Raw genomic sequence first — 139,261 nt, 5'->3', positions numbered from 1 at the left:
CTTGCCATCCTTGTGGCCCTGTACCTCAGGAAAGTGAGAGGAAGAGCGGAGAAAGGTGAGCCTGCGTCATACATTTCACCAACAAGGAAACTGAGGCCTGAGAGCTGAAGTGCCCAAGTGGTTACTCTCCAGAAATCTGCACGTCCCAAGGGTAGACCAGTTCTCCCTAGGCTCCAAATCAACTCACCCAAAGGTAATCAACTCCATAGCCATTTGCCTAAGATAAGATGAGTTAGGAGCCAGTTTGGGTCATAAATTTCATGAGTGGGACTATAAAAAAATGTTTAATTAATTTGAGAGAGGGAGGGAGAGAGAGAGAGAGAGAGAGAGAGAGAGAATGGGCATGCCAGGGTCTCTAGCCTCTGCAAATGAACTCCAGATGCATGAGCCATCTTGTGCTTCTGGCTTATGTGGATACCAGGGAATTGAACCTGGGTCCTTAGCCTTTGCAGGCAAGTGCTTTAACTGCTAAGCTGTCTCTCCAGCCCAGGACTTTTTAAAAACATGTCTATGTGATGGAGCTTCCTGGTGAATTGCATTGACTTGCATGTTGCTATCATTAAAAATTTTTTTTTCCTTGGCATAGAGGAGGAGAAGGAGAGGTATAGTTAAAGAATGCAATGTGGGGCTGGAGAGATGGCTTAGCGGTTAAGCGCTTGCCTGTGAAGCCTAAGGACCCCGGTTCCAGGCTCGGTTCCCCAGGACCCACGTTAGCCAGGTGCCCAAGGGGGCGCACACGTCTGGAATTCATCTGCAGTGGCTGGAAGCCCTGGCGCGCCCATTCTCTCTCTCTCCCTCTGCCTCTTTCTCTCTCTGTCTGTTGCTCTCAAATAAATAAATAAAAATAGACAACAACAACAGCAATAAAAAAAAAAAAGAACGCAATGTAGCGGATATACAGGATGATAAGGTCAAAGGATCGAATGTACTGTACATGTAAGAGATTGACAGACCTCACTTTACAAGCCAATTGAGAGTCCTTTATTAAGCCGGCAACCGAGAGAGGCTAATGCCCGTAGAATTCTCAAGGAAGAAGCTCAGGGGTATAGCGTTTTTAAAAGCAAAATCCGTAGTGATGTCGAAGCCCGATGAAGGTTCGGGTACCCTTGCACACAGCAGTGATTTTGAGCATACATCTGGGCCACAGTCAGGGTCGTGGGAAGTCCCGAACGAGCTGCCAATGGGATGTGAGAGCTGGGGGGCGGGAGGGGGGAAGCAGGGTTAGTGAGTGAAAAGCACTATTCAGTCACAGAATGCAGTCAGGACTAGGTCAGGACAAGATGGCGTTACCTTCGCTATTTCGGTACTATGTGAGGTCTGTGGGGAATAATGATAATCCCACTTAACTTGACTTCTTTTCCCTTTCTTTTATCGGTTTATCAGCTTTGCCACCACATACCCCGAGGTGGTTTTCCTAGACAACAAGATTCGGATGGATGAGTGGGTCAGAGTTCTGCTAGGCTCCATGAATATTCATTTTTCAAGCTCTAAAACTCCTAAGAGGACTGGGGAGGTAGCTCAGTCAGTGAAGTGCTTGCCTCCCAAGCATGAGGACCTGAGTTCCATCCCCAGAGCCCATGTTAAAGAAAAAAAATAATAATCTGGGCATGGTGGTGTGTGCTTGAAACCCCACCCTGGGGAAGCAGAGAGAGGTGGGTCCCTGGGACTCCCTAGCCAGACAGTCTAGCCTTATTGTGAGCTCCAGGCCAATGAGAGCCACTGCCTTGGAAAAGGATGGGGCTGGAGAGATGGCTCAGCAGTTAAGGCACCTGCCCTCAAAGCCTAAGGACCCAGGTTTGATTCCCCAGTACCCACATAAAGCCAGATGAACAAGGTAGTTGGTACCTGTGTCTGGAGGTTGTTTGCAGAGGCCATTCTTTACCTGCTTCTTTCTTGCTCTCACAAATAAATAAACAAACAGCCCCAAAAGATGATGGTGTGCCTAGAATGACTCCCGAGGTTGTCCTCTGGCCTACACAAAAATGCATATATACATGCTAGACCGTGTAGGGTCATGTTAAGAGTCCCCCCACACACACCCCCTCTAGCCGGGCGTGGTGGCACACACCTTTAATCCCAGCACCTGGGAGGCAGAGGTAGGAGGATCTCTGTGACTTCAAGGCCACCCTGAGGCTACAGAGTGAATTCCAGGTCATCCTGGGCTAGAGGAGACCCTACCTCAAAAACAAAAACAAAAACAAAAAAACAACAAAAAACAGTCCCTCTGCTGTCTGAGACCAAGGCCAGGCAGAAAAACTCAGATCACTGAGTTATAGTTTTACTCTCTCTTAATTTTGAGGTGGGGGGGGATGGGCATCCCAGGGCCTTCAGCTGCTGAAAATGAATTCCAGGAGTGTGTGTGTGTGTGTGCACGCGCGCGTCACTGTGTGTCTGGCTAACGTTGGCTCTGGAGGTTCGAACATGAGTTCTTAGGCTTTGCAGGTAAGCGCCTTAACCATTGAGCAATCTCTCCAGCCCAGCTTTACTCTCTTTTTAAAAAATATTTTATTTATTTGGGTGTGTGAGAGAGACAGAGAGAGAGAATGAGAATGGCCACGACAGGGCCCCTAGCCACTGCAAACAAACTCCAAATCAAACCTGGGTCTTTCGGCTTCACAGGCAAGCACCGAGCTTTCCTTTCTTGTCTAGTATGTTTCTGCAGCAGGAGAACATAGGGGGCAGAAGACACCCCCCACCTTGGAGACCTTAAAGGACCAGACGCCTTCTTCATCTCCACTGTCTGCATGGCTCCTAGCACAAGGAGCAGAACGTTCCCATTGCCCCAGAGACTTAGGGAAAAGGGCCAGTTCGCTGTATTTTTCTGATTTCTGGAGGCTCCCACCCCACTATGTCACATTGGCACAGTGTTTCCAACATTTTAAATAATAAAAATCCAATTCCTTTTTGGTTTTTGAGGTTAGGGTCTCACTGTAACCCAGTCTGACCTGAAACTCACTCTGTAGTGCCAGTCTGGCCTCAAACTCACAACGATCCCTCCACCTCTTGCCTCCCAAGAACTGGGGTTACAGGTGTGCGCCACCATGCCCTGCCAAAGCTCCAGTTCTAAAAGGGCAGTTTGTCTCAGCTCCTCAGTAGTGGAGCAGGCTCCTCTCCCTTCCGCCCTGATTCCAAATCAATGCACAAGTGCCTGCACGTACACATGTCCTCACACGCACAAACCCTAAGGGAGGAAAAGATTTAAACAAAACGATTTACGTGTCTTTCAAACTGAAAAAAATCAGTTTGGTGTGTCACAAGGGCATTTTTATAAAATATCACACAACATCAAAATGCCCAAATTTTATGCAGGTTTGCTCGTTACACACTTACGCAAGTGTGTGTGTGTGTGTGTGTGTGTGTGTGTGTGTGTGTGTTGTGAGCATGAGCGGGCATGTTCATAGGGCAAACTGTGTTCCACACTGGGAATTCCTGGCTCCAAAACCTAGAAAGAAAAAGAAAAAAAAAAGGCCCATAAATATAGCAGAGGGGGCTGGAGAGATTGCTTAGTGGTTAAGGCGATGGCTTGCAAAGCCAAAGGACCCAAGTTCGATTCCCCAGCACCTACGTAAAGGCAGATGTACAAGGTGGCGCGTGTGTCAGGAGTTTGTTTGCAGTGGCTGGAGGCCCTGGTGCGCCCATTCTCTCTCTCTCAAGTAAATAAATAAATATAAAAAATGGAGGAGGGGGGCTGGAGAGATGGCTTAGTGGTTAAGCGCTTGCCTGAGAAGCCTAAGGACCCCGGTTCGAGGCTCAGTTCCCCAGGTCCCACGTTAGCCAGATGCACAAGGGGGCGCATGCATCTGGAGTTCGTTTGCAGTGGCTGGAAGCCCTGGCGCGCCTGTTCTCAATCTCTCTCTCTCTGTCTCTTTCTCTCTCTCTCTGTCGCTCTCAAATAAATAAATAAAAAATGAACAAAAAAAAATTTAAAAAAAAAAATGGAGGAGGGACTAGCTGGAAAGTAGAAAAGGTGGGATAGGAGCAGGGAAAGAGGCACAAAAGAAGGTAATGAGAGGGCGTCATGATCAAACTACAGTATGTTCGTGTGCCAATGTTCTCAGCCAAAAACTGGAAGCACCTCACTACAGAAAACTCAATCAGCAAATACACTATACTTACCTTTGATGTTCAAATTAGTCATTTTCGGTGACCTGGAGTTGATAATGAAGTTTACTGGGCTTATATAGAGGGACACAGGCAGCCAGGGTGTCTGGCTTCTTGGCACACCCGGACGCTACTTAGGAGTTGGGTGTTTGAGCCGGGCGTGGCGGCACACGCCTTAAACCCCAGCACTCGGGAGGCAGTGGTAGGAGGGTCGCCGTGAGTTCGAGGCCACCCTGAGACGACATAGTGAATTCCAGGTCAGCCTGGATTTAAGTCCTGGCTTTTCCCCTATCGGGTCCCTTCTGCCCAGCCAGGACGACAGCTCTTCCCACCGTCCCCACACGAAGCGGGTCAGGTGGATAGCTAGAGGACTTTCCGCTCATCTTGGCTCTTTCTTGACAGGTATGAATGGATCGCGCCACGTCTATGAGGACGTTGCGGGCCAGGCGGTGGTGAGCACTGTGAGTAGGCACGACTCTGCCCCGGCAGAGAGAGCCACGCTTTCCTGGACACCTTTGGCTTTGCTGGGTGCCTGAACTTCAACATCCTGACTTGTGTCCAGTTTCTGTTTAGTTCAGTCATGAGTGACACACTCATGACAGCTCATGTCCTCATGACCTGTGTGGACACTTCCTTTCCTCACGGTTCCCATCTCAAATCCAAGAGAGGAAGGGGGAGGGGCAGAGAGTCGGCAGTTGCAGCTGTTGACCTTTACCCCCCCCCCAAGAGCTTTTTCTACCTCTTAAGTCCCCAGCCAGCCTTCAGATTAACTACCACGACCACTGGTCCAATCACTATGGGACAAACACATGGTAAACTGTAGTACCCCAGGACACCCTCTTAGCAGGGTTTAAGGACTGGGCACTTTCCTTTGGGGAGGTCTGTCCAGCTCACAGATCTATGACACTCCTGTGATCACAGGCTGGAGAGATGGCTTAGCGGTTAAGGTGCTTGCCTGCAAAGAATAAGGACCCAGGTTTGATTCCCCAAGACCCATGTAAGCCACCCAGAAGGTGGTGCGTATGTCTGGAGTTTGTTTGCAGCGGCTGGAAGCCCTGGCACACCCATTCTCCCTCTCTCTCTCTTTCCCTCCCTCTCTCCTTCCCTCTTTTTCTCTCTCTCAAATAAGTAAAATAAAATAGTTCAATCCTCCATGTAAGGCTAGAATCGATTCCACAAATAACATTCTTTTTTAAACTATTTTATTTTTATTATTTATTTGACAGGGTGAGAGAGAGAGAGAATGGATTCACCAGGACCTCTACCCACTGCAAACAAACTCCAGATGCTTGTGTCCCCTTGTGCATCTGGCCCCACAAATAACAATCTTTTTTAAAGAAAAAATATTTTTATTTTATTTTTTAAAATTTTTATTAGCATTTTCCATGATTATAAAAAAATCCCATGGTAATTCCCTCCCCCCCCCACTTTCCCCTTTGAAATTCCATTCTCCATCATATTACCTCCCCATCTCAATCATTGTATTTTTATTTTTATTTATTGATTTATTTGACAGAGAAAGAGGGAAAGAGAGAGAGAGAATGGGCGTACCAGGAACTCCAGCCACTGCAAAAGAACTCCAGACATGTGTGTCCCCTTGTGCATCTGGCTAATGTGGGTCCTGGGGAATTGAACCTGGGTCCTTTGGCCTTGCAGGCAAACACCTTAACTGCTAAGCCATCCCTCCAGCCCAAACAAATAACATTCTTAATAGATCCTCTTCTATCTCAGTCCTACTCAGACTTGGCAGGCACTTGAAGAGCTTGTTAAAGGTTTCTTGATGGGCATGGTGGCACACACCTACAACCTCAGCACTTGGACGGTAGAGGCAAAAGGATATATAGTGAATATTTTATTGGCCAAATAGTGAATTTGAGGGCGGCCTGGATCTCAAACACCATCCCCTCTCTCCATAGGGAAAACAACATCAAGGGGTGGAGGGATGGCTTGCTGGTTAAGGCTCTTGCCTGAAAAGCCAAAGGGCCCAGGTTCAATTCCACAGTGCTCACATAAGCCAGATGCACAAGAGAGTGCATGTGTCTGGAGTTTGTTTACAGTGGTAGAGGCACTGGTGTGCCCATTCTCTCTCTCTCTCTATCTATCTACCTACCTTTCTCTCTCAAATAAATAAATAAAAACAAAATATTTTTTAAAAAAAAGCCGGGTGTGGTGGCACACGCCTTTAATCCCAGCACGTGGGAGCAGAGGTAGGAGGATCGCCATGAGTTCGAGGCCACCCTGAGACTACAGAGTGAATTTCAGGTCAGCCTGGGCTAGAGCGAGACTCTACCTAGAAAAACAAAAAACCCAACAACATCAAACCAGTTTCTTGACACTTATGGGTGCAGGCTGGGGAACCTAACACTTGGGAGGTTAAAGCAAGAAGACCCTACATTTCAAGCCAGCTTTGGCTACACAGTGAGATCCTGTCTCACAAACAAGCAAGGGCTGGGGCAAGTAACTCAGTGGCAGAGCATTTACGTGACATGGGCTTAGCCCTAGCACCTAGCCCCAGTCCTGAAAAACAACACCAAAGGAGTTTCTGGGGCTGGGGAGATGGCTTAGCGGTTAAGGCACTTTGCCTGCAAAGCCTATGGCCTCACGTTCGAGTCTCCAGGTCCTATGTAAGCCAGGTGCACAGTGACGCAAGCATACACGGCTGCAATGCACACAAGGGGGCACACGTGTCTGGAGTTTGATTGCAGTGGCTCAGGCCCTGGCACACCAATTCTCTCTCTCTCTTCCTCTCCCTCTCTCTGTCTCATACAAAAGTAGTTTCTGGGATGGAAAGATGTCTTCAATGGTTAAGGCGCTTGGCTGCAAAGCTTGAGAACCCACAGAAAGCCAGGTGCACAAAGTGGTGCGTGCATCTGGACTTCATTTGCAGTGGCTACGGGCCTGACATGTTCATTCTCCTCTCTTTCTGCCCCTCTCTCTCTCTGCTTGCAAATACACACACACACACACACACACACACACACACACACACACACATACACATATACACATACATATTAAGTAAGCCGTTTCTTGGGCTCCACTCCAGGAGTATTTGCTTGGATATGAGGTAGAGCTTGAGTCTCCTTTGTATGGGCCCCCAGGGAAGCCAGCTCAGCCAGGATGTTTCCCATCCACATCTGCTCCATCGCTCTGCAGGCCCAGCGTTGGGTGGCACATCCTTCTCCTGCCCCTGACGTCACTTAGGTTTGAGAGTTTAAGAGAAAGGGATGGGGGGGGAGGGAGCAAAGTCAGACCATCCTTAAGGCCAGCTTCCATCTATCATAGGGTTGCTGATTTTGAGAGCAACAGTCTTTCTCGGCTCCGAATGGGCTTACCCTAGGAGTTAGAGCGCTGGACAGTCAATGATCCCTTAAGTTTCCCAAGGCACTCTGTTGTCTTGAGTCCTGTGAAGAATGATGAATGCAGGCATGGAAGAGGGGTAAGTTGAGCAAGGGGTTATGAGAAAAGAAAGTGAAAGTAGAGCCAAAGAAAATTCCAGAATGGGAGGGGCTTCCCCTGCCCCTTGGCAGCTACGTGACTTGGAGGGGGAGTTGCTGTATACTCGGCAACCTCGAGCCAGGGTAGATTTGATTGGTTGCCTTGAGCGTGGGGGCTCCTGATAGGCTGATGAGTTAGACAAAGGATTGGATACTTGGTATGTGTGGTTTCCTGGTAGCTGGAAAGTGACCCACCAGGCAACCTCCTGGTGAGTAAGCATGAGTCAGGGATTTCTGTCCTTTAGGTGACTCAGCATGGTTCAAGGCCTTTTGGGTTTTATTTCCTGGACTCTGTTCTCTGGACTTATCACTAGCAATACACAAATAATTGTAAAATCTCTGGGTTTGTTGGCTCTGTGAACACGTACAGATAATCTGTTTTTTTTTTTTTTTTTTTTCTGGGCCTATAACCCTGACTAGGTTCCTACAAAACAAGGGTCTTGGCTGGAGAGATTGGCTTAGCAGTTTCCTGCAATGCCTAATGACCGGGGATCTTCCCCAGTCACCACGTAAAGCCATATGTATATTAAGGTGGTGCGTGCATCTGAAGTTTACAGTGGCTAGAGGCTCTGGCACACTCATTTGCTCTCTCTCTCTCTTTTACTCTCTCTCTCTCTCCTCTCTTTTTCTTTGAAAATAAATAAAATAAAAAATAAGGAAAAACACAGGGGTCTATGTTACTACTTGAATTCTTCTCATTAGTGTGAGAATTGAAGACTGAAGGAATGTTTTTGCCCACTCAGGAAGAGCAGAGCCTATATTTTTTAAGAGAGAGTGGTGCATGGGGGGGGGAGGGGGAGGGGGAGGGATTATACCACCAAGAAATTGGTCCAAGGCCTCCTGACATGACCTAAATAGACTTAAAGGCATTACATTTTCTTGGATTTCTGGTTAAAGCAGGTGTTTGAAAAGCCCCAAGGGCGCCCCTGGATAAGGATCATGTGGAAGACTAAAGGGCCTTGTTTATATGTGACAGTGGTCAGTCTGTCTCAGGGCCTGAGACCAGGGGAAGCTAAGTGTGTTCTTATCCTGCTTACAGCCTTCTCTGTTTGGGATTTTGCCATCTGGAAGGGCTGTTCCCAAGAAGGAGGACTTGATCCTGTCAGAGAGATGTGAAGGGACTAAGACTGTCAGGTCAGGGACTGTGAAGAGAGAGATGGAGGGAAAGAGACTGAGACTGGGTAGGAAGGCTCATTGTAGAAACGCCTGGAAGGTCTGTGTTTCTTTTTTTTTTTTTTCTATTTTAATGAGAGTGGGAGAATTGACACGCCAGGGCCTCCAACCACTGCAGTCAAACTCCAGACGCGTGCACCACGTTGTGCTCATGTGTGACCTTGTGTGCTGTGTCATACTGTGCGTCCGGCTTACATGGGAACCGGAAAGTCCAACATGGGGTCCTTCAGCTTCACAGGCAAGTGCCTTAACCGCTAAGCCATCTCTCTAGCTCAGGTCTGTATTCTAGCACTCACTACCGTTTCTGGGTAGTCCCAGGCCATTGACCATCCCAAGTATGTGCCATTCAACAAACATCTCTCTTCTTTGATCCTCAGGGCTTCCATCAGAAGAAAATCTCTGGTGTGGACACTGGGGCCATCCACTATGCCTCACTCATCCATCTAAACCACCTGGATCTTCAACATTCCATCGACACCAACAATCAGCCCAACCCAAAGCCCACACATGACCCCCTCTTGTCTGTGGAATACGCCAGGATCAATACAAATTCCAGCTCTCCTCCCAAGCTGGCAGCCCCAGAGGCGGAGTGTAGGAATCGAGGGCAGAGCTCGCAGGACAGTGAGCACATGGGTACCAGCTTTGAAGAGTGACTTCGTGTACTAAGGGACCGTGCTTTCTTGCAAGGGAGAAGACGTAGGGAAAGAAAAACTCTTAGGCTGTGACTGAACAGAGAGGGTTCCTGGACCTCTGCTCTCTCCTCTCCCAGGGTCTTGAACCAATGCCACTAGGACAGTCTATGAGAATAACAGCCGGGCCAGGCCTCTGCTTGACCCTATTCTTGCCTCCCTCTGTGACCATCACTTCCTTTCTGACTGGATCTTGAAACCCCTGCTGATTATATAAGTTCCTTAGAACCTCTAAGCCAGCTGAGGAGTTCTGCCCAACCCCCATGTTATGTGAGTTCTTTTTGTTGGAGAGACATGAATGAATGTCTCTTCATCTCAGGTAAGGTGCCCATGATATAGCAAGTCACTATTCTATCAAATTCCAATGTGATGAACCAATGAGTTTGTTGGGATTACTTATACATGTAAGGTTACAGGTGAGGGGTTCACTTTCAGGAGGGTGGAAGACTCAAAGGCACTTGGATCACTGAAAAACATACACCAGCATGGGTGAAAACACAAGTTTTCATTCCTGGAGCTCCCTGCATACTGGTCAGGCAGCGGTTTATTGGAGAGTCTCTTTCCCCTGTAATTATTACTGCTTATATAACCTTACGGAGGGGATTTGCCAGTCTTGTTCCTGAGACTTGTCAGTTGTTAACATTCTGATGCTGGGACATGGGCAGTGCCCACCACTTAAGTGTCCTCTGAGCCCTTGCCATCTCATATGAGCTCCTCTGCCTTCCATAGAAACACCATCCAGTCTGATAAGTGTGCATAACTGCCATACCTATGTCACCATCCACCTTCTGGGGTCCCAGTGTTGAGAATGAGGTTCTGTCCCAGCCTATAGCTCCATGGGAACACAGACTATGTACACCTGTAAGTCAGACACTCAGAATGAGGGAAGCTTCTATTTCCTGCTCTGGCCCTGCTACCGCTGCCTCTGTGTTACAGCTGGGAAAATTGAAGCACGGGGAGATTAAGTCATGCAGGTAATAAATACTATACTGTAGACCTGGAAAAGGAGTTAGACACTCTTTTCTTTTAAAAAAGTTATTTTTCTATTTTTTATTTATTTGCAAGACATGGAGAGAAAGAGGCAGATATATATATAGAGAGAATGGGTGCACCAGGACTTTCGGCCACTGCAAATGAACTCCAGATGCATGTGCCACTTGGTGTATCTGGCTTACATGGGTAAGGGGGAATTGAACCTGGGTCCTTAGGCTTTGCAGGCAAGTGCCTTAACTGCTAAACCATCTCTCCAGCCTGAGTTAGACAGTCTTTTATTTTTTTTAAAAAAGATTTTATTTATTTATTTGAGACAGAGAGAGGGAGAGAGAGAGAAAATGAGAATGTGCATGCTAGGGCCTCCAGCCACTGCAAACGAACTCCAGATGCATGCGCCACCATGTGCACCTGGCTTACATGGGACCTGGAGAATCGAACCTGGGTCCTTAGGCTTCACAGGCAAGTGCCTTAATGGCTGAGCCATCTCTCCAGCCCTTGATAGACGCTCTTAATGTGACCCTGCGACTGGATGATTACACCTCTCCCTGCCTGCTCATTCTTCCACTAATAATTCAGATCTCACTGGGAGACGATGGACAATTGATGTGTTGTGATCTCCCATCCAACTCAGTCTTGCTCTTGGGTCACTGGCATTGACTTACTGATAACAACCACTTCTTCTGTTGGGGTCTTATCTCTCCTCCCTGAAAAATGAAGTGGGCAGACCACAGGGAAAGGTGAATATTCAAGGATTCATGCACACAGGATCAAAAGGGGTGGTGACAGGCCTGAGCTCTTGGTGGTGGTGGGATGTCAATCTAGGGGTTGCCAGTGAGTATTACAACTCGAGGACCCTTTGTAAACCAGCCAAAGGGGTGTTGGGGGGGGGTCTCATCAGAGCGGGAGCTGGGAGCTGCAGGTCTTTCTAGAAGCCAGGAGTGAATCCTAAGGCAGGAATCAGAGCAGGACTGATGCCAAGAACAGGTCCAGATGCTGAGAATGGAAGCAGGTCTGCATGCAGGGGACAGCTCCAACCCGCAGCTGGGGGACAGGCAGCTCCTGCTTCCTGGAGCCTGGGTGGAGGGCAGGTCTTCCTCCTTGGAGTGTGCCTGGCCAGTCTGAGGACAGACAGGCTGAGTGCCTGGGTTTATGTAAACTTATGGGTGATCCCTGATTGGTTGGGTGCATGCAAATGAGGTGAGAGGGCCAATCAAGAGAGAGAGAGCCAACCAATCTGGAAAAGGCAAGTAAAAGGTGGGGGAAAGATGGCAGCTTCATTTCCCCTGTTGCCAGGGAAGCTGTACCTGGCTGTCAGAAAGCACTCATGGCAAAGACCTTTGTGTGGTAGGGGATGGGTTTGAGCCCCGCCTATCGGTTCTTATTATGGCGGGGGTGGGGGAGGACACTCCTGGACCTCTGTCACTATATGGCTTCACTTGACCTCTGGTTCTTCATGCCTCTTTTTTTTATTAATAATTATTAGCAATAGTAATTATTAACAAACCATTATTTTAAAAGGGAGAGAGAGCGAGCGAGAGAGAATGAGTGTCTGTGGTGTGGCTGAGGGGTGGCCACTTGTGGTGGCCAGGGTAGATCTTTGAGTGTCCTGCTCCATCTCATGTCCACCCTGCCTTGTTTTTGAGCCAGAGACTCTTTTACTGGTTTGGGAGCATGCAAGGCTCCAGCACTTCTCCAGCCTCCACTCCCCTTCAGGGTTGGGGTTACTGCAAGGCTGGGGTGACAGGTACTTGTGGCCATGCCCCGCTGTTTACGCGGGATCTGGAGACTAGAACTCGGGAGGCCTCAGGTCCCTCTCAGGCCGACACGCTTGCAAAGGCGCTGCACTTAACCTCTGAGCCATCTCTCCAGGCCTCCTGCCTGACTCCTCCTAACAGCTCTTTCACTGTGAGTTCTCTGACTTGGATCTCCAGCCTACGGTAGTTAGCTGTAGCAGCAGGGTCCAGCCTGGGGATTGGGGTCCTCACAACCTCTTGACACCCAAGGGATCTTCTCAGACTGCAGCTCCTGGAGTTGATAGGTCTGTGATCCCTGAGCCAGTACAGGCGAGTGCTTTGGGCAGTCAGGCCCTTTGTTCAAGCTTGAGGATAATTCTAGGACTCCAGCATGCAGTACTTAGAATGTTCCAGGTGCTTCTGCATGGACAAGGGCTCACATCCCTACATTTGTCCTCTGTTTCACAGATGGACATATGAGACACAGAGAGATTAAATCACATGGTTAGGAAATGGTAAGTTGAAGATGATCCTGAAGGGTGGGTTTTTTGTTTGTTTGTCTGTTTTTGTCTCTGTTACTGTTTTTTGAGGCAGAGTCTCACTCTAGCCCAGGCTGACCTGGAATTCATTATGTCGTCTCAGGGTGGCCTCAAACTCTCAGCGTTCCTCCTACCTGTGCCTCCCAAGTGCTGGGATTGAAGGCGTGCGTCACCACACCCACCTGGCGATCTTGAAGTTTTTATCACTATGCCTCTGGGTCCCTGTTCCCTTAAAGGATCTCTTTGTATGACGTAAGGCATAGAAAAAAAACTAATGACAGCCATGGCTACAGCCAGAGGGACCAGGGCAGGATGGGGGAGCGTGACTTTGGAGAGAAGCTTCCAGAAGGCAAAAGGGAATGGCAGGAATGCAGTTGACTCAGCTGGGAAGTTCAGAGAGAGAGAGAGAGAGAGAGAGAGAGAGAGGAAAGAGAGAGAGATTCCCAAATAAGTCATGTCCCCAGACAAGGCCCAGGGGACCCTTTCCAGAGCCGTGACCTCAGGAAGGTACTTTTCCTCTCGCAGTTCTCTGGCATCTGCTGTAAGCAAGCCACCCTCCAGGGATGCTTGGGAAGGAGGAGGAAGGAGGGGACTGCTGCTCCTTGGCCTTTGGAAGCCCTGCCCTCTCTCCTCACAGTACTGGGGATCCAACTTGGGGCCTTACACGTGCTATATTCTCAGCCCTGACTTCACGCTGTTTGCATGATCATAGAAAATATATATAGTCCCCCCCTCCCCAAATATGGAGACCCAGATGGTTCTTTCTCCTGTGAAAATGCAGTGCGCTTGTCTGGGGAGGTGCTCCTGACAGATTTCTCTTCTGCAGAGAAGAAACTTGTGAAACTCTCAGATACCGAGGGCTCAGACAATTGGCCTGGCCTGTCTTTCCTGGCCACCTCTCCCGCCTGAGCTTCCTTCCCCTGGGACTGTGTCTTGGTTACTATGGTGTCACTATGATCAAAGTGCCTAACAGAGGCTGGAGAGATGGCTTGGTGGTTAAGGCACTTGACTGTGGAGACTAAGGACCCGTGTTCACTTCCCCAGATCCCATGTTAGCCAGACACACAAAATGATGCAGGCGCAAGGTCGCACACGTGTCTGGAGTTCGACTGCAGTGGCTGGAGGCCCTGGTGTGCCAATTCTCTGTCACGCACTTGCTCTTTCTCTCATAAAATTTAAAAACAAAAATGCCTAACAGGGGTTGGAGAGGTGGTTCAGTGGTTTAGACACTTGCCCACAAAGCCTAACAATCTAGGTTCAGTTCCCTAATACCTGTGTAAAGCCAGATGTACAAAGTGATGCATGTGTCTGGAGTTCATTTGCAGTGGCAGGAGGCCCTGGTTTGGCCATTCTTTCTCTCTCTCTCTCTCTCTCCTTCTCTCTTTCTTTCTAATAAATAAATAAATAAATAAATAAATAAATTTTTAAAACTTTTTTTTTAAATGCCTGACAGGGCTGGAGAGATGGCTTAGCAGTTAAGGCACTTGCCTGCAAAGCCTAAGGACTCAGGTCCGATTCCCCAGAACCCATGTAAGCCAAACGCACAAAGTGGTGCATGCATCTGGAGTCAGTTTGCAGCAGGCAGAAGCCCTGGCATGCCCATCCTCTTCCTCTCTGCTTCTTTCTCTGTCTGTCTGTCCCTCTCTCCCAAATAAATAAATAAAGATATTTAAAATATTTTTAAAAAGTACCCAACAGGGGAGGGGGCCTCAAAATAATCTTTAAACTATTTCCTAAGAGCTGGACATAGTGGCTTATATCGATAGCATTTGGGAGACTGAGGCACGAGCATTGGTATGAGTTTGAGGCTAGCCTGGGCTACATCGTGATGTCAAAAGCAGAGACTGCAGAGTGAGACCCTGTCTCAAACAACCAAACAAATCAACAAAGAAGCACTTCCCAGGGCTTAGCATACAAATGATTAAGAACTCTCCAGGAGGCTTGCTGGTCAGGGTGAGAAATGATGTTTTATTGTGATACTTATTAATGATTATGTCCCCAGCTGGCTATCTGAAAATTCCCTTACGGCCACGCTGACCACATCCCCAGTGCCAAGATCAAGGTTATACTGGGTCTGGTAGAAAGACCAAGGTGAGCCTTCAGTCTTTGATTTCAAGAACTTTGCTGAGACCGCAGAGGAGTCCAGCACTGTGACTAACTCAAAATGTAGCGAATAGGCTATTATTGGATATTTTGTTATCCCAAACTCCCAGCCTCTGTGAATAAAAGTTGTTTTGTCATTAACCTCTCAATGACTGGCTCAATGGCTACTGGTGAAAATAAACAGTGTCACAGGAAAAAAAAAAAAAAAGTACCCAACAGGGCTGGAGGGATGGCTTAGCAGTTAAGGCGTTCGTCTGCAAAGCCAAAGGATCCAGGTTTGATGCCCCAGGACCCACGTAAGCCAGATGCACAAGGGGGCGCACATGTCTGGAGTTCGTTTGCAGTGGCCGGGACCCTGGTGTGCTGATTCTCTCTCTCCCTCTGTCAAATAAATAAATAAAAATAAAATACTTGTAGAAAATATTTATAAAATACCCGACAGAACAACTTAAGGGGGGAAAAGGTGCATTTTGGCTCCGTTTCAAAGGATAGTGGGTTTCAGTCACTCATGACCTGGTGGACTTCATGGTGGTGGGAACGGGGAGCACAGGCTCCTCACGACAGACCTGGAAGCAGAGAGCCGGGTGGTAACAAGGAGCCAGGCTGTGACTTCAAAAGCCTGCTCCAGAGTAGTGCTGTTGACGGCTGCCTGCTGGACATGACACGTACTCATGAACTGAAAGCACCCATGACCACCTGCGCAAGGTTGCACCTGTCAACATCTGGCGTGGGGGGGGGGAGGGCTCGTGCAGAAGCTACTGTCTCACATCCACTTGAATCTCTCCTCGAGCCAGTACTTCCAGGCTCTTGTCTCCTGCTCACCCACGGGCAGGTCCTTAGTGACTTCACAGGAGGAGTCATGTCTCCTCATCCACAAGCTGGGTCTCAGGTGACTGCGAGGATCCTGCACACATCTCTGTCTCTGGCACTTCAGCCCTTTAAAATATATATATATATTTTTTGTGTGTATGTGCAATGTGGTGGGAGATAGGGAGGGCTTGCCTGTGTGGCCAGAGCAAAAGGTTTTCTAATTTGACACTTTATTGAAGGAAACTGTCAGCATCTGTAAACCATCAACAACAGGGAAGTACAAAGGAGACACATCAAGATCACGTGTAGACAGCAGCTCCCACACTATCTTCATGGAGATCACATTTAATGACTAAGCAAACATTTTTGCATACACTGCCTTCTCTTTATCTTTACTTTTTGTGAAGCCAGTGTAATAGACATCACCACCTTTCTTAACATTTTTTGTTTATTTTTATTTGTTTATTTAAGAGTGACAGAGAGAGCGAGAGCGAGAGCGAGAGCGAGCGAGCGAGCGAGAGAGAGAGAGAGAGAGAGAGAGAGAGAGAAAGGGCACTCCAGGGCTTCCAGCCACTGCAAACGAACTCCAGACATGTGCACACACTTGTGCATCTGGCTAACGTGGGTCCTGGGGAATCGAGCCTCGAACTGGGGTCCTGAGGCGTCACAGGCAAGCGCTTAACCACTAAGCCATCTCTCCAGCCCGACATCACATCCTTTCAAAGTTGCACCCTGTTAAGGCATCAGTGGGTGGCCTGGGAGAGATGGCTGGGATTGAGGCATCGTGGTGTTTTGGCTACGTAAGAAGTTTTTACTTTGTCATTATGGGTAACAGTGATGTTGTCTGCTTTATACTTGCTGTTATATTTTGAGTTATGATTTCTACACAGAGGTCTTTCAAATTCAGGTCTTTGTTTTTTAAGACACGGTCTTTTTATGTGGACTATACTGACCTTTTTAAATTTTAGTTTATTTATTTGACAGAGAAAGAGGTGGAGAGAGAGAGGGAGAGAGAGAATGGGCACACCAGGGCCTATAGCCACTGCAAATGAACTCCAGACGCATGCGCCCCTTTGTGCATCTGGTTAGTGTGGGTCCTGGGAATCAAACCTTGGTCCTTTGGTTTTGCAGGCAAATGCCTCAACCACTAAGCCATCCCTCCAGCCTAGTTTTCCTTTTTTTAAAACTTTTTAACTTTTTTTTTTTTTGAGAAAGACAGAGATAGAGACAGAGATAATGGACGCGCCAGGGCCTCCAGCTGCTGCAAACAAACTCCAGACACATGCGCCACCTTGTGCAGCTGGCTTATGTGGGTCCTGGAGAATCGAACCTGGATCCTATGGCTTTACAGGCAAGCACCTTAACTGCTGAGCCATCCCTCCAGCCCAAATTCAATTTTTCTATGCTGTTATTTTAAAACTTTCACTTACGGGGGCTGGAGAGATGGCTCAGCAATTAAGGCACTTGCCTGCAAAACCTAACAACTCAGGTTCAATTCCCCAGTACCCACTTAAAACCAGATGCACAAAATGGTGCATGTATCTGGAGTTCGTTTCCAGGGCTAGAGGCCCAGGTACATGTATATTATCTCTCCCTCCTCTCCCTCCCTCTCTATCTCTGTCTGTCTCTGCTTGCAAATAAATAAATAAATAAATAAATAAATAAATAAATAAATAAATAAATAAAACTTCCACTAAAAGTCTTGGAGACTCAACTTTCAATCACAGACTTAAGGAGTATTTTTTGTTTTTGTTTTTGTTTTGTTTTTCGAGGTAGGGTCTCACTCTGGTCCAGGCTGACCTGGAATTAACTCTGTCATCTCAGGGTGGCCTTGAACTCATGGCAATCCTCCTACCTCTGCCTCCCGAGTGCTGGGATTAAAGGCGTGAGCCACCATGCCCAGCACTTAAGGAGTATTTTTGGCACTCTATGAGTATGGAATAGCTTTAAAAGGGTTTCAAGTTGGATACAGTTGGGACGATTTTCATCTTTTCATCCCCAGTGCCCAAGCGCTGGGGGTTATGGAAGACTCAAAGGGCCAGCCAGCGCAGACCTGAGGTTCACGGGGAAACATCGCCACCATGTGGACAGTGGGCATTGTGGTGGGATTTGGCCCACGCTGGGGAAGCCAGCTATTCGTGAGGGGTTACAGGCATGTGGATACCAGGGATCAAACTCAGACGGCAAGGGCTCTTACCTGAGCCATCGCTGTAGGTCCACAAAGGTAGGCACTCTCTGATCACCACCTTTCATAAGGCGTTATGCCCGCATGAGGGCGGGATGCCTTCAACTGGCAGATGTCTGGTTAAAGCCTGGGTTAGGGTGCCTTCTCAGCTCTCAGACCTGTCAGGGAGCAGCCTGAATTTCCTCAATCCTTCAGGGATCCCCCCCCCCCCATACACTCAGGCAAACCTAGGTTTCATTTCAATGCAGAAAAGCATTTTAGGACTGGCCAATATGAAGCCGAGTTGGAGTTTATTTAAAATAGTTTAACAGGACAGAGAGATAGTTCTGCAGTTCGTTGTAATTCCTGTGCAGACACAAGGGCCTGGGACTGCCGGGGTTCAAATCCCCAGAGCCCACATAAATAGCTGAGAGTGACCACAAGCATCTGGAACCTCAGTCCCACTGGAGAGCAGAGACCCCATTGTTGGGAGCCCCCACAAGTTCTGGAATCAGTAAAAAAGACTCGGGCTCAAAATAAAACCAGGTAGAAAACCTTTTGCTCTGGCCACACAGGCAAGCCCTCCCTATCTCCCACCACATTGCACATACACAAAAAAAATTTGATTTGTTTGTTTTAAATATTTATTTATTTGGGTAGAGAGAGAAAGAATGGCATAGACGTGCTGGGACTTACTGCCATTGCAAACAAACTCCATACGCATGGGCCCCGGGGAACCAAACCCAAGGCCATCAGGCTTTGCAAGCAAGTGCTTTTAAGCACTGATCAACTCTCCAGGCCCCATCTGGTTCCTTTAGCAAGGAAAGAAAAAAGTAGAGAAGAACTGTAGATTAAAATAGGTACAGAAGACGTTATATGCAAGCTGGGCATGGTGGCGCATGCCTTTAATCCCAGCACTCGGGAGGCAGAGGTAGGAGGATCGCCGTGAGTTCAAGGCCACCCTGAGACTATGTAGTGAATTCCAGGTCAGCCTGGACTAGAGTGAGACCCTTCCTCAAAAAAAAACAAAAAACAAAAAACAAAAAACCACCACCACGCCCAGCTCTCTTTTTTGTTTTTTGTTGCCATCATCCATGACAGATTGATGATGAGCCAAAAATTATTTATAAGGTACATGCCTACAAAACCAAAAGACCCAGGTTCGAGTACTAGGTACCCAAATAAAGGTGCATGGGTCTGGAGTTCGTTTGCAATAGCTGGAGGCCCTGGAATGCCCATTCTCTATCTATTTACCTCTCAAATAAACAAATAAAAATTAAAAATGCCAATAAAACAGAGCCAATAACAGAGCTGGATTTGAGTACAAATCCCAAGTGGGCACATGTGCGCGCGTGCGCGTACACACACACACACACACACACACACACACAAACACTTTCCTGGGAATATCCTACCTGCCCTAAACAGAGACTGTGATCCTCCACTCAGAGCATGTTAGATGTGAAGCCTGGAAGACCCAGCTGAGCTAGAAGTGTGAGGATGGTGGTGCCGTCCCAAGAGAAACAGGAAGACAGGAGTCAGAGGGGGTTAGAGGCCAGGACTCGAGGGTAGGGTTTGGATCCAGGAAGCAGAGCCGGACCAAAGAGGAAACTTGGTTAGAGAAGTCTTCCGTAGCCGTTTATCACGAATGACATTTGTGGTTGGTGGCCCTAGCCAATGGCTGTCTGGATACCACCAAGTACCCCTACCCCCTCATCCCCCTGTGGCAGCCTGGGCAGGAGCTTTCCCGGGCTGGGCTGGTGAAGCGCCCCGAAACAGCCTGAGTTGTTCCAGCCAGGAGAGGCCCGTTCCCGTGAAAGAGCTTCATTCACACCCATGCCCTGCACTCGGGCAGGTGCAGGCGCGGGCACTGGCTGTGGTCCTGGTGGGAATCTGGGACTTCCTGCTTCCCTGGCTGTTCCTGTTGGCTGGCCAGAGTCAGGGTGGCGGGGTGCTGGAGCATTTGACTGGTGGTAAAGCAGCTTACAGCCAACATATTGATTGGCTCCTAGCAGAGGAGGGGAAGGGGCAGTAGGGGTGTGTGGCCGGGGAGGAAGACACTTGCCCAGCTCCGAAGGGCGGCTGCTGGGGAGCCCGTCCACTGTGAGATCTCAGGAAAAGCTAGCTGGCACTATGTCACGTGTCCTGTGGGTGTCGTGCCGTGCCACAGCTAGTCTTGTTTCTGGTTCCAGGATATTGTCAGCATTGGTCACCAGCACATGCGGGAACACCAAGTCTCCAAGCGAGGCGAGCTTTCCGAACACTGAGCGGAGACGCGGACTGAAGGCCTGGTAGCTGATGGCGGCGTGCCTCCTGCGGGATGGGCTTGAGTCCAGTGACTGAGGAAAGATACCCCAGTCCAGCTGCTAGCTTGCCGGCATCTTTGGACTTCCCTTTGCATTCAACAGGCAGGAAGGGCCCTGTGCTTGGGGGGGGGGGGGTGGCACGGAAAGGTGCCCGAGTCAGGTGTAAGGGTCAGGAAATTGGCCACATGTCAGCGCAAGCAGTTGGTTTCCACCATGACAGACGTGCCACCCATTGGCTCATTTGGCCTGGGTGGCCAATTATAAGGCTTGCAGTGTCCACTGTTGAGTATCTTCACTGGTGGTATCTCTTTCTCCCATTGAACTACGTATAGAATGGCTTCTTGCAGCTTTCTGTCAGCTGGTCTACATGGAGGAGGTTGTCAGCTCAGTTCCAGCAGGATTTCTCAGTGGCCTTGCAGCCCAAGTATGTGGAGTCTTCAGCAATAGGGTCTTACCATCTATTCCTGGTGGGAAACCAAGGGCCTTGGCAATGGCCTATAATGTTTTGGGGGGCATCAGAGACCTCCCTGGCCAACAACTCACTGGAGGTATCCCATCCCTGGCACTGAAAATTTTCTAACAACAAAATAAACCTCTTTTTCCCACAAGCTTCTCTTGGCTGGGTGATTTCTACCAGCAATGTGAACCTGACCGCAGCAGTGTGTGTGCATTAGAAACTGACAATCTGATTCTAATGGTTAAATTTACACAGAAACATAAAAGAAGTAACCGTCAAACTCCCTCTCTCTCCCTCTCTCTGTCACTAATAAATAAATAAAAATAAAATCTTGAAAAAATTCCCACTCCCTGGGCTGGCCGTTGTCTCTGCACTACGGCTGTGTGATGAAGTAAGCCAGGCTCTTCCACCATGGTGAAGCTTCCCCTGGAATCTGTAAGCCCGAAATAAACCCTTTTCTCTCATAGAAAAAGGAAAGAAAACAACATCATATGGGGGACTGAGGAGATAGTTCCGTGGGTAAAGGTGCTTGCTTGCAAAGCCTTATGGCCCAGGTTCGATTCTCCAGTGCCAAACCCAGATGCACAAAATGGTGCATGGGTCTGGAGTTTGTTTGCAGAAGGCCTTGGATCATTTATTCTCTCCCCTGTCTCTAAAAAAGTAATTAATTGGGCTGGAGGGATGGCTTAGTGGTTAAGGCATTTGCCTCGAAGCCAGAGGACCCAGGTTCGATTCCCCAGGACCCATGTTAGCCAGATGCACAAGGGGGCACATGTGTCTGGAGTTTGTTTGCTGGAGGCCCTGCTGTGCCCATTCTCTCTCTCTCCCTCTTTTTCTGTCAAATGAATAAATAAAATATTTTTTAGATTAATTAATTAATTAAAGTAAAAAGAAAATTCCAGGCATGGTGGCACACGCCTTTAATCCCAGCACTTGGGAGGCAGAGGTAGGAGGATCACCATGAGTTCGAGGCCACCCTGAGACAACATAGTGAAGTCCAGGTCAGCCTGGGCTAGAGTGAGACACTACCTCAAAATACCAAAACAAACAAACAAAACACCAAACTAACTAACTAAATGAAATCAAACAACATGACAGGGCTGGCTAGGGGTGTGGGATTGTCCCCAGCATCACAGAAAAATAAAAACAATAAAAGGGCTTGGTGTGATGGCGCACGCCTTTAAGCCCAGCACTTGGGAAGCAGACATAAGAGGATCACAGTGAGTTCGAGGCCACCCTGAGAATACACAGTGAATTCCAGGTCAGCATGGGTTAAGGCGATACCCTACCTCAAACAAACAAACAAACAAACATGATTTTATCAAGTGTTGATAGGCCTTTTGGAAAACAGTTTGGTTTTTATAGAGTTACACATATGTTTAGCAAGTAACTTGGCGTGCCCACTGTTTGGACACTCTGTGTGTATTTATCGTAGCTTTCCTTCTGACGTTTTTTGTTTTTTTTTTCCAGTTTATTTTATTTAAATAAAGATAGAGAGAAAATGGGTGCAGCAGAACCTCCAGCCACTGCAAACAAACCAGACGCATGTGCTGTCTTGTGCATCTGGCTTTACATGGGTCCTGGGGAATCAAACCTGGGTCCTTTGGCTTTGCAGGCAAGTGCCTTAACTGCTAAGCCATCTCTCCAGCTCTCAAAATTTTACTGCTAATTTCTCCAAACTGGTGAACCAATGAAACTCCTATCTGTAGTAAGTGGGGATGAATGGCTAAGCAATGCAGCTTCTTGCCTGCCAGGAGCATTATGGTGGGTGATTGAAAAGCCCCCTGGTACCAGTCACTTTCTTGTTGCTGGGACAAAATACCTGACAAAGGGCTGGAGAGATGGCTTAGCGGTTAAGTGCTTGCCTGTGAAGCCTAAGGACCCCGGTTCGAGGCTCGGTTCCCCAGGTCCCACGTTAGCCAGATGCACAAGGGGGCGCACGAGTCTGGAGTTCGTTTGCAGAGGCTGGAAGCCCTGGCGCGCCCATTCTCTCTCTCTCCCTCTATCTGTCTTTCTCTCTGTGTCTGTTGCTCTCAAATAAATAAATAATTTAAAAAAAACCTCATTTAAAATAACTGACAAAAATCAGCTTAAGGGGCTGGAGAGATGGCTTAGCGGTTAAGCGCTTGCCTGTGAAGCCTAAGGACCCCGGTTCGAGGCTCGGTTCCCCAGGTCCCACGTTAGCCAGATGCACAAGGGGGCGCACGCGTCTGGAGTTCGTTTGCAGAGGCTGGAAGCCCTGGCGCGCCCATTCTCTCTCTCTCCCTCTATCTGTCTTTCTCTCTGGGTCTGTCGCTCTCAAATAAATAAATAAAAAATTTAAAAAAAATCAGCTTAAGGGAGGAAGAGCTGATTTCAGTTTGCAGATCCAGGTCACAGTCTATCACCATGGAGAAGTCACGGCCACAGGAGCTAGAGACAGCTGGCCACATGCAGTCCACAGTGAGGAAACAGAGTGATGAGTGCTCGTGTTAAACCAGCTCCCCGCACCCCCCTTTTTTGTTCATTTTTTATTTATCTATTTGAAAGCAACAGACACAGAGAGAAAGACAGATATATATATAGAGAGAGAATGGGCGCGCCAGGGCTTCCAGCCTCTGCAAACGAACTCCAGACGCGTGCGCCCCCTTGTGCATCTGGCTAACGTGGGACCTGGGGAATCGAGCCTTGAACCGAGGTCCTTAGGCTTCACAGGCAAGCACTTAACCGCTAAGCCATCTCCTAGCCCTTTCTCTTTTTATACACTACAAGACCCCAGCTTAATTGCGCTTCCCACAAGATGTGCCTAGTTAAGGTTTGTCTTAATTAAGGTGAATCTTCCCACCTTCATTAACCTAATCAAGATAAGGCTCCTGTTGCAGTCAGGTTCGCATTGCTGGTGGAAAACACCTGACCAAGAGCAGCTTGTGGGAGGAAAAAAAAGAGGGGTTTATTATGACTGACAGACTTGAGGGGAAGCTCCACGATGGCAGGGGAAAACGATGGCATGAGCAGAGGGTGGACACTGGCTCCTCGCCAACATTGGGTGAACAACAGCAACAGGAGAGTGTGCCAAACACTGGCAAGGGGACACTGGCTATAACGCCCATAAGCCCACGCCCGACGGTACACTGCCTCCAGGAGGCTTTAATTCCCAAATTGCCACCAGCTGGGGGGGAGTGGTATCCGGAACACCTAAGTTTATGGAGGACACCTGAATTAAACAACCACAGCCCCACAGGTGATTCTGGATCCTGTCAAATTGGCAACCAATATAAATAAACAGCCACAGCCCCATGCTTCCTGGTTCCATCTAGAGCACATTCTAGAAAGACCCAGAAGCCATAGGAATAGGAGTCAGAGCTACAGTTGCTAGAGCCCGGAGTGGGAGGGGGCCTGGGGCTGCCTGGGGCGCTGGCCGCGTTCTCCCCTGTAGAGTCTGCTCATGGCCAGGCAAGCGCGCTGTTTGTTAGGTAGATGTGTGAGGTTCTCCATGCTCACAGAACTGGAGGTTTTATAAAATAAATGACATAGAAAAAGACACCTAGAGGGGAACCAGGGACCTCAGCTTCATGTCCAGGCTGGGTCTTTGGCCTTTGTTGTGATTTGATTCAGGTGTCCCTCATAATTCTTTGTTGTTGTTGTTGTTTGTTTTTTATTTTTCAAGATAGGGTCTCACTGTAGCTCACGCCGACCTGGAATTCACTATATAGTCTCAGGGTGGCCTCGAACTCATCCCTCATAGTCTTATGTGTTCTGAATGCTAGGTCCCCAGCTGGTGGCAATTTGGGCACTGAAGCCTCCTGGAGGCGACGTATTATTGGGAGCAGGCTCATGGACATTATAGGCAGCTTCCTCTTGCCAGTGTTTGGCACACTCTCCTGCTGCTGTCGCCCATCTGATGTTGGTCAGGAGGTGATGCCCACCCTCTGCTCATGCCATCGTTTTCTCCTGCCATCGGGGAATTTCCCCATGGGGTCTGTGAGCCAGAATAAGCCCTTTCCCCCCACAAGCTGCTCTTGGGTCGGGTTCTTTGTGCAGCAACATGAAACCAGCTGCAACAGCCTTGATGGGGGGGGGGGGACTGCCTTATGTTCCCCCGGGACTCTCACCTCGCCACGTGTCCCATCGTGGTGGGTGCAAGCGCACAGGTGGATGACAGCAGATGGACCAGCGAGTGCTTGTGGGGAAAGGAGCTCCACCAGAGGCTGATGCTCTGTGGGTGCCTGGCCTCCCTCCCCTCAGCCCCCCAGCCGAATTCAGATTACACTCCTGGTGTGTTTTCAAGCCTCCCCCCGTTCCATCCCTGCCTGACTCCCGGGCCCATCGCACACCTGTGTGTGTCTTTGAGCGTGTGGAACTCCGAGACGTCCCTGGAATCTTGCCTGTGGTCTCCCCTCTCCTTCCACGAGCTTCAGGGCCTGTCCCACTGGGTGACCAGGAGTTAAGGTGTAGGCATGCCTGAGATAAATGCAGCGTGCGTAAGGAGACACCTAGCCCTTCAGCGGAGGATAAACTCCAGCAGAAAGTTCCAGATGCACAGATGAAGTTCTCTCTCACAGCCAGCCCATTTTTTCATCGCCTGCTAAGTAGACTAAAAGTCACAGCCGGTCCCAGGCGTTGAGCTCCATCCCAAGGCTCTTTACCTGTTGGACCATGTTAGCCTCCTAGTAAACCTGTATATTCCCATCTTACAGATCCACGCACTGAGGTGCCGCGGGTGCATGGGGTTACACACAGCAAGCAGGAAGTCTGGCTCTGGACCCGTATCCTTATGTGTTGCCCACTGTGGGAGACTAGACAAGAGACTGGTGGTGTCCTGACCTCCCAGGGAGCAGCTGTCTCCCTTCCCTTGAGAGGCTGGAACCAACAGAGGTGATGGAGGGTCTGGCTATAGTGTGGGGATCATGATGGCTGAACAAGGCTCTAGAAGGAGAAGGAGCAGTCTCAGATTCTGTCCAGCCCCAGCCATGCATGGCCACCGTGGTGGGTGGCGGTGGGAGGGGAGCTGGCCTCCAGCCAGGGCACAGCAATGAGCGTCTTCCCCTCTCTGAATCACAGAGCCGACCCTGGTGCAGTGGTTGCTCAACCCAGGGGCGCAATTCCTGTGGGCAGTGCCTGACGACGCTTGGCCCTTGCTTTTTGGCACTTCAAGGGAAAGACAAGATCTTGCACAAGACACCCAGTGTCTGCACCCAGGGCACCATGGGGCCTTTCCAGCTGCTTCTCCTGATGTTGGTCACAGGTAGGACCCCTGCCCTGCCTTCTTTCCTTTCCCTTCTTGAGCAGGTGGCCGGGTGGGGAGCGCAGGGGGCATGGCGTGGGATTGTGAAGGAGGGAGGAGTCCCGGTGCGCCCAAGTGTTCCGCTTGGCACTGCGGTCATGCCCCATCCACCGATGTTGGTCACGTCACCCCGCACAGGCTCAGCTCCCACGCGAGCCAGGCTTCCCACGTGGGGTAGGTTAAGGCGGCCGCTGGCCTCCGGTCCCTGGGAAGGAGCTCTGAGGGTGTGTTCTAGGAGTGAAGGTGTTTGGAACCCCTAAGTTATGAATCGCTTTAGCTTAAGTGGAACGGTAGCATGGCCTGGGAACTAGGATCTGCTCCATCCAGGGGCCCCTTCCCTACGCAGCCTCAGCCCTAGGGAGGTGAGGAGGCTGAAAACTCTGCCACTGAGCCTGGACGCTGGCGCCCCGCATCCACACACACACCATGGGCCGCTCTTCCCGTTGGGGGTCTGGGTATCTCGCAGGGATGGAAAAACCCGGGTGAGAGGAGGGACTGCCCCTGATCTCATTCCTCCTTGTAGCTTCTCAGCTGGAGGGAGAGGTGAGGTGCCTTAGTCTACCTGGAGGCAGAGGGATGAAGGGGTTGACATGTGGAATAGACACATACACATGGCATCTCTTTAGATCCAAAAGACAGACCACCAGTTCCGGACCCCACCACCCAGGCTTGCGTCACAGCCATGGTCGGAGAAGGTTGGGGAAGGGAGAAGGCTTGGATGAGTCCTTTATAACTCCTGCCATCGTCACAGACAGGCTAGCACTCCAAGCCCATCTCTCCTGTCCCAAGAAGAGCCCCAAAATAGCAACCTCGTGTCTCCCCCGAAATAGCTCTGAGACAAGTCCTTCCTGAAAGGGGAACAACGCTATAGAAATAGGGAAGCTGGGAGTTGAAGGTCAGGAAAGGAGAGTGCCAAACCCAGTCCAGGGCGGATGGCCGTGGAGCTGGCTGTGGTGCTGGGGTGGGGAGGGGGCCCCAGTCCAGACCCCTAGGGAACCAGTCTCGCCTTGAGGGGGCCCATTACTTTTGCTCTCCTGAGAAAAGAAAAAAGAGAGAGAGGAGAGGTCTTTGTTCCATATCCTGGGGGAAAGATATACAAATGGAACTAGAGAGCTTTTCGGAGCAGATGTTTCTGGAAATAGGCCTAGAGTTCTTCAAAGGTGCCCAGCAAACACAACGAGAAAACTAGACTCAGTACTTGCATTTCTTGATTTCCAGTTTCCCACAAGCTCATGCCTGGGCTATGCCACCCCTCCCCCACCCCCAGAGTGATTCACAGGCAGGCTGCATGCCTATTGTGCTCAGCTTTCACCTGACTGGGACAAACATCCCGCCAGACACGGCTTATGGCAGGAAGGAGTTTATTTGAGGCTTACAAATTCCAGGGAAATGCCATCAAGGGTGGAAGAAGCTGGCTCCCTTTTACAGATCCAAGCAGAGAGACACCAGCAAGCGTGAGCCGCCAGAGCTCAGAGTGCTCCAGACACACCTAGTAGAGCTGTACTGAAGATCTGCCCCAAATACACCTTAGGGCTGGACTCCAGGATCCACTCTCAGTGACATGTCCCCTGGTAGCAGGGATCTGCCTACCAGGGGCTCACACTGCAAGCTCCATTAAACAAACAAACAAACAAACAAACTTTTAGAAATAAGGAGAGACAAACACAGACAGAATTGGCGCCCCAGGGCCTCAGCCACTGAATTCGAACTCCAGACACTTGCGCCACCTAGTGGGCATGTGTGACCTTGCACTTGTCTCACCTTTGTGTGTCTGGCTTACGTGGGATCTGGAGAGTTGAACATGGGTCCTTAGGCTTCACAGGCAAGCACCTTAACTGCTAATTCATCTCTCCAGTTCATTTAAAAAATATATTTATTTCCAAGGAAAGACAGAGATACTATGGGCATGCCAGAGCTTCTAGCCACTGTGAACAAACTCTAGATGCATGTACCACTTTGTGCACCTGGCTCTACATGAGCACTGGGGAATCAAGTCTAGGTTATTAGGTTTTGCAGGCAAGCGCCTTAACTTCTGAGCCATCTCTCCAGCCCTGCAAGCCCAGTTTTTTTGTTTTTCTTTTTAAGAATATTTTCGTTTAGCTGGGCATAGTGGTGCATGCCTTTAATCCCAGCATTCAGGAGGTAAAGATAGGATGATCACTGTGAGTTTGAGGCCATCCTGAGAATACAGAGTGAATTCCAGGTCAGCCTGGGCTAGAGTGAGACCCTGCCTCAAAAATCCCCCCCTCCAATTTTTTTTTTCTTTTTATGTATTTATCTGTTTGAGAGGGTGGGGAAGATAGAGACAAATAGAGAGAGAATGGCCACACCAGCTGCCCCAGGTCCTCTAGCCACTGCAAATGAACTCTAGACACACACATCACCTTGTGCATCTGGCTAATGTGGGTCCTAGGGAATTGAATCTTGGTCCTTTGGCTTTGCAGGCAAGCACCTTAATTACTAAGCCATCCCTCCAGCCCTGTTTTTTTGCTTTTTCAAGGTAGGGTCTTGCTCTCACTAGCCCAGGCTGACCTGGAACTTACTATGTAGTCTCAGGCTGGCCTCAGACTCACAGCGATCCTCCCACCTCTGCCTCCCAAGTACCGAGACTCAAGGTGCGCACCACAACACCCAGTGAAAGCTCAGTTTTCTAATATATTTTTGTTCATTTATTTATTTATTTTATTTGAGGGCGACAGACACAGAGAGAAAGACAGATAGAGGGAGAGAGAGAGAGAATGGGCGCGCCAGGGCCTCCAGCCACTGCAAACGAACTCCAGACGCGTGCGCCCCCTTGTGCATCTGGCTAACGTGGGACCTGGGGAACCGAGCCTCGAACCGGGGTCCTTAGGCTTCACAGGCAAGCGCTTAACCACTAAGCCATCTCTCCAGCCCTTTTTTTTTCTAATTTTTTTTTGTTCATTTTTTAATTTATTTTATTTGAGAGCGACAGACAGAGAGAGAAAGACAGATAGAGGGAGAGAGAGAGAATGGGCAAGCTCAGTTTCAATAAAACGCCGGAGTCTGTGGGGCCATACATTCAAACTACCTCAGTGCCCGTTTGCTCTGCTGCTCACGGGAGATCAGTAGACTCCTGGGGAATGAGCGAAGGAGTGAGTGACTGTCTCCCCTGCAGAGCTGTCCCAAGGCCACAACACCACAGTGGTACAGGGCGAGGTGGGCCAGTCCCTGCGGGTTTCCTGTTCCTATGACTCTGTGAAACACTGGGGGCGGCGCAAGGCCTGGTGCCGCCAGCTGGGCAAGGAGGGCCCATGCCAGCGTGTGGTCAGCACGCACAGTTTGTGGCTCCTGGCCTTCGTGAAGAAGCGCAACGGGAGCACGGTGATCTCAGACGACGCCCTGGCTGGAACCCTCACCGTCACGCTGCGCAACCTGCAAGCCGGCGACGCAGGCCTCTATCAGTGCCAGAGCCTCCGAGGCCAAGGTCACGAGGCCGACACTCTCCAGACGGTCCTGGTGGAGGTGCTGGCAGGTGAGTGGCTGCCTGACTGGTGTGTGACTTTTCTTGGAGAGGCAAGGGTAATCACCTGTTCACCCCCGATGGTGCACCAATGACAGGCCAAAGAAATGATTCCATCCAAGTCTGGCTTAGTGAACCAGAGAGTCTACTGGGGTTGCTTACAGGGCCATAGGTGAGGGGTCATTTACAGGAGTATAGGTATATTATTAGCCAGGGTTCTCTAGAGGAACAGAATTACTAGAATGAATTATATTACAAAGGGAATTTAGGAAACCGGGCGTGGTGGCGCACGCTTTTAATCCCAGCACTTGGGAGGCAGAGGTAGGAGGATCGCTATGAGTTCGAGGCCACCCTGAGACTACAGAGTGAATTCCAGGTCAGCCTGGGCTAGAGCGAGACCCTACCTTGAAAAACCAAAAAAAAAAAAAAAAAAGGAGTTTATTGGATTAGCTTCAGGAGTCTAATAGCAGTTACGGGCTAGAGAGTCAAGGAACCCGGGAGCTGCTCAGTCCACGTGGCCAGATGCCCCAGCAGTCTCAATCTGGCGCTGAAGACCTGGAGGCTTCCTGAGGAGCCGTTGGGTTTTGGACCATGCGGGTCTTTGGTTGACGCTGTTCTTCAGTCTGTGCTGGAAGGCAGCAAGCAGCTCCGAAGGAAGGAAGGGGCTCTCTTCACCCAGAGTTTCTTATATGAAGTCCCCTCTGAGAGGGGCCGCCCCCTCTGGGGGAAGGGCTTACTCTGGGGGAAGGACTTCCTCCTCCAGGTAATCCTTCTTGGAAGCAACCTGGGAGACCCACCCGAAAGGGATTTCTGTGGGTTCCTAAACAGATCAAGTTCACAACAGCTGGGCCATCGCAATAGGTGAAGGGTCACCCACAGGAACATGTGTGATTCAAAAGCAGCTGCATCATTGCAAAGGCCACCCCAGGGCTAGAGAGATGGCTCAGTGGTTAAGGGTGCTTGCCTGCAAAGCCCAGTGACTCAGGTTCAATTCCCCAGAACCCACATAAAGCCAGATGAACAAAGTGGTGCATGCATCTGGAGGTCATTTGCAAGCCTAGAGACCCTGGTGACCCATTCTCTCTCTCTCCCTGCTTGCAAATAAAAATAAATAAACAAACAAGTAAATACATAAACAGAAAGGAATGGCTCTGAGAGGCAGTCCAAAAATAATTTTAAAAGGCCACACCAGCATGGATAACAACTCAAACAAACTCCCTGCATGAAAGCCTTGTAAGTTTCATTTGCTTCCTGAGCTTTGTAAGATTCCTTTGCTTCCTGATTCTTACTATCTTCCAGAATGGAATATTTCTTTAAAAATTATTTAGGGGGCTGGAGAGATGGCTTAGCGGTTAAGCGCTTGCCTGTGAAGCCTAAGGACTCCGGTTCGAGGCTTGGTTCCCCAGGTCCCACTTTAGCCAGATGCACAAGGGGGCGCATGCGTCTGGAGTTCGTTTGCAGTGGCTGGAAGCCCTGGCGCGCCCATTCTCTCTCTCTCCCTCTATCTGTCTTTCTCTCTGTGTCTGTTGCTCTCAAATAAATAAATAAATAATTAAAAAAAATTATTTAGGGGGGTCATGAGAATGTGAGGACCAGAGCTTCTTGCTGTTGCAAACAAACTCCATACCCATGTGCCCCTTTATGTATCTAGGCTTTTTTTTTTTTTCTTTTAGATTATTGACTTCTTTTTTTTTGAGGTAGGGTCTCGCTCTAGCCGAGGCTGACCTGGAATTCACTATGGAGTCTCAGGGTGGCCTCGAACTCTCGGTGATCCTCCTACCTCTGCCTCCCAAGTGCTGGGATTAAAGGCGTGCGCCACCACGCCCGGCTTATTGACTTCTTTTTGAACTATCTTTTTTGTTTGTTTTTATTTTTTTATTTTTAGAGAGAGAGAGAGAGAACTGGCACTCCAGGGCCTTGGCTACTGACATCAAACGCCAGGTGCTTGCGCCACCTAGTGGGCATGTGCAACCTTGAGCTTGCCTCATCTTTGTGCATCCAGCTTATGTGGGATCTGGAGAGTCAAACATGGGTCCTTAGGCTTCGCAGGCAAGTGCCTTAACCACTAAGCCATCTCTCCAGACAGAGGAGAGAATGCATGAAAATGAATGGGCACACCAGAGCCTCTACCTGCTACAAATGAACTCCAGATGCGTGTGCCATTTTGTGCATCTAGCTTTACATGGGTACTGGGGAATCAAACCTTAACAGCTGAGCCATCTCTCCAGACTATGTATCTAGCTGTATGTGGGTACAGAGGAGTTGAACCCTGGCTGACAGGCTTTGTAAGCAAGTACCTTTAACAGCTAAGCCATAGGACAGAATGTTATATGTAGAGGAAATAGCTATACAACATTCACATTTTGCCCCAGATGCAAATCTGTATGCAGAACCACCCCCTGGGCCCTCAGGGAAAACCCAGGCTCCATGGATGGTCGTGTATGATGTTCCTTTAGGTTGTGCCCTGGCATAGGGCTTTGTCACTTACAGGAGGGGCCTCGCTCTGTAGTTTACATTAAGGCACTGAGTTAGCCCGGACCCTGCTTCCTGAAACCACCTTATCTATTTGACATCCTGTTAGTATGTGAACACTTAATGACTAGCAGAAAAAGCTGGAAATGGTGGCTCATACTTATAGTCCCAACACTCCAGAGGCTGAAGTGAGCAGATCACCATGAGTTTCAAGGCTAGCATGGTCTACCTGGTGAGTTTGAGACAGCCTAAGCTTCAGAGTGAGACCCTGTCTCAAAACCAAAAGCATCTAGAGGCTAATCCATTCACTTATGCAACCAGCTAAGTGGACCTACTAATGGATCCAGAAAAACTTCCCTTGAAAGGAAAGCTTGCTTGTGCTGGCCAATACACTATCCTTCTCTGAGCTTTATTTCCCTTATCTTTAAATAGAGATTATGGGGCTGGAGTCCGGGAGGTCACAGCTCTTGCCTAGCATGAACAAGGCCCTAGGTTTCAGTCTTAGTATTACATAATAGGGAAAAATGGTTTGGAGAGAAATGATGGTCTATGGCCATACCATCCTGAACGTATCTAATCTCTGATCTTGGAAGCTGAGCCAGGTCAGGCCTGGTTAGTGCTTGGTTGGGGGAAACGATGGTGTCTGTGGTTGTGACAGCCGTCCCTACCCGGACTTCTGGAAGTGCTTGGGAAGGAGGAGTGACGCCATGCAGCCCTCTGGCTCTGAACTGACTTGGGGTTCCTCCTAGCTTCTGCCTGGTCTCCAGCACACAGTGTGTCCCAGAGAACAGCTTAAGGGTGAGGGTTGGGTGTCCTGAGTCTCTTCCTCACTTCGGATCCTTATCATCACTTATGCAGTGCTGGGGAATGATCTTAGGACATTGTGCATGCTGGACAAACAGTGTATGCAACTCAACCCTATTCCCAGCCCCAGTAACTCTCCTCCTTCTCCTCCTCTTCCTCTTTCTCCCTCTTCTTCTTTTTGAGGTAGCGTGTCACTCTAGCCCAGGCTGACCTGGAATTCAATACGTAGTTTCAAGGTGGTCTTGAACTCATGGCGATCCTCCTACTTCTGCCTCCCAAGCGCTGGGATTAAAGGCATGTGCCACCATGCCTGGCTTGGCAAGTAACTCTTCCTTCTAGGTGAGAAGTTTGGGGGTTAGTAACTGGGTCCATTCAAGACTGAAGCCCAAGGGCCTCACTGCACCCACAGGGAACCTCCCCTCCCCCATAAGCTGCTGAGCTGAAGAAACAGAGTACTGCAAACTCATGGTTGTCCTCCACAGATCCTCTGGATCACCAGGACGTGGGAGACCTTTGGGTTCCCCAGGAATCAGAGAGCTTTGGGGGTACCCAGGTGGAGCACAGCATCTCCAGGTACAGTAACGGTCCTTGCTCAGGCCCCCAGCAGTGACTGGAAGGGAGCAGGGGGAGGGGGCGGGGCCTGGTGTGAACAACAGGGCCGAGACGTGGTCCCACCTCAGCATCTCTGCGTCAGCGTGCAGAGGTCAGTCAATGGGACAGGACCAGCTCTCAAGGGACTGAATCCCTCCATTCCCCGTGACAATTCACACAAGTGGGCTGGAGAGATGGCTTAGTGGTTAAGTCTCTTGCCTACAAAGCCTAAGGACCCAGGTTCAATTCCCCAGTAGCCACATATGCCAGGTGCACGAGGTGATGCATGTGTCTGGAGTTTGTCTGCAGTGGCTAGAGGCCCTGGTGCGTGCCCATTCTCTCTATCTGCTCCTTTCTCACTCTCTCTTTTGTCTCTCAAATAAATAAATAAATAGAGCAGGGAATGATGGCACATGCCTTTGATCCCAGCACTAGGGAGGCAGAGGTAGGAGGATCGCCATGAGTTCAAGGCAACCCTGAGACTCCATAGTGAATTCCAGGTCAGCCTGGACTAGAGTGAGACCCTACTTCGAAAAACCAAAATAATAAATAAATTAACTAATTAAATAAAAAGAAAAACAAAAAAAAAGGCCAGGCGCGGTGGCTCACACCTTTAATCCCAGCACTCGGGAGGCAGAGGTAGGAAGATTGCTGTGAGTTCAAGGCCACCCTGAAACTACACAATGAATTCCAGGTCAGCCTGGGCTAGAGTGAAAATCTACCTCAAATAAACAAAACAAATTTCACACAAGTGCCATCATGACTTTGAAACAGATATCCCCCCTCCCCCGACACACACATAATTTAGCAATAGGAAAGCTTCATTCTTTAAAAAAAAAAAGAGCAAAAGCGGGTGCCCCACCCCTTTGGTAGAGGCAGAATCTGTCCTGTCTGTTCGTGAATCAGGTTGCTTGTGTCAGAACAGAGCCGACACAATGAGCGTGTGTCACAAAAGGGGACTTATTAGACGAGTTTACAGGACAAGGGCCAAGCAGTCCAACAGTCGCTGTCTGCAGCTGTTTGCTCCCTGAGGCTGGATCCCTCAGCATTCCCAGCGTGGAGCTGAAGGACCGGAGGATTCTGGGAGAGCCGCTGGTCTTCGGTTCACGCTGGAAGACTGAAGAAGCTAGGTTCCAGTGGCCACAAAGGTTAGCAGTAACAGGGCAGATGCACACACCAGGAGCAGGGGCATCCGGGAAAAGGGGCCTGTGCCCCTTTGCAGCTTCTAGTCAATTGTTTGTTTGTGTGTGTGTGTGTGTATTTCAATGTAGGGTCTTGCTCTAGCCCAGGCTCATCTGGAATTCATTATGTAGTCTCAGGATGGCCTCGAATTTAATATATATATATTGAGAGAGAGAGAGAGAGAGAGAGAGAGAGAGAGAGAGAGAGAGAGAATCTATCAAAGAAAGGGCCACCCACCTTGGGGGAGGATCTTCCTCCCTCCATCAGTCCTTCCTGGAAACACCCTCACAGACCCTCCCAAGAGATGTGTCTCTTACTTGATTCCTAATCTGATCAAGTTGGCAACAGAACTTAACCTTCACACTGGTTCATTTCCCTGTGCCTGTGTTAAAACAATGCTTAAGCGTGTGTGTGTGTGTGTGTGTGTGTGTGTGTGTGTGTGTATGCACGCGCGCACCCAAGGGGATACCAGTGCGCTCACTACAGTATCCTACCATGAACTGCAGGAAACTGTTCATCAGGGAAGGGTGACCTGTCTTAGTGCACATAGCAGATAATCTGCTCCAGACTCCCCTGAGCCCCACGAGGCCTCATTCCAGAGATAATGCTGGGCAGGGAGGTCTCTCGAATCTCTAGACGTTCCCAGCTTCCCCCCATGCCTTCTCTGAGGGCAGTTTCTAGCCTGTAGGATGCCTCCAGGGTCTCATCTGCCCTCCTCTCCTTTCTTTTATTTTAAATAATATTGACTTATTTTATTTACTTATTTGAAATAGAGAGAGAGGCAGAGAGAGAGAGATTGGAAAGAGAGAATGGACACACCAGGGCCTCTAGCCACTGCAAAGTACTCCAGACACACGCGCCACCTTGCATATCTGGCTTTGCAGGGGTCCTGAGGAACTGAACCTGTCTCCCCAGCCCCCTCTCCTCTACTTTCAAAGGAGCCGCTCTAGAGGGACCCCATTCCCACCCACTTCAGTCCTTCTCCTCTTGGCCTGCATGTTCCTTGGCAAGCTTCTTGCAGCCAGTGTCCTTTGGGCTGCGGCCTGGCGTGGGCAGAAGCTGGAGACACCTCGGACCCCTGGGTTGGACTGCAGACATGACCCTGGACTCCAGCTCCAGACCCTTGACAGGTGAGGGGAGGGTGGACGGAGTGATGCTAGACATGGACAGTGGGAGGAAGGGAAGGAAAGGGGGGTAACTGAGCTTTGTCTACCGTAGGGCTCAGGGATACATGAGGGAAGAAGACCCCAGATGAGAGGAGAAACCCAGGTGGGGTCCATCAAGGAGCCACCCAAGCCTGCACACCTGCCCTGTGGCCACCAAGATGTTGGGTTCTGCTCTGGCAAGAGGCCACTCTGCCTGCTGCCTGCTTCTGGAACCTGGAAGCAGGGACGTGCGTGCGCGTGTGTGTGATAAAGAGGAGGGAGTGGAAGCCACATGCCATCCTCTGGGCTTTGGGTATTAAACGCTCTTACAAAACCAACCCAAGGCTGCGCTGTCTTTCTGGACAGAAGGTCTCTTTGCTTTAGGACCAAGAGGCCGAGTTGGAGCTGCTGGGGATTGAACCCATGGCCTTGGGCATGCTGGGCACGTGCTGTAACACTGAGCTACAGTCCCAGCTAGGATTATGCACTGGGAGGAGGGAAAAGGCAAAAGATCTCACTGTTCAGGGTCTGGGACCCAAAGATACCATGGCCTCCATCCCACAGGCTCTAACTTGGCCATCCTCTTTCCGTAGATCCGATCACCAAGTCCTTCTCTGGAATATCTCTTCATATGCTCCACTCCTCTCCTATGGCATTCCCCCCACCCCCCCTTTAGCCCCAGCCCCCTTCACTAACCTTGTTTCTGCCACCCACGGCCACCCAACCTGCTGACTCATCCTTTCATATCTCTAGAACTTCGCTTACATCTGTGACTCCCCCGCCCCCAGACAATGTAAAGGACTGAGTCATAGGGAAGCCTGTCATAGCTGGTGATGGATCGTCCACAGCCCTCAATGAACAGAGAAGAAATAGAGAATCAAAGAGGGTAAAGAGTGCTGGAGAGATGCCTTAGCAGTTAAGGCATTTGCCAGCGAGGCCAAAGGACACAGGTTCGAGTCCCCAGGACCCACGTAAAGCCAGATGCACAAGGTGGTGCATGGGTCTGGCATTCATTTGCAGCAGCTAGAGGTCCTGGTGTGCCCATTCTCTCTCTCCCCTTGCAATATATGTATGTATTTTAAAAAGTGTAAGAGGCTTGCCCAAGGTCCCCAATAGAACCTAGAAATCCGATTTTCACTTGACATTCAAGACACCCTCCCCTCTAGTTCAGTCCTATGTGTGTATTCATGCATATGTACACTTATCATGTGTGTGGGGGCCAGAGGTCCACACTGGGTGTCTCCCTCAGTTACTCTCCCCCTTAGTTTTTGTGACAAGTTCTCTCCCAGAGCCTGGAGTTTGTTGATCCCATTAGACTGCTAGACAGCAAATCCTTGAGGAATCTCTGGTCTTTGTCTTCCCAGTGCTGGGATTATGTGGATGCTGCGGATGCAAACTCGGTGTTCATGTTTTGCATGACAAGCACTTGACTAAATAAGCCTCTCCCCGTCCTCACTTTTCTTTCTCACTCTCTCTCTCTTTTGGTTTTCAAGGTAGGGTCCCGCTGTAACCCAGGCTGACCTGGAATTCACTATGTAGTCTCAGGGTGGCCTCGAACTCACAGTGATCCTCCTACCCCTGCCTCCCAAATGCTGGGATTAAAGGCGTGCGCCACCACACCCAGCCTATTTAAAAAAAATTTTTTTTTGGCTTTTGGAGGTAGGGTCTCTCTTTAGTCCAGGCTGACCTGGAATTCACTATGTAGTCTCAGGGTGGCCTCGAACTCACGGCGATCCTCCTACCTCTGCCTCCCGAGTGTAGGGACGAGAAGTGTGTGTCACCATGCCCAGCTCATTTTCTTTTTAAACATTTTTCATGACTATACAAAATGTTCCAGCCCAAAGTGTAACTGAGTTCTTTTCAGCTGCCCACACAGTGGGCACAAAAGCTATGAAGTGGGCCTGGGATGTGAGTGTGGTGGCCACCCCGGGACCACTTCAGAATGGTGTTTTCCTCCATTGGTGGTCTGGTCTTTCTTCTTTCCCGTTCTGCTACCTGCAAGACATCCAGCTCTGGGTCCCATTGTCACCGCCAGAATGTCCTGCCTCGTGTTCAAGGCCACACTGAGCTGAGAGGGAGGGAGAGAGTAGCGTGGACTTCAGTCTTCTCTCTCTCTGCCTCCTGGAAACTTGTCCGGAGCAAGTTCTTCAATACCTCTGCTCTCCAGTGTCCTCACTTGTAAAAATGCATCAGTCCATCAACACTTGCCCCTGACTAGTTCACTGTGGGGTGTGTGTGTGTGTGTGTGTGTGTGTGTACATGCATGCACATGCCATGGTTCTCATGTGGAGGTCAGAGGACAGCCTCAGATGTGAGTCCTTGCCTTGTTCTAAGGCAGGGTCTCTCCTGTTTCACAACGGGGTGCCCAAGTCTAACTGGCCCCTAGCTTCTGGAGAGTCTCCTACCTCCGCCTCCCATCTCACCATAGAAGCACTTAGACTACAGACACGAGCTGAGGCATCCAGCTTCACGTAGGTTCTGCGCGTCTGAACTCTGGGCCTCATGCTTGGACAATAGACACTTTACCCAGTGATCCAGCTCCCCAGCCCTTCACTGAGTTGTTGTGAAGTAAAAAGAAGTAACGTGGGCTGGAGAGATGGCTTAGTGGTTAAGCGCTTGCCTGTGAAGCCCAAGGAACTCGGTTCGAGGCTCAATTCCCCAGGACCCACGTAAGCCAGATGCACAAAGGGGCGCACACATCTGGAGTTCATTTGCAGTGGCTGGAGGCCCTGTCGCACCCATTCAATCTCTATATATTTGCCTCATTCTCTCTCTGTCTGTGGCTCTCAAATAAATAAATAAAATTTTTAAAAAGTTTTCTAAAAAAAAAAAAAAAAAAAGAAGTGATGTGTGTGGAAGACCCTGGCCAGGTAGCTGGTACATTGGAGATCTTTCTCTTTAGTGTGTGTGTGTGTGTGTGTGTGTGTGTGCGCGCGCGCGCGCGCACACGTGCGCATGTGTATTACATGCATGTGCACGTGTATCCATGTGGGGGAAGTGCACACGCGTGCGTGTGTGTGGAAGCCAGAGGCCAAAGTTCGGTATAGTTACACAGGGACACTGTCCTCCTCTTTTAGGGACCAGATCTGTCACTGGCCAGGAGTTCACCACCTAGGCTGGCCTGGCAGGCCACTGTGAGCCCCAGGGGTTCTCCCGCCTCCGCTTGCTCAATGCTGGGATTATAAAGCCCACCCAGCATTACTTTTTTCTGTTGGTGTTTTTAGGTAGGGTCTCACTCTAGTGCAGATGACCTAGAATTCACTCTGTAGGCCCAGGCTAACCTCAAACTCATGGCGATCCTCCTACCTCTAGCTCCTGAGTGCTGGATTAAAGGTGTGAGCCACCATGCCTGGCGATATCATAGGTCTTTTTTAAAAATAATTTTTATTTTTATTTATTTGCAAGCAGAGAGAGAGAAGAGAAACAGACAGAGAGATAATGGGCATAGCAGGGCCTGTAGCCACTGCAAGCAAATACCAGACACATGTGCCCCTTATGCTTCTGGCTTATGTGGGACCTGGAGAATCGAACCTAGGTCCTTTGGCTTTGCAGGCAAATGCCTTAACTGCTAAGCCATCTCTCCAGCCCTATCATAGGTCTTTAACAAGCAGTGTTAAGCCCGGAAGCCTCCAGGAGCCTGCCTGACCCTCGAGCCCACCAGTAAACCATGTTCATCTGAGGAGCTCAGTCCAGCGTTGGACACAGTCTCACCTCCACACACCAACGCAGCAGATCATTAGTGCAGCAATGGATCTCTTGTGAGGAAACGAAAGCTGTGCCTGCATCGGCCGCACAGGGAAAAGTACTGGTTTGTTTGAGGCTTTCTCTGTTTTAACACAAAAGCTTCATGTCCCAGGAAGTTTCTTAATCCCCAGCACACAGGGACAGTTGGTCACCCCTTCCACTAGGCTCAGTTTAACATAGCAGCTGGTGCAGAGGTTCGATTCCCCAGCACCCACGTCAAACCAGATGCACAAAGTGGTGCATGAACCAGGAGTTTGCTTAACGGTGGCAAGAGGCTCTGGTGTGCCCCATACTGTATCCCTCTTTCCTCTCTCTCTCTCTCTCTCTCTCTCTCTCTCTCTCTCTCTCCCTCTCTCACCCTCTCTCCCTCTCTTCCTCTCTTCCTCAAAAATAAGTAAATAAAAATATTTTTAAAAAAGACCCTGTCTCATACCAGAGAAGAAATTCCCCATGTCATCTTATAATTAAGACACTAGACATGGAAAAAAGAGAGAGAGACTACTCAAAGCTGAAGAGAAAAAGAGCTCACCCACTTACAAAGAGTGCAGTGAACACTGGGCAGACCCCAAACCCATCAGTAAGAGAAACAAAAAGAAAAGTTGGCCACCTATCATGAGACTAGTCATTTCTATCATGTCTACCAAAGCCCAGAAACATCACAGAGGAACTGATGGGTTAAATATGAGCGCTGCTCTCTCTCTCCAGCCTGAGAACCTCCTCCAGGGAGATGGCATTAGATGCTGAGGAGACTCAAAATTCATTAAAGCGTGCCTGGAGGGTTGGCTTAGCAGTTAAGGCATTTGCCTGCAAAGCCTAAGGACTAAAGTTCAATTCCCCAGGACCCACGTTAGGCAGATACACAAGGGCGCGCACACATCTGGAGTTTGTTTGCAGTGGCTGGAGGCCCTGGTGTGACCATTCTCTTTCTCTCTGTCAAATAAATAAGAATAAAATATTAAAAACAAAATAAAAAAATTCATCAAAGCAGAAAATCAAAGGCCTAGAGCTCAACATTACACAGATTTAAAAAATATTTATTTGCCAGGCAGGGTGGCACACACCTTTAATCCCAGCACTTGGGAGGCAGAGGTAGAAGGATCGCCATGAGTTCAAGGCCACCCTGAGACTCCATAGTGAATTCCAGGTCAGCCTGGGCTAGAGTGAGACCCTACCTCAAAAAAAATTATTTATTTATTTACTTAAGAAAGAGATGGGGTGGGGGGAGAATGGGCACGCTAGGGCTTTTAGCCACTGCAGATGAACTCCAAATGCATGTACCACCATGTGTATCTGGCCTAGGTGGGTTCTGGGCATTCGAACCTAGGTCCTTAGGCTTTGCAGGCAAGCACCTTAACCACTAAGATATCTCTCTAGACCCCAGACAGACTTTTAACAAGCTCCAAAAGCTCAGGGAACATTGTAGAAGAGGGGGTGGAAAGATTGTAAGAGCCACGGGGTGGGAAGGTGTACTTTGAGGCATTGCCCCCACCTTCGCCAAAGAGACTGACTGATCCATTCATGACCCCACAGACATTACCCATAACCCCATTGAGGATGGGCCTCAGTGGAATGGGGGTGAGGAAGAGGGAACATAAGATGGGAATATGACCAATATGCAATACATTCATACAATGAAGTTCTCATGTATAAAAGACGCTGTCTCAGAGAATGAGATAAACAGTGACTGAGAAAGACACCTGACATTGACTTCTGGTCTCCACATGCATGTAACACACATACAAGCAGGTGCACTGGCACACATTCAAATGTGCATACATACCACATATGCATACAAACACATGCCAAATAAGAAAGAGACTTTGTGAATTTAAAATATCGATGGGGGGCTGAAGGGATGGTTTAGTGGTTCATGTGCTTGCTTACAAGGCCAAAGGACCCAGGTTCAATGCCCCAGAACCCACGTAAGCCAGATGCACAAAGTGTTGCATGCATCTGGAGTTTGTTTGCATTAGTTAGAGGTCCTGGTGCACCCATTCTCTCTCTCTCTCTCTCTATATACATATATATATATATATATGTATATATATATATATATGTGTGTGTGTGTGTGTGTGTGTGTGTGTGTGTGTGTGTGTGTATCTGCTCCTCAATATATATCTGCCCTCTCTTTAGGGATTTTTTTTTTTTTTTTGAGGTAGGGTCTCACTCTAGCTCAGACTGACCTGGAATTCACTATGTAGGCTCAGGGTGGCTTCAAACTCATGGCAATCCTCCTACCTCTGCCTCCTGAGTGCTGGGATTAAAGGTGTGCGCCACCATGCCTGGCTTGCCCCTCTCTTTAAATAAATAAAATAAAATAAAAATCAGTAGGGTTAGGATGCATCTCAATTGGTAGGTAGGGTGCTTGCCTATCATGCTCAAAGCCCTGGGTTCTGTCTGCAGCATCATATAAACCAGCGCGGTGAGATATTCCTGTTATCTCAGCCCTCAAGAGGTTGAAGCAGGAGGATCAGGAGTTCAAAGTCATTTTCTTCCTCGAAGTGAGTTTGAGACTAGCCTGGATAAAGACGCTGCCTCTAAAATAAAACCAAGCAGAAAGACAATAATAGGATGGAAGAAAAGTATAAATATAAATATAATAAAATATCAGGTCTCCCAGAAGGCAGAGCACAACAAATACGGAAAATACAAAGAAACATTACAAAAATGAGGTGAACAGAGAAGAAAGTGAGAGGCGGCTGGGAAACAGCTCAGTGAGCGAGTGTGCTTGCTGTACAAGCACGGGGGCCTGAGAAGGCTCGATTCACCCCGAGTTTTACTTCTCAGCCCCCATATAAACAGGTGAGTATGACTGTGCACGTCTGTAACCCCAGTTCTGAAAGTGTGGAGACTGGAGAATCATTTGGCTCCCGGAAAATGCCCACTGGCCCCTGCCTGGCCCCCTGTGGTCACCAAGAACCCACACGACTGTCTAAGACAGCTGTTTCCTGTCGGTGGTATCAGTTTCCAGGCGAGCCTCGGAGCTGGCATCTTCTGCGCAACCATGGGCGCCAGCCTGCTCCTGCTCCTGCTCCTCCTGGGACCAGCAGGTAAGGTCTAGATGGGGCCACACCTCCTTCCTTGGCCCTACATGATGCCATTATGGATGCCATATCTGCCCCTGCGAGTCTCAGTGTCTTCAAGCCACAGGGTGGGCTGCAAAGCGGTCTTGCCTCCCTGGCCATCGCTTCCCTTTCCTAGGTCGGGGCTCCGCCGACAGCCACCACCCTGAGCAGCTGCAGGCACCCGTGGGCGCCTCCATTCTGGTGCAATGCCACTACAGACTCCAGGATGTCAGGGCGCGCAAGACGTGGTGCCGGGTTCTCCAGGACGGCTGCCGGCCCCTGGTGTCCTCGGCTGTGGACCGTTCAGCCCCCGGGGGCAAGCGCACCTTCCTCACCGACCTGGGTGGGGGCCTGCTGCAGGTGGAAATGGTGTCCCTGCATGAGGAGGACGCAGGGAAGTACCGCTGCGTGGTGCATGGAGCCACGGGGCCCCAGACCTTGCACACTGTTTCCCTGAAGGTGCTTCCCAGAGGTGAGCTGTCCCCGAAAACTATGCTGTGCATGTGTGATTTGCGGCGGTGGTGTGTGTGTGGGGGGGGGGCGTTGGGGGGGGAGGCTCGTAGGGCCTTGGGGATGGGGGAACCCTTGGGACACATGGGTGAGATGTGCTTTTGACAGCTCTGCTAGGACCGAGCAGAAAAGGAACCGGTTGGGAAGCTGGAGATAAATAGCTCAATAGTGACCTCTCTCCTACCTCTCCCTCTCAGTGTCTTCCCCATCAATGACACCTTGGGGCTTTTGTGCCTTCTTTTTATTTTTATTTGTTTTATTTATGAGAGAGGGACAGAGAGAATGGGCTCTCCTAGGTCTGTAGCCACTGCAGACGAGCTCCAGATGTGTGCGCCCCCTTGTGCGCATGTACGACATTGCAGGGGTGGGATGTTGCGCTTGTGTCACTGTGTCTGGCTTACGTGGGACCTGGAGAACGGAATATGAGTTCTTCGGCTTCACAGGCAAGCGCCTTCACCGCTAAGCCATCTCTCCAGCCCACTTTTGTGTCTCCTAGCATTTCCATGAACTTGATGCACTCTTTGTTTTAGACAATGGTGAGGTGGCACACTGACAATTGATGTTTATGCCTTCCGGGTTTTTTGTTGTTGTTGTTGTTGTTCTGATAATAAGGAGTTTGATGGCTTAAAGCTTACAATTGCCTTAATTAATCCTACAATTCTTCACTGAGCATTTAGTAGGTGGGGAGGACCGCCCGCCTTTCAGGCAAGCATTTAGCTTTAGAGCAGGTCACCCGAGGGCGTAGAGGTACCTCAGGAGGCAGGACATGTGCAGAAGGATTGGCACATAATGCTTCTGGTTGCAGGTTTGGCATAGAACAAAGAATACAAGGTGGTTCTATCAAGAAGAAGGGCCGGGCGTGGTGGCGCACGCCTTTAATCGCAGCACTCGGGAGGCAGAGGTAGAAGGATCGCTGTGAGTTCAAGGCCAGCCTGAGACTACATAGTGAATTCCAGGTCAGCCTGGGCTACAGCAAGACCCTACCTCAAAAATAGAAATTAAAAAAAAAAAAAAAAGCAAGGCAAGATCCCACTTTAAGAGAGTCAGGAAGGACTGGCTGGGTCTACTCAAGACAGATGTTTTGGCCCAAAAAAACTCAAACCTGACCTTTACGGCCACAAGTCAGGTACACTGTAGAGATGACCAAAGCCTTGTCACAAAAACGGAGTCAGGGTACCAGCTAGGCTCTCCAAAGGGCCAATGGACGTTGCATCACATTACAGCTGACCCAGAGTCCCTTAAATCCTGAGGGCAGAGCTGAGGGTGGGGACCCCCCAGTCTGTGGTTACAGGGCTATAGCTATGTGGGAGGGGGGTCCCATCGGATACCCATGAGAGCCAGGAACAGGTTGGCACTGGGGATGCCAGCAAGGAAAACCTCTTCTGTGGTTGGGAAGTGGAGATGGATACCAATGACCCCAGGGTGGTTCAACGAAGTCTGAGCAGCCTGGTAAGACCATTGGGTGTGGATGGGTCAGGGATGGAGGAGAAGAAATAGAGGAAGACAGTGGCAGAGGGAAAAATGGGTATATTCACAAACAGGTAGAGACGCAAAGAGTCAGTGCTATTCCCTGGCCCACAGAACGAGAGAGAACCCTGAGAAATAGCTTTCCTTTTCCTCAGCGCCTGTCCTCTGTGCTTCTAGTTCCTCAGACCAGAACAAGCCATTGAAACCAGTCCACAGCCTGGCATACGTGCTCATTAAAGGTTTTCTTTCTTCCTTTCTTTCTTATTTTATTTTAATTTTACTTATTTATTTTTTGAGGTAGGGTCTCACTCTGGTCCAGGCTGACATGGAATTCACTATATAGCCTCAGGGTGGCCTCGAACTCACGGTGGTCCTCCTACCTCTGCCTCCCGAGTGCTGAGATTAAAGGCATGGGCCACCACACCTGGCTCTCATTCAGTGTTTTCTACTGGCTCAGTTCCTGGCCAGGGAGAGGAGGAGGAGAAGAAAGAAGATGAACAGGAAGGTGAAGAAAAGACTTTTCAGGTTGACAACGTGGGAGAGGATCCCTCCTTAGGACCTGCAAGCAACGCCAGTCCTTATGAACTCAACTGGCATGAGAAGAGGTACTGATAAGCCTGGGCATGGAGGCTGGAGGGATGGCTCAGTGGTCAATAGCCTTTACTTACTTACAAAGCTTGAGAGCCCAGGTTCGATTGGCCAGGATCTACGTAAAGCAAAGTGGTGGCACATGCCTCTGGGGCTCATTTGCGGTGGCAGGAGGCCCTGGCACACCCATTTTCTCTCTTTCTCATAAATAAGTAAATAGCTGGGCATGCCTTTAGTCCTAGCACTCGGGAGGCAGAGGCGGGAGGATCGGGAGGATCGCCGTGAGTTCAAAGCCACCCTGAGACTACATAGTCAATTCCAGGTCAGCCTGAGCTAGAGCGAGACCCCACCTTAGAAAAAAAAAAAAAAAAAGCTGCGTGTGGTGGCGCACGCCTTTAATCCCAGCACTTGGGAGACAGCGGTAGGAGGATCGCTGTGAGTTCGAGGCCACCCTGAGACTACATAGTTAATTCCAGGTCAGCCTGAGCCAGAGTGAGACCCTAACTAAAAAAAAAACCAAAAAACAAAAAACCCAATCAATCAATCAATAAAAAATAAATAAAATATTTTTAAAAACCAAAAAGACTGGATTTGGGAGGCCAGGAGAAGCCGTGTTGTCAAGCTCTAGATGAAATCAAATGGAGCACACAGCTGACAGGCGGACCTCTATCCCGTGGGACAAGGAATGGTCCCTTCACTTTGGGGGATCTCCAGCCAGGATGCTGTGCCAGTGTCTCTGTTCAGCCCCAGCGGGGTCAGCCCATCTCATTCCAGTCCCTCTCCTCTGCAGCACAGCCCCCCTGGGAAGGCTGGCCAGCCATGGGGCTCAGCCTGCTTATTCCTTTCTGCCCTTCAGAATCCCTTTGATCTGGGGGGCTGCCCTCCTGCTGGGCCTGCTGGTGACAGCTGTGGTACTGCTGGCGGTGACAGCCAGAAGAAGAGGTACGCCACCGCCCTCCACCGAGCCCCAGCGGCCGGATCAGTCTGTCATCAACCGGTTTGATGGCTGAGGGTCCCCGCTGGAAAGGATTGGCTTGAGCTTTGTGTTTGGCTGAGGGAGAGAGGGGAGGCAAGAGCTTGTCGGGGCTAGCCTGAGGAAAGGCAGGAGTTGGAGGACACAGGAGGTTCTCGGGGTGCCGAGTCAGGTTAAGCTGTGGAAAACAAAAAGCAAGTGCGGAAGGGCCGGGCATGGTGGCGCATGCCTTTAATCCCAGCACTCGGGAGGCAGAGGTAGGAGGATTGCCGTGAGTTCGAGGCCACCCTGAGACTCCATAGTGAATTCCAGGTCAGCCTGGGCTAGAGTGAGACCCTACCTCAAAAAAACAAAAACAAACAAACAAACAAACAAAAAAAAAAAAAAAAGCAAGTGGGGAAGACATGGGAGGAAGCAGGCTGGGGTGTGGAGATGGGGGTACAGATTGAGTGTTAGGAGCAGGGCACAGGGAGGACATCCAAACAGGGGGGGAAATGTCAGATTCTTCAGCGGGGCGGGGGGATGGGCTTTGGGCCACGCCAGAAGTGACTATGCTGCTGTCTGCCCTCTGGTTCTAGGGAGCCGGCTTGGCATCGGTGGCAAGTTCCAGAGCAGTGGTGCCTCGGGCACGGTAAGGGCTCTCTGCAGATTCCCCAACACATTCCCTAGACGCCTCACACTTGCTGAGAGCCTCGCCCCCCTCCACCCCCAGGACAGGGTAGAGCCCAGTGAAGGACTGGACCCTCTTCCTATGCGATGCCCTTGGCCCCAGTGAGCTTGTTGCTGCTCATCTCTTTTTTTTTTTTCGTTTTGGTTTTTCGAGGTAGGGTCTTACTCTAAGCTCAGGCTGACCTGGAATTCACCATGTCGTCTCAGGGTGGCCTCGAACTCATGGCAACCCTCCCACCTCTGCCTCCTGAGTACTGAAGGCGTGCACCACCACGCCTGGCGGTTTCTCGGTTCTTAGTGTCTTACGTCAAGAACTGAAGGAACACACAAATAATAAAGTAGCCAAAACCTTTATTCAGAGTAAAGTGATAAAAGTGTGAAATATACTGCCAAGAGGGACAATGGGTCACTTGAGTGGATAGTACTCAAGAGTGCTGGGTATTGCTCAGGGCTTAAAAAAAAATATTTATTTGGGCTGGTGAGATGGCTTAGTGGTTAAGGCGCTTGCCTGTGAAGCCTAAAGACCCAGGTTCGATTCTCCAGGTCCCACATAAGCCAGATGCACATGGTGGCACATGTATCTGGAGCTCGACTACAGTGGCTGGAGGCCCTGGTGCGCCCATTCTCTCTCACACACACACTCTCTCTCTCTCTGTGTCTCAAATAAATAAAAAAATGAATCAGAAAAAAAATATTTGCAGGAAAAGGGGTTTGTTGTTCCCAGTTACCAAAAGATAGAAGACAGAATATGTGCACCAGGGCCTTTAGCAGTTGCAAATGCACAAATGATGCATGCACCACTTTGTGCATCTGGTTTTACGTGGGTTCTGGGGAATTGAACCTGGGTCCTTAGGCTTTGCAGGCAAGCGCCTTAACCAGGGAGCCACCTCTCCAGCCCCCAAGGCTTCCTTTTTAAAAATATTTTTATTTATTTATTTGACAGTGATAGAGAAAGGAGATAGATAGCGAGAGAATGGGCATGCCAGGGCCTCCAGCCACTGCAAATAACTCTAGATGCATGGGCCACCTTGTGCATCTGGCTAACGTGGGTTCTGGGTTATCAAATCTTGAACTGGGGTCCTTAGGCTTCACAGGCAAGCGCTTAACCGCTAAGCCATCTCTTCCATCTCCCTCCCCTCCACCCAGGGCTTCTTTTGAAGAAGAGATTGGTTGTCAAGGGCATAGTTTGGGCGATTCTCTACTTTAAGTCATATGACATTGTCTCCCTCACGTGTTCCCTCCCATGAAGCATCTGATTTTAATCATATGTATTCCCACTTACACATAAGCATAAGATGGCAAATAGAGGTTTCACTTTACTTTTTATTTTTATTTGACAGATAAAGGGAGGGGGGAAGAATGGGCACACCAGGGCCCCAGCCACTGCAAACAAAGTATAGACTCTCCTGTGTCCCCTTGTTCATCTGGCTAACATGGGTCCTAGGGAATTGGACCTGGGTCCTTTGGCTTTGCAGGCAAATGTCTTAACCACTAAGCCAGCCCTCTAGCTCCAAGGTTTCATTCTAAGAGGACCCCAAATCAGTCAAGGCTAGATGGCTCTCTGCTGTTCTAATCCTGGATGGATCTATGAATATATTTGAAGAGGAAGTGATCACATATAATGGGTCAAGGGGTGAGGGGGTAGCAGGGTGTACAGGCAACTTGGTAAAGGTGGCTCCCTTCCCCCGCCCCGGGTTGCCAACCCGGGCTGTGCTCAAATGCATTGTGAGGAAAGGAGTTCGTTTACTGGCCAAGTCGAGCAGTGTTCCCAGTGGCTAAACTATTTCATAAGCTGTGATTCTTGCCTCAGGCTTCCTTGGTAACTCACCTTCCCAGATGCGAGGAGCCCCTTAGTTTAGCAGGTGTATGGAGCAAAACGCTGCCTTGTCCACTGACGTTCTGGGGATTGGAGAGGCAGGTCCACCATGGCACTGGGGTTCCCACCAAAGGGAACTTGGGCACAGGGTGTTCCTCTGCCTGACTTGCCTTCTTCTGTCCCAGGAGCCCTCGTCAGCGTCCTATCACGTCAATGACTCTGCCCTGGCAGCTGGGATGCCACCGGATGTACCACACGTGAGGCTCGACTCACCACCGCCCTTTGACACCACCATCTACGCTGACCTAGACCTGGACGCTCCCTTGGGAAGACCCCCACACCCACAGCCCCCTCTGCCTCCTAAGGTTCTCATGCCCTCCAAATCTGTGACCTATGCTACCGTCATCTTCCCGGGAGGGGGCAGAGGTGGAACGGCCTCCAGTGCGTCAGCCCAGGAGTCACCCAGTCAACTCCCTTCCAGTTAAATGGCTCTTCGTACTTTGCACAGACCACCACCCTTAGGGGCTTCCTGTATTTCTTCCCAACCAGCTTATGCCCTGGACAAATTATGTTAGCAACTAGGGGCATTAAGAGCTAATCTAGTATCCTGACATTGGACAAGGAAAGTGTTGCTCAGCTATGATCCAGGTTTTTTTTTTTGTGTGTGTGTGTGTGTGGTGGTAGTGGTGGGGGTAACCCCTCTGCCCTGGTACCTCTTTCATTACCTACTGGGCTAAATAAACCCTGATTGTGTGTGAACTCCTTATTATTTATTTATTTTTTTTATGTATGTGTGAGGTAAAAGGAGGGAGAGGTGCGCCAGGGCCTCCAGCCACTGCTAAATGAACTCCAGGTACACGCACCACCATCTGCATGTGGCTCACAGGGGCTCTAGGGAAATGAACCGGGGTCCTTAGGCTTTGCAGGCTTAATCATTAAGCCATGTCTCTCTCCAGCTCTCTTTGTTTGGGGTGTGCCTTGTATACATCTATCAAAAACACCTTTTCACTTTATTTTTTTTATTATTATTTTTTTTAATTTTTTTGAGGTAGGGTCTCACACTAGCTCTGGCTGACCTGGGATTTACTATGTATTCTCAGGGTGGCAATCCCTCTACCTCAGCCTCCTGAGTGCTGGGATTAAAGGCATGCACCAGCATGCCTGGCTAGCTACCTTTTCACTTTGGTAAGATATACATGCGAGGTACATTTATTGTTGGAAGACATAACCTCGGGAATACTTTAAAAAGCGAGCCAGGTGTGGTGGCACGCACCCTCAGCACTTGGGAGGCAGAGGTAGAAGGATGACCATGACCAGCAATGTTTTTAAAAGTTAAAATGAGGGCTGGAGAGATGGCTTAGCGGTTAAGCGCTTGCCTGTGAAACCTAAGGACCCTGGTTCGAGGCTCGATTCCCCAGGACCCACGTTAGCCAGATGCACAAGGGGGCGCATGTGTCTGGAGTTCGTTTGCAGTGGCTGGAAGCCCTGGTGTGCCCATTCTCTCTCTCTCTATTATCTGCCTCTTTCTCTGTCTGTCACTCTCAAATAAACAACAAAAAAAAATTAAATAAAAAAATTTTAAAAAGTTAAAATGAGCAGCCCTACTTTTCTGAACATGAAGAGAATGTAGGACTGGGCAGAAAATGGCAGATAGCAGCAAAGAATGAGTTACAGAATTTTCCTCAGAAAACAAAATTTCTGGAGGGTATGGGCCCATACCTAGGGACGAGAGGGGAGTGTTAAAGATTTAGGATATTATTTTGGTGGACCATTTGGTTGGGAAGAAGTTTGAAGTCATCTGTTCCCCTTATCAGCCATGTTTGAGGTCCAGAAGCCTTCTATCAGTGAGAGCAGGCCGGGCTTCCAGACAGAACGTCCTTCTTCCCATGACCCTCCTGGTTTGTTGTCACAATTCCCCCTGTCTTCTATCCTGCAGAGAACGCTGGTGAGGAAAACATGCTCATGAAGTCAGCACAGGATATCCAGCACTTAAAAAATAGTTTTATTTATGTATTTGGGTTTTTCAAGGCAGGGTCTTGCTCTCTAGCCCAGGATAACCTGGAATTCACTATGTAGTCTCAGAGTGAACTTGAACTCATGGTGATCCTACCTCTGCCTCCCAGGTGCTGGGATTAAAGGCATGTACCATTCCTTGGACTAGAAAGATTTTTTGTTTGAGACAGAGAGAGAGGGAGAGAATGGACATGTCAGGGGCCTCCAGCCACTACAAACAAACTCCAGATGCATGTGCCTCCATGTGCATTTGGCTTATGTGGGACCTGGAGAATTGAACCTGGGGCCTTAGGCTTCACAGGCACGCGCCTTAACCGCTGAGCCATCTCTCCAGCCCTCGGCATGCATTTTCACTTCTAGTGATACCTAACATCCTCATGACTACTACATACATTGTACATTCGAATGTACAAACTCTTAGCTCACAAACCCGCAAGAATGTTGTCTGTTTTGTTGTAACCCGCCCACCGGATGTGCTCACCAGACTTTGAGAACAGCTTCATTTGACTTTCTTTGTTCTGTTGCTATTAAAACTTCTTGAGACTATTAGCACATTGGAACATGGCATTCAGACTACCCTCATCCGTGTTCCCAGACCACAGCAGGCTGCTGCCCCTGCGGGAGACGAAACTGTGACTCAGGAGAAACAATTCCTGCAGGGCTGTAAGTTTACCCCAAGCCCGAGCATTTTTCTAAGCACCCTGCCTCATCCGTCTCACTCGCTCAGCTGGTTCACTGGGAGGCTAGGTGTGGTGGCACATGATTTAATCCCTGATAGCTGGGTTAGATTCCCCAGTATGCAAGCAAAGCCAGAGGCACAAAGTGCACACGTGTCTCGAGTTCACTTGCAGTGGTGGGAGGCCCTGCCATGCCTTTAACCCCAGCACTCAGGAGGATCACGGTGAGTTTGAGGCTACCCTTAGAAAGCATAGTGAGCTCCAGGTCAGACAGAGCTAAAGTGAGCCACGACCTTGAAAAACCAAAATATGAAAAACAAACAAACAAACAAAAAACAGCCAGGCGTGGCGCACACCTTTAATTCCAGCAGTCAGGAGGCAGTAGTAAGAGGATCGCTGTGAGTTTGAGGCCAGCCTGAGACTCCATAGTGAATTCCAGGTCAGCCTGGGCTACAGCGAGACCTTACCTCGAAAAATAATAAACAAAAATGCCTCCCCACCAAAACAAAAGTCAAACCATACTTTTTAGTATTTTTACAAGTTTATTTTAAAAAATAACAACTGCAATGACATCAGTGATCAATCACCTGTAACCCCTGCTGCTGGTGGGGGTGGGGGGAGAATCCTATATAGTTGAGTCCCAAAAGAAAATCAAGACATCATCATCAGGCGCCCTGTAGCCAGAAAAGGCTGTTGGTCCAGTGGTGTAAGAGTGTGAGACACAAGCAGTGTAACAATGCAGTTAAAATATGTACACTTACAATTCCTTGAAAACAAAACAAAAAAACCAAAACAAAAAAACACCACTCAAGTGATATGACTATGCATTAGACCAATTATTCATTCATCCATTCACTCTGGACCTTTGAAGTTATCCTTACAGTCACTAACTAGAGCAAATGAGTAAGTAAACGAGGTTAAAGAAATGAGTCATGGTCAGTCCCCCCACTTTGCGGGCAATGCTGTTGTGCTAAAATGACCCCATATAAACGCCATGTCACCGTGGTGACACCAAAGCAAACAAGCAGGCTCGAACCCGTGTCTCCTCCAGATGTAACATTCAGCAACGAGGTTGGCATTACTATATACAAAACTACACACACAGAGCACTTAGGATTGTTGGCTTAGCAGTGGACATTAGGTATGAGGAAATCTCCAACCAGATCAGCTAGGAGTTTTTAGTGATCTGAAAAACCTGGGGCTGTTGATATCTGAACACTATGTAAGGAGCAGCTCCTCTGGTCCCAGAGGCCAGACTGCCGGACAAGGAAGACATCTCGCTACTTTGCACAGTTGTTTTAGTTACAATGGTCTGTCCGTGTGATGATTTCTTTACAGGGTCAGATTCTTTGTCTTAGTGGAGTTCAGAGTGAAATCAAAGATCCATCTTTACATGTGCCCCGTATTTCAACCAACCTGTTATCTTCAGAATTACTGTTTTCTTGCTGTGTTTGCAGAGAAGGCAGCCAACTCTTCTGAAATATCGTCTTAGTTTTCTTTTAGGGCTCAACATCTAGAAAATAGATTTTTTGGGATGGGGGTGTGGCTCAGTGGTAAAAGGCTTGCTTAGCAAAGATTTCTGTGGCTCAACTCATTTTGAGAGCTGTGGCCCCGCAGGCATTTCTGCTATCAGTCAGTGTCGTGAAACCTCACTGCCCAAGGCCTACAAAGACAGGAGCCCACAAGGGAGAACTGCGCCACAGGTTCACGCATCTTCCGCGGGAAGCGCCCCTGGACTGTGCCTGGGACGGCGTGACTAACTAACAGTGCTTTCCAGAAAACGGGCAAAGACTCAACCTCAGCCTCCTTTCAGGGCTTGACAACAGGTCTGAGTGCCCGTGGGAGCGACGTTCTTCAACCCCTGCGCTGGAGCCGCGCTCTGCGGCAGCGTGCGGGCAGGAAGAGTCCTCTCCCTCCTGGACTGAGAGACACACGGATCCTTCCAGGCCCCAATGCTGTCACAAAGCGCATGACTGGAAACCTCTAGTCTGTCCCTGCATAGGGCAGCACATACTAGAAATGTCTTCAGTACTCAAGCTCTGGAAGAGTTCTGTTCTCTACTGGGAAAGGTATCTGTAAGGTCCATCATTCTCTGAACTGTTAACAGCAGCCACAGCAAAGACTATGGTCCAGGTGACGCGCCAGAGACAAGTACAACTTGTCAAAGCTAAGAAAGAGACCAGCAATGTGTTTTTGGTATTCAAGACTTTTTTTTTAATCATTTTATCCCATCTGAAATATCCCTCTGGACTTCTCCTGGCTCAAGCCAGCATCTGAGCAGACATCGTCTTACCACCAGCCAGGTGACTATGCTGCAGGGGTCACTGTCGCCGCATGCTGTGCCTGGAAGCTGCCTGTGAGTAGAAGCGTCTCTGCAGTCTACCAGCCTAGACCCACTCCACAGGACGACACCGTCGAGACTCCAAGGGAAGACGAGGGCTGTGGCTCCCTGACCAGAGCTCAGGTTGAGAAGGCTGCTCACTCCCACTGCAATGGCTGACGGCTGGCTTCACCGGTCAGCGTAAATGCTCATGTAAGGAACGCTTAGCTGGCACATGTCTCCTTGCATGATCCAAGTCCCCAAAGGCCTCTGCCATCGACAATCTGAAATAGTCCTAAATGGAAGGGTGAGACAAAGGCCGGCAACTTCAATTTGCCAGACACCGTGGTGATTACAATACTGGCCACTTCTTAAAAACCAAGTGGCCTCTGTCCTGTAGAAGGGCAGAGTGTGTTCAGTATCCCATTGGAAAAGTGGATCGATTCCAGGAACAGTGGTGAGGAATATGAACGGTCAAGTTCTCCCACCCGTCTGGGGTTAGGACACTCGGATGATCTGAGTCATGGCTTCTTCCTCAGCTTGGCTCGGGTCCTAAAAAGACAATGACAATCAAAGCTCTTCACAAAGCCACAGGGATCACCTGGATCTCCCAACCTCTCCTCAAGGGAACACACAAAGTTTACCATGCAAGCTGAAGTTCTGTGAGACAGCTCTAAATCTGGAGTTTAAAATATTGCTCTTGTAACAAAATAGACTCTATTCTTTAAAAGCATATGAAACCTCCCTCATCACCAAACTGGAACAGTGTGGAGCACTCTTAAGCACCCACAGAAGACACAAAGGCATGTATTTTTACCTGCCCCCCCTTTTCGAGGTAGGGTCTCACTCTAGCCCAGGCTGACCTGGAATTCATTATGGAGTCTCAGGGTAGCCTCAAACTCATGGCGATCCTCCTACCTCTGCCTTCTGAGTGCTGGAATTAAAGGTGTGCACCACCACACCCAGCTATGCCCTTGTTTTCTGATCATCACATTTAAATACTGAGTGTTTGGCAGGCCTGGAAAAAGCACGAGCTTCTTTCTATAAACTTGAGTGAACTTACTGAGATAAACCTGAGTAGGTAAAGGAATCTGCCGGGGCTGGGGAAAGAAAGTCAGAAGCTAACGCCTTTGTCTCCATTTAGTTTTCCTTCTCTACTCTGGACACTGCTTCTTACTAAGACTGGTGGCATTAAGGATCAGTACGAGAAAGCTTCTAGAACCACCTTCAGTCCCCCTGTACTGGGCTCTCAAAGAAAGTTCAGCAGACAAGACCCGAGGAGGCGGAATCGTTTCCAGCGGTGCGCGGACAGAGCAGAGCGCGCTCTTGCACAATGCTCGCACACCAGAGGCGCCTGTGCGCGCTCGTGTGCCCGCAGCGCCACGCAGGTTCCAGATGTGCGCTGCTCCGAGAGCCCGTGCTGGGCGGTGTCCAGTGTGCGCACGCAACAGCCTGTCAGAGGCCAGGCGGTCGGCACCTACGGCCAGGGGCGTGCCAACACAACCCAGAGCCGCGCAGTGCGGGCGAGGCCCTCACACAGCACAGCGCAGCCACGAGAGCAGGGCTGCCACCCGCGGGCGAAGACCAGTAGCACCAGGGGCGCGGAGGACGCCTGCTGACTGCCGAGAGTCGCCTGGAAGCCCTAGAGCTAGCGTGAATCCTCGTGGGGGCTAAACCAACCAGCCACGCCTGCACTGCCAGAGACAGTGCGCTGGTGCGCTGTTCACACCGAAGTGTGACTAAACCTACAGAGTCCTCCAGAATGACACTAAGTCCAATAACTGCAACAGAGAACAAAATCCCCTGCCCTCAGTGTAACACTACTGAATGAACAGTCTTAAGCACGTTGACAACACAGTTTGATGAGATTTATACTACAAAGGAAGAAACCAGAGACCTATCTAGGGAGGAGAGAGCTTTAGGTCTAACCTCTCAGGTCTGAAGAAAAGGAGAAGTAACTGTTAATTCCGATACATGGGAAGCTGGGACCAGGAATAGCAGCTTTGAAGTCCGCCTGAGTTACGTAGCGAGACTACTTAACATCCTCATCAACAACCAAAAACAAGCCCACTGCGGTGCTGAATGAGCTGTCCACCCGCACGTCCCCCACCCGCTCCCCAGGGGCGGCGCCTTTGGGCGGAGCTGGAAGCTGGAAGCTGAGCGCGCGCTCCTGCTGCGCCAGGCGTGATGCTCGACACTTTGGAGATAGAACCGAGAGGACATCTTAAAAAACTGACCTGTTCAAGTTTAATAATTTGGTGGATGGACATGGCAATGGAGGTGAGTGACAGGTTTAGGCATAATAAACAAATCAACCCATCAAGTGTGTATTTTGGACATATTCAGAAATGTCTAAAATTAATGGGATCAGAGGTCTATGAACCAGAATAACACAGAAGTTCACAGAAACGCATGGGGAGCTATACTACCTGCATTTGAATTTTAGTTGATTTTTTTTTTTTGAGGTACCAGGCAGGATTGAAACCCAAGGCCTCAAGCAGGCCAGTCCAGTGCTGTCTCTGCACTAGCCCTTCCCCAGCACGGCGATGACAAAGCAGGGGCTGGGCACCCTATCTTGTCAGGGTCGCACTCTCGTCTAGGCTGACTTGAACTCACCGTGACAGTCTTACCTCAGCCTCCCAAGTGCTGGGATTAAAGGTGGGCGCCCCCATGTCTGGCCCAGCCCTCTACTTGTTATTTGAGACAGGGTCGCACCCAGGTGGTTGGTCTTGAACTTACTCTATATAGCCCAGGGATGGCCTTGAACTGCTGATCCTCCTGCTTCACTTTCCAGAGTAGCTGGGATGAGAGGCCTGCACCACCAGGGGCTGGGTCTGGCTCTGTTGACTGTTTTAAGTATTTGATCTTAGGTTAAGTTCCTTAATTTTTCAAAACTTTGACCCAACTGTAAAAATGGTGATAAGAGGTAATTCCTAACCCATGGGCTTGAGGTTGCTATACAGTTAGTAAAAACAGAAAGTTTATCAGAGTTTTTAACATAATACCCCAAACACTAAGTGGTTGTTATTACTGGCACCCTAAAGATCATGAAACCTTTTCTTGAAAAAAAACAAAACAAAACTAAGAATGTTAAGAGAGATTTCACAGTAGTAACTGGGAAGATGAGGGAAGAAAGGTGGAGGGATTGAAGCTGTTTAGTGCTTTGAAGAGCACAAAGAATCAGAGACAACGCTCTTGAGCAGACAGTGCTGGAGGGAGCCACGGGAGGAGCGACGCACTCACCTGCACGTGGGCGCCGTCCTTCTCCTTGGGAGAGAAGAACCGGCCGCCTTCCCCGCGCTTCCGGGCCATGGCGTGCCGGTGCCGGGACTCGTGCAGGTATTTCTAGAACGAGAGACAAGCACGTGACTGCCCACCGCCAGGCACCCAGCGCACGGAGCTGCCTCACAAAGTCCAAGGCAGTCCTAGTCCAAGCTACAGGGACAACACAGACTGAATTTCAGAGTAGTCAGTGAACAAGACAGCAGCTGACCCTATTTACCCTCGGTAAGAACGTGAGTGCTCCATCAGTTTAACAGCCACAACACCCCCTTCTCCTAGGATGCACCCCCCCCCCCGCCCCTGCGCCCGTCTGTAGGTCTTCCTGAGACTCACTTTTGACTAACGAGATGTTCAGAGCTTCTTCCAAAAGACTGGGTAAGGGACTGCAGCAGCACATGCTGCCAGTCTGGAACAACTATCTATGGGCTTTCAGGTCAGGAAAACCCCCCTTACTTGGCCCATGGAGTTTTTTTTCTTTGGCAAAACTTGTCTTTCATTAACTCAGGATGCGGTGCCAAGCTCTGCTCCCCTCTTGCCCCCACCTCAACCAGCCCTAGTCCAGAGCGCCCTCAGCTCCTCTGCTCAGGTGCTGATACGGACGTTCGTCCCTGCGGCGCCGGCCCGGACCACCCTGGGCCGCCCAGGGCATGATGGCCAGCAAATGCTCCGTCACCAGCAGCTCCTCGATCTGCTTCCTTGGTGCAGATGTTGCAGGAACACCTGCCGCGGGTCATGCCAGGGCCAGTGGGCTTGAGATGGGCAGGAAGGCCTCTGCCTTCAAAGAACTCGCAGGCTAACCCACGGAGTCAACTGTCTTACAGCTGAACCCACTTACCTGTAGCAACAGTACCACTCAACCTAACCAGTGGTGTGGAAGGTGCTCAAGGACACAAACCTGCCACAGGCCGTCTCAGAAGCAGACCCTAACTTTCTTCCTGTGCACTCCCCAAGTCCTACACACCCGTCTTTCCTTTGGGATCTTCCCTTCGGCCTCCAGCTTAGCCCGGGCCTGCCTCCTCTTCAGAATGCGGTGGTACTGCTTGGCGTTCACGTAGAGGGGCTCTTCCTCCAGCATCTCCGCTCCGGGCAAAGGGATCCTCTGGATAGCAGGCACAGAGCCAGCGCCTGGCACCATCTGTGGGGACAACAGGGCAGACCTCACAAGCGGCAGGAAAATTCTGAAAGAAAAGACTAGATGCTGCTACATCTCCAGCATCTTCCACAAGCTTGTGGCACAGCACAAGACCATTTCAAGTGCCTCAAGGATGGACTAAAAGGCCACCATTACTTTTAGTTCAAGAAGTTTGCAAAGACAGCTGCATAGCAAATGACAGAGCAGAGAACACAAACGAAGACTCGTTCTCCTCACCATGACCATTCCTCCTGAATTGACCACGTTGCCTGCCACCGGCAGCGTCACAGTGACGGTCCCCTGCCCGCTGCTGGTTGTGTTGGTACTGGCTCCTGTCTGAACAATCTGTGCTCCTGCCAGACTGGCTGCCGGGATGGTGATCATGCCTGAAACAGGGACTGTCACTTTGAGAAAACAAAAAAGGACGCAGGCACACAGAACAGAGAGAAGGGAACACAGTTAGTCCCTCTTCTATCCAGAACACCTTCATCCACGGGGACAAACAGTGACAAATACCAGGGAGGCAGGTCTTCTCCCACTCCCTTACCCTGGGAGTCAGTGCATGGAATCAAGCAGTCTCATTGCTTGAACATTTTATAAACCATCCAGGGCCCAGATCTGAATCCATCTGTCCCTAAAGTAACGACCCACCCTGGCATTCCAGTAATTATTGTCACAAGGCGACGGAACTTTGGAGCCTGCTCCGTGGCAGGACACTGACTGCAGCGCGCAGTGCAGTCATACTCAGGGACAACACGTCCAGGCTCACGCTGTCAGGAGCAGCACTCGAAGACCTGGTCGCCGCTGGACCCGAGCTCCTGCCAAGCCTCCAGCCAGCTCGGGCCTCCTTTGCTGGGTGCCGATGGCTGCTGCAGCGCCCGGGTCTGGTAGACTGTGGAAACCGTCACTCTCAGATCCGACTGAGGGCGGCTCCTTCCATCTACTTGGAACAGGGCCCTCCTGAGCTGGGGTCTGTATCTGTGTACCACTCAGCCCTAGAACATTCTTTGCTAAGGACTCTGCCCTGTCTCACATCACCCTTGCCAGAGCAGGCTTCTTCTCTCTAGATGAGCTAGAATGTAAACCCAACACAGGAGTCTTTGTGGAGCAAATCAATAGTGCAGTGACCCAGGAAACCAACTGTGGGAATTCCACTCTGCGAGCGGAACGTACGCTGCTCACGCAGGACGGCGAGGAACCCCCACCACTGGAGACCAGAGGATATCTTTGCTTCTGATGTTTACAACTAAAATTCTGAAGGATCCACAAGTGCTCAAGGGATAAAAACGATGGTCAACAAGTCCCAGGGAGACTTACACACTTACCTTGTTGGAGAATCGTGCCGTCTGCATTAACTGGCTGGTAGACGATGGTCTGCCCTTCAGCAGTCTGTGCCACCTGCTGCCCCTGGACAGCAATCTGCTGCTGCGTCTGCAGAAGTGAGGACACACCGGTCAGACTCCCGAGCTACCCACAGAACACAACCACCTGGGCCGTAACAAGAGAAACTGTTCAGCCAGTTTCCTCCCCGCCTGCTGAAGGTGGCGCCCCGGCCCCAGCGTGTGACGGACCCTCCCGCAGCTGCTCGCCTGAGTGTGGCCGGCGGTGGCGGCTGTCTGCGGCTGCTGGATGATGATCTGCTGGGTCTGGCCCTGCTGCCCTTGCACTTGCACGGCCTGTCCTCCCTGGATCTGGATCTGCCCCGGCGGGACCAGCTGGATCTGCGGAGAACACAGGAAGGGATGACGCCCACTGGGGCTGCTCTCCTCTGGGTCAAAGCTCAACAAGCTCCTCTGAGATGCGGGGAACGCTGCCTGGCATGACAGTGCCCACCTCTAATCCCAGGTTGTGGGAAGGAGAGGCACCTTACATACTTTGAAGGGGAAGGAATCCTATTATTGTCTCAACTGCCAATTAGTGAAAATATATTTTTTATTTATTAAATGGTCAATAAATTTTGAATACTGTCAAGATATCTGACATTTGCCAGGGGTAGGAGTGCACATGTTTAATTCCAGCACTTGGAGGCAGAGGTAGGAGGATTGCCCTGAGTTTGAGGACACCCCGAGACTACCTAGTGAAGTCCAGGTCAGCTTGGGCTAGAGTGAGACCCTACTTCAAAAAACCAAAAATAGGGCTGGGCGTGGTGGTGCACGCCTTTAATCCCAGCACTTAGGAGGCAGAGGTAGGCGGATCTCCATGAGTTCGAGGCCACTCTGAGACTCCATAGTTAATTGCAGGTCAGCCTGGACCAAAGACAGACCCTACCTCAAAAAACCAAAAATAGGGCTGGAGAGATGGCTTAGTGGTTAAGCGCTTGCCTGTGAAGCCTAAGGACGCTAGTTCGAGGCTCGATTCCCCAGGAGCCACGTTAGCCAGATGCACAAGGGGGCACATGCACCTGGAGTTCATTTGCAGTGGCTGGAGACCCTGGCGTGCTCATTTTCTCTCTCTCTTCCTCTTTATCTCTTTGTTGCTCTCAAATAAGTAAATAAAAATGAATAAAATACTTAAAAAAACCCCAAAATAAATAAACTTAAAAAGATATCTGGTATTAAGGAAGGAAGCAATGTCTGCTTCCTTAGCAGGACTAATTACAAAGACAGGATCTCTTGCTGATTTGGCTATACTAGCTAGCCAGCAATTCCTGTGGCGTGCGTACTACCACAACTGGCGCTTACACGGGCTTTAGAGATCTGAGCTCAGGTCCTCATGCTGGTGTGCAGGTACTGCCCAAGGAGCTGTCTCCCTAACTCTCAGTGCATGAGTTTTACAAAGATGCAGAAACTGCTACATGTGCTAAAAATACCTTTCCAAGTTGGCATCTGTCTTTGTATTTTGATGTGTACTAGTTTGAAATGTTTTGAAAAAAATTATCAATTTATTTGAGGGAGAAAGGACAAGAGAGAGGGAAAGAGTGTATCTTTCTGAGTGCACCCAAGACCTTGTACCACAGCTAATCAGCTCCAGCATCTTGAGCCACTTTGTGCATCTGGCTTTATGTGGGTGCTGGGGAACTGAACCTGGGCCATCTCTCCAGCCCTCAAATCAATTTTTTACACCTTTAAGAAATCTTTCTCACAGCTGGGCGTGGTGGCATGCTCCTTTAATTCTAGCACTAATGTGACAGAGAGAGAATCATTGTGAGTTTGAGGCCAGCCTAGGCTACAGTGCTGGGATTAAAGGCATGTGTCCCACACCTGGCTTTCACAGTCACGTTTTTGTTCATACATGCCATTGTAATTTGTCCTTATTCACCCCCCACCCCTTAGTACAACATGCCAGGGTCATTAACCTAACATATGCAAACTCTACATGCATCTAAGTATCTGCTCCTAGATAGGCTTTTACAATGTAGAAAGTTGTCTAAAAATGGTTAAGCAGTACTATTAAAAAAATGTCTGTTCAGGGCTGGAGGGATGGCTTAGCTGTTAAGGTTTTTGCCTACAAAACCAAAGGACCCAGGTTCGATTCCCTAGGACCCATGAAAGCCAGATGCACGAGGGGGTGCAAGTGTCTGGAGTTCATTTGCAGTGGCTGGAGGCCCTGGCGCACACATTCTCTCTCTCTCCCCACTTTTCTCTCTGTCAAATAAATAAATAAAAATAAAATATTTATTATAAATGTCTGTCCAGGGCTGGAGAGATGGCTTAGCAGTTAAGGCACTTGCCTGCAAAGACTAAGGATCCAGGTTCAATTCTCCAGGTCCTACATAAGCCAGACGCACGAGGTGACCCATGCATCTGGAGTTCTTTGTAGTGGCTAGAGGCCCTGGTGCATTCTCTCCCCCACCCCCATCTCAAATAAATAAATAAAAATGATTGTTAAGTTTGTTCAGGGTATGAGGTGAATTAGCGGTTAAGGCGATTGCCTGCGAAGCCTAAGGACCCGTGTTCAACTCTCTAGATCCCACGTGAGCCAGATGCACAAGGTGACACAAGCATGCAAGGTCACAAATGCTCACAAGGTGGCGCATGTGTCTGGAGTTCGATTACAGTGACTGGTGGCCCTGGAGCAGCAATTCTGTCTCTCATTAAAAAAAAGAAAGAAAAAAGAAAAAAAAAGGTCTGTTCAAAGAACAGTAAGAAGAAATTCCTTATATAAAAGAAAAAAAGCCCTTCAGTCTTCTAAGGGAGGGCGGAATCTCTCCTACAACTTGACAGACAAAACAAGTAATATTCTCTGCTTGGAGATGGGAAATAACCCTTCCAAGGTTTGAGGATAAACGGGTGGGAATCGAATCACAAAATTTAGAGCTAAAATGAACTTTAGATCTCATTTAAATGCAGTTGGGAATGAGAAAAATGGCAAATGACTTAAGTCACATCCAGAGAAAGCTTGACTATGGCAGACCTGGGAAAGAGTGCTGGTAACTCACTGTACTCATAATATATGGTCTCTAACAAGTTCACATACTGTCTCTTCAACAGCGGAGAAGAGGCTACAGAGGAAGGAGAGGAGAGGAAGGCAGAAATTGACAGCAGCATGCAACTGAGGAGAAGCGGATGGGAGGCGGGAACGCAGCAGAAGCCACGGCAATGGTCCAGCAGCTCCCGCGGCGTGCTCTGTCACTACTCCCGCTCCAGCAGCCAAGCACGCGCAATACTCCTCACCTGCTGCAAACCCTGTGTCCCAGACACAGGCACCTGCATGATGGTCTGGCCTTGTCCACCCGGGACAGCCTGGACCATGATGGGCTGGCCAGTTGAAGTAATCAGCTGGCCTCCACTGACTTGCACCATTAATGGCTGTCCTTGTACCTAGAATGAAATAAAAAACAAACAAACAAACAATGAAATAATGTAAAACATAAAGTGACTTTTACTAAAAGCAATCACTGGGACTATTCTGCTGCCTGGCTAGAGGGGGACAAAGGTAATCAACACACTAAAACAGTAAGTCTTAAGGCCCCAAGATATGTTCTTCGGTGCCAAGCGGAGTGTTTTAAGGACAGACCCAATGGAACATACACCTTGTCTTTGGGAACGCTCAATTGGTGTAACTGCTATCACCAAACACAGGCAGTGTCCAAGACAAACATTTACTCAAGTGCCAAGCCTGCATTCATTCAGGGATGATCTCCACTGAAGGGGAGCAGAGGTTAGTTGAGTACAAATTCTAAACAAGCCAGAGGAGTATATCAGTGTATGATATAGCTACAATGTTTCCCAGTCTCTCAAGCAAAAGTATAAGAGTACAACAGTACAAGAACCTTTTGCCCTTTTCACCTCCTGAGGTCTAGGAATGTTTGTTGCTTCAAAAGCCAATCACTGCTGGGTGTGGTGGCCCACACCTTTAATCTCAGCACCCAGAAGGTACAGGTAAGATGATCACTGAGTTTAAGGCCAGCTTGGGCTAAGTGAGACCCTATCTCAAAACAACAACAACAACAAAGAGCCCATTTGCCAAGGACTTCAAGGAGCTGGGCATGGTGGTACACTTCTGTCATCCTGGCACTTAGGAGGGCAAGGTAGGAGAATCTTAGGTTTGAGGGCAGCCTGGGCTAAATGGTAAATTTCAGGACAGCCTAGACAACATACTAAAACCCTGGTCTCAGTATAAAACAAAACCTAAAACTCAACAACAAAAATTAAACAAGACTTTTACAGTGTACTTTCTAGTATCTGCAGTTTTTTTTTTTTTTAACCTTGACCAGTAACAATGAAAACTACTGAAATCAGACAGTCACGTGCACAAATAGCATTTCCAACTTTCTACAGCCTGTCCGGAAGCAAGGTGGCTCCAAACACTGTCTCAGCATTAACCCCAACTGTACAACGCTTTCTAGAGGCCAAAAAAGAAATCATTCTGGAAGCGAGCAGGTATGAACAGATTAGCTACAAGTGTAAAATTTCATTTCCAGCGTCTGTCTTTGTTGTATTTCCCGAGCACGGCCCCTCCACCAGCAGCAGCAGCAGCAGCGCCGGGACGCTGGGTTGTGTCAGCGGTCCCTTGAGACTCTGATGGCCTCATTTTCTCCCCATCCATGTGCTCTTGCTGCCCCACCGCTTGCATGTGCTGCATGTATCATCAGAAAGACACACGAATAACCAGAAGATTTGAAATCCTCCAAAAGCAGAGACCCTTACAAGAAAGGTTTCCATTACTTCCAGCGTATTTACAGTTCTTTTTTCTACTTAAAAAATTTTTTTTGTATTCATTTTGCTTTAAAAGTCAGCCCAAGTTTTTAGGTAGTGTTCTAATAATTTCCTGAGTATCTGTCGTCTTGCTGTCCTCCCCCACTGCCATGCTTCCATGCACACGAGGGACCAGAGACTAAGGTGTGCTTACGATGACATACACATGACCACAGGGCTCATGCATCAGACAAGAAGCCACAGATCAAAGCAAGGCACATTCCCATTCCACAGGTGGTTAATGGCAACCATAGACACTATGACTGAACTCTGAGATTCCAATACAGTTCAGGAGCCCCCGTAAGCTGGGCGCTTTTTATCTTTGTTAATGTTCAGAACTGGCGGTGTGCCATCAGTGGACACTACTAATGGCAGGCCTAAGTGAACGCTCACAATAAGAAGTTGACTCTAAGATGCTTAGCAGTGTCAATCATAAAGTGAGGTGACACCATCCCAATCATTTCCGATTCCAGAGGAAAAAGGGCAAGATAGCTGAATCTTGCCCGTTTCTCAACCACTTGGCTGCTTTAGCCACCAATGGACACAGAAAGACCAATGCTGTTATCGCTACTTTGCATAGGCAGCAGCTCAACCACCGCCCGCCTGGTTCAGTACTTAACCTGGTATACGGATTAAAGAACTGCATTGTTAATTAGGAGCTCACTGTTTAGATTTCTCACCTCCTCCCTTTCTTCACTATGTCCATGCAAACAGTAACAATTCTTACAGTGGCTCTAAGACCTAAATGTTTTTTTGTTTCCAGAGACTCTCGTACAGCCTAGGCTGGTCTCAAGCTCTCACTCCTCAGCTCCACCTCCCAAGTGTGTCTCAACCACATCGGCTTCTAACACACTCCACCTTGAAAGCGAAGTCCATCCTCGTCCAGCCAAGGCTTACGGGATAACCCTTGCACAGCTAGCAGCAGTCACTTTCTCGAAGGCCAGGCGGCAAACCAGCTCAGCAGAGATTAAGACCCGCGTTCGGACGGACCGTGCCGGGTGCAGGGAGCGGCTGCAGTCGCCATCAAGCACGCCCGTGCAGCTCGCTCTCCTGTGAGATTTCCTTCTCTGCCATTCAGGCTCATGACATTTCTGCCATCAGTTGGATTAGCGTGTAAGCACTGAGTATGTTTTAAAGCCACTTGTAAGAATTTCTTGGCACTTCCCATGAAACACACTTAGCCACGTACAGTTTTGAGAAAACAGAGGCAGCAGCCACGACACGACTCAGCCTGGAACTTTCAGAAACGGGCCAGCGTGAGCCTCGGAGAAGCGTTAGCAGCACGGAAGGCATGCAGCGGACGCCCCACTCCTCCTTGCTCCAAACACAAGCAGCACCAGACAAGTTCATGCAGGGCTCAGAGATCCAGAGAGGGCACCACTACCTGGAGGGTCTGGACTTGCTGGCCTGAGGCGGATGCCACCTGGGCCTCAGTCTGCAGCTGGACAGCAGCGACACCACCCTGCTGCTGAGAACAGGAACAGGAAGAGCTTGAGATGTCCGGGGATGGGAACACAGTTTAGGACGGGGGAGCAGCTCCTGACACATGCCGGGGATGGGAACAGTTTAGGACAGGAGACTAGCTCCTGTGGGAGGGGGAGGGAAATGCCTCTCAAATGTCACCCCACACAGGATTTTCAAAAGGTAAGGACCCCCTATGTTCAAGCTGTTGGGTAGCAGGGTTCAAACACTAGCCCCCTGTCCTCAGAGTGGACCTCAAAACATGTTTCTACAACTTGAAAAGGTTGATGCAGTACCACTGATAACACAAAAATTTATAATACAGCCCTGTCCTCCAGAAACAGGAATTTCACCTTGCTACTTATACAATTATGGAATGACTTTTATTTCCTCAAATAAGTTCACAATAAAATTATCAGCCTTGACTCTATGATGTTTCTAGGTAATTACCAAGAAAGGAAGAAAGAATCAACTAAGACACATCTTTATGCCCCAAACTAAGATTTATTTTTTCCAACTGTACTGCCTTGGAAGCCATGTTTTCAGGGGGACAACCTTATTTCACCTCACGAGAAGTCCTGACAGAAGAGAACGCCACCCAGTGGGCACTACACAGGGCATCATTCGACTGGAACAACTTGTCACCGATTATTTGTTGTAGGGGTGGAAAAAATAAAGTTCAATATTTACTAAGAAACAGGGAGAAACCATAATCTGTGCACAACCTGAGGCATCGTTCTCAGGTAGGAGGAAGCTAGAGCGGGGTCTCTCATATGGGACTTTTGGCACGGTGACCTCAGCACCACCTTCACACGCACCTAAGACTGGTCAGGATGAACTCATGACCACGCTCGGGAGCCGCGGCTCTCCCGAAAGCTGGCCATCCCTTACTACCCCACCCATTAGCTCAAATGAGGGGAATGACCACATGGCTTCTAGGAAAAAAAAAAAAAAAGACTAGGGTGTTGACATCCCATGAGATGTGAGGACAACAGGCTACCGAGGGACTCATGGCGCGCACACTAGGTGGTCACCAAGTGCACGACTCTGCAGGAGTCACCTGCCGCAGCCTGACACTCACGCGGCTCTGCTCTCGTACCTGCTGCTGGATCTGCCCAGCCTGCACCACGATCTGCTCGGTGGAGCTGTTGCTGTTTGTGGTGTACTGCTCCATGGCCTCCTGCCCCAGGGAGCTTCTCTCTGGAGAGCCCGGAAGGCTGCCAGGCAGTGTTCTCTATTACAGAGGAAGGGAAGAAAGAGAAAGTCAGTAAAGGACTTATCAGAACACCAATTATGCTATTTACTACTATTGGTATAAGAAAACAATTTAATATGAGATGTTTAGGGGCTAGGGAGATGGCTCAATAGTTAAGACACTTGCCTTACAAAGCCTAATGACTCCAGTTTGATTCCCTAGTACCCACATAAAGCCAGATACAAAGACGTGGCACGTGCATCCAGCGACTAAAGGCCCTGGTGCGCCCATTCTCTCTCTACCTATCTCTCTGCTTGCAAACAAGTAAAAATATAAATAAAATAAAATTGAAAAAAGTGAGATGCCCATGCAGTTGAATATCGCTTTTCAGTGAGATCTCGTGGCATGGCAGCTGCAGTTGAAGACGCTGTGAACAAGCCACACAGATCCACTTCTTGGCCAGCTGATCAGACAATGCAATTTTAAAGTGGGTCTGGGTAGAAGTACTCTGTGGGGCGCTGTGCCCAGAAGCCAGAGGCTGTGGCGTGTGCTGGCACAAGCCTGATCTCAGCACTGGGACGCTGAGGCAGTAGGATGCGAGTTTGAGGCCGGCCTGCTCTTAGGAAGGGCAGGAAGCTCCCAGTGAGTTGCTGATTAGGGAGGCCCCAAACAGCCTAGGCTTTTGGTTGCCCACCAGAAGTAGATGGCAATACCCTACTGCTGAACATACCACGTACTTCAGTTGCAGGACACTGAGAAATCAAGCAGGACCTGAGCTGGAAGCCTCCTCCCTTGCTGACTAGCTGTCGGAGTGCAGAATGCTGGGGAGAAAAGCCATCAACGGGCTTGACTTGCAACAGACCCTGCAATTGCAAACAGGCCAGCCAGGCGGAATGTGCCCACTACTGCACTAGTGACATGATTGTGGGGACAACCAACTGCTCTGATGAGATTCTGAGGCCTGCTCTACAGGAGGGGATTCCTGCCTGGCACTGAAAACCTTGTCAAAAGCCTCTGGCTACGAAGGTGAAAGGCCCTTAGGGGAGTTACTACCACTGTTTGATTAGACACCCATATATTACCCCTCCAAGGCACAGGGACACAGCAATTTAAGATCTGGAGGATGGGGAAGAGTGCTCTGGACTGCTGTTGTCCAGACGAGTGACCACTGCATTCATGACGTCAGTTACCTCCCTGAGGACTGAACAATATTGGGTCCATCAACATTCTGTCATGTAAGGTAGAGAGGGCATAGAAAAGGACATCAAAATAGAACAGGGACTAGTTGGAAGAAAGGAGGGGCTTGGGGAGTCAGAAGGCAGCAATGGGAGGGGATTATGATCAAAATACATCTTGTACACACATGAAAATGTCAATAAAAAGTTTAAGATGATAAACATCAAAATAAGAGACTGCTTGAGAGGGGGAAGGGTATGATGGTCAATGGAGTTGCAAAGGGGAAGGTGGGGGGAGGAGGGAATGACCATGGGGTATTGTCTATAATTATTGAAGTTGCCAATTAAAAAAAAAAAGCTGGGTGTGGTGGCATACACCTTTACTTCCAACACTCAGGAAGCAGAGGCAGGAGGATCTCTGTGAGTTCGAGGCCACCCTGAGACTCCATAGTGAATTCCAGGTCAGCCTGGACCAGAATGAGACCCTACCTTGAGGCCCCCCCCCCCCCACCAAGACACAAAATTCATTGTGTGAGAGAGGCTGCCTTACACTTTTAACTTAAAAAAAAAAAAAAAAAAAAAACTTGAGAGAAAGAGGCAGACAGAGAGAGAATGGCCATGCCAGGGCCTCTAGCCACTACACACAAACTCCAGAAGCATGTGCACCTGTGTCCTTTAGCTTTCTTAGCAAGAGCCTGCTAAGCCTTCTTTCCAGCTCCCATCTTCGACTTTTGGAAGGAGTGCATGCAGGTTTATGAATGAATGCAAACATTTGTGTGGGGGTGCATGGTGCAAATGTGGAAGCTGTAGGACAAGCTTCAGTGCTGTCCCTCAAGAACAACTGTCTACTTTTTTGTTGTTTTTCCAAGGCTGAGGCCAGGTCTCACTCTAGCCCAGACTGACCTGGAATTCACTATGTAGTCTTAGGGTGGCCTCGAACTCATGGTGATCCTCCCAGCTCAGCCTCCTCCTGTCGGGATTAATGGCGTGCGGCACCATGCCCGGCTGTCTACTTTTTGTTTGAAACGGCCTCTCTGGTTGCCCTGGTTCACCAGTGAGGCCATCTGGGTTGTGAGGTGAGCAGCAAGGACCCCCGCCTGCCTCTTCGGCGCGTGACTCTACTTGGCATCTTCACGCGAGCACTGGAGACTGAGTGTGGGCCCGTCTGTTGGATTCCACAGCTCTGACAGCTTCAGGAGCCCAGCAATTCTCCCACACTACTGGGTGAAGGGTTAGTGACTCTCCCTGAAAACTAGAGGGAACTAACAAGTTCATAACTGTCCCTAAGGCTAAAAGGCCTTGAAGGACCAGGGACCATCCGGGTACCCTCCTTTACAGTCCTGGAGGAAGCCCATTCTGAACAAGGACACAAACAGCTTCAAGTTCCTCATCTCCTGCACCTGGCACAGTCCGGTTCTTAGGATCCTCCTTATAAGCTTGCACCCCAGTCTGGTTCAGGGCTTCAGCCTTCATCCCGTGGACCCTCTCAATAAACTGTCTGTAGAGATCAAGTGTGGAGTTCTCTGGCCTTTCTCTTATACTGGGCTTACCACACCCAGATAGTTCCATGGGAAGCAGTCTCAAGCCCTACGGCCTCGAGCTTGTGCAGCGGCTTAACTGCAGAGCCTCCTTCACCTCATTTATTCCGCTCACGAGGGAAAGCACCGGAATTTGTCTATGGCTTCTTTTGCTCACTATCATGACCCCAGGCCATCCATTCCCCTACCCGATGCAGCTCTGGTACGTCTCATCTCTGTCCGTGTGTACGGACTCTTCCGCTCCCATTTACCCACCGACGGGCACGTCTACCACAGGCGGCCTGTTCCTTCAGGTATGCACACACCCAAGTGGGACAGACCAGAACCCCACAGGACTCTATTTTTAGTCCTTTTAAGGAACCTTTACATCAATTTCCATCCTGGTTGAACTAATTTACATTCCCACTGACCCCTCCCCATATTTGTTATTCTTTTAAAAAATATTTTATTTTTATTTTTTTTTACAAGAAAGAGGAGAGAAAAGAGAATGGGCACAACAGGGCCTCCAGCTGCAGCTAACAACTCCAGACACACGTGCCACCTGGTGTATCTGCTTACGAGGGTCCTGGGAAACTGAACCTGCATCCTTTGGCTTTGCAGGCAAGCACCTTAACCGCCATGCCCTACCTCTTTTTCTTGATGAGACAGACATTCTGACTGCAGTGGTATGAAACCTCAGTGTATTTTCACCAGTAGTTCCTTTATAGCTACGGAAGGCGAAGTTTCCCATGTATCTACTGGACACCTGTATTCTTTCAAGAACTGTCCATTCAATCTATTTGCCCATTTATAATTTACGTTGTTCTTTTGGTCTTTAAATTCCATCTTATCTCCAACACAATGTTTCTAAATAAAACAAACCATGAAATCAATGCATATGATCCATTTATATGAAACCAGGTTAGTTCTTTTTCTTGCTGCTGTGGTAAGGGAGGGTTTATTTTGGCTTACAGTGTATCCGCAGACCGTCCACTCAAGGTGAGACAGGACAGAGCAGCCACACAAGCCACCACCCAGGGTGCAAACGGTGGTGAGTGCTACTGCCCACAGTGGGGAGGGTGGGCGGGGGCTCTGTCTTCCCACCTCAAGCAGTCTAATCTACAAAATTCCTCAGACTGTCCAGAGATTTGTTTCCATAGTATTCTAAATCCTGTCAGTCTGACAACCAAGATTAGCTATCACACACAGATGAAGGTTGTAACAGGTCACTGGTCCGTTGGGCTTGAGGAATAGGATGAGTTAATTGGGGCAGAGCTCTATGAACTTTCTGGGCTGATAAAAATGGCTGTGGTAGGGCCCGCCTTTAATCTCAGCACTCAGAGGCAGAGGTAGGAGGATCACCATGAGTTCGAGGCCACCCTGAGACTACATAGTGAATTCCAGGTCAGCCTGAGCCAGAATGAGACCCTACCTCAAAAAAAGAAAAAGAAAAAGAATGTCTGTGACGGTGGTTGCATAGGTGTACAGCTCTTTCAAACCTCACCATGGAGACAGAGAGGTGACACTCAAAAATGCACCAAAGCAGACATCCAGAAGCTGCCAAGAGCACACTGCTAAAGGCGACTTTAAACAGCCACCACGGCTGGGGGACTTTGTGGGAGAGGGGCGGAATCAATGTCCAGAGGTACGGCCCACCCCCTACAATGATTGGGATGCTGTTCTCACATGAGATAACCCACAAGCAAGGGTACCAGCAATCCACTAAGGAGGGCCCTCAGTGGAATGGGGGACAAGGAGGAAGGAAATTATGGTATTAACAGATGATGTATTCAAAACTTTCAACTTAATTTAAAAAACCTCAGCAAAATCTACATGGAAAATGATTGCTTAAATCTGTAGCTCCCAGAAAAGTGCTGCATCTCCTAAGCCTGCTTCCAGCAAGGCTGAATGTACCGAGAGCTCCTGTGACCACAGCAGATGCACGCTGCAAGGTCAGAGCCACATCCCCTTGGGCTACTTTAGCCCCTGTCCACGTGTGTGTGGGACCCAACACCCACCTGACTATCAGCTGGGCTAAGAATGTCATCAGGTAACATCTCAAACCTGCTGTGGAGACTTCCCTGCTTTGCTACAACCTGCCTACCTAGTGGTCAGCCAATGTATTTGAAAAGTGCCTTGATTTTCCTCTGTTCTGTAATTATAAAACCTTCATAAAATTGTTAACACATTGGAACATGGAACTGGGGTAACCCAAGTCTGTGTTGCTGGGCCATCGTCACTCCTACCTGGCTGCAGAATGAACTATCTTTTATCCCCTTTCAGGTAAGAGCTAGGTCTTTTGTGTCATCAGGTAAGATGCCTAACATCTACTACATTCGAGGCTGAGGTAGGAGAATCACCTTGAGTTTGAGGCCAGTGTGGGACTACATAGTGAATTCCAGGACAGCCTAGGCTAGTGAGACTACCTTGAAAAAAACAAACCAACCAACCAACCAAACAAAAACAACCAAAAGACTGCACGACTGATGTTAAAACGTAAAGATCATGAAAATAATGTTCTCTGTAATTCAAAACTTGTATCTAGCCCAAGATTCCTTTCCTAGGTTTTATCTTGGCTAAATTTCCCCTCAATTTACATTCTGTCAGATTAAAATATAAAATGAGCTTGAAGTGCATGGGAATGATCATAATACATTTATCACACCAATTTGCTTCTTAACTAGTTTACCCTGGTGGCACAAATGCTTCAGTCTGTGACTACTTAAACCCACTACACTTTGCAGGGGAGACAGAAACCATTCCCAATCTACAGAGACTCTCTCATTAGCAAGGGAGTGATTCAGCTCGGAGTGTGACACTCAGACTGCCGGGGTGACTGCCGAGAGGCAGCTGCCCCCCCCCCCTTATGCTCCCAGTCTGGGAACTTAACTTGCTAGCAGAGCTGCCATGCGCCCGACACTGCCTTTCCTCAAGTGCTGCTCTGTCCACGACTATGACAGAATTAAGTAAGCCACACCTGCCTGTCTAGCTCTTACACAAAATTTTGATTGTTTTTTTTTTGGGGGGGGGGAGCAGGAAGGGAGAGATTTAGAATTGAATGAATATGAGTTTATTCTGGCCACCATGAAAATCCTCTTCTCAGGGTCCCACCATTCCAATACAGAAGCAGACAGTTAGCTGGCTACGTGGATTTACATTCTAAAGCTAAACTTCCAGAAAGCCAACTGCCTAACTCCAGATGAGCAACCCTCAGATCACCACATCTGACACTCACCAGGACCTTAGCGTTTGCTTCCTTCATTTTCAAACCCTAGTAAGAAACGTTTGTCACAACTCGGTCACACATGACACACAAGACCTATGTAACTCAAACCAAAGCTCCAGTATTCTAGCGCAAGCTGTATTTCAATATTCTATAGAAAAGCTCATAGAAGGCCTATTCATTTAGTTTCAAAACTCAGCAAATCCAGTGGATCATTTTATCTGTGTTTGAGAAAAGACTGGACACAGGGATGTCTAGCCTCCCTGCTTTCCTTCACGTTTCTGGCTCCTTGGTGCCTTTCCACTAATGGCACCACCAGCCATGCGCTAAAGGTTTCACAAACCAACCAACCCAGGATTCTAACTTCTAAGAGTCTTCTCTGGCACATGCACGTGCTGGCAGAGGCCAGGGGCCCATGCTGGGCGTCTTTGCCAGTCACTCTCCACTTGGACCAGACTGCTTCATTCCCCATGCCGGGTCACAGGCGGGCCACCATGTCTGCCCAGCACTTACATGGGTACTGGGGGTCTGAAGTCTAGTCCTCACAGCTGCGCAGCAAGCACCTCATCTGCTGAGCCACCTCCCCTGCCCCTAGGTAGCAGTGAAGAATTATCCGGATGCACCCACTACTTAAATACCAAGGTTAAAACACCTAATTCAAAGGCAAGTGTGTTTTAAATGACTGACACCATGCTGCTGTCCTGTTTACTATTGGGAATGTGAGAATTCAGTGGATTTAGAAACTCACTTCTTTAATTCCTTTTAATTTTTTTTTTTTTTTTTTTTTTTGAGGTAGGGTCTCACTCTGGTCTAGGCTGATCTGGAATTAACTCTGTAGTCTCAGGGTGGCCTTGAACTCATGGCGATCCTCCTACCTCTGCCTCCTGAGTGCTGGGATTAAAGGCGTGCACCACCATGCCCGGCCTAATTCCTTTTAATTTTTAAGCTGGGTGTGGTGGCCCATACTTTTAATCCCAGCACTCAGGAGGCAGACTAGGAATATACATAATTTTTAAAATATACATAGAGATATAGATGTATATACACATACATGTATATATATGTATTTTTTCCCAAGCAGAGAAAAAGAATGGGTGCTCCAGGACCTCCTGTAACTGCAAATAAACTCCAGATGCATGTTCAAACTTTGTGCATCTGGTTTTACAAGGGTACTGGGAAACTGAACCCAGGCCGTCAGGTTTTGTTAACTGCGGAGCCATCCCTCCAGCCCTAGAAACTAATTTAAACAAGGAAAACTATTTTTCTTCAGGAAGGAACACCACTCTGAGTTTCCTGAAAACTATCAGTTGTCATGGTCTCAGGAAATGTGATTTTTTAAAATAAGGTATACCCACATTATTTGGTTTTTTTGATCCTTGTGCTGGGATTAAAGGCAAAGGCGACCACACCTGACTGAACAGCACTATATTCTGAAGCTTAAAGTTGAGGACGGCAATAGACACTCGAGTAAAAAGCAAGAGATTAGGTCTAGATCCCCTCTAACTGATCCCTCTACACAAAATAGGTGCTTCCAAAATTTTTTTTCTTTTGTTTAACCAAATGGACTTTTCCTGTGCTGCCCAGTCGCGGATACCGGACCTTTGTGCCGCATACTCAAGCTGCCTGGAGCCCCCGCATGTTGCTCCCAGGCTGTCTGATCTAGAAGTACCATTATCCCCCAAGGCTGACCAAAAGTGTGGCGATGCATGATGAAGCGTGAGTTTGTGAGGGCTAAAGTGGAAGGGAATTATCGTGGCTTATTGTCTGCCCATAGTTATGGAAGCTGGCAATAAAAAAAGAAGTTAAAGAAGCTGGGCGTGGTGGCGCATGCCTTTAATCCCAGCACTGGGGAGGCAGAGGTAGGAGGATCACCCTGAGACTACATAGTTCATCCCAGGTCAGACTGGACCAGAGTGAGACCCTACCTCGGAAAAAAAAAAAAAAGTTAAAGAGCTGGCTCGATTCCCCAGGACCCACGTTAGCCAGATGCACAAGGGGGCCCTGGTGCGCCCATTCTCCCTCTCTCTATCTGCCTCTCTCTGTCACTCTCAAATAAATAAATAAAAATACACAGCAACAAAAAAAGTTAAAGAAAAAAAGAGCCGGGTGTGGTGCACAGAATCCCAGCACTACGGAGGCAGAGGTAGGAGGATGGCTGTGAGTTGGAGGCCACCTTGAGACTACATAGCGAATTCTAGGTCAGCCTGGGCTACAGTGAGACCCTACCTCGAAAAACCAAAATAAATTAATCAAGTGTGGCAATGTCAACGAGCTGCTGCTAGCTCATTTGGTACCTCTTCCAAATGACGCCTGACCCGAACACAGCACTACCCCCTCAGGTGCAGATCGAATTGCACCTGCCAACCTCCACACCACACAAGGGTGGTGGTTCTTACCTCCACCCACTCCCCCTCTCTCTCCAGCACGTGAGCGAGGCTTTACCGTAGCGGGATAATTGGTTGCCTAGGGAGACTTTGGTAAGTTTCCAAACATCTGTTAAGAACATGTTAACAAGGGATGATTGTAAAGTATATGAAGAAAAAGCGAGTGATGTGTGAACTGAAGTTTCCAAGTGACATAAAAAGAATCGGTCCGTTCCCAAGGGGGGAAGGAAGGCGGGGGGTGGGTGGGAGAAAGAAGGGTGCACAGAATGGACCACGGAGGGAATAATAATAATAATAAAAAAGAATCCGCAGCAGGCAGGACTCATCCATCGTGCAAACCGTGATGTTGAGCAAGAAAGGTACCGGGGCTCTCTGCAAGGCCCGGGATGAGACAGGAAGGCGGTTTTGGTCGGGCTCCAAGCATAGAGGTGTCCGGTCCAGCCCCGGCGGGAGAGCGGGGCGGGGAGGAGAGGAAATGACGAGCCAGAAGGAGGTGGTAACGGCGCTGGGGCCGGGAGACCCGGGCCGGGAGCGGGAGGAGGAGGAGGAGGAGGAGGAGGGGCACGGCGGCGGGGAGCAGCGGGACACTCACGGGGTCCCGGGATGACGGAGTCGAGCTCGGTGTCACCCGCCGCGGCCATCTCTCCCTCCCCCCTTCCGGGCCGAAGACCCCGCCAAGGGCGAAGGAGGGGGCCGGGGAGGGGGAACCACGACCGGAGGGGAGCGAGGCCAGAGCCAGGCGCAAAGCCGCGCAGGCCCGGGGGAGGGCGGCAGGGGAAGGACGGATGCACGGCTAGGCAGGCCGGCCCCCATCACCTGCCTGCCCCGAGGCTGGGCCTAAGATTCTGGGCAAAAAAAAAAAAAAACACCCCCAAATAAAACCAAAACGGGGTGCCTTTATCCGACAGACGCCCGCATCCTATAGGGACCACCGAAGGAGGGGGGGGAAAGAACTCAACAAATAAAAATCTGCCCCTGGGGGCGCCATCCGCACGCGGGGCGGCCGGTGGCTCTGCCCCGCATCCCCGAGGCGTCGGCAGGTTCGGGGCCGGGGAGTGGGGGGGCATGGGCCCGTGTCCCTCGGCTTAGGGTTCAGCTCGACTCCCCGGGCTCGACGGACGCCTGGGCCTTCTCCTGAGTGGTCAGCGAGACCCGCCAATCGGGGCGCTGGGGCCGGCTCTGGGCCGCTGGATATTGGCTCCTCATACTCACCGTGCCTCGCTCCCCCGGTTCGCTGCCCGCGCTGATTGGCTCCAGTACCGGACCCCGAAACCCAATCAGAGGCTCCAGCCGCCGCTGCCGCCGCCGCCACAGCCGCTGCCTCGCAAAATGGCGAACCCGAAACAAAAGGGGGAAATCGGGCCTCCCTCCAACCGCCTTCCGCGCAGGCGCCTCCCAGGCCACGCCCCATAACCTCAGCCAGGCTCCGTCCCCTCTCTCTTCCCCTCCCCCCCGAAAGAACACTGCGCAGGCGTCACCAGGGCCACGCCCACTTCCTGGATCCTTCCACACCTCCGACCGAGGCACTACGCAGGCGCCATGTAGACGCGTTCTCCCTTTCAACTCGGAGACATTCCGGAGCGCAGTACCGCGCAGGCGCCCACGCGCCTTCCTAATTGGACACTGGGACACACCCACGGGGTGCCTAATGCGCAAGCGTCACTCTTCCCGGCCAGCGGGCTGCATCTTGTTGCGCATGCACGGGCGGCGGCGGGAGGCTTTACGGAAATCACCGCCGGAAGTTCTCTGGCCGTCACCACCGAGAGCGGGCTCCGCTAAGCTAGCTAGAAGGTTCGTTTCCGCTAACGGGACGGAGGCGGCCATCTTGGATGCGTGCGAGCCGAGGCCGCGGCCGGGATTGGCTCGGCGTCGCGGCTGTTCCCCCTCCACATACCAGGGTCGGATCCCAGGACCCCTTCCCTTGCGGGCCGGGGGTGCGGTGTTTGTGTGCTTGGTTGGGGGGGGGGTGGGTCTCGTAACGGCCGACTCCAAGTGCAAAGTGAAGGATGACCCCGGCACACGCCCTCCTGCGCGGTCATCCCCACGACTGACCCTCCCTAGGGAAGGAGGAAACCGGAAGCTGGTCTGCACTTTTCCTCCCTCCATCCCCACCCCGGTTCTGGGGGAAGAGATGCACCTCCCCGCCTTGGCCTCCTCCTCCTTCCCCGCCCTCGGCTCCGTAAGCTTTAGGTCGAGGCTTGATGACCCTGTCAAGTCCCTCTAAGCCAAACCCACTCAGGAAGCGACTTTGGCGTCTTGCAGAGAGCAGGGGACCATCCCAAACCCGCTCTGCTAGAAGCTTTGAAGAAATGAGGAGGTGTGTCTTAAGGACCGCCTCTGCTTCTTGTTTAGTGAGAGAGCGGCGCAGCCCATCCGTCCATCCATTCTCCTTCATCCATCCACCCACACATCCTCCTTCAGCCAGTAGGAACCGGGCCAACCCCCACATTCAAGTGAAACACGTTGTGGGTGGTGGTGGGGTGGGGTGGTGGTACTTAAATGGGTGGTCAGGCTGAGCATTTATTTGTGTTTTCCCTTCCATCGCAGGAGAATCTCTTAGATTCTGGAAATAACGAGCCAGTATCATGGCCAGCAGCCTTAATGAAGATCCAGAAGGAAGCAGAGTGCGTAACAAGTTATTAACTTATCGGTGGACTGAAATGCAGAGTTATTGAGGTCAAAAGCATAAACCACTTTTTTAGAAAAACTAAACCAATAATTGGATTTTTTTTTTCTCTCTCTAGCAGATTCAGTTAAGTGAGACTAATAAAAGGCTAGGCAGGGACCAGTTACTTTTAATACGCTGTGGTTAACTCTTTAAAGTCTAGAGAGTTCCTTTTGGATGGAGAGGCAGGCAAGAGGCAGTCGGGGTGCACAGTTAAGGATCTGAAAGGAAATAGTATTTTTCTGTCTCTAACAAAACATTTTCTTTCCTCTTGCATGCTTTAGATCACCTATGTGAAAGGAGACCTTTTTGCATGCCCCAAAACAGACTCTCTAGCCCACTGTATCAGTGAGGATTGTCGCATGGGCGCTGGGATAGCTGTTCTCTTCAAGAAGAAGTTTGGAGGGGTGCAGGAACTGATAAACCAGCGTGAGTTTTGAAACCACCTTGCCTTCTTGGTCCTGTTTAAAGCATCTTTTGATGTTTTGTTACCCTTTATTAACATGTGCATGAAGAAAGAGAGAGGGCTATTCTAGCAGCTGAGTGCCTTTAACTCCCCCTCCTCCACACGGTAGGGTGTCACTCTAGCCCAGGCTGACCAGGGTTCACTAGGTAGTCTCAGGGTGGCCTCGAACTCCTGGCAATCCTCCTACCTCTGCCTCCCAAGTGCTGGTATTAAAGGCGTGCACCACCACGCCCGGCATTCTTTATTTATTTTTTTTAATTATTTATTTGCAAGCAGAGAAAGATAAAAGAGGTGGACAGAGATGCCAGGGCCTACAGCCGCTGCAAACGAACTCCAGATGCATGTACCTCTTTGTGCGTTTGGTTTTATGTGAGTACTGGGGAATCAAACCTGGATTGTTAGGTGTTGCAGGCAAGTGCCTTAACCTCTGAACCATCTCTCCAGCCCCCTTTAACTCTTCACGTTCAGGTTTTCCTCACAGTGTCCTCTAGTTTGGAACCTTACCAGGCCAAATCTGAATACTAGTTAAGTTCCTAATCTCCTCCTCTATCTTAAAATTTCTCTGGCAATAGTCACTTCTCTGAAACCTTCCATAGCTAAAGTGCTTAGCAGAGTCCACAAGTGTTGCTTTGTAGTGCTGGTCCTTACCTTAATATTGTACTTCCTTCCTATTGTTTTTTGAAACAAGATCTCATTCTGTAGTTTAAGGGGCCTGACGAGAACTGAGTGTGTAGCTCCTACTGCCTTCCTTCCAAGGGCTTAGATTACAAGCTTGGGCTACCACACCCAGTTGTTTCTACTTACTCCCTAAAGAGAAGCTTAGAAACCTGTTCTCCCTTACAGACTCCTCCTGTGACCTGAGACCAGTGACTTTAAGTCAGAGCTGTGCATTGCAGACACCTGCGCTGCTTCTGAAATTGTTTCTCAGGCTGAATTTCAGGCTTCCTGAGCCACTGTGTATCCATCATTCTGATTCTGGACAAAAGCAGCTTTGTACTGCTCTGTATTACACTGATTTGCAACGATGACACCTTTTCTGGCTTGAGAACTCAAGGATTAGAACTTGTTAACATGTTTCTTCTGCTGGGCATGGGCATGGTAGCACATGCCTTTAATCACAGTAGAGTTAGGAGGATTGCTATGAGTTGGAGGCCAGCCTGGGATTACAGAGTGAGTTCCATGTCAGCCTGGCCTAGAGTGAGACCTTACCTCAGAAAAACAAACAAGGGCTGGAGAGATGGCTTAGTGGTTAAGTGCTTGCCTGTGAAGCCTAAGGACTCCGGTTCCAGGCTCAATTCCCCAGGACCCACATTAGCCAGATGCACAAGGGGGTGCATGCATCTGGAGTTCGTTTGCAGTGGCTGGAGGCCCTGGTGCACCAATTCTCCCCCCCCCACCCCCCCCGTCTCTGTGTGTGTGTGTGTGTGTGTGTGTGTGTGTCTGTCTGTCTCTGTCTTTCTCTCTCTGTGTCTTTCTCTGTCGCTCTCAAATAAATAAATTAAATAAATAAACCGAAAAACACTGTACACACAAAAAGGATTCTTCTAGTGTTTAACATAAAACTGTAAAGCCAGGCATAGTGGCACATGCCTTTAATCCCAGCACTCAACCCCTCCCCCCGCCAAAAACAAAGTCACGCGGAAAAACCCATTGTTGAATTAATATGTCTGGCATACTTAAAAAAGAGGTCTGTTCTAGGGCTGGAAGATAGCTCAGTAGGTAAAGTGCTTGCCCTGCAAGCACGAAGACCTCAGGACCCACATGGCATGGTGACCTGAGCCTGTAGTCCTGGCGCTGGGGAGGTGCAGGCAGGAGATTCCCTGGGGCTCATCGTCCAGCCGGTCTAGTCTAACTGGTGAGCTCCAGGCCTGTGCGATGAATGACATTCCTGGGAATGCTATCTGAGACTGTCCTCTGGCCTGTATACTCCACAAGTGCACAGGCAACCTGGACACACAGAAAGTGGCACGCTCTAAAACAATTTAAGGGCTGGAGAGACGGCTTAATGGTTAAGGCCGTTGCGTGCAAAGCCTAACGACCCAGGCTTTATTCCCCTGTACCCACCACCTAAGCCAGATGCACGAGGTGCGCACGCACCTGGAGATCGTTTGCAGTGGCTAGAGGTCCTGGTGTGCCCATTCTCTCTCCCTCTCTCAAATAAAAATTTAAAACAGTTTCAAGACAACTAAGTAGACAAATGAAGGTGTATTTGAGATGGGGTAGGGCAAAAGGTCATAGACAGTTTCGTCACAGGTGAAACTTATTAATTCTGAGGTAATCGTGGGGCTATAAGGATTTTTTTTTTTTCCTTTTAAATCTCAAGAGTGGAGACTGATGTTTGGGTTTTCTTCTTCCTTTTTGCTATTGAATAACTGTTTGTCTTAGAGAAGAAATCTGGAGAAGTGGCTGTTCTGAAGAGAGATGGGCGCTATATATATTACTTGGTAAGAAGGGGCCAAGGCTTCACGCACTCCCAGGCTGGGGAGCAGGGGGGCCATGCTGCATTTGTGTTGCTCCTGCTGTTGCATTTGAGACAACCAAGGATGGCAGAATGCGACAGCTTTCCTGACAGCTCAGCTCCTGTGCTGCTGGGCCCTGGGAGTACTGGGTCAGGAAGGAGGTCAGGCTGCTGTGCCGCCCATCAGTCTGTGTTCTGAGAGTGTGCCAAGAAGTCAGGCATGCCTCACCTACTTTCTTCTTTGCTAGCCACAGAGGAGAAACTCCATCTCAAAAGACAGCTTCCCTGAGGGGCATTTGTAGAGCCACGTGGCCCCTGCTGGCTGGCTGCGGGGGGACTCTCCACCTCTCCACGTGCTCTTTGGCCCCAGCATGAGTGTTCCTTTTTGTTAGAGATGGTGGCAGGTGGCTTGGAGCCAACCCGTTACAACCTTTTCTGGACAGAAATGCTGTCCTTGGGGCTGGAGAGATAGCTGAGCAGTTAAGGTGCATGCCTGTGAAGCCTAAGGACCTTAAGGGTCTATTCTCTAGGTCCTACGTAAGCCAGATGCATGTGGTGGCGCATGCGTCTGGAGTTTGTTTGCAGTAGCTAGAGGCCCTGGCGTGCCTATTCTCTATCTCTCTGTCTCCTTCTCTTTGTCTCTTATTAAGTAAATAAATAAGAATAAATAAAAAAAAAAAAAGAAAAAGAAATGCTGTTCTTCACGCTGACGTGCCTTTCATTAGGAAAGCTACCAGGTTCTCTTCTTTTGTAGAGAAACAAAAGCAAACAAGCAACCATGTCCAAAAATATGTCCAGTGGGGAATTTTCAGACAGTATGCGTTCCTTGTCACAGATGTGTGTCTTTGAAGGGCCACAAAGACTTTCACCTTGCTTGCTTATAAAGGACAACAGTGGGCACAGCTTGCTAATGTCAGGGGTGTCCTTGGAAAAGGACAGGTTGCTACATGGCACAGTCTGGCATTCCCCGTCCCTGTTTAGTAGATTTTCCCTGGGGCCAACATTTGTTGTCCCTGCTCCAGAGGAATTATTCCATAAAAATGCACTTGTAATTTTCAGGATGTGGAGGGCGCTGACGGCTTCCCATCAGCTGTCATTTGGGCTAATGAGTGCTTGCATCCTCTCTGTGTTCAGATTACGAAGAAACGGGCTTCCCACAAGCCAACCTATGAGAACTTACAGAAGAGTCTAGAGGCCATGAAGTCCCACTGTCTGAAGAACGGAGTCACCGACCTCTCCATGCCCAGGCAAGGACATCCAGTGCCCTGAGTGGAGACTTGGTTGGTGGGGAGACTTCCTCTCTAAGCCCGTACAAACAGTTCCAGGCCTAATGAAAATATAGACTTAAAAGTAGACAAGGGGCCGAGCAGATGGCTCAGTGGTTGGAGGTTCTTGCTGGCCTGGGCTCAATTCCCCAGCCACCCACGTAGAGCTAGACAGGCATTCCTTTGTAGCATAAGAGAGCCTGGCACTCGTGTGTGTGTGTGTGTGTGTGTGCACACACACACACACACACACACACACAAATAAGGTAGATAAATTTCCAGACTTTGTTATCTGCTCTGATTGGAGGTTGTCATTGGGCACCATTTTCCAGCTTACACTGGGTGAATCAGGATGGGCATCTCAGCTGGGAGCAGTCATTGCCATCCAGTCAGAGGGTTAGATGTCTGCTGTCTGCTGCCTGAAGCTTGGTCTCCATCCCGAGCAGCAGAAGCTGAGGAACCAAGACTAGCAATTGTGACCCCACTGGGCCATTCCGAGCTAAGGTTGTGCATTCCCACTGTGCCTGCTGCTGAGCGGAGCAGCAGCCAGTGGATCTGCCCCTTGAGTGGCGTACCCTGAGGACCTAAGAAATGACATTGTGAATGCCGTAGACGGTTTGCTTCCTTTTCAGGAAACGGTCCTGTTCCCTCTGCCTTTCCTATGACCCCAAAGTTTGGAATCAGTGCTGACTGCGCAGGGTTAGCCCCAGCGCTGGTGACTGCGCGTGACTGCCATGTCCCTTACATTAAGCCGTGCTCACTCTCGTTTCTCAAGTGCTCAGACCTTGCATACCAAGTCCAAACGTGATTGTCATGGCATGATCTGAAGTTAACACTTCTCAGCTTCCCTTTGTCCTGGAGTTCTGAGGTGCTGAGGGGCAATAAAGCGGCAGAAAGGTGCCAGGTGGTGAGTTTCTGGGGTAACTGAGGTCTCCTGCTAGTGTGTTACACGGAATCTAAAGCAGCACCCCAATTCTTATCCTGATTTCTGCAGCATCCAACTCTTATCCTAACTTCTGCAGCACCCCAGCATCTTATTCTGACTTCCTCAGCGCCCCAACACCTTATCCTAACTTCCACAGTGCCCCACATCTTATCCTGACTTCCTTTTCGGCAGAGACCGGTCCCTCTTCTTTAGTCACCCCTAACATCCCGCTTTCATATGTATATTTTTTAGATGCCAACATTTTCCCATCTATCTGTAGTAATTTTCATCAATAGAGGATTGTGGGATAGTGAGTTACACGTTTCTAAATGCAGTGTGAAATAATTAGAAAGTATCACCGTGTTAAGCAGTGATAGCTGTTGGTGACTTCACAATCAGAATTGACTCAAAGATTCATTGTCATGTCTTCCTGTATGTGAGAGACCAGGTAAGTTTTATGCTTGGAAATGATAGCGCCCCCAGAAAAGGGAAGGAATGGTTGCCTGGACACTGTCATGGAAGCAAATGTAGATGCCTTGTGCTCAGTTATTTTTATTTTTGTGACTATCTTAGCCAGTGGCTGAAACATGAGACACTTTCCTTTTTTTTTTTTTTTTAGGATTGGGTGTGGTCTTGATCGGCTGCAGTGGGAAAACGTATCTGCAATAATCGAAGAGGTGTTTGAGGCAACAGACATCAAGATCACTGTGTACACACTGTGAGCAGCTGAAGATGGTGGTGGTTTGTGTCCTGTCATCCCTGCTTGGCCGCGGGACTCAGCAAACTGACCTTTGAATGGGCAGTGGAGGAGTGTGCCATGGGCCAGGCTCGGGTTTCTGTATTCAGCGTGTGGACGGGAACTCTGGAAGGGGCTGTTTGGGAAATGTTGCTGTGTTTGTTTTGTTCTGCAGGAGGGTTGGGAGTACTTGGCCTGACACTAGGCCAGGGCACTAGATAGAAACCGACGTAGCTGCAGTGCGCTACCTGGTTTTCCTTCTGGCCGGCCACTAGGTGGCAGCATTGATTCTATTTCTCTGCTTTTTAAGAGATTTCAGAAAGGGTAACAGAGGTCCTTTGTCATCTGTGTACTTGGTGTTACTCAAATAATCAACTCACCATAGGAAACAATTATTGGTTATTCTAGTTATAAATCCAAGGTCTATATTGTTGCCAATGAGTTTGTGGTGACAAAAATGAACAATAAATCTTTTTCTTGAGGTTCCCGAGGCTCTCTGCTCATGCTTGTGTTCCAGACTTGGGTAACAGGGTCAACCCGTGACAATTTTGAAGGGGCTCACTGAGAAGAGCGACAAGGAAACAGCTGTGTGGGGGCCCACATGCTTGGGAGGCAGGGTTTGGAATCATGTCAGGAACTTCTCTACCTGTCCCTCTGCGGGTTGTGGGATTGGACATAGCTCAGTTTAGTCACAAAGTAAATGAGATAATGCATGTGAAACGCAGGGCTTGGCCAGTGACTTCTGACCAAGTCCCTGTGAATCCTCTTCAGAACAGGCCACTTCTCAAGAGGTGGGGTATCACTGCAGCCCAGGCTAACCTGGAATTCACTGTGCAGTCTCAGGGTGGCCTTGAACTCACGGCAATCCTCCTACCTCTGCCTCCTGAGTGCTGGGACTAAAGATATGCCCTACCACGCCCAGCATGTTTTTTTTAGTTTTTAAATATTTTTATTTTCGTATTTTCAAGCAGGGAGAGACAGAGAATGAGAATGGGTACCCCAGGGCCTCTAACCACTGTAAACCAGCTCCGGATGCATGTGACAGTTTGTGCATCTCGCTCTACATGGATACTGGGGAATGAAACCCAGATCATTAGGTTTTGCAAGCAAGTGCCTTAACTGCTAAGCCATCTTTCCAGCCCTCAAGCAGTTTTAATTTGATGGCAAGATAGGGTACAAACCTCCGTAGACGATTCTAACGTGCAGCTAATGAGACTGTATAGGACACTTCAGTTCTTCAGAAGCCCTCTCTCACTTGGATGGGGTTAGAACATAGCTCACACATAGAGCCAGCAGCTCAGTATCAGTGATTAGGAATAGTTCACCCCTTGTGGAGGTCCTGGAAGTCAACCAGATCTACTGATTTCTTCAAACCTCAGGGTGGGTGTGGGCTTGTCCAGTGACTTGCTTCTATTCCTAGTGTAAAAAAGCAACTGGAGTGGGGGGGGGCTGTGAAACCTAAGGACCCAGTTTCAATTCTCCAGGACCTATGTAAGCCAGATGCACGAGGTGACACACGCGTAGGGAGTTTGCCGTGGCTGGAGGCCCTGGTGCACCCGTTCTCTCTCTGCCTCTTTCTTGCTCTATAAAATAAATAAAAAGAGTAACTGGGTGTGAGAGGAGGCTTGTTGGGACACCAGGAAAGCCCTGGTCAAGCGTGCTCTCTGTACTTTAGACTGGTGTTCTTATCACACTTGGCCCTGATAGAAAGCAGGCAGTGGCTTCAAAGTTTCCTCTCCTGCCTGTGCGGTGACTGGTTCTGGATGCTATTGCTGTGGGAGAGGGGTGGGGACCAGTCCATGAGCAAATTTGGACCAAAGCCTTTTCCAAAAAATTGCTTTCTGGGCTGGAGAGATGGCTTAGCAGTTAAGGCACTTGCCTGAGAAGCTTAAGGACTCAGGTTCAATCCTCCAGGGTCCATATAAGCCAGATGCACATGCATCTGGAGTTCATTTGCAGCAGCTGAAGGCCCTGCCACACCCATTCTCTCTCAATCTGCCTCTCTCTCTCTCTCTCTCTAACAAACAAAAAATTGCTTCTGTCTACAGATAGCTACAGGGATGAAGGTAGGCGAAGACTGTTTCTGTAGATTGAAACATGGGGTGATGAGCAGAAAAGTTATTTTTAAAAAATATTTTATTTATTTGAGAGAGAGAAAGAGGCAGATAGAGACAGAATGGGTGCTCCAGGGTCTCTAGCCACTGCAAATGAACTCCAGACACATGTGCCACCTTGTACCTCTGGCTTTATATGGGTACTGGGGAATTGAACCTGGGTCCTTCGGCTTGGCAGGCAAGTGCCTTTACCAGTAAGCCACCTCTGCAGCCTCAGAAAAAATATTTTAACTCTGCAATAAGTCTATAATTTTTTTGCTATTTTGTGGCTTGAACCGAGCGCCCCACATATTAGGCAAATGATCTTCCACTGGGCTATCTCCTTCAGAACCCTAATATTTGAGTCATACGCTGGTTTTCTAGTCTTCCTGTGTGCCTTTAATGAGTTGACACTTGGTGGGTTTTGTTTGTTGGTTCTTCATGGTGCCTGAGCCTTGATTCTTTTAGCCGAACATAGCCTTGCCCAGAACTGGCTGTCAGTGTTCTGGGACTCAGTGGGGAGATGATCAAGTGCTCTGTCAGTAGGTAGGTAGTCTTGGGGTCAAATTCCCATGACTTATCACACTCGAAACCTGGGAAAGAAGGCGTGGTCTGATAAGCAGAATGAATGCGTTCTTCTTGGAAACTTAGTTAAGAGTTTGGCAAATACCCAGAAATCCATGTGAACTGAGATGACACCGTCTTGCCATTCTCAAGGCAGAGTCCTGCACACTCACAGTGCCTCCACATCTCCAGCTCCTACTTTTCACCCTCCCCTTTAATCAAGAAAGTAGCTGCTGGGCTGGAGAGATGGCTTAATGGTTAAGGCGTTTGCCTGTAAAGCCAAAGGATCCTGGTTCAATTCCCCAGGACCCATGTAAGCCAGATGCTCAAGCAAGGTGTTGCATGTGTCTGGAGGCCTGGTGCACTGATTCTCATTCTCTCTTTCTCTCTCAAACAAATAAAATAAATAAATAAAAATGGTTGCTGAGCCAGGCGTGGTAGCACACGCCTTCAATTCCAGCACTTGGGAGGCTGAGATAGGAGGATCACTCTGAGTTTGAAGCCAGCCTGAGACTACATAATGAATTCCAGGTCAGCCTGGGCTAGAGAAAAAGAAAAATAGGTGGTTGCTTATTACTTCACAGTTCGGATGTGGTTATTTCATAAAATCCTCTGGACATTTTGTTCCCATGTTATGTTATCTTCAAAGAAGGGAGGGAGGGAACCTTCATTTACAAGCAATCACAGGAAAAATTTTACTTTTTCAGTGCTGGGGATAGAACCCATGATTAACATGGTAGGTATCTGCTTTCTGACCAAAGTGCATCTCCAGCCCTTTCAGAAGAAAGTATTTTAAGGTCAAGATCATTGTGGGAAGTCCACATGGCAGAGTAAGTTCTTAGATTTGCCAGTCAGGATGTAGTTGAACCTCTCCTCCCATAATTCCATGATTTGGTTTTTAGCATGGGCCATCCCTGTGCTCAGAACTCTGTCCTGGGGCTACAGTGATGGCCTAGCAGTTAAGGCACTTGCCTGCAAAGGCAAAAGACCCATGTTTGATTCCCCAGGACCCACATAAAGCCAAATGCACAAGGTGCTGCATGCATCTGCAGTTTGTCTGCAGCGGATAGAGGCCCTGGTGTGCATATTCTATCTGCCCCTCTCTCTCAAATAATAAAAAAATTAAAAACCCTCACTGTTCATAGTGACTTCCCACTGCCCAAGTTCCATTTAAAAAAAAAAAAAAAACAACAGGCAACAGAAAAACCACACAGTTTGTTTTTATTAATATTGCTGTTTTTCTTTCTTTAAAACCAAAACAGCCCAGCTTAGCATAAAATGCATGTCTGGGTGTACTTCCAAGGTCTGCACCTTGAGTCTGAGGACCTTTGCCTTGGGGAGATAGTAAGGTGCTTAGGCCTCATATGCCCAGGACACCATATGTGGTTGCTTTTCTCTCCTTGGGAATCACTGTTCCCCAAGAGCTGTGTCAGAGAGAAAGCATAGCCCTAAATTAATTACAGCTTGAAAGGTATTTGGGTTCTCTCAGGACCTTGTCCAGTAGGATTGCTTGGTGTTGCTCAGCTCCAAGTAGAATGAGAAAGGCGTGTCCCGGGTGGTGTACGTGTCACTGCTTCTCTCGGTGGTGGCAGGCAGACCTTAGGGACGAAACAGCACGTTACTAAGGGCTGGCCCAAGACATAACAGTCACAAGTTTTGAAGGTAAGGTTCTGTGCTTCCCTAACAAGACCCTGAACATCTCCTTTGGAGCCTCCTGTGGTCCTTGACTGAGTGAACTTCGAGTTACTTCTTTAAAAAAAATTATTTATTTGGGCTGGGGAAATAGCTTAGTGGTCAAGGCGTTTGCCTGCAAAGCCAAAGGAACCTGATTTGATTCCCCAGGACCCACGTAAGCCAGATGTACAAGGGGGTGCATGCATCTGGAGTTCGTTTGCAGTGCTTGGAGGCCCTGGAGTGCCCATTCTCTCTCTTTCTCTCTCTGCCTCTTCCTTTCTCTCTCAAATAAATAAATAAATAAAATATTTATTTATTTGTAGCTGGGCGTGGTGGCTCATGCCTTTAATCCCAGCACTCTCGGCAGACAGAGGTAGGAGGATTGCCATGAGTTCCAGGCCACCCTGAGACTACATAGTGAATTCCAGGTGAGCCTGAGCTAGAGTGAGACCCTACCTCGAAAAACCAAGAAATGAATAAATAAATAAAATAACATAAAAATTATTTATTTATTTGACAGATGAGTGAGAGGGAGAACATGGGCCCATCAGGGCCTCTAGCCACTGCAAATGAACTTCAGATGCATGTGCCACCTTGCCACCTTGTACATCTGGCTTTATGTGGATACTGGGGCATTGAACATGCAAGCACTTTTAACCACTGAATCACCTCTCCAGCCCAGGAGTCGGTTTTTTATTTTGTTCCTGACAGAGAGTCTTGCTATGCAGCTCAGGCTCTAATTCACTATGTACTCTCAGGCTGGCCTTGAACTCACAGTGATCCTTCTACCTCAGCTGAGATGAAAGGCACATGTCACCATGCTCTGCTATGTTATTATTATTATTATTACATTGTGAGGCCAAGTTTTATTGGATAAAAAGAAAGAAAGAAGAAGAAAGCTGGTGTGCCAGGTCTGCACCCCAGAGTTCAGGATTATCTTATTATTTAAAAAAAATTAGTAGCCATGTGTGGTGGCACACGCCTTTAATCCCAGTACTTGGGTGGACAGCGAGAGGTAGGAGGATCGCCGTGAGTTCAAGGCCATCCACAGAATACAGAGTGAATTCCAGGTCAGCCTGAGCTACAGTGAGACCCTACCTTGAAAAACAAACAAACTATATATATAAATAATATATATTTGTGTGCGTGTGTATGGGAGGAGGGTATGCCATGGTCTCTTGCCATTGCAAATGTATGCCAGCCAGACACTTGCTTTCACCACTTTTGGTGCCTGGCTTTATGTGGGTGGCTGAGGAATTAAACCTGGGCTGACAGGCTTTGCAAGCAAGTATCTTTTAACTACTGGGCCATCTCTTCAGCCCTTTCTTTTATTATTATTATTATTATTATTATTGTTTTGGAGACAATTCTCACTGTGTAACTCAAGCTGATCTGAAATTTTCCACATAATCTAAACTGGTGTGAAACTCATGATCCCTCTTGAGTGTGGGGATTACAGGTATCTACCACTTCATCTCCCTAGCCTGTAAAAGATGGAAGAAGAAACCATAGCAGGCTTCAAATTAAATTGCTTGGAGCTGGAGAGATGGTTCAGCAGTTAAGATGCTTGCCTGCAAAGCCTAATGACCCAGGTTCAATTCCCAAGTACCCATGTAAAGCCAGATTCCCAATGTGGCACATGCATCTGGAGTTCCTTTGCAGCGGCCAGAGGCTCTGACACATCCATACTCTCTGTCTGTCACTCTCTTCTCCCTCCCTCTCTCTCTACTTGCAAATAAATAAATAAATTTTAAAAAATCAAGTGGGGCTGGGCAGATGGCTTAGCGGTTAAGACACTTGCCTGCAAGCCAAAGGACCTAGGTTTGATTCCCCAAGACCCACATAAACCAGATGCACAAGGTGGCACATTCATCTGGGGTTCGTTTGTAGAGGCTGGAAGCCCTGGCATGCTCATTCTCTCTCTATTTCTTTTTCCGTGCTTCTCTCTCTCAAATAAATAAATAAAAATAAATATTTTTAAAAAATTAAGTTGCCAGTTATAATCCTGTTGGGCCTTATGCTGGGTATAGGATTACAATGTGCCTGCACTAACTCAGTCTTAAAAGAATTCTAAAGTTCTGTTATCTTCAAAGGTCACCCTTGACTTCTGTTTTGACTGGTGTGCCCTGGTGCAGAATCTTACGAGAGTAGACTGCCACATGACTGAATGCAATAATTGGGTCCTTCCTCTGCTGAAATCCGTGTCCTCACAGACTGGCGAATGCTTACCCAAGAACATCTGGGTGTCCCATGTGCATGTCTAATGGAAAACACCTGCCCACAGCAGGCTCCAGAACGTTGAGATTTCTTGGACGTGACTGTGAAGGGGCACCGTCTCTTAAGGGCATTAGGAGAGAGAAACACCAAAATCAAATTGAATGATCTGGGAAGCATGCTGCTTCAGTGTCTGATTCACGTGTGAGCTGCTGCGGATTTGTTGGCAATGACGGCTGGAGAGATGGCTTAGTGGTTAAGGCACTTGCCTGTGAAGCCTAAGCACTCCGGTTCGACTCCCCAGTACCCATTAAGGTGGCATATGCATCTACAGTTCGTTTGCGGTGTATAAAGGCCCTGTCATGCCCATTCTCTCCCTCTCCCTCTCTCTCTCTCTCATAAATAAATAAAAAAAATGTTTCAAAGTTAGCAATGAGGGTAGAGATTTCAATCAGTAACTCCAGCCTTGGAAAGGGGTTTGGTTCAGTCATAGCAGTTCGAAAGGAGCAAATTAGATCAGACTAAATTTCAAACAAGGTAGGAATGGATCTTTCAACCCTCTTTCCTGCAGATAATTGGCCTGTTTCTGTAAGAGTCTAATTTACCCTCAGTGAGAGGCCAAATTGGCCTTAATTGTGTTCTAATTATTTGCCTAAATAGCTAATCTGTATTTCCAGTTCTCCTATCACCTTGATATCTGTTGGAGGTTACTTCTGAGAGGGAGCTTAACCTACAGAGTGCTTATCTCTTTACATGTTCCTGCAGATTATCCTAATTCTATTTAATTAATTAATTAATACTTATTTCTGACCATTGCAGACAAACTCCAGATGCACATGCCACCTTGGTGCATCTGGCTTCCGTGGGTCTTGGGGAACCGAATCTGGGTCCTGAGGCTCCGCAGGCAAGCGCCTTAACCACTAGGCCATCTCTCTAGCCCTTACCAGGGGTTCTTGCATTCCGCTTCCTGTGAGTTCTGCGGAGCTCCTCAACAAGAAGAATGTTCTCGACTTAAGCATTCATACAGCAATTACTGTGCTCACTCCCTCAAACAGAACCTTTTTGTCTTAAAACATTAAAGTAGGTCTGGGTAAAAAATCAAAAGCTGAACACGATTCCCGTGGGGATTTCAGAATTGTTGAAAATGAAAGAATTCCTCCCTAAAGGAGGAAAACCCTGTATTAGAGGGAAAGTGGAGGGGAAAATTTAAGTGGTTTTGGAAGTCAGCATTCTAGAAAGTGTCCACAGGAAGTCTGGACACTTGAACATAGGTGTGCACAAAGAATTTCAGCATCATCTTAGCTTTTATTTATTATCGTTCTCTGCAACATCAAAGTCATTTTTTTTTTTTTTTGTTTTTTTGTTTTTCAAGGTGGGGTCTTGCTCTAGCCTAGGCTAACCTAAAATTCACTATGTGGTCTCAGGCTGGTCTCGAACTCACAGTGATCCTCTTACCTCAGCCTCCCCAGTGCTGGGATTAAAAGCATGTGCCACCATGCCCAGATTAAAGTCATTTTTTTTTAAAATAAATTTTATTTATTATTTGAAAGCAGAGAGACGGAAGAGGAGCCAGGACCTCTTACCACCATAACCGAACTCCAGATACATGAGCCACTTTGTAAAATTGGCTGTCCTTGGATACAACACAATTGATCCTGGGCCAGACAGTTTTGCAAGCAAGCACCTTTAATTAATTTATTTGAGAGAGAGAAGAGGGAGAGAGAGAATGTGTGCACCAGGGTCTCCAGCCACTGTAAATGAACTCCAGATGCATGTACCACTTTGAGCATCTGGCTTTACCTGGGTACTGGGGAATCAAACACAGGCCATCAGCCTTTGCAAGCAAGTGCCTTTAACCACTGAGCCATCTCTCCAGCCCCAAGGCAGCATCTATAATTAGTTGAGCTCCAGCATGGAAATTTTACTAAAGGTTATTTTGTCTCAAAGAGTAGGATCCCTGGCAACCTTGGATATACCAAGTCATGGGAAAGTTAACTTGAAATAGAAGGCAGAAAGAAAGGGATTTAGGCAGAAAGACACAGAGTTAAGCGAGAGGGAAACAATACTCTTAAGATATTTCAAGAGCCAGGCATGGCGGCACACACTTTTAATCCCAGCACTGGGGAAGCAGAGGTGAGAGGATGGCTGTGAGTTCGAGGCCGGCCAGAGACTCCATAAAGTGACTTCCAGGTCAGCCTGGGCTAGAGCGAGACCCTACCTCGAAAAACCAAAACCAAAACCAAAACCAAAACAAACAAACAACAACAAAAAGAGCTATTTCTACAACCAACTAATAGTAGAGGAATACAGTCCCTCCAAAGACATAACCATTCTTTGCACCTGACCTCGAGCCTTGTATCCCAGTGAGCAAGTTGAAACACGCACATCGATGGCACCTGCCACCTTAACCAGGACCAACTTACGGGAGGGTGGGGGTGGGGGAGGGTGTGCCCAGCTCCGTCGCCCTACTTGAGGATGTCTGCCAGCTTCTCCTCATAGTACAGGAAGTTCTCCTGAATGTCATCCCAGGGCTGGAAGGTCTTGGGTTCACCCTCTTCTTGCTCCACGAAGTTCTGCCAGACGTACTCGAAGTCCTGGGGCTTCATGATGCGCAGCTTACAGCCGGCCTCCTTCATCATCCTCAGCGCTGCCTGGACCTCGGGCTCCTCCCACATGAACAGTCGGCCCACCAGGATGAGCAGCCGCAGGTTCTTGGTCCGGCCCAGGGTCTTGGCGATGCGCTCTGCGCACGCGGCGCAGGGGCTGGACGACACGTACCAGGTGACGCTGTACCTGCGGGCCGGGTCGCAGGCGGGCAGGATGCTGTTGAAGAAGGCTTCCTCGGCGTGCGCCCCGGCGTGCTCGTCCTCCAGGTAGCCCCGGGTCGCCTGCACCTGGCCCCCCTTCTCCTGAGCCTCCACCACGTAGCACAGGAACGTCTTGTTCCGCCCCGAACTGTACTCGACGTTCCGGAACTGAAATTTAAAGAAATTGACCGGCAGCCGCTCCCTGTTGGTTAAGGGGATGAAAAAAAAAAAAAAAAAAAAGGGCAAGGACGGAGTTAGAAGGATGAATTCTTGTTTCCAGGGGAGATAACTCTCCAAGACCCGGCGTTCACTCTCACAAACATAGGGCGTGGGCTGGAGGGATGGCTTTAGCGGTTAAGGCGTTTAGGACCCAGGTTCGAGTCCCCCCAGGACCCGCGTTAGCCAGATGCGCAAAGGGGCGCACGCGTCCGGAGTTCGTTTGCAGCGGCTGGAGGCCCTGGCGTGCCCACTCTCTCCCTCTCTCTCCCTCTTTCTCTCTGTCAAGTAAAAATAAATAAAAATAAAAAATATTTAAAAATAGGGTTTATACCGGGCTTGGTGGCACACGCCTGTAATCTCAGCCCCTGGAAGGCTTCACAGGCAAGTGTCTTAACCACTAAACCACCTCTCCAGCACCCACGTGGCCTTTTAAATTGGCTATTTTCTTTAGTACTTAATGTTTTCCCGTGTGTCCGGTAGAAATATTCAGTTTAGTAAGCTACACAAAACTTTGGTATTTGAGCCGGCTGTGGTGGCGCATGCCTTTAATCCCAGCACTCGGGAGGCAGAGGAAGGTGGATTGCCATGAGTTCAAGGCCATCCTGAGACTACATAGTGAATTCCAGGTCAACCTGGGCTAGAGTGAGACCCTACCTTGAAAACCAAAACAACAACAAAAAGCAGGGCTGGTCTCCACTAACATCAGTGATAGAGAAAAGTGGGGAGGGGTCAAGAGAGAATTTAGATTGGGGTTTGCCTTCTGATCACCCCAGTAGGAAGATTCTCCAACATTTCCACTGTTTCTCTTTGCATCAGCTGCTTTCTCATCTTGCCAACAAATACATAACCAGAAACAGCTTAAAAGGAAGGGGTTTGGGCTGGAGAGATGGCTTAGCGGTTAAACGCTTGCCTGTGAAGCCTAAGGACCCCGGTTTGAGGCTCGGTTCCCCAGGTCCCACGTTAGCCAGATGCACAAGGGGGCGCACGCGTTTGGAGTTCGTTTGCAGAGGCTGGAAGCCCTGGTGCGCCCATTCTCTCTCTCTCCCTCTATCTGTCTTTCTCTCTGTGTCTGTCGCTCTCAAATAAATAAATAAAAATTTTTTTTAAAAAAGGGGTTTATTTTCAGCATACACTTTATATATATAATACATATATATATGTATATATGTATATATATATATATGAATGAGAGAGACAGAATGGAGAAGAGAGACAGAATGGACCCACCAGGGCCTCCAGGTCCTGTAAAGGAACTCTCCAGATGCATGTGCCCCTTTGGGCATCTGGATTTATGTGGGTACCAGGGAATACGAACTCTAGTCATCAGGCTTTTCAGACAGTCGTCTTAACCACGCAGCCGTGGCTCCAGCCCCCATCTGACACTTCTGAGGGGATGTTTCATGCTGGGTAATGCATGATGTCAGGAGCGGGAGTAGAACTCGTCACATTGGCAGGCAGGAAGCAGGGGAGGAACAGGAAAGAGGGCCGGGCTACAAAAAGACTCAGGGCTCGCCTCCAGTGACCCACTTCCTCCAGCAGGGCTCCGTCTCCCAAAGGCTCTACAACCTTCCCAAACAGTGTCGCCAGTTGGGGGCCAAGCGTTCCAACACATGAGCCTATGGGGGGACATTTCACATTTAAATCACAACACCCTATTTCTACCGCTCCCAACACCGCACACTGCTCCATTCTTCCCACGCTTCCTTTCTCCCCAGGCAGGAATGGAACTCCAGATCACCTGGCCCTCAGCCTCCCAAGTGCTGGGATTGCAGGTGTGGACCGCCATACCCAGCTCTCACGTTTTTAAACCGGTGACCTTTAGCATCATGTATAGAACTCTGTCAACACTTGGGGCCCACATGAAACCAAGCAAATCAGAACAGAGAGGGGCCTTAGAGGTTTCTCACATACGGCTAGCCATGTTCGAATAGCAATGCTTTTGAGGCAGGGGGTCTGTAGCCCAGGCTGAACTAGAATTCATTCTGGAGTCTAGGTTGGCCTTGAACCCATGGTGAGCCTCCTACCTCAGCCATCCAAGTGCTAGGATTATAGGTGTGAGCCACTATGCCCGGCTCAAGTAGCAATTTTACGAAACCTAAATTCCTCATGTCGGAGCAAGACAGAGATTTACGGAGCGTCTCATGCTTTCATTCCTCCTTGTAGCTCACATAACTTGCATTGTGGGCATGGGATGGCCCGTGGTGTCTGAAGAACTCTGTTCTCCTATGCTAATATCAGGCTTTGCAAGCGAGCGCCTTTAACTGCTGAGCCATCTCTCCTGCTCTGTTTTCCCTTTATAAATGAATTCCCATGCTGCGGATGTGGTTCAGTGGTTAGAGTACTTGCCTAGCATGCAAAAATAAAACAACAACAACAACAAAAACCAATGGTAATCTCTGGGCCTGGCCCCAGAAGATGCCCTGTAGCACCATCAACTCCAATCACCTGTCTCGGCCTTTTTCCTTTCCTCAGAAAGGTCAGAGATGCCCTGGGCTGCGGGGGGAATCCCTGGTATCTTAGGTCTTGGCTGCTTAAGGAGAAGCAGCGGATGCCAGAGAGCCCAGTAAACCCGACTTCCTTCCCTACGGGACTCCCTCCCCCAACCCCACCCATGCCTCCGCACCGAATCGTTCTCTTCCCAAGTTTCCATGACCTCCTGTCATGTTAAGTTTCCACTGTGGAGATGGATGAGTTTGAGGACCCAGCCCCGGGATTGCTACAGGTCCTATAGTTAGCTCACCTAAGCCCCGCCGTCTCTGGTTGGAAGTGTTTATTATTTACTTAACATTTTAGCAGAAAGATGTTCTCTTTCCATTCAATCCAATCAGTGGAAAGACAAGCCTAGTTACATTTGCCCCACCAGAACATTCTATAACTCTGCTATTTGCTCAGGGGGCCTCTTCACTCTCTGGAGGAAGTTTCTGCCCCTGAGGAGTACAGACCTTACTTTAAAAAATATTTATTTGCAAGGAAAAAGAGAGATAGAGAGAGAGAGAGAGAGAGAATAGGTATGCCAAGATCTCTAGCTGCTGCAAACAAACTCCAGGTACATGTTTCACTTTGTGCATCTGGCTTTATGTGGGTACTGGGGATTTGAACCTGGGTCATTAGGCTTTGTAGGCAAGCTGCTTAACTACTCTAACCCTAGAGCTTACTTTTTTCCCCCCCAAAAAACTTTGCGTTTTGCTTTTCAAGGCCTTTTGCCAGATCTCCGACCCCCAAACCCTAGTCCAATCTAAAACCACTCATATGTTGGGGTTTGCACTAGAACTCTGAGAGATATTTGTGGAGAACTTGGGACCTTCCTTCAGGTTCCGTTTTGGAAATCCCACCTCAAGTGTTTTGCTCCAAGCTGGTGGAGTGTAGCCTAGTCAGAAACCAAAAAGTTTGGCCCCACATGCCATAATGGAGCGGGCAGGGTGGCTTTGAGAAAACCTCTCCTCACAGACCCTCCCTCGTAAGCTCTTGCCATTTGCCCCTGCTCTTCACGGGGAGGGAGGGACAAGGAGGGGGACCCAGAAACCTGACACCCATGGGAGAGGAAGAAATGTCACCTCTCTATAAATATCCATTTCCATTTCTGACCCCCGTCCCTCGGTGGGGCAAAGGGAGGGCTTTTCCCTGGGCTTGCCGGGAGACTGAGCTTGCTAGGTTCCTTGGTCTTCTAGAAAGTGCGGAAAGGTCACACGAGGATCTCTGGGCTTCTCTCAGACTACGCCAGCCAGGGGTTCTGAAGGGAAACCAGAAGAGAGGCGTGGAATTCTGAGATTTCCACAGGGAGCTAGACGACATGGCTGTCTGTCTGGAATCACAGTGTGAGTCAACACCCTTGTGCTTCGGTGGAAGGGAAAACAAAACAAAACAAAAAAGAGATGCCTAACTTCTCCATCACAAGCATTTTTTTCTTTTATTCTCTCTCTCTCTCTCTCTTTTTTTTTGGTTTGTTTTTTTCAAGGTAGTATCTCACTCTAGTCCAGGCTGACCTGGAATTTACTATGGAGTCTCAGGGTGGCTTTGAACTCACAGCGATCTGCCTACCCCTGCCTCCCGAATGCTGGGATTAAAGGCGTGAGCCTGGCCTTTCCCCCCCGCCCCTAATAATATGATATGCTCAAGTGTTGTATTTATGCTCAACTCTGGTGGACATGTCACTACCCAAGGTGGGGGCGTTCTCTCTCTCTCTCTCTCTCTCTCTCTCTCTCTCTCTCTCTCTCTCTGTGCGCGCGCGCGCGTGTGTGTGTGTGTGTGTGTGTGTGTGTACACGTGTTCTGGAATGATGGGCAGGAGAGAGCTTCCTTTCCCGTCACATCCAGTCACTCCTTCCAGCACAGCATGATTTTTATCCCCTCCATCCTGCTTCAAACAGCGCCTCTCTCAGGCACCCTTTCCTCCTATCGTCTGCAAATAAGGCTGTTCACATTGGGCACTGCAAGGAATGCACAGTGGCACCCAGAATCCTAGTAACTAGCAAAAAATAGGAAGGGGGGGTGCGGGAGAGATGGCTCGGCGGGGATGAGTGTCTCCTGGGCAATTGTGAGGGCCTGATCCTCTCTGAGTTCAAGCTCCACAGTGCCCATGTAAACAGGTGTGCAAAAAACAGGTCTGTCGCCCCAGTCCTGTGGGGGCAGAGATTAGACCATCTCTGTGGTTTACTGACTGAAAAAAAAAAGGCAGCTCAAGCCGGGCGTGGTGGCACACGCCTTTAGTCCCAGCACTTGGGAGGCAGAGGTAGGAGGATCTCTGTGAGTTCGAGGCCACCGTGGGACTACAGAGTGAATTCCAAGTCAGCCTGGGCTAGAGCAAGTCCTTATCTCGAAAAACCACAAAAAAAAAAAAGGACATCCGCCATCTTCCTCTGGCCTCCGCATGTGTACAGGGCACGTGCATCTGCACACACAATGTATACGCCACACACACATCATATCACATAGCACATATACCACACACACACACACAACTTGGGGGTGATGGTTTGATCGATGAGGGAGAGGATATGTAAATCAATGTAGTATAATTTTCTCAGGCTTGCGCTTAAAATTGAGCATTTTCAAAGCATAAATACACAGTGAACGGGAGAACTGCGGAGCTCAGCAGAAGCTGGTCTGTGATTAAACATTTGCTCCAAAATAACCCGTGAAGTGGAAAAAATCGTCTCACAAGTGATTGAGTACTGGACGCGTTCCAGCTTCCTCACGCTAGACCTGCCAGTGACCCGTTCAACAGAGGCAGAGTGGCAGCGTCGCCTTTCCCAGAACCACTTTCAAAGTGGACGCCAAGGGCTGGGCACAGTCTGCGAGCTAGAGAGTGGAGCAGAAGGTTCTAGAGCAGAGGAGGGGGCTCCATATTTGCAGGACTGGATGGGGTCTGCTCAAAGCAAACAGGAAGTCAGCCCCTTTTCCCCTTCCACACAGCTCTGACCTTCCAACAATCCTCCCCAGGGACCAGGGTAGCAGTGGGTGGGCGATGTTATGTTCATAATAAGCACACTTCCCAGCATGCTCCAGGGGCCAGGGTGAGGGGTCGCTAACATGAAGGGCGGTGTTGCAGCCTCCTCCCTTCTCCTCTAGGCCCCGCCTCTACTTTATAGTACCACAGGTCTGGTAGATAAAGAATTGGTTGAATAATTAGGGAAGTTGTCAATAATAATTAATAATAACAATAACAACAAAAAAGCATTGGTTGAGCCAGGTGTGGTGGCTCATGCTTTTAAGCCCAGCCCTTGGGAGGTAGAGGTAGGAGGATTGCTGTGACTTTGAGGCCACCCTGAGATTACATAGTGAATTTCAGGTCAGCCTGGGGTAGAGTGAGACCCTACCTCGAAAAAGAGAGAGAGAGAGAGAGTTGGTTGAAAGAGAAAGATTTCTCTCTGTCATTTAATTTTAGTCCGCTGTAATCCCGTCATTGTGGCTGTTGTTGGTTTGTTTTTGGAGGTAGAGTCTCGCTCTAGCCCAGACTGACCTGGAAGGAATTCGGTGTGTAGTCTTAGGCTGGCTTCGAACTCACAGTGATCTGCCTCCCGAGTGAGTGCTGGGATTAAAGGCACACGTGCCACTACTCCAGCCCCCCCTCCCCCCCCCCCCCCCCCCGCTCACTGTAATCCCCTTAACAGCAGGACTACAAAAAGATACACAATGCCATGTACATCAAGGTGCCAGGCAGGGCCATGGTCACTTGTGACTGGGATGGCAAGGGGCGGCATCGACCTCAGTGCCCCTTAAGCTTGCTGCGGTCAGGGGCAAGCACACGCCAAGAGAATTCACATCGCGTCCACGTGGACAGGTCCCCATACATCCCAATCTTGTCGCCTCCTCTTCACCCCCTACCACGATGGTTGGCAGAGGGCCTAACATGGGCGAGGAGGTGTCATTCATCTATCTTGGGTATCTTAGTTGAGTATGAATTAGGAGCGAGGTGCTGGGGATACAACAATGAAACAAATCAAGTCCCTGTTCACATCAAGGACAAATACATTAAGCCAGGCATGGTGGCGCACGCCTTTAATCCCAGCGCTCGAGAGGTTGAGGTAGGAGGATCGCTGTGAGTTCAAGATCAGCCTGAGACTAATTCAGGTCAGCCTGGGTTAGAGCGTGACCCTACCTCGAGAAACCAAAAAAAGCAAGGGGTGGGGCGCTAGAGAGATGGCTTAGCGGTTAAGGGACTTGCCTGTGAAGCCTAAGGAACCAGGTTTGATTTCCCAGCGCCCGTGTATGTAAACATGGTGGCACATGCGTCTGGAGTTCATTTGCAGTGGTTAGAGGCCCTGGCGCGCCCACTCTCCCTCCCTCCCTGTGTCTCTCAAACAAATAAATAAAAAAAAAAAAATAGGGCTGGAGAGATGGCTGAGTGATTAAGATGCTTGCCTGCGAAGCCCAAGGACCCAGGTTTGATTCTCCAGGTCCCACATAAGCCAGATGCACAAGGTGGTGCATGCATCTGGAGTTCATTTACAATGGCTAGAGGCCCTGGCGTGCCCCTACTCTCTCTCCCTTTCTCTCTGTCTCTAATAATAATAATAATAATAATAATAATATAATAAAATAATAATAAATACATAAAGTTTAAAATCCCCTTTATGGCATTCTGCGGTGTACTGCAGTACTCTGGAGTCAGAAAGCTTTGGCATTCATGCCCTACTTCTGCAACTAACCTCGGGCCGAGTGCCCACCCTTCTGAGGTCTACTTTACGTAGGCAAAAGATGAGGCGTCCACCCTTCAGATTCTGACCACCATAGACAATCAGCTAAAGTCAGTATCTACGAGGGCTTCCCTAGGTCGCGAGCCATGTTTTCCAGTGCTCCATCCCCTAAGAGAGAGACGCCTCTGGGTCTGGGAAGAGTATACTCAGCTCTCAGAGCAAGGGAGACTCCTTGAACCCTAACCCTTGCTGACTCCCCTCGTGCAAATGCTCGAGCTGTGGAGAGTTTGAGGCCCGATAGGCCAGAGATGCACGGGCTCGGCTCTCCAGCCAGGACAGGGGCGCTCTTCAACCCTTTTGCTGGCACCTTCCATCTTAAGTGTGGGTGAGTCGCCACAAGCAGGTCAGCTTTCTTCCCAGTCCTAACGGGCTACATCCTCCTCCCTTTACACTGGCCCCTGAACAGCCACTGCTCTTTCTGCTAGTCTTGGCCCAATTGTGAGGCACACTTGGAATCCTTTCCCAGTGAGGGTCCAGGCTAGGAAGGGTCACTTTGCTGATACCAGGATTCCAGGGGGCTGTGGAAAGAGGAGGAGAGGAAAGCTCTCTTCTCCCTCTGGCCCCCCGGCAAAGACACAGCCATAGCTCTGGGCTATTTTAAGCATCTGTTTACCCAGAGGGCCCCAGAGACACAGATCTCCACAGCTGTTCCTAGGGGCCAGAAAACACTCAGAGCTCCGCCTCCCCCAGATCTGTGCTTGGAGCTCTCGATCAGAAAGCGGTTCCCCCCACCCCCCTTTCTCTGAGCCTTGGGTCACTGGAACCCTCTTACCCTCCTTACCTTGCACAGGGGAATAACTGTGGATCAGTTCTGGAAATCTGGGAGCCAGAAGGAACTAGAGACTGGCAGGAAGGATACTTGGCTAGGGGTCCCAAGACCTACCACTTCCTGGTGGCATATATCCTTCAGTCTCTTTAAGTGTGTTTCCCTCTGTCAAATGGCAGTTCATGACCAAGCCTTGCTAGGGTGGTGTTGAGAGGCGGATGGGTACGTTCTCTGGAGTGGGTATTGTATTGTCACGTCCTGGACAAACATCAGTGACTGCACAGTTAGGATCCACTGCCCCGGGAACATCAAAGCAAGTTCAACTAAATGAACAGTCGAACTGCCCCTGCCCCTTTGCCTGGGAGATCAAAAGCTGGATGGAGGGCTGAAGAGGTGGCCCAGTGGTTAAGGTGCTTGCCAGCCAAGCCTAACGATCCAGGTTTGACTCTCTAGGACCCACATAAGCCAGACACACAAGGTGACGCATGCATCTGGAGCTCATTTGCAGTGGCTAGAGGCACTGGTGCACCCATTCATATTTTATGTATTTAAAAATATATTTTTATTTATTTATTTGACAGAGAGAAAGAGAAGGAGAGAGAGAAAGAGAATGGGCGTGTCAGGGCTCCAGCCACTACAAATGAACTCTAGACGCATGTGCCCCCTTGTGCATCTGGCTTATCTGGGGAATTGAACCTGGGTCCTTTGGCTTTGCAGACAAGTGGCAAACTGCTAAGCCATCCCTCCAGCCCCTGGTGCACCCATTCTTGTTCTCTCTCTGCTTGCAAATAAGTAAATAGCTATGTGGAGAGGAAAGTATGTGTGTGCCAGGGCAGCATGGCGCAGCATGCTTTGGTGTTAGTAAGAGGATCTCCTACCATAGACAGCCACTGGTGTAGGGGGTACTATTGGCTCGGTTGTCCCAGGCTTCCCCTGTGTCTGTATTAGCCTGTGTCCGGACATTTCTCAAATTTTAGGATGAGAGTGAGATTAGCTGGATGAGCATGTGCAATTGGAAGTTTGGGAGTACTCATGCCCCAGGAACCAGGCTACAACTAGTTAGAAATAATAAAATTGAGCTGGAGAGATTGCTTAGTGGTTAAGGTGCTTGCCTGTGAAGCCTAAGAACCCACGTTGGACTCCTGGGTACCCACATAAGTCAGATGCACAAGGTGGCACATGCATCTGGAATTTGTTTGCAGTGGCTGGAGGCCCTGGTATGCCCATTCTCTCTTTATCTCTCTCAAATAAGTAAATAAAAATTTTAAAAAGAAAATTAGCTGGGCGTGGTGGGGCACGCCTTTCATTCCAGCACTCGGGAGGCAGAGGTAGAAGGACTGCCATGAGTTCAAGGCCACCCTGAGATTACATAGTGGTCTGGGCTAGAGTGAAACCCTATCTTGAAAAACCAAAATAAGTAAGTAAATAAATAAAGAAAATTGTGTGTGTGTGGGGTGGGGGAGGTTGGGAAAGAAATGATAAAATCAAGGCCAGGCTTAAGGAATCACTTGACAACATAAAACAGGGAGTCCAAACGGCCATTCAGGGATTCTCCACCATGAGAGCATCCATCCATGCCTCCATCCTTCAGAAACTTCTCTCAATATGGCACCCTCTCTGTCTGCGCTCATTTCTGGAGACTTCCATAAAGAAAACCTCTTCCATTGAGGAGGGTGACTACCTGGCTTCTCCCTGGACATGACAAGGCGGACAAGATGGGGACCTTGACACGACTCTGGAGTTTGTAGAAGATCCTTTTATCTGGACCTCAGGCCTTTCAGGCTATGCTGAGCTTTCGGGAAGTCTTCTTTGTCTGCAAGCCCCTGGGCCTTAGTTAGCTATATGGTGACTGTTTTCTTAAGGGAGGCGTGGACAGCCCCTCAGTGGTAGGAAGTGGCAGGCTCAGGAGCCATAAGGGAGAAACTGCTTGGGGAGTGCCCTCCGCCTTGGAGAAGGATAGATCTGAGTTCCTTGTCTTGGAATTCCTTACTCCAGAGAGAAGTTCTAAAGACATACACATTCGGGATAGAGCTGCCCCTCAGAAACAGAACACAGAGCAAGCCATCTTTATGAGATATATATATATACACATACATATACATACATATATACACACACATATGTATATATATATTAGGTTTTTTGAGGTAGGGTCTCGCTCTAGCCCAGGCTGACCTGGAATTCACTATGGAATCTCAGTGTGGCCTCGAACTCACGGTGATCCTCTTACCTCTGCCTCCCAAGTGTTGGGATTAAAGGCATGCACCGCCACGCCCCGTTTTGGGCTATTTTTGGTTTGTTTGTTTGTTTTTGAAGCAGGGTCTCACTCTGGCCCTAGCTCTCCTGGAACTCACTGTGTAGTCCTAGGCTGCCCTCGAACTCATAGAGATCCTCCTCTGTCTCCCAAGTGCTGGGATGAAAGGCGCCACTCTGGGCTCTGAGAGCCACCTTTAAACGTCTCAGTCTGGGATTGAACCCCCCACAGAGCGGGTGACAAAGAACACCAGCCGGCCTGTGGGGTGGCTTCCCTCTCTGGGTCCTTGCCTCTAGGAGCTCCTCCCACTCCTCCTGATTAGAGTCCAAGGTGTCACCTCAAGCAGCCAAGAGGGATTTGCTTCTGTGTCCCCCCCCCCCCCCCTGAGACTCCAAAAATGCATTCTTCTTGCCACTAGGCTATGGCTGACCCCAGACTCTGCTCTTCACCATTTCAGCCTTCCGCAGCCCATCCCCGCACCCTGCGCCCTCCCAGGGGAGAATGCGAGTCATCTCACCCAGTGACGATCTCAAAGGGCGGCAGGTCAATAAGCTCCTTCAGCTTCTCGGGGTCTTCCAAGTTCTCCAGGTCCTCTCCATTCTGGGAAGCTGGAGCTTCAGCTGCGGCGGCCTCTTCTTTCTGAGCCATGGAGGGGCTGTGTCTCGGGAGTCAGAGAGGGAGAGAGAGAGAGAGAGAGAGAGAGAGAGAGAGAGAGAGAGAGAGAGAGAGAGAGAGGAGAGGCTGCAAGACTGGCCTGGCCCTGGGCGGCAGAGTCCCAAGCAGCTGTCAGCAGCTAAGAGTGCCTGGGGATGACAGAAGGTGAACCCACAAGCCAGGCTTCGTGTTTGCGCCCCCTCTGAGGCAGGTTTTATAACCAGGGCCTCCTGCCCCTCCCCCAGGCTCTCTCCTTTTTTTTTTTTTTTTTTTAATTGAGTGACTGGCCCGTGTCACAGTGGGGGAATGGAAACTATGGCCATGAGCATCCCCTATTTATCAGCCCGTCAAGACAGAGAGCTGGCAGGTCAGGAGGGCCAGGCCTGCTCTCCACGGCGCCGCCTCCTCTCCTACCCTGCGCCCTCCTCTGGTTTCTGACCCAATTCCAACTTCCCCAGCTCCCCTGCACGTGGATGTGGGGTGGCTACTTTGAGCCTTAAGAGAGAAGCCTTCTTAGCATTCTAAAGTTACAAGGAGGGCTGGAGGGATGGCTTAGTGGTTAAGGCATTTATCTGCAAGGCCAAAGGACCCAGGTTCGATTCCCCAGGACCCACGTTAGTCAGATGCACTAGGGGGCGTACGCATCTGGAGTTTGTTTGCAGTAGCTGGAGGCCCTGGTGCACCCATTCTCTCATTCTCTCTCCCTCTTTCTCTGTCAAATAAATAAACAAGGAAAAATAAAATATTTTAAAGTTATAAGGAGACCCCAGCCATTCCTTTTGGGGGAACCTGGATTCAGGAAAGTAGGGTCTTCTTCCAGAGTGGGATAAAAATGAATGATTTAGGGCCTGGAGAGCTGGTTTAGTGACTATGGTGCTTGCCTGCGAAGTCTAAAGATCCAGGTTTGATTCCCCAGGACCCACATAAGCCAGATGCACAAGGTGGTACATGCATCTGGAGTTTGTTTGCAGTGGCTGAAGGCCCTGGTGTGCCCATTCTCTCTCTCTACCTGCCTCTTCTTTTTCTTTCTCTGTCAAATATATAAAAATATATAATAAAAATATAAAATATATATAATAAAAAATAAAAATATATATAATAAAAAATAAAAATATATATAATATATATAAATTTATAATAAAAATATAAAATATATAATAAAAATATATAATATATATAAATATATAATAATTAAATATATATATATATATTTATGAATGATTTAGGGGCTGAGGAGATGGTTCACTTGGCAAAGTGCTTGTCACACAACCATTAGAACCCAAGTTCAGATCCTCAGCCCCCACATAAATGCCAGGCTTGGTGGTATATGCCTATAATCCCCTCACTGGGGAGGCAGAGACAGGGAATCCCTGGGCTTGCTGGGTTGGCTAGTCTAGCCAAAAGGGCGAGCCCGAGTTTCAGTGAGAGATACTGTCTCAAAAAATAAGGTGGGGGGCTGGCATGATGGCTCAGCAGTTAAGGCACTTGCCTGCAGAGTCTAATGACCTGAGTTCGAGTCCCCAGTATCCACGTAAAGTCAGATGCACAAAGTGGCTCATGCACGTGGGGTCCACTTGCTGTATGCCAGGGGCTGTTTCAGCTTCTGAAGTATGACAGAGAACAAATGGAAAGGAAGTCCATGACCCCTGGGAGCTTGCAGGAACCGAAGGACAAACTCAGTAAGTAAAACGCATGGCGTACTTTGTGTTCACGAGTGTCCGGGAGAAAAGGCAGGGAGAGAACCAGAAAGGGACAAGGGGGAAATTTCACGTTTTTAAAATTTACTTATTTATGAGAGAGAGAAAAAGGCAGATCTCTCTATCTAGATAGATAGATAGAGAGAGAGAGAGAGAGAGAGAGAGAGAGAGAGGGAGCACCAGGGCCTCCAGCCTCTGCAAATGAACTTCAGACACATATGCCACCTTGTGCATCTGGTTTATGTGGGTAGTGGGGAATTGAGCCTGGGTTGTTAGGTTTCATAGGCCAGTGCCTTAACCGCTAAGCCATCTCACTAGACTGAGGTTTTTTTTTTTTTTAATATTTTATTTATCTATGAGAGAGAGAGAAAAAGAGAAATGGAGCACCAGAGCCTTCAGCCACTATGAACGAACTTCACATGAATATCCCACCATGTGCATCTGGCTTTACGTGGGTACCGGGGAATCGAACCAGGGCAGCAAGGAAGGGCTTTGGAAGGAAGCTTGAGAAGACCTGAAGGAGATAAAGAAACCAGCGTTGGCACATCTCGGAGGAAAGCGTTCCTAGAAGGGATAGCAGGTGCAGAGATGGGAGCTTTCCTGACGTGTCTGAGAAAGTGGCAAGGGTGCCTGAGTGGAGAGAGAGAGCCCTAGGAGGGGAGGCTGGGGACCGAAGGTGAGCTAAAGAGGCCAGAGTCTATGGACCCCTCTAAGGACATTGGCCTTTTCTCTGTACAGGGTGTGATATCTCTGTCTGAACAGAGGAGCTACATACCCCACATCTGTAGGAATATCCAGGTGTGGTGGTATACACATGTAATCCCAGAATTTTGGAAGTGGAGGCAGGAGAGTCAGGAGTTCAAGGGCAGGATAATAAGTTTGGACTTAGTCTAGGCTGCTAGAGACTCTATCACAAAACAAACAAGCAAGCAGACTTTTATTTATTTATTTATTTATTTATTTATTTATTTATTTATTTATTTATTTATTGCAGGATCACCTTGGCTGAGTTGAGATTGAGTCACAGCTGGGAGATAGCAAAAACTGGAAGACCAGAGGAAGCCTGATAAAATTTGAGAGTGGAGTCAAAAGCCCTGCATTGGAATTGCAGGAGAGGACAGCTGAACCATGTCCGTGGCTTACAGCTTGGGTGCTTAGCAGCGCCTGTAAGTTTTTTTTCTTGTGTGTGTGTGTGTGTGTGTGTGTGTGTGTGTGTTTGGGGTGCCATAAACACTCTAGCACATTCCCAGGGAAATGGAAACGGAGTGAGGGGGGAGTCACTGCTGGTTGAAAATGACCACCCTGAGAACAGTGAGGATGGGAAGCTGGGCATGGAACCCAGTTGGTAGAGTGTTTGCCTGGCATCTGGGAAGCTCTGGGTTCGCTATCTGGCACCGCGTAAACCAGACGTGGCGGTGCACCTGTAATGCCAGCATTGAGAGGTGGAGGTAGGAGGCTTTGGAGGTCAAGATCATTCTTTATTAAAATTTATTTTTATTTTTCTAAAATGTTTTATTTATTTATGAGAGAGAGAGAGAGAGAGAGAGAGAGAGAGAGAGAGTGAGGGAGGGAGAGAGGGAGAGAAGCAGATAGAATGGGCACACCAGGGCCTCCAACCACTGCAAATTATTATTATTATTATTTTTTGCTGAGCCATTTCTCCAGCCCAAGGTCATTCTTGACTACATAGCAAGTTCAAGGCCAGTCTTGAACATTAAAAAAAACAAAACAAACAAACCAAAAAAACACAAACAAATAAACAAGCAAACAAAAAAGCAGGGTTCAGGAGCTAGCCCAGTGGATAAGGCCATTGCCACTCAAGCTGGAGTAACTCGAATCAGTCCCCAGACTCCACGTAAAAAGCTGGAAGTTGGAAGTGGTGGACATCTCTGATATCAGCATCTTATCAAGATGGGAGGCAGAGACAGAACTTCTTAGAAGCCCATGGCAAGCCCAGCAAAGAAGAGCAGAGTGAAAGTCCGGAGGGAGAAACCTTGCCTCAAATGAGTTGGCAGTCAAGGACCCACCTGCAAGATGTTCTCTGACCTCTGTAGGTATGTCTCCCCACCTCGCTCTCTCTCTTACACACACAAGCAAACAATAATAACAACCAACCCCAAAAGAACATTGGAGCACTGGTCTAAAAACAGTGCGCAGGGGGTGGTGGCACACACCTTTAATCTCGGCACCTGGGTGGCAGAGGTAGGAGGATCACCATGAGTTCGAGACCATCCTGAGACCACATAGTGAATTCCAGGTCATCTTGGACTAGAGTGAAGCCCTACTTCAAAAAATAAAAAAAAAAAAAGAAAGAAAGAAAGAAAAGAAAGTAAAACAGGGTGGTTGTGGCTGGGGCGATGGCTCAGTGGTTAAAGTGCTTGCCTGCCCGGTTTGATTCCCCAGTACCCATGTAAAGCCAGATGCACAAAGTGGCCCATTCGTCTGGAGTTTGTTTGCAGTGGTTAGAGGCCCTAGCATGCCCATTCTCTCTCCTTGGAAATAAATAAATAGATTAAAAAAACAAACAAACTAGTGGGGTTGGGTGCTGAGATGAGATGGCAGAGCAGCCTTCGTGGGGTTGGAATAGAGAGTCACCCGGGTTGGGTCGGATAAGGGGGCTCCTCCACAGGGTCCTGAGAAGTATGGTGTATGGTGAGTATGATGCCCACATGGTCTGTGCCTGTCGTCTGGACATCATTACTAAAAGCCCGACTCTCATTCACAAGAGTTGGTCAATAAATGATGATATGATATGCTTACCCTGCCTGTTAACCCAGTGACTGCAAGTGTTCTTTTTCTCTTCAGGTGGGGTCTCCCTCTAGCCCAGGCTGACCTGGAATTCACTATGGAGTCTCAGTGGCCCTGAACTCATGGCGATCCTCTCACCTCTGCCTCCCGAATGCCGGGATTAAAGGCGTGCGCCACCACACCCGGCTGCAAGCGTTCTTGTCGAGAGATTATTTTCAAATCTTTTCCCAGAGGAATCAAGTATAGGGCACAGGAAATAGTATCTGGGTCCACAACAAAAAGCAGTGGCAAACCGGGCGTGGTGGCGCACGCCTTTACTCCCAGCACTTGGGAGGCAGAGGTAGGAGGATCGCCGTGAGTTCGAGGCCACCCTGAGACTGCACAGTGAATTCCAGGTGAGCCTGAGCTAAGAGTGAGGCCCTACCTCGAAAAATAAAACAAAACAACAACAACAACAAAAGCAGTGGCAGCTGGAAAGTTCTGAAGCGTGTTATGACCTAAATGTGCAGCATTTAGGCATGAAAGTCCGTTTCATTCTTTTGTTTAATCGCCTGTACCGAGGGCTCCTGGGTGCTAGGTGCTGTGGCGAGGTCCAAGAATGCAGAAATGAGTAAACAAGACTCCAGATCTCCCTAACACTTGAGGCATTAAATCAGGCGCTCAAGCATGTACCATCTCATTGAGTTCTCACACCCGTCTCATACGCGTGTGAATTATTGGCCCCACTGTTGCTAGTTAAGGGATCGGATGCTTGGAAAGGTGAAATGAGTTTTACGAGATCAACATGGATTCGAATCCAGGTCTCCTGAGCCTGAGCCCAGTTCCATTTCCAGGTTGCATCTGGGCACCTCTGAGTCAAAAGCTCTAAGGCGTTGTCAATGCAAGTCCCTCTCCCGCTCCCCAGAGTGTCACATCTTCCAGGAGGACGGGTCCTGTCGGCTCACTGGTCCTCAGGGCAAGGCTTCCTCTCTCGGGTCAGGTCAGTGGGCTTTGGCTGTCATGTGTAATAAGCCTGGCCAGGAGGGGAAAGAATTCACGTTCATGTTTCCATTTTAGCTTCTGATTCATGGTGCGGCCTTAGATAATCACCTCGTGTCCTTGGACCTCTGTTTTCCTCCCAAAGCTATTGGATTTCTGTTGTTTAGGGATGAAAGTGAAAGAGTGGGATGAGCCAGGCTTGCTGGTGCACACCTTCAATCCCAGCACTCAGGAGGCTGAGGCAGGAGAATTGCCATGAGGTCGGGGCCAGCCTGAGGCTCCATAGTGAGTTCCAGGTTAGCCTGGGCTAGAGTGAGACCCTCCCTGAAACAATAAACAAAGCAAGCTTAGTGAAGGAGCAGGATGGGTGAGCGGGCTGAGCCCACCAGGCAGCCTCCGGGGAACAGCACCAAGTTTCCTGACTCTCTTCCCCAGCGTCTGAGTGACTGTTGGGAGAGAGTGCTCCCCGACAGAAGAGGGGACCCTCTTGGTTCCCCTACCATACCACCTGGTCGGAGTAGCTGGGAGAGTTGCCCTGGGCCCGCCCCCACACTGATGAGTGACGGTTTCCTTTTCCACTTCTCCCTTTCACCCCCCCACCCACCCCCTCTGCCACCATCCCGGAGGCCCTGTGGCCTGCTCTGGCTATTTATGGCACCTCCCAAGGACCTGAATTCCTGGCTGGTCCCTGGCTCTCCTTTCTAAGTCAGGCCAGTTCCCTCTTCCTTCCCTACCCCCGCCCACACCTGCTGTCAAAGAGCTCCCAGAGTGCAGCAGCTAATCCAGGGGGCCTGGAGCCAGGAGCTCCGCCTGCCCTCCTGCAATGCCCCTACGCTAGGCTGGCAGCCCTGTCCTCCCTGAACCCGCTGGGGTAAGGATCTACCCGCCCCTCCCCCACCCAGCACAGGAGGACACGGAGCACTGTGGCATCTCACTCAAGGTCATCCAAGGGGTCAAGTGGGGGCCTGGGATTTTTCTCACCGGGTCCCACTGCCTGGGATTCCGCAGTACGGGGAGCTGGCATTAAGGCACCCCGCCCGCTGCTGGTCTGCTAGGCGCCTGCAGGTGAACTCGTTTATTCCTCACCAAGGATATTTTGGGCTAGAATTATTACAGAACCCCCCTCCTCCTTTTTTTGGTAGCGTCTCACTCTAGCCCAGGCTGACCTGGAATTCACTATGGAGTCTCAGGGTGGCCTCGAACTCATGACGATCCTCCTACCTCTGCCTCCCGAGTGCTGGGATCAAAGGGTGCGCCACCATACCGGGCCCTACTGCACCCGTTTTATTGAGAAAACTGAGACCTGGGGTCTGAGGGACTGCTGTAAGGGCAGAGCTCCTGGTTTCTACAGCCAATGCTGTTATAGCATTCACAGATCAGTTTCTACCGCTCCAGGGTCCTGAGGCCGGCTGAGGAAGGAAGGCAGAGAAGAGGTCGAGAACACAGAAGGAGTTCTTGAACGGGCGAGCAGGCTCTGGGATTCACCAGAGGGCTTGTTTTGGGGCTCCGCAGAGAGGCTACGTACATAGCTTGGATAGGAACTGAAAAGCAGGGGCTGAAGAGATGGTGCCGTGGGGGAGAACGCTTGTAGCACAAGCATGAGGACCCGAGTTTTAGCCCCCTGCACCCACTTTAAAAGCCAGGCACGGGCTGGAGAGATGGTTCAGTGGTTAGAGGCACTTGCTTGCAAAGCCTGCTGGCCTGGGTTCGATCCCCCAGTACCCATGTAAAGCCAGGTGCACAAAGTGGAGCCAACATCCGGAGTTCGTTAGCCATGGCAAGAGGCCCTGGTGTTCCCATAGTCTGTGTATGTATCACTCACAAATAAATAAAAAATGTTTTCTTTTGAATATTTTATTTATTTGCAAGCAGAAAGGGAGAGAGAAAGAGGAAGAGGGAGGAAGGGAGGAAGAGGGGGGAGGGAAAGAGATAGAGAGGATGAATGAATATGCGTGCAACAGGGCCTCTTACCACTGCAAAGGAAGGAACTCCAGATGCATATGCCACTTTGTGCATGGGGCTTTATGTGGGCACTAGGGAATCAAATCCAGTCCATCAGGCTTTGCAAGCAAGTGCCTCTAACCATTGAGCCATCTCTCCAGCCCGATTGCAAATATTTTTAAAAAGCCAATCATGGGGGCTAGAGGGATGGCTGGGTGGTTAAGGCACTTGCTTGCAGAGCCAAAGGATCCAGGTTCGATTCCCCAGAGCCCATATAAACTAGATGCACAATGTGGTGAGGTGCATATGTCGAGTTCGTTTGCAGTGGTTGGAGGCCCTGGAGTGCCCATTCTCTCTGCTTTTTTTTTTTTTTTTCCTCGCTCTCTCTCTCTGATTGTCTCTCTCTCTCTCAAGGAAATAAATAAAAATAAAGAAGACCCCTTTAAAAAAAAAAGCTAATCATGGCCTTATAATACTTGTCAACCCAGTCCTGGGAGGAGGGTGATGAAGACACTGGGTCACTGGGGTTTGCTGGTCAGCTAGTCTAGCCGAGGACAGTGTGAAGTCCATATTCAGTGAGACGCTTTGTCTCAAGGAAGAGGAATCGAGGACAACCGATGTCCATCGCTGGCCTCTACATGTGTGCATATGTATGTGTGTGTGTGTGCATCTGCAAACACATACACACACATTGTATACCCCACGCACACACACCTTATACATGCTAAGAAGAAGCAAGAAAAAAAACCCAAAAGGACTCTCAACCTGTCTCTGAGGTCCCTGCCAGTGGCAATGGCTGGAAGGAGCTAGATTAGCCTGGCCTGCCACTCCCTGGCCCGTTGCCCACGGTCCCTTCAGAAAACACCCAGGGGTTCTTCCAGCCTGGTGGCCGCAGAAGAGGGGACAGGGCCAGGCACAAGTCCTTGTTGGGTTTTGGAGGCTTACAGAGCTGCCCTCGCTGGGGAGGGGAGAGGCCAGCAGAGGGGCTGGCGCAAGGAAAATGGAAACCTTACCAGGGGAAAGTTTAAATTCTCACTCTGTGAAAGAAGATACCCCGGGAGTGTGCTGCTGGGCTGCATATGCCTTAGGGGCAGGGACAGATCTGACCCCAACAGTGCGTTGCCCAGAGACCAGGCCGGGCTTGCTGCCCCTGCAGGTCACTACTGAGAGACAAGGTACACAAACAAATGGCTGGGCTGGCCACCAGACACCCCCTGGCGGGCAGGAGCCTGCCCTCACTGGCAACGGCTCTGTTGATATAAACATGGGGTGTCCAGGGCTTAGAGTGGCTTCGGCTTAGGGACGGGGAGGTGAATGCCAAGGGTCTCCCAGACTCTGAGGCTGGGCTTGGAGCAGAGGCCAGAAGCATGGGGGACACAGGGGTTTTCAATTGTCTGCGTCAGACAAAAGACTTGCCTGATTTTTGAGGACACACTGTCCTAGGTACATGGTGAATGGTGACAGCTGGGCCTTTGGTCCTGGTCACCGTGGTCTTCCATTTCAGGGGCCACTCCTGGCTGAGTCTTTGATGATAGTAATCTGATAAGAATCACGTCCGTTCGAGTGACTAATAGTGTTCCTCTTTGAAATGGTGTATGGAGATTACTGGGAATAAGCCAGGAAGTCAACAGTTTTTTTTTTTTTTTTTTTTTTTTTTTTGCTGTGAAACAGGATTTAAAAAATATATATTTATTTATTTATTAGAGAGTGAGGAAGAAGAAAAGGAAGAGGAAGAGACAGAGTAAGAGAGAGAGAAGAGAAAGAGAGAGAGAGAGAGCACACCAGGGTCTCTAGCCATTGCAAACGAACTCCAGACTCTTTTGCCACACGTGCGTCTGGCTTTACGTGGGTACTGGGGGAATTGAACCCGGATCCTGGGGCCTCGCAGGCAAGTGACTTAACAGCTAAGCCATCTCTGCAGCTCCCAGCCCTCCCACCTCTTAATAGTCCATCAGCTGCGACTCCATTACTGGGTCAATCTACTGTTGTGGCCCCCAGCAATGATCCAATAGCTCCCTGAACACTGACACCATGAAGAACTAGCCTTGTGAACTGAAGATCCCAGGCACATGCCACCCTGTGCTGAAGGTCCCCATTGACTGACCGGGACTTCTTGTCTGTGAAGAGATGGACCCATTGCCGACAGATCCAGGGTCAAATGATCCCAGGCTGTCTTCAGTTCTCTTAAAATATTTTATTTTTTTTTACATTAAAAAATTCTTATTTTATTTATTTATTTGAGACTCACAGAGAGAAATAGTCAGATAGATAGATAGAGAGAGAAAAAATGGGCATACCTCTAGCCACTGAAAAAGCGAACTCCAGACACATGCGCCACCCCATGCATCTGGTTTATGTGGATGCTGGGAAATCAAACCTGGGTTCTTAGGCTTTGCAGGGCAAGCGCCTTAACTGCAAAGTCACCTCTCCAGCCCTCTTTATCCTTCTTAAAGGTAAATCCTTTCCAAATGTACTACCAGGCCACTAGCGCCCAGCAACCTAAAAGCTAGGAATACCATCAGGTATTGTCATAAATCTACAACAGACATTTCTGTACTTTTCTGTAATCTACTTACCTGCTGCCCCCACCAATATGTTTGTCAAGTGATTTATGACTTATATTTTTTTTGTTCTGAAACTATAACTTCATGAGACTGGTGGACCCTAGTATTTGGGGGGTAACCTGAATCTGTGCTCCCTGGGCCATGGTCACTCCTGGTTGGCTCCAGAATAAACCATCTCTTATTTCCTCTGAGGTGAGAGCTGTGTTTGTGCATTGTACCTCAACACATGAATATAGGGGTCTTTTCACAGCCAAATCACAGTAGCCTGTCTTCAGGGCCAGAATCGCAAACCTTGCATGCTACTGAGCTCACGCTCTGGGCTGATTGACCCCCCAGGCCCGCAGTTGGGCTGGAGTCTACACCCATCGGGTTACTGAGCCCCCCTTTTTTTTCTGCAGGCAGAGAGAGAGAGATAGAGAGAAGAGAGACAAACAGAGAGAGAGAGAGAATGGGTGCAGCGGGTCTTCTAGCCACTGCAAACGAACTCCAGATGCATGCATCCCCTTGTGCAGCCGGCTTACTTGGGTCCTGGGGAATCGAACCTGGGTCCTTTGGTTTTGCAGGCAAATGCCTTAACCACTAAGCCATCTCTCCAGACCCCCCACTTTTTTTTTTTGAAGCAATGCCCCTATACACAGTAGTGGCTCCCATCTGGCTGCAGATTATAATCAGAAGTTTCCAGAACAATGAGAGCCCTTCCCTTTTTTCATTTGATCCAATGGCTTTTATTTTTCTGTTCTGAAAGTGTCACAATGTGTACATTTACTTGTTCAATCAACCCTTCAATCGCGTATGAGCACCTGCTCTGCACCTTGCCCTGACCTGGGGCTCAGGTACAAAAGTGGGTGGGACCCCGTGTTTGCTGTTCTGTTGCACAGGTGAGCTGTACTGCTGGGCAGAGCTGCCCTTGGTGGAGGAAGGGAGGAGAAAGCTTTGTGTCCTCTGGCTGGGTGAGCTCAGCTCTAGGAGGAGCAGTTCCGTCCTTAGATGCTGCCTGTCTGTCGGGGAGGGCTTTGCTCCCCTTCTCACAGCAGCCCCCAAACTGGCCTCTTAGAACCACGGACTGTCGCAGCTTAGCGTGTTCTGAGAAATGATCCGTGCCCAGAGCCTCTGAGCTTTGAGTGAGCAGCTGACAGAAACTGCGGTGCTTATTTAAGTAGATATGCCAAATGTTAGAATTAGCAGGTCTTACAAAAATATTTATTTGCTGGGCATGGTGATGCACGCCTTTAATCCCAGCATTCGAGAGGCAGAGGTAGGAGGATTGCTGAGGCTATAAAGTGAACTCCAGGTCAGCTTGGGCTAGAGTGAGACCCTACCTCGAAAAACAAAATAAAAAAAAAGAAAAGAAAAGAAAGTTATGGCTGGGTGTGGTGGCTCATGTCTTTAATCCCAGCACTCGGGAGGCAGAGGTAGGAGGATCATCGTGAGTTTGAAGCCACCATGAGACTCCATAGTGAATTCCAGGTCAGCCTGGGCTGGAGGGAGACTCTACCTCAAAAAAAAAAAAAAAGTCATGAGGGTGAGAGAGAATGGGCATTCCAGGGCCTCTTGCCACTGTAAATGAACTCTAGACACATGCACCAGTTTGAGCATCTGGCTTTATGTGGGTACTGGGGAACTGAACCCGGGCCGGTAGGATTTGCAAGCATGCACCTTTAACCATGAGCCATCTTTCCAGCCCCAAATTAGCAGGTCTTAAGGAGGCCCCCAAGAACATGCACTTTATAAAAGCTGCAAAATGGGGCTGGAGATATGGTTTAGCAGTTAAGGTGCTTGCCTATGAAGCCTAAGGACCCATGTTCAACTCTCCAGGTCCCATGTAAGCCAGACGCGCAAAGTGACACAAGCGCATCATGTCGCACACGTGCGTGAGGGACACGCGCGTCTGGAGTTCGACTGCAGTGGCTGGAGGCCCTGGTGCACCAATTCTCTCTCTCTCTCTCTCTCCCCCTCCGTCTCTCACATGAAAGAAAGAAAAAAAAAGAAGCTTCAGAGCGGCATTTGTTCTCCTGCTATTCCCAGCCCTGGGTTCACCGGAGGAGGTCCTGGCAAGGTGGGTCGGGGGCTCACAAGCAGTGGGTCTAGGCTTCATTCCTGCATTGTTTGGTTGGTGTGAAAATCCTCCTTGTGTCAGAGTCGTGGCTGATGTGTGCCAGAGGTGGTGGCAGAAGGACCATGAATTTGAGGCCGGCCTTGTTATTACACTGTGAGGTGCAGGCCACGAAGCTACATAGATACAGCTTGTCTCAAAGAAAAAAAAACAAAACCAAAAAACCAGCCTAGGGCTGGAGAAGTGACTCAGCTCTTGAGGCGCTTGCTTGCAAAGACTAATGACCTGGTCCTATTCCCCCATACCCATGTGAAGCCAGATACACAAAGTGGCGCATATGCATCTGGAGTTCATTTGCAGTTGCTGGAGGCCCTGGTGTGCCCATACTCTCCCTCCATTCCTCTCTCTCTCTGCCTCTTTCTATCTCTGTCTCTCTCTTTAATAAATAAATAAATGAAAAGCACCACCCTAGGGCTGGAGAGATGGCCCAGTGGTTAAGATGCTTGCCTGCAAAGCCTAATGATCTGGGTTTGATTCCCCAATACCCACGTAAAAGCCAGACGCACAAGGTGACACACGCATATGGAGTTCATTTGTAGTGGCTGGAGGCCCTGGCGTGCCCATTCTCTCTTTCTCTCTCCATTTCTCTTCTCTCTCTCTCTCTCTCCTTGTAAATAAATAAAAAATTTAAAATTACAAAACAACTTAACATACAAGCATCATCCTGCCTGGCCTGGAGCTCAGTTGTTAAGAGCATTTCCTGCGCAAGCATGAGGGCTGAGGAGACTTGCTCCGAGTTTGATCCCCAGGATTCACGTAACAGCCAAGTGTGGCCACACACGTCTGTAAGCCCAGTCCTGTAGGGGAGCAGAGCCGTGAGCGTCACAGGAGTTTGTGAAACAAAGCAGCAAGCTCCGAGATCAGTAAGAGACTCAGGTTCAAATAAGAACTGATAGAGGGCTGCGGAGATGGCTTAGCAGTTAAGGCATTTGCCTGCAAAACCAAATGACTCAAGGTTCGATTCCCCAGGACCCACGTAAGCCAGATGCACAAGGGGGCGCATGAGTCTGGAGTTCATTTGTAGTGGCTGGAGGCCCTGGTGCACCCATTCTTTCTCTGTCTGCCCTTCTCTCTGTCTCTGTGTGTGCAAATAAATAAAATAAAATTAAAAGAACTGATAGAAAAGTATGGAAGCCAGTATCCAGTTTTCTGCTGTGGCCACCACAGGTGAGTGTACCCCACTACATGTGAATGCATGAGGCACCACAAGGGCACATACGTGTGGATACGGTGTGCACACATGCTTCACATTACACACACACACACACACACACACACACACACACACACAAAGAAAAAGCAACTCCCTTGGGCTGGAGAGATGGCTTCGTGGTTAAGCGCTTGCCTGTGAAGCCTAAGGACCCCGGTTTGAGGCTGGATTCCCCAGGACCCACGTTAGCCAGATGCACAAGGTGGTGCATGTGTCTGGAGTTCGTTTGCAGTGGCTGGAGGCCCTGGTGCGCCCATTCTCTCTCTCTCTCTCTCTCTGTCACTCTCAAGTAAATAAATAAATAAATAAAAGCCAGCGAGGAGGGTTAGGGAGATGGCTCAGCAATTAAAGGCATTTGCTTTTGTGCTGGTTTGATTCAGGTGTGCCCCATAAACTGAGGTATTCTGACTGCTAGGTCCCCAGCTGATGGAGATTTGGGAATTAACGCCTCCTGGAGGCAGTGTGTTGTTGGGGGCAGGCTTATGGGTGTTACAGCCAGTGTCCCCTTGCCAGTGTTGGGCACACTTTCCTGTTGCTGTGGTCCGTCGGTTGTTGGTCACCCTCTGCGCATGCCATCGTTTCCCCCTGCCATCGTGGAGCTTCCCCTCGCACCTGTAAGCCAAAATAAACCCATTTTTCCCCACAAGCGGCTCTGGGTCAGGTGATTTCTGCCAGCAGTGTGAACCTGACTGCAACAGCTTGTAAAGCCAGTTAGCCGGGGGTTCAAGTCCTCAGCAGCCACAAACAGCCAATGCAAAGTGGCACCGGTGTCTGTAATTTCAATGTGCCTGAGACACTGAAGGGCCGAGGCAAGAGAATGAATTCACAGCTCATAGACCAGCTAGTCTGGCAGTCTGACATCTTGTTTGGTGTGTGGCCATTCATCAAAAGACACTGTATCTCAAAACAAAAACAAACCAAACCAAAAACCAAAAAATAAAACAAACAAAAAAGCCAGGCATGGTGGTGCACACCTTTAATCCCAGCACAGGTAGGAGGATCGCCATGAGTTCGAGGCCACCCTGACACTACATAATGAATTCCAGGTCAGCCTGGGCTAGAGTAAGACCCTACCTTGAAAAGCAAAAAAAAAAGAGAAAAAAGAAAAAAGAGGGGGCTGGAGAGATGATGGCGTTAGTGGTCAAAGCACTTACCTGCAAAGCCTAAGGATCCATGTTTGACTCCCCAGACCCCACATAAGCCAGTTGCACAAGGTGGCACACACGTCTGGGGTTCAATTACAGAGGTTGGAGGCCCTGGCACTCCAATTCTATCTCATAAAACAAAAGGCTGTCATGCTTGCCTCAAAAAAAAAAGAAAATAAAAGAAAAAAGACCCTGCCCTGTATCAAAGAAGGAGGAGCATGGAGAACTCAAGGTTTTCCTTGACCTCCACATGAGCACTGTGACCCCACGCACCCCTGTGTCCACACACACACAGGTAAATAAATATTTTAAAAATGCTTTTATTTATTTATTACAGAGAGAGAATGGGTGCACCAGGGCCTCCAACCACTGCAAATGAACTCCAGATACATGCGTCACCTTGTGCATCAGACTTATGTGGGACTTGAGGAATCGAACCTGGGTCCTTTGGCTTTGCAGGGAAGCGCCTTAACCACTAAGCCATCTCTCTAGCCCCGTCACTCTAGTTCAGGTTAACCTGGAACTCACTCTGTCGTTTCAAGTCATCCTGAACTCATTAAGATCCTCTGCCTCCCAAGTACTGGGATTAAAGGCATGGGCCACCACGCTCTGCTAGTTTGGCTTTTAATCTTTTGTTTTCTTTGAGACAGGGTCTTATGTAGTGCACATTGGCCTCAAACTTGCTGTGCAGCTGAGAATAACCACAAACTCCAGATTCTCCTGCCTCCACTTGAGCACGGAGATTACACGTGTGTACTACCACACCTGGCGTGGTACTGCTTTGTAGGCAAATCATCATCTAAAGACCAAACCCCTGGCTGGGGTTGGGAAGGCGTGAGTGGAGAGGAGATGATGGCCGCCCACGCTTCCACGCATTACTACGCCATTCACCTGTGGCCTCTCACGCAGGACAGAAGTTCCCCCCACTCCACACCTCTGGATATCATGTACCATGTGTATATTTCACATCAATGACCTGTGAGTTACCAACAGGATTTTATTATTTATTTGAGAGAGAGAGAGAGAGACAATTAGAGGCAGACACAGAGAAAGAGAGAATGGGTGCACCAGGGCCTCCAGCCACCGCAAACGAACCCCAGATGCATGTGCCACCTCGTGCATCTGGCTTATGTGGGTCTTGGGGAATCGAACCGGGTTCCTTAGGCTTTGCAGGCAAATTCCTTCACCGCTAAGCCATTTCCCCAGACCGGGATTTTATTATTTAAGCACCAAAAGCTTTCTCCCCTTCTTCTGAATTTTAAGAATAAACAGCAACAGGCGAACCCAGAATGACCACTGTGGATATACACCAGTCCTCCCAGCCGTCCTCCTCCATACCCTGGGGCCTCAGTTACTCTTCTCCGTGGGTCACGGCTGGTGCCCTGGACACAAGCTGTCCCTCCACAGGCGGTAGGCGATGGCGGTGGTGACGGTGAGCCAGGCCAGGTAGGGCAGCAGGAGCAGGGCAGCCAGCTTGTTGATGGGCCGCCAGACCAGCACTGTGCTTACCACCATCCCGTAGAGCAGTAGGAGGTCCAGGAGAGCCTGGGCACAGTGATGCCAGAACATTGGCACACTGACCCTAGGGTCAAGACCTTCCGCCCTCCTATGGTACCTTGACCCAAGAAATCCAGTCCCTGGGGGCTCTTTGGAGTTCAGAGAAATTGCCTGCTTGTCACCTGCTGGCCTCTGATCTGAACAATCTGCCTCTGGGCCCTGTGGCTTTTGTCTCCTCTTCCATGTGTGCCTTACCAGCCCGGGGTTGTCAGCTGCCAAGAAGAGTGTCAGGACGGTCCAGCTGAGGGTGAGCTGCAGAGCGTAGAGGCCCAGGGGAAGTGCCAGGGGCCACCCGAAGCCCCCTCCCAGGTCCTTCCACACCAGGTACGAGGCATAGCTGGGGAGAGATGGTAGCAGAGACATTCACGGTGCGGCTATGCTGCGTGATCGGAGGAGGCCCTCGGGCACAAGGCCTCTTGGTTGCTAAGAGGGAATTCTCTGGCTGAGATGTGGGCATCATTTGAGGGCCAAACAGAGATGTTGGGCCCAGACTGGCATGGTGGAGGGAAGGAAGAGTAGGAGACCTGGAGAGGGAGGAAGCGGACGAAACTATGGGTTTCTGCGTGCGTGATCACTTGAGGAACCAAGATGGGGTGCCATCTCTCTGGGGACCAGCGCACAGAAGAAGGTGGGACCTGGGCGGGCTGGGGGGGGGAACTAACTCCTGCCTCAGTGGGTGCTAAGGCTCTGGTTAAGAAACCGCACACTCACCCCACGACAGGGTAGATGGTTGTCCACACAAGCAGTATGAGTTTGTGGGGCGGGCACCAGGGCAGCTCCCGTTCATCCTGGCACCAACCGGATATCTGATCCCGAGTGAACATCCAGATCACGATGGGCCCCAGGAGGGGCACGCCCACAAAGACGGGCCCCTGGGGCCTCATTCACCACACAGAAGCATCATCTGGGGAGGCAGAGCGCACGCTGGCGACATGCATTCCTCAGTTTCCCCCACCCCAAAGCCTCCTTGCATGCCTCCACCTCCTAGCCTGGTCATGGAGAAGTAGACATGAGCCCACTTTGGCTCCAGCTTCGGTTCTGATGCCCTAAGCCATCTCCAACCCAGCCCCTGCAGCCTTGCCCATCTCCTAGCTTGTTCTCTCCCTCTCTCTCTCTCTCTCTCGCTCTCTCTCTCTCTCACACACACACACACATACACACACCTCGAAGGCCACTGACCAAGATTAGTAACTGCTTCTAAGCGAAAGGCTCTCTCCTCTCTACAGGTTGGCCGAGGCCTGGAGGTCAGCACCGCCTGCGACCACCTCTGCAGCCTTTGGCCAGCCACGTAGTGAACCCTCAGTGAGCAAAGCCTTAGCCAAGCTGAGCGCGACCACCCTGGGAGGGCCACTGTAGTACAGCTGTTTCTTCTGAATTGGGAACATTCCCTCTTGGAGGGGCGAGGGAGGTCATAAGACTCAGGAAGTTAACTGCTGTAGACGATCCACGTTGTTGCTGGGACGAACTTTTAAAGAAGCCCAGGTGAGGGGAGGAAGGGGTTTCTTCCAAGCTGATAGGTCCAGGGGAAGTTCCACCCATGGCCTCATCCATCCAAGCGCAGAGAAGCAGAGGCAAACACACAGCACCCCCAGCAGACATAGGCAGAGACACACTGCTCCCCGCGCCTTTGGGCTGCCATCTGATCCCAGCCTTCCCCAGCCACACACCCCCTCCAGCAGTGTGCTGGAGACTTAAGCAGGAAGTTTAACCTTAATAAAAAAACCTTCCCTAGGGGCTTGAGAGATGAGTTAGGGCGCTTGCCTGCAAAGCCCAAGGACCCAGGTTTGATTCCCCAGGACCCACGTAGGCCAGAGGCACAGGGTGATGCATGCGTCTGGAGTTTGTTTGCAGTGGCTGGAGGCCCTGGCACACCCATTCTCTTTCTGTCTGCCTCTCTGTTCTTTTTTTTGTTAGTCAAGGTACGGTGTCTCACTTTAGCCCAGGCTGTCCTGGAATCCACTCTGTATTCTCAGGCTGGCCTCGAACTTATGGCTATACTACCTCTGCTTCCTGAGTGCTGGGATTAAAGGCATGCACCACCACACCAGCTTATTTAAAAATAGTTATCTATTACACACACACACACACACACACACACACACACACACAGAATGAGTATGTCTGGGTCTCCAGCCACTGCAAACGAACTCCAGACACGTGCGCCCCCTTGTGCATCTGGCTAACGTGGGTCCTGGGGAATCGAACCTGGGTCCTTCGGCTTTGCAGGCAAGTGCTTTAATGGCTAAGCCATCCCTCCAGCCCTCTTTCTCTCCCTCTTTCAAATAAATAAATAAATAATTTAAAAAATAGCTGAGGCAATGGGGGATGTATATTCAAACTACCATACTGATCACATTTACCAGACTTAGAAAGTTCATGAATGTTCCAAGATTCATAAGGCCCCTCCCCAAGGTTATATGAGCAGTGACAATTGTTACAGGAGAGGAGAGACTCTGGTGGAGCTCCCGAATTCAGCTTTTGTGAGTGATCACTCATGTTGGGGTAGGACTCTCAGAGCTGCGGCAGCCTTTGGGTCACCCCTGCTCCTAGTAAGGAACCCTAGTAAATTCATTGGTTCTCTAAGCTACATTTTTTTTTTTTTTGGTTTGTCCTTGGTGCCCTGTTGTGGTAAGGGCTCTCACAGAACAAAGATAGCTGTATGTCTGCATGCACATAAGCAAGCTTGAAGCTCAGTATGAGGATGATGAGGGGAGCCAGGGAGAGGGAAATCAAGAAACATCTGCACGCTGTGGTGGCACACACTTTTAACCCCAGCGCTCGGGAGGCAGAGGTAGGAGGACCATTGTGAGTTCAAGGCCAGCCTGAGACTACAGAGTTGTATGGCAAATCTCCACACTGAAAGGTATAGACAACTATTTCTACCTTTATCAAAAGTCAACTCACTAGAGATGGTGTGAATTCCAGGTCAGCCTGGGCTAGAGGGAGACTCTACCTCGAAAAACAAAAACAAAACAAAAATTTAAAAAATTTAAAAATAATAAAAAATAAAAACAAGATGTGTAAAGCCTTGAATTGGGGGCTCAGGTCCTCTTGAAGGTGACTGCCTGGGTCTTAGCCAGCTAATAAAGCTGTTTTGTGATCTCGGTGCCTTGGTTTCCTGCTTCACTATCAGGGGTGAATAAATGCTTACTCACATCTTCCCAGGAAAGGCCAATCAATAACTGTGCTCTGAAGGCGGAAGCCAGAGAGTCCTGGACCCTTTCTAGTCCCCAGTGGGCCAGCTCATCTGGCCCAAGCTTATCTCAGGAGACCAGACTGGCACACCCACCCAGGCTGATCTGCCCCACTCCAGGTGCCGTCAACCAACACTCTGGATCCCCTTTCTCTCTTGTCTTCTCTGAAAGCCTTAGGGACGTGGTCGCCCCTGCAGGTCCCCATTTCCACGGGATCAGGGTACACACACAGGTGTGCGGATCTCTTGTGCCCAGGTGTGGTGGCGCGTGCCTTTAATCCCAGCACTCGGGAGGCAGAGGGAGGAGGATCGCTGTGAGTTCGAGGCCAGCCTGGGACTACAGCTAGAGCAAGACCCTGCCTTGAAAACAAAAGCCCAAGGAAGGTTGCCACTCTTAGCTGCAAGCTGCCTTCTTTGCGTGTCATTGGCCTGTGGGACAGTGGATAGACCCTCTGCACACTAACACTCCGGTCCACGTCGTTTGCCCTCGTTTGTTCAGAGTTCAGCCTCTTTCCTATGAGTGAGGGAATCTGAAGGGGAGACATTTTCAATATTCTAGAAGGACTGTCCTTTCCTATCAAGGGCCAGGGGCTCATCCTGGAGGCTTCCTGGGCAGGACTGAGCACATGCCCCGTCAGGCATCTATCTTTCCAGTTCTCTGCTCCACAGGACCCACTTGCATGTCTGCCTTCCTGTCTCTCCGACACAGCTCCTCCACTGTTTTTTTTTTTTTTTTTTTTTTGAGGTAGGGTCTCACTCTAGCGCAGGCTGACCTGGAATTCACTGTGTAGTCTCAGGGTGGCCTCGAACTCATGGCGATCCTCCTACCTCTGCCTCCTCAGTGCTGGGATTAAAGGCGTGCACCGCCGTTCTTGGCGGCTTTCCTTATTTCTGTATTCAGCGTTAGAAGGCCCCTCTTTGACCATCCCTACTCTCATCCGCTTTTCTCCTGTCACCCACCACTCCCAGTGCCTCCTGTTTCCAGGCCTTTCCTCGCTTACCTCAGGCGCACACCTCCCAGCCTGGGTGCCTGATGCTATATGGAATCTTCAAGGCCAGGGAGGGTGAGGGGCGGGGAGAAGGGTGGAGCTGGGTTCTTGGCTGGTCTTGCTTTTGTCAGATGTTGAGGGTGGTGACATTGCTGGGGACTCCACACTGCTGTTTGCTTGGTTCCAAACGGCTCTGCACACCACAGGTCTCCCTGGGCTGCTAGAACCTGTGTGTGTGTGTGTGTGTGTGTGTGTGTGATGTTTAATCTCAAGTGTCAGTTTGACTAGGTTTAGAATCACCTAAGAGACAACTGTGAGGAAGTTCCTAGACTAAGTTCACTGAAATGGGAAGACTCACCCTTTTGGTGGGCTGCACCCGTTCTGTGGGCTGAGGTCCTGGGTTGTATGAAAAGGAGAAAGTTGGGGCTGGAAAGATGGCTTAGTGGTTAAGGCGCTTGCCTGAGAAGCCTAAGGACCTGGGTTTGATTCCCCAGCATCCATGTAAGGCCAGCTGCACAAAGTGGAACATGCATCTGGAGTTCCTTGGCAGTGGCTCAAGGCCCTGGTGTTCTCTCTCTCTCTGTTTGCAAATAAATAAAATATTAAAAAAAAACTCAAATGGAGAAAGTTGACTAAGCACCAGCTTCCTGCTTCCTGATTTGGGGTTGAATGTGACCAGCTGCTCATGCTCCTGCCGCCACACTTCCCTGTCACGGTGGACTCCCCTGGAATTGTAAGCTGAAGAACAAGTCCCTTCCTCTCTTAGGTTGTTTATTGTCAGGAAGTTTTTCACAGTAATAAGAGAAGTAATTAATACTGTGTGTGTGTGTTGCTAGGGATTGAATTATCCCAGGAGGACCTTGTGCCTGGTATATAACTGCTTGACCACTGAACTTCACCCCAACCTTACTAGAGTTTTAAAAATATATTTTATTTATTTGACAGATACAGAGGGAAAGAGAAGAGAGAGAGAGAGAGAGAGAGAGAGAGAGGGAGAGAGAGAGAAACAAAGGAGGGAATGGGTATGCTAGGACCTCCTGCCACTACAAACTCCAGATGCATGCATCACTTTGTGCACTTGGCTTTATGTTGGAAGTGAGGAATCAAAACCAAGCCTTCAGGGGCTGGAGAGATGGCTTAGCAGTTAAGCGCTTGCCTGTGAAGCCTAAGAACCCCGGTTCGAGGCTCGATTCCCCAGGACCCACGTTAGCCAGATGCACAAGGGGGCACATGCATCTGGAGTTCGTTGCAGTGGCTGGAGGCCCTGGCGCGCCCATTCTCTCTCTCTCTCTCTCTCTGCTTCTTTTTCTGTCTGTCATGTTGAAATAAATAAATAAACATAAAAAAAACAAGCCTTCAGGCTTTGCAAGCAAGTGCCTTAACCGCCGAGCGATCTTTCCGGCTTCTTCCTAGATTCTTCTTGGTGTCTGGTCTTTGGAGGAAGCCCCTTGATGGCACAGTTCAGGGTTTGACACAGTGAGATCAGAACGTTCTGTGACAGCTCAGCCCCAGGGCCTACAACCTGCTGAGGTCTGCGGCCTTCGCAGTGCTGTGATCTAGCTCCGTGTCCCTGGGAGTGGTAGGGCCCCTCGGATTTCCCTAGAAACCTTTTGTCACCAGATTGTCCACAAGTGAGGCAAGCACCAGCTTTGGAAATGATTTCATGAACCACGAATACAGTCGCTGATTACAACCTCCCAGTTGGCATGGCCCTGCCTGGCTTGGAACTGGTGCCCGGCAGACCTAATCCCCTAGCACTTGATGCGTGACAGGACAAGGCAGCCGGAGCAGGCGGGGAATCTAGGCAGGGGTGGCTTGGTCCCTCCCGGCAGAATCCTGCCCCCCAGCTGTCCCCAAGAGGAGCAGGAGGGCATGGCCTGTGTGACTGCGAAGTCCAGTCTTCTGTGTGACTCGGTCAGAGCTTTGTCCGACAAAGACAGACGCCCCTCTTTGTTCCCTGCCGAAGGTCTGTGTCCTGCTTCTTAGTTGTCCTTTGAGCATGGGGTCTCCCTCCAGCTGGCTGCCCCCTGCCTGTTCACTTGTGACATCCAGCATGGAGAATCAGGCTGCCTGGGGGGGGGGGGGGTTCATCCTACCTCCCCTCCTACCTCCCCCCAGGGAGGGAAGCACAGGGGAAGGGGTCGCAAAGAGAAGGGGATGAGAGGTTAGAGAATCACCAGATGAGAAGACAGCAGAGGGAGCTAGTTACATTTCCTCCACCTCCTCCTTCTTTTGAGGTGATTTATGAGAGAGAGAGTGAGAGAGAGAGAGAGAGAGGGAGAGAATGAGTATACCAGGGCCTCTAGCCACTGCAAATGAACTCCAGATGTATGTGCCACCTTGTGCATCTAGTTTACGTGGGTTCTGGGGAATCAAACCTGGGTCCTTAGGCTTCACAAGCTTAACCACTAAGCCATCTCGTCCGCCTGTTTTCTTCTTATATTTTTTAAATTTTTTAAATTTATTTTGTTTATTTATTTTTAATTTTTATTAACATTTTCCATGATTACAAAATATATCCCATGGTAATTCCCTCCCTCCCCACCCTCACACTTTCCCATTTGAAATTCCATTCTCCATCATATTACCTCCCCATTACAATCATTGTAATTACATATATACAATATCAACCTATTAAGTACCCTCCTCCCTTCCTTTCTCTACCCTTTATGTCTCCTTTTTACCTTACTGGCCTCTGCTACTACGTATTTTCATTCTCACGCAGAAGCCCAGCCCTGTTTTCTTCTTATTGGCTGATGTAATAATTGTGCACACGTATGGGGCACCACGTGATGCTTTGACATGCGTATAGATTTTTGGTTGTAACAGACACATCGCCTCTTGTAGCGGTGGGAACATCCAGCATTCTTTGTTTGTGTTTTAATTCTAGCTAGTTGGACATATATAATACACTGCAATTCGTAATGGCCACCTTACTTTGCCACTGTGTCGTGGAGTACCAGACTTATGCCTCCTCTGGGAGTAAAACTTTGTACCTGTTGACGAATCTCTCCCAAACCCTGAACGCCTACCTTGTGGGTGTCTGACGCTTGCGCTTCCATGTTTGCCGCAACATCGTTCATAAGACCTGAGATAGAGAAGCCACCTAATCAATTTCTCCCAAGCCCGGTATCCCTATTCTTTTTTGAAAACTATTTTACTTATTTAATTATTTGAGAGAGAGTGGGAGAGAGAAAGAGGCAGATGGGGTGGGGGGAAGAGACAGAATAGGCATGTCAGGGTCTCTAGGCATTGCAAATGATCTCTAGATGCACGGGTCACTTTGTGCATCTGGCTTTATGTGGGTTCTGGGGAATTGAAATCAAGCCCTTAGGCTTTGGTAGGCAAGCATCTTCTTTCCAGTTCCCATATTCTTATTCTTTTTTTTTTTTTTTTTTTTTTTTGAGGTAGGGTCTCGCTCTAGCTCAGGCTGACCTGGAATTCACTATGGAGTCTCAGGGTGGCCTTGAACTCATGGCGATCCTCCTACCTCTGCCTCCCGAGTGCTGGGGTTAAAGGCATCACGTCTGGCTCCATATCCTTATTCTTGCTGGTACTGGATACCTAAACTCCCTCACAAGAACCAAGAAAGAGCATGAATTTAAGCGTTCATTAAAAAATGAATGTGGGCCCGGAGAGATGGCTTAGTGATGAGCACTCGCCTGTGAAGCTTAAGGTCTCAGGTTCAACTCCCCAGAATCCATGTCAGCCAGATGCCCATGGTGGCGCATGCGCCTAGAGTTCGTTTGCAGCAACTGGAGGCCCTGGAGCTTTTTCTCTCTCTGTCTGCTTCTCTCTCCTTCAAATAAATAAATAAATAAATAAATAAATAAATGAATGAATGACATATTTAAAAAAACAAAGTGTGATACACACAATGACATTCACTAAACAAAACAAAACAAAACAAACCACCACCACCAACAAAAAACAGAACAGTTGGGAGCAGGGGACAGGGCACTTGCTTGCAAAGCCTAAGGACCTGGGTTTGAATCCCCAGTGCCCACATAAAGCCATATGCAAAAAGCAGCGCATGCATCTGGAGTTCATTTGCAGCGGCAAGACCTCCCAGCGTACCCATCCTCTGGTTCCGCTTGCGAACGAATAAATAAAAAAATGAAAAACAAACAAACCAACCAACAGGAGGAGGCCTTGTCCTTTGTGACAGGCGGACCCAGCTGGAAACCGAAAGGCAAAAACCTTATGATCTTCACTCAGGCAGAGTCGCATGAGAGCCGAGGGTGGATGGACGGAAGCTTCTGGCTTTCCGTGGGGTGACAGCGGGCTGGGCGGGCTCGCCGTGATTCCTGAGCTGCAGGAGCTCGGTGCGCCGTGATAGCACTCAGCCTTATCTGGTGCTTGCTCTGTGAGAGGCACCTCTCGTTTATTACCTCAGTAATGACAGTCATTATCTCACACGGGGTGGACATCATCTTCACAATACACAAGGACATGGAGGGTCAGAGAGGTTAAATAACTTGGCCGAGACTGCATAGGCAACGTGTGGGTCGCGTGTTGGCTCTGAGCTGGTCATTCATTCAATGAGGCGTCAAGAAGACTTGAATCAGGAGGCCCCAGGGGCCGGGGAGATAGCAGCAAGTAGGCTTTCCTTTTCTTTTTTTAAATTGCTTTAACTTTTATTTATTTACTTAACATAGATTGGGGTGTGGTGGGGGGGAATGGGCGAGCAGGGCCTCTGGCCAACAAACCCCAAACCTTGAGCAGCTGGCTTATGTGGGCATCGTAGCGTTGCACCTGCACGCTCTTCCCACGCAGGAAGGGCTGGTACTAGTCACTCAGTGCCCTGAACCTGGCCTGTTGGAGGTTCTTATGCTTGCAGAATCTCAGGCCCCAGCTGAGACCTGCGGAATCAGGACCGATACTTGAACGAGATTCCCAAACGACTTGCATGAGAGTCATCGCCCGACAGGCCCTGGTTAAGCTTCCCTCCTCTCAACTTTCCACCATCCCAGCAGCATGTGGCAATGACCGCCATTCACCGGCAGAGGGCACTGCACGGACGGCTTTCCAGGCGACTACACCTAGGCTCCCTCCCTCCCTCCCTCCCTCCCTCCCTCCCTCCCTCCCTCCCTCCCTCCCTCCCTCCCTCCCTCTCCTCCCTTCCAGTCCTGCCCTGGTAAGATTTACTCACTGCTGGCATGCACAACATATTCCCTTGTCTTGGCTGGACTTTGCCAATAGACAAAGGTACTTTCCCTCCCATCCCTCTTTAGATTGGCTGGGAGGCAGATCGGCTGCCTGGAAGTGCCCGGCCACACACCTGCCTGGATTCCCCGCCCTCCTCCACTTGACTGCGGGCCTGGTGACTGACTGGGTCTGGCTGGCTTCTCCGTCACTCAGAGAAGGATCTGCTAATCCTGGACAGGCCAGGGGCCTCTGTGAGCAACTAGACAGGAAGGTGAGCATCCCTTGGGGAGACCTCAAGGGGATGGGCATGGCTATAAGGTCATCTGGGGCTCAAGGAGTCAGGTGGGCCTGTTAGCTTGTGGGGACCCTCTGCTGCAGAAGAGGAAGGAGGCAGTGGGGAAGGGCCACTGTTGATAGGTGTGGAATGGATGGGGTAGGATTCGATGTACTGTGGGACCCTATGTTGTGCTGATGACTGCTGTCCACGAGTTATATATGGACTCATTCCTTCAGGTACTTTTTAAAAAATTTCTTTTGTGATGGTGGGGATTGAACCTGGAGCCTTGCACCTGCTAGGCAAGTGTTCTACCATTGAGCTACATTCCCAGCCCCCCTTTCAATTTCCTATTATACGACAGGGTCTCACCAAATTCCCAGGCTGGCCTTGAACTTACTTTGTAAGCTCAGTCAGTGCCTTCCAATAGCTGGGATTACAAGCCTACATCACCAGGCCCAGCTCCTGCTGGTATTTAAAAGATATATATATTTGCAAGCAGAGAGGGACAAAGAGAAGACAGAGAGAGTGGGAGCGCCAGGGCCTCTAGCCACTGCAAATGAGCCCCAGATGCATGCTCCACTTTGTGCATCTGGCTTTATGTGGGCTCTGGGGAATCGAACCTGGGTTGTTAGGCTTTGCAGGCAAATGCCTTAGCCGCTGAGCCATCTCTCCAGCCCCATTGTGCCAGTGTTTTTATGTTCTGCAAGAGGACCTGGAGATCTATCAGGCGCTGGGGAAGTGTGATAAGAGCCAGTGAGGTGGGATTGGGTTGAAAGCCCGAGGGGTACGAGAAGAACTTTGCCACAGGACTGTGGATCTTTACGTCAGGGTTGGTGATGGTCTCCATCACCTGGGTCCTCGTTTTGGGAAATGTTTTATGCAGAATGATGTGGGCTCTGGGGCAAGGCAAGCTGGAATAGTGGGTACTGAGGAGTCATGCATGGAGTCGGGAGACCCCAGTGAGTGCACAGTGCTATAACCCCATGGGGCTGAGGGGGCCAGGAAGATTGGCAGCTGAGCCCCAGGTCCAAGCTGGGGGAGAAGGTAACTCGCTTCAGGCCAGGTAAATGAACAGCCTCGCCTGAGAGACGCAGGGGTCTGTGGGAGTGGTTCACTCCAACCTTTCCAGGCCAGGAGGCCAGGCAAGGGGACAAGACCCAATGGGGTACGGGATTTGGACTCTGGTCTTTGGAGGAGGCTCCAGGAAGGTTGTTGCTATAGAAACAGAGTAATTCACTTGTTTTGTTCACTTTAGCTGGTTACCCCCTGCCACTATGCCTTGGAAGGAGCTGCAGCCCATCACTTGCCAAGGAAGTGAGCACATGCTGTTCATCTGTTCTAGTCCTTATTCCTCCTCCCTTGCTTTTATTCCAGCTCTTCTCTGCTCATCCTCCTCTTCCTCTTCTTCCTTTCTTCCCTTTTCTCCTCCTCTGCTTCCTTCTCTTTTGCTTCCTCTTTCTCCTTCTCTTCTTCATTTAAAATTCTTTCTTTTTTTTTTTTTTGATTTTGTTTTTTTCTAGGTAGGGTCTTGCTCTAGCCCAGGCTGACCTGGAATTCACAGGCTGGCCTCGAACTCACAGTGATCCTCCTACCTCTGCCTCCCGAGTGCTGGAATTAAAGACGTGTACTAATTATTATTATTATTATTATTATTATTATTATTATTTAAGACAGGGTGTTACTATCTAGCCCAGGCTGGCCTTGAATTCACAACCTTCCTGCTTCAGACTCCCAAGTGCTGGTATTGCAAATGCTTCATTTCAGCTTCTTTCTCATCCAAAATTAGGGGAAAGAAGAGACCTGAGTGGGAAAAGAAGGTATTTGGGACAATAAGGGGTGACTCTGGAAGCCCCCACATCATTCTTGCATATTTTTATGTCTTTATCTTTTTTTTTAAATTAAAAAAATTATTTACTTATTTGCAAGTTGAGAGACAGAAGAGAGACTGGGAAAGAGAGAGGGAGAACGAGAGAGAAAGAATGGGCACACCAGGTCCTCTAACTGCTGCAGGTGTGTCACCTGGTGCCTCTGATTTTATACGGGTATCGGGGAATCGAACCCAGGTCCTTAGGCTTTGTAGGTAAGCGCCTTACGCGCTGAGCCACCTCTCCAGTCCTAGCTGTTGTTTAGTAGTCCTCCTTCCCTCTCCACTTGGTTTTCATGGAGATACTGATGATGACAGCTACTCAGCACAACTTTGGGATGAATCAAGACATGCCATGTAGAGTGCTTTAACCCAGTGGTGCGGGGAAAGCTTTCAACATGATAGCTACTGCTACTGCAGGTGTGCAGGTGACAGCCATGAGGCTAACGAGGTCTGTGTATGCGGGGTGTGTGCATGCGTGTATGCCTGTTTACGTGTGTGTAGGTACACGTGTGTGGGCAGGTGCACGTGGAAGCCAGAGGTCAACATTGAATGAATTCCTCACTCGCTCTCCACGTTATTTATTGTTTATCTTATTTTAATATCTCATTTTATTTATTTGACAGGGAGAAGGAGGGAGAGAGAGAAAGGGAGAGAATGAGTGCGCACCAGGGCTCCAGCCTCTGTAAGCGAACTCTAGACGCGTGCGCCCCCTTGTGCATCTGGCATGTGCGGATCCTGCGGAATTGGACCTGGGTCCTTTGACTTTGCAGACAAACACCTTTACTGCTAAGCCATCCCTCCAGCCCTTATTTTATTTTTTAATGAGAGAGAGAGAGAGAGAGAGAGAGAGAGAGAGGGAGAGAATTGGCACACCAGGGCCTTCAGCCCCTGCAAATGAACTTCAGACACGTGCGCCCCCTTCTGGGCACGTGTGACATTTGCTCTGGTGTCACCTAGTGTGTCTGGCTTACGTGGGATCTGGAGAGTCAAACGTGGGTCCTTAGGCATCTCAGGCAAGCACATTCACTGCTCAGCCATTTCTCCAACCCCACCTTATTTATATTTTATAAATTTTGTTTACTTATTTGGGAGAGAGAGAGACAGAAAGATAGGAAGAGAGGGAGAGATCACAATAGTGTACACGACACATCAGGGCCTCCTGCCACTGAAAACAAACTTGAGACGCTTGTACTCCATTTATTTATTATTATTATTGTTTGTTTTTTTCTATTATTTATTTATTTATTTATTTATAAAGGAGAGAGAATGAGAATGGGCATGTTAGGGCCTCCAGCCACAGCAAACCAACTCCAGACACATGTGCCACTTTGTGCACCTGGATATATGTGGGTACTGGGGGATTGAACTTGTGCCAACAGGCTTTGCAAACAAGGGTCTTTAGCTGATAAGCCATCTCATTGGCCCATTCATCTTATTTTTTGAGACAGGATCTCAAACTGAATCAGGAAGTCACCAAGCCCTGGGAATCCTCCAGTCTCCATCCCTCTAGTGATGGATTATAGACATGCATGACCATGCTGGTTTTCTTTTTATCTATCTTTCTTTCTTTCTTATGAAAGAAAGGAAGAGAAGGAGAGAGAGAGAGGAGGAGGATGGAGGGAGAGAATGGGCACAGCAGGGCCTTCTGACATTGCAAATGAACTCCAAACCCATGCACCACCTTGTGCATATGGCTTTATGTGAGTATAGGGGAACTGAACACAGGTCCTTAAGCTTTGCCATAAAGCACATTAAGCATTGGGCCATCTGCCCAGCTCTGGCTTTTTGTTAAAGTGTGTACTGGGGATCTGGGTACAGGTCCTTATGCATGTATACCCACTAAGGAGCTCCCCAACTCACTAGTTATTGATATGGAAGAGCAAAAAGCCATGGATGAGGCCAAGGAACACCTGCCTTTTTAAAGAAAAAATAATTTTATTGTCATTTCCTTATTTGACATACAGAGAGAAAAAGGCAGATAGCGAAAGAAGTGGCACGTCAGGGTCTCCACCTGGTACAAATAAACTCAGGATTCAAGCACCACCTTGAACATCTAATCTATCTTTCACGGGTACTAGAGAATTGAACCTGGACCCTTAAGTTTTACAGGCCAACCCTTACAGGCTAAGCCATCTCTCCATCTGCGAAGGGTCAGCTTTCTGCTCTTCTTCACACGACAGTGCACTTGCCAGGTTCCAAGTTCTGCCTGTGGACTGGTGGATGAAGACTGGGCACATACCCAGTGGTTGGAAAACAGGAAAAGGGAACAGCTAGAGATTCCTTCTTCAAGTTTTCATAGAAAAAAGAGGGATCAGGTCCTGTCTGTGTTCAGTGGTGAGATGAAGAGGAAGGACACAGGGATCAGGTCCTGTCTGTCTTCAGTGGTGAGATGAAGAGGAAGGACACAGGGATCAGGTCCTGTCTGTGTTCAGTGGTGAGATGTAGAGGAAGGACACAGGGATCAGGTCCTGTCTGTCTTCAATGGTGAGATGTAGAGGAAGGACACAGGGATCAGGTCCTGTCTGTCTTCAATGGTGAGCTGTGGAGGAAGGACACAGGGATCAGGTCCTGTCTGTCTTCAGTGGTGAGCTGTGGAGGAAGGACACAGGGATCAGGTTCTGCCTGTGTTCAGTGGTGAGATGTAGAGGAAGGACACAGGGATCAGGTTCTGGCTGTGTTCAGTGGTGAGATGTGGAGGAAGGACACAGGGATCAGGTTCTGTCTGTGTTCAGTGGTGAGATGTGGAGGAAGGACACAGGGATCAGGTTCTGTCTGTGTTCAGTGGTGAGATGTAGAGGAAGGACACAGGGATCAGGTTCTGCCTGTGTTCAGTGGTGAGATGTGGAGGAAGGACACAGGGATCAGGTTCTGTCTGTGTTCAGTGGTGAGATGTAGAGGAAGGACACAGGGATCAGGTCCTGTCTGTGTTCAATGGTGAGATGTGGAGGAAGGACACAGGGATCAGGTCCTGTCTGTGTTCAGTGGTGAGATGTAGAGGAAGGACACAGGGATCAGGTCCTGTCTGTGTTCAGTGGTGAGATGTGGAGGAAGGACACAGGGATCAGGTCCTGTCTGTGTTCAGTGGTGAGATGTAGAGGAAGGACACAGGGATCAGGTTCTGCCTGTGTTCAGTGGTGAGATGTGGAGGAAGGACACAGGGATCAGGTTCTGTCTGTGTTCAGTGGTGAGATGTAGAGGAAGGACACAGGGATCAGGTTCTGTCTGTGTTCAATGGTGAGATGTGGAGGAAGGACACAGGGATCAGGTCCTGTCTGTGTTCAATGGTGAGATGTGGAGGAAGGACACAGGGATCAGGTCCTGTCTGTGTTCAGTGGTGAGATGTGGAGGAAGGTCACAGGGATCAGGTGCTGTCTGTGTTCAGTGGTGAGATGTAGAGGAAGGACACAGGGATCAGGTCCTGTCTGTGTTCAGTGGTGAGATGTAGAGGAAGGACACAGGGATCAGGTCCTGTCTGTGTTCAATGGTGAGATGTGGAGGAAGGACACAGGGATCAGGTCCTGTCTGTGTTCAGTGGTGAGATGTGGAGGAAGGACACAGGGATCAGGTCCTGTCCGTGTTCAAAGGTGAGATGTGGAGGAAGGACACAGGGATCAGGTCCTGTCTGTGTTCAATGGTGAGATGTAGAGGAAGGACACAGGGATCAGGTCCTGTCTGTGTTCAGTGGTGAGATGTGGAGGAAGGACACAGGGATCAGGTCCTGTCTGTGTTCAATGGTGAGATGTGGAGGAAGGACACAGGGATCAGGTCCTGTCTGTGTTCAATGGTGAGATGTGGAGGAAGGACACAGGGATCAGGTTCTGTCTGTGTTCAGTGGTGAGATGTAGAGGAAGGACACAGGGATCAGGTCCTGTCTGTGTTCAATGGTGAGATGTAGAGGAAGGACACAGGGATCAGGTCCTGTCTGTGTTCAGTGGTGAGATGTGGAGGAAGGACACAGGGATCAGGTCCTGTCTGTGTTCAGTGGTGAGATGTGGAGGAAGGACACAGGGATCAGGTCCTGTCTGTCTTCAAAGGTGAGATGTGGAGGAAGGACACAGGGATCAGGTTCTGTCTGTGTTCAGTGGTGAGATGTGGAGGAAGGACACAGGGATCAGGTCCTGTCTGTGTTCAGTGGTGAGATGTAGAGGAAGGACACAGGGATCAGGTTCTGTCTGTCTTCAATGGTGAGATGTGGAGGAAGGACACAGGGATCAGGTCCTGTCTGTGTTCAGTGGTGAGATGTGGAGGAAGGACACAGGGATCAGGTCCTGTCTGTGTTCAGTGGTGAGATGTGGAGGAAGGACACAGGGATCAGGTTCTGTCTGTGTTCAGTGGTGAGATGTAGAGGAAGGACACAGGGATCAGGTTCTGTCTGTGTTCAGTGGTGAGATGTAGAGGAAGGACACAGGGATCAGGTCCTGTCTGTGTTCAGGGGTGAGATGTGGAGGAAGGACACAGGGATCAGGTCCTGTCTGTGTTCAATGGTGAGATGTGGAGGAAGGACACAGGGATCAGGTTCTGTCTGTGTTCAGTGGTGAGATGTAGAGGAAGGACACAGGAATCAGGTCCTGTCTGTGTTCAATGGTGAGATGTAGAGGAAGGACACAGGGATCAGGTCCTGTCTGTGTTCAATGGTGAGATGTGGAGGAAGGACACAGGGATCAGGTTCTGTCTGTGTTCAGTGGTGAGATGTAGAGGAAGGACACAGGAATCAGGTTCTGTCTGTGTTCAAAGGTGAGATGTAGAGGAAGGACACAGGGATCAGGTTCTGTCTGTGTTCAGTGGTGAGATGTAGAGGAAGGACACAGGGATCAGGTTCTGTCTGTCTTCAGTGGTGAGATGAAGAGGAAGGACACAGGGATCAGGTCCTGTCTGTGATCAGTGGTGAGATGTGGAGGAAGGACACAGGGATCAGGTCCTGTCTGTGTTCAATGGTGAGATGTAGAGGAAGGACACAGGGATCAGGTCCTGTCTGTGTTCAGTGGTGAGATGTAGAGGAAGGACACAGGGATCAGGTTCTGTCTGTGTTCAGTGGTGAGATGTGGAGGAAGGACACAGGGATCAGGTTCTGTCTGTGTTCAGTGGTGAGATGTAGAGGAAGGACACAGGGATCAGGTCCTGTCTGTGTTCAGTGGTGAGATGTGGAGGAAGGACACAGGGATCAGGTTCTGTCTGTGTTCAGTGGTGAGATGTGGAGGAAGGACACAGGGATCAGGTTCTGTCTGTGTTCAGTGGTGAGATGTAGAGGAAGGACACAGGGATCAGGTCCTGTCTGTGTTCAGTGGTGAGATGTGGAGGAAGGACACAGGGATCAGGTCCTGTCTGTGTTCAGTGGTGAGATGTGGAGGAAGGACACAGGGATCAGGTCCTGTCTGTCTTCAAAGGTGAGATGTGGAGGAAGGACACAGGGATCAGGTTCTGTCTGTGTTCAGTGGTGAGATGTAGAGGAAGGACACAGGGATCAGGTTCTGTCTGTCTTCAATGGTGAGATGTGGAGGAAGGACACAGGGATCAGGTCCTGTCTGTGTTCAGTGGTGAGATGTAGAGGAAGGACACAGGGATCAGGTCCTGTCTGTGTTCAATGGTGAGATGTAGAGGAAGGACGCAGGGATCAGGTCCTGTCTGTGTTCAAAGGTGAGATGTGGAGGAAGGACACAGGGATCAGGTTCTGTCTGTCTTCAATGGTGAGATGTGGAGGAAGGACACAGGGATCAGGTCCTGTCTGTGTTCAGTGGTGAGATGTGGAGGAAGGACACAGGGATCAGGTTCTGTCTGTGTTCAGTGGTGAGATGTAGAGGAAGGACACAGGGATCAGGTTCTGTCTGTGTTCAGTGGTGAGATGTAGAGGAAGGACACAGGGATCAGGTCCTGTCTGTGTTCAGTGGTGAGATGTGGAGGAAGGACACAGGGATCAGGTCCTGTCTGTGTTCAATGGTGAGATGTGGAGGAAGGACACAGGGATCAGGTTCTGTCTGTGTTCAGTGGTGAGATGTAGAGGAAGGACACAGGAATCAGGTCCTGTCTGTGTTCAATGGTGAGATGTAGAGGAAGGACACAGGGATCAGGTCCTGTCTGTGTTCAATGGTGAGATGTGGAGCAAGGACACAGGGATCAGGTTCTGTCTGTGTTCAGTGGTGAGATGTAGAGGAAGGACACAGGAATCAGGTTCTGTCTGTGTTCAAAGGTGAGATGTAGAGGAAGGACACAGGGATCAGGTTCTGTCTGTGTTCAGTGGTGAGATGTAGAGGAAGGACACAGGGATCAGGTCCTGTCTGTGTTCAATGGTGAGATGTGGAGGAAGGACACAGGGATCAGGTTCTGTCTGTGTTCAGTGGTGAGATGTGGAGGAAGGACACAGGGATCAGGTCCTGTCTGTGTTCAATGGTGAGATGTAGAGGAAGGACACAGGGATCAGGTCCTGTCTGTGTTCAATGGTGAGATGTAGAGGAAGGACACAGGGATCAGGTCCTGTCTGTGTTCAAAGGTGAGATGTAGAGGAAGGACACAGGGATCAGGTTCTGTCTGTCTTCAGTGGTGAGATGAAGAGGAAGGACACAGGGATCAGGTCCTGTCTGTGTTCAGTGGTGAGATGTGGAGGAAGGACACAGGGATCAGGTCCTGTCTGTGTTCAATGGTGAGATGTAGAGGAAGGACACAGGGATCAGGTCCTGTCTGTCTTCAATGGTGAGATGTGGAGGAAGGACACAGGGATCAGGTTCTGTCTGTGTTCAAAGGTGAGATGTGGAGGAAGGACACCGGGATCAGGTCCTGTCCGTGTTCAAAGGTGAGATGTGGAGGAAGGACACAGGGATCAGGTCCTGTCCGTGTTCAAAGGTGAGATGTGGAGGAAGGACACAGGGATCAGGTTCTGTCTGTGTTCAGTGGTGAGATGTGGAGGAAGGACACAGGGATCAGGTTCTGTCTGTGTTCAGTGGTGAGATGTAGAGGAAGGACACAGGGATCAGGTTCTGTCTGTGTTCAGTGGTGAGATGTAGAGGAAGGACACAGGGATCAGTTTCTGTCTGTGTTCAGTGGTGAGATGTGGAGGAAGGACACAGGGATCAGGTTCTGTCTGTGTTCAGTGGTGAGATGTAGAGGAAGGACACAGGGATCAGGTTCTGTCTGTCTTCAATGGTGAGATGTAGAGGAAGGACACAGGGATCAGGTCCTGTCTGTGTTCAGTGGTGAGATGTGGAGGAAGGACACAGGGATCAGGTCCTGTCTGTCTTCAGTGGTGAGATGTAGAGGAAGGACACAGGGATCAGGTTCTGTCTGTGTTCAGTGGTGAGATGTGGAGGAAGGACACAGGGATCAGGTCCTGTCTGTGTTCAGTGGTGAGATGTGGAGGAAGGACACAGGGATCAGGTCCTGTCTGTGTTCAAAGGTGAGATGTGGAGGAAGGACACAGGGATCAGGTCCTGTCTGTGTTCATTGGTGAGATGTAGAGGAAGGACACAGGGATCAGGTCCTGTCTGTGTTCAGTGGTGAGATGTGGAGGAAGGACACAGGGATCAGGTCCTGTCTGTGTTCAGTGGTGAGATGTGGAGGAAGGTCACAGGGATCAGGTCCTGTCTGTGTTCAATGGTGAGATGTGGAGGAAGGACACAGGGATCAGGTCCTGTCTGTGTTCAGTGGTGAGATGTGGAGGAAGGACACAGGGATCAGGTCCTGTCTGTGTTCAGTGGTGAGATGTGGAGGAAGGACACAGGGATCAGGTCCTGTCTGTGTTCAGTGGTGTGATGTGGAGGAAGGTCACAGGGATCAGGTCCTGTCTGTGTTCATTGGTGAGATGTGGAGGAAGGACACAGGGATCAGGTTCTGTCTGTGTTCAGTGGTGAGATGTGGAGGAAGGACACAGGGATCAGGTTCTGTCTGTGTTCAGTGGTGAGATGTGGAGGAAGGACACAGGGATCAGGTCCTGTCTGTGTTCAGTGGTGAGATGTAGAGGAAGGACACAGGGATCAGGTCCTGTCTGTGTTCAATGGTGAGATGTGGAGGAAGGACAAAGGAATCAGGTTCTGTCTGTGT

The 139,261-nt window shown here is 49.4% G+C and overlaps 7 protein-coding genes across 28 annotated transcripts in view; 4 read left to right on the top strand and 3 right to left on the bottom strand.

The window, feature by feature from the left end:
- Treml4 (triggering receptor expressed on myeloid cells like 4) overlaps positions 1 to 9,713 on the top strand; it is a 16,787-nt gene extending 7,074 nt beyond the window's left edge. Inside the window, exons 4-6 of the mRNA XM_045156132.1 lie at positions 1 to 55; positions 4,504 to 4,562; positions 9,149 to 9,713. The exon at positions 1 to 55 is cut by the window's left edge and continues 70 nt beyond it. Of these exons, the coding sequence (XP_045012067.1) occupies positions 1 to 55; positions 4,504 to 4,562; positions 9,149 to 9,424 (390 nt within the window). The 3' untranslated portion in view covers positions 9,425 to 9,713. The remainder of the gene's footprint in view (positions 56 to 4,503; positions 4,563 to 9,148) is intronic.
- Positions 9,714 to 25,706: 15,993 nt separating this feature from the next.
- On the top strand, positions 25,707 to 35,838 carry Trem2 (triggering receptor expressed on myeloid cells 2). 2 transcript variants are annotated; one of them, XM_045157387.1, is made up of 5 exons: positions 25,707 to 25,789; positions 28,965 to 29,321; positions 33,068 to 33,158; positions 35,297 to 35,488; positions 35,577 to 35,838. In XM_045157387.1, the coding sequence occupies exons 1-5, from the start codon at positions 25,750 to 25,752 to the stop codon at positions 35,611 to 35,613; spliced, it is 717 nt and encodes a 238-aa protein (XP_045013322.1). In that variant the 5' UTR covers positions 25,707 to 25,749; the 3' UTR covers positions 35,614 to 35,838. The 2 variants fall into 2 exon arrangements, with proteins under 2 accessions (XP_045013322.1, XP_045013321.1); XM_045157386.1 differs by having other exon boundaries at positions 35,274 to 35,488.
- Positions 35,839 to 42,251: 6,413 nt separating this feature from the next.
- Treml1 (triggering receptor expressed on myeloid cells like 1) lies at positions 42,252 to 48,847 on the top strand. Of its 2 annotated transcripts, none has more exons than XM_045157590.1 (6): positions 42,252 to 42,297; positions 42,449 to 42,784; positions 44,780 to 44,894; positions 45,734 to 45,819; positions 46,429 to 46,481; positions 48,521 to 48,847. In XM_045157590.1, the coding sequence occupies exons 1-6, from the start codon at positions 42,252 to 42,254 to the stop codon at positions 48,818 to 48,820; spliced, it is 936 nt and encodes a 311-aa protein (XP_045013525.1). In that variant the 3' UTR covers positions 48,821 to 48,847. The 2 variants fall into 2 exon arrangements, with proteins under 2 accessions (XP_045013525.1, XP_012807676.2); XM_012952222.2 differs by having other exon boundaries at positions 44,747 to 44,894.
- Positions 48,848 to 51,807: 2,960 nt separating this feature from the next.
- Positions 51,808 to 76,214, bottom strand: Nfya (nuclear transcription factor Y subunit alpha). Of its 14 annotated transcripts, none has more exons than XM_045155797.1 (11): positions 76,064 to 76,214; positions 66,457 to 66,591; positions 65,278 to 65,364; positions 62,373 to 62,519; positions 59,349 to 59,480; positions 59,085 to 59,190; positions 57,997 to 58,163; positions 57,589 to 57,762; positions 56,589 to 56,690; positions 56,085 to 56,192; positions 51,808 to 53,897 (listed from the first exon to the last, which is right to left on the bottom strand). In XM_045155797.1, exons 2-11 carry the CDS (start codon positions 66,529 to 66,531, stop codon positions 53,844 to 53,846), a joined length of 1,152 nt encoding a protein of 383 aa, XP_045011732.1. In that variant the 5' UTR covers positions 66,532 to 66,591; positions 76,064 to 76,214; the 3' UTR covers positions 51,808 to 53,843. The 14 variants fall into 14 exon arrangements, with proteins under 14 accessions (XP_045011732.1, XP_045011740.1, XP_045011738.1 ...); XM_045155805.1 differs by having other exon boundaries at positions 57,997 to 58,145; XM_045155803.1 differs by having other exon boundaries at positions 65,281 to 65,364.
- A 284-nt stretch (positions 76,215 to 76,498) lies between these two features.
- On the top strand, positions 76,499 to 83,851 carry Oard1 (O-acyl-ADP-ribose deacylase 1). 7 transcript variants are annotated; one of them, XM_045155817.1, is made up of 6 exons: positions 76,499 to 76,642; positions 77,399 to 77,475; positions 77,801 to 77,945; positions 80,368 to 80,426; positions 81,575 to 81,687; positions 83,250 to 83,851. In XM_045155817.1, exons 2-6 carry the CDS (start codon positions 77,437 to 77,439, stop codon positions 83,350 to 83,352), a joined length of 459 nt encoding a protein of 152 aa, XP_045011752.1. In that variant the 5' UTR covers positions 76,499 to 76,642; positions 77,399 to 77,436; the 3' UTR covers positions 83,353 to 83,851. The 7 variants fall into 7 exon arrangements, with proteins under 7 accessions (XP_045011752.1, XP_045011750.1, XP_045011754.1 ...); XM_045155815.1 differs by having other exon boundaries at positions 76,630 to 76,749; XM_045155819.1 differs by lacking the exon at positions 76,499 to 76,642 and adding an exon at positions 76,697 to 76,785.
- Positions 83,852 to 87,227: 3,376 nt separating this feature from the next.
- Positions 87,228 to 103,993, bottom strand: Apobec2 (apolipoprotein B mRNA editing enzyme catalytic subunit 2). The gene is made up of 3 exons (XM_004649519.2): positions 103,670 to 103,993; positions 92,335 to 92,920; positions 87,228 to 87,621 (listed from the first exon to the last, which is right to left on the bottom strand). Exons 1-2 carry the CDS (start codon positions 103,798 to 103,800, stop codon positions 92,377 to 92,379), a joined length of 675 nt encoding a protein of 224 aa, XP_004649576.1. The 5' UTR covers positions 103,801 to 103,993; the 3' UTR covers positions 87,228 to 87,621; positions 92,335 to 92,376.
- A 15,577-nt stretch (positions 103,994 to 119,570) lies between these two features.
- On the bottom strand, positions 119,571 to 120,643 carry Tspo2 (translocator protein 2). Its single transcript, XM_004649520.3, has 3 exons — positions 120,471 to 120,643; positions 119,955 to 120,096; positions 119,571 to 119,747 (listed from the first exon to the last, which is right to left on the bottom strand). Exons 1-3 carry the CDS (start codon positions 120,641 to 120,643, stop codon positions 119,571 to 119,573), a joined length of 492 nt encoding a protein of 163 aa, XP_004649577.3.
- Between the last annotated feature and the right edge of the window lie 18,618 nt (positions 120,644 to 139,261).

Source organism: Jaculus jaculus, chromosome 8 (assembly GCF_020740685.1).
Source record: "Jaculus jaculus isolate mJacJac1 chromosome 8, mJacJac1.mat.Y.cur, whole genome shotgun sequence".
Taxonomy (NCBI): Eukaryota; Metazoa; Chordata; class Mammalia; order Rodentia; family Dipodidae; genus Jaculus; species Jaculus jaculus.
Note: the sequence above shows the minus strand (reverse complement) of the source record. Positions and strands in the feature narration are given on the sequence as shown.

Excerpts from the sequence above, each read along its gene's own strand:
- Trem2 (XM_045157386.1), top strand. The coding sequence starts at position 25,750 with ATGGGGCCTTTCCAGCTGCTTCTCCTGATGTTGGTCACAG. Across the intron at positions 25,790-28,964 it reads TCTCCTGATGTTGGTCACAG|AGCTGTCCCAAGGCCACAAC; the intron begins GTAGGACCCCTG and ends TCTCCCCTGCAG. Across the intron at positions 33,159-35,273 it reads GTGGAGCACAGCATCTCCAG|CCCCCTCTCCTCTACTTTCA; the intron begins GTACAGTAACGG and ends CTGTCTCCCCAG.
- Treml1 (XM_012952222.2), top strand. The coding sequence starts at position 42,252 with ATGGGCGCCAGCCTGCTCCTGCTCCTGCTCCTCCTGGGACCAGCAG. Across the intron at positions 42,298-42,448 it reads GCTCCTCCTGGGACCAGCAG|GTCGGGGCTCCGCCGACAGC; the intron begins GTAAGGTCTAGA and ends TCCCTTTCCTAG. Across the intron at positions 44,895-45,733 it reads CTCAACTGGCATGAGAAGAG|AATCCCTTTGATCTGGGGGG; the intron begins GTACTGATAAGC and ends TCTGCCCTTCAG.
- Nfya (XM_045155797.1), bottom strand. The coding sequence starts at position 66,531 with ATGGAGCAGTACACCACAAACAGCAACAGCTCCACCGAGCAGATCGTG. Across the intron at positions 56,691-57,588 it reads AGATCCCAAAGGAAAGACGG|AAATACCTGCACGAGTCCCG; the intron begins GTGTGTAGGACT and ends CTCTCGTTCTAG. Across the intron at positions 53,898-56,084 it reads CCATCCCTGGGCTATATAGA|GACCCGAGCCAAGCTGAGGA; the intron begins GTAAGTTCAAGA and ends TTGTCTTTTTAG.
- Oard1 (XM_045155817.1), top strand. The coding sequence starts at position 77,437 with ATGGCCAGCAGCCTTAATGAAGATCCAGAAGGAAGCAGA. Across the intron at positions 80,427-81,574 it reads GGCGCTATATATATTACTTG|ATTACGAAGAAACGGGCTTC; the intron begins GTAAGAAGGGGC and ends CTCTGTGTTCAG. Across the intron at positions 81,688-83,249 it reads ACCGACCTCTCCATGCCCAG|GATTGGGTGTGGTCTTGATC; the intron begins GCAAGGACATCC and ends TTTTTTTTTTAG.
- Apobec2 (XM_004649519.2), bottom strand. The coding sequence starts at position 103,800 with ATGGCTCAGAAAGAAGAGGCCGCCGCAGCTGAAGCTCCAGCTTCCCAG. Across the intron at positions 92,921-103,669 it reads CCCTTTGAGATCGTCACTGG|GGAGCGGCTGCCGGTCAATT; the intron begins GTGAGATGACTC and ends CTTAACCAACAG.
- Tspo2 (XM_004649520.3), bottom strand. The coding sequence starts at position 120,643 with ATGAGGCCCCAGGGGCCCGTCTTTGTGGGCGTGCCCCTCCTGGGGCCC. Across the intron at positions 120,097-120,470 it reads ACCATCTACCCTGTCGTGGG|CTATGCCTCGTACCTGGTGT; the intron begins GTGAGTGTGCGG and ends ATCTCTCCCCAG. Across the intron at positions 119,748-119,954 it reads CAGCTGACAACCCCGGGCTG|GCTCTCCTGGACCTCCTACT; the intron begins GTAAGGCACACA and ends CACTGTGCCCAG.